Source organism: Pararge aegeria, chromosome 19 (assembly GCF_905163445.1).
Source record: "Pararge aegeria chromosome 19, ilParAegt1.1, whole genome shotgun sequence".
In the NCBI taxonomy this organism is placed as follows: Eukaryota; Metazoa; Arthropoda; class Insecta; order Lepidoptera; family Nymphalidae; genus Pararge; species Pararge aegeria.
The window spans coordinates 1,103,114-1,247,292 of record NC_053198.1 but is presented as its reverse complement, the minus strand read 5'-3'; the positions used below and the strand labels follow the sequence as shown (position 1 = coordinate 1,247,292).

The following is a 144,179-nucleotide window of genomic DNA, read 5'->3' as shown; positions in this document are numbered from 1 at the left end:
CAAAATTTCAATTATTAATTCATTATTTCAATTAATTATCTTATATATAAAATTCTCGTGTCGCAGTGTTTGTAGTTAAACTTCTTCGAAATAGCTTGACCGATTCTCATGCATTTTGGGTGCATATACGGTATGTCTGAAAATCTCAGCTAGTATATTTTCGTTGTAAACTGTAAAATGATGTTGAAAAAGAGCAATCTGCTAAGTTTCTTGCCGGCTCTTCTCGGTGGAATCTGCCTTCCGAACAGGTGGTAGAGTCACCACGAACAGACTGACTGATGATTGTTTAATTTCAATTCAATTTTTCTTTGTAAAGTCAACATCTCCTGAGGATGCTCCAGTTTAGGAGCGAAACGTTCGTAGATACGTGATTGCCGAGGATCTGTTTGTTGTGGAGTATAAGGATTGAAGAAATTATAAATAACACCAAACAGATTTTCCTGCTGTTCGCGGAATATAGCAAATTAAGCTTAATTTTCATACTATATGTTATCTGCAAATTAGCTTTGCGATTGTTTTAATATTTTCTTAAACTCCATTGCTGCCATTTCCATTCGCAAGATCTGTTTAGCTACTAAAAAAATCAGAACTGGCAGGATTTGAACTTGCGGCGTACTCACCACTGCGCCAAAAAGGTTCTCAATATTTCGCAGTTGTACAAACGATCGAGTGACGTTAGTAAATATTTGCGCAACATAGGTACAACGTACTTCCACGGTTTCGTATGAAAAGTGTAACGTCTCGAGCTTCTTGATTTCGAAATAAGATACGGCCTTATAAGTCCCGCCGTTTGCCCCACTTGCTTATTGAATGCCATTGATGTAAAACCCAAAGAATAATACACGTATACATATATTTGTTATACTTAAGCAGTTACTGATTGCTAATAGAATTCATGATAGGAAAATTGCAAAGAAAAATTACCTGCAGTAGCTACTTTTATATCTTCGAAGCAAAAAGAGTTTGACTGAATTGAATACCCGTTCTCACTAATAAGTAACGCCTATTCTAGGGAAGTTCCTAGGCCAACGTTTACTTTTATGCAGATGTGAGGCGCGAGCGGCTCGTTCAGACGCTCGTATCGTATTATTTTTGGAATTTTACCAGCAATTTGGGAACCGAAACACGGGTAAAAAAAAAATTAGCGCCAAGGTGCCTCGTCCGAGTGTTAAGTGCTAGGCATACTGATTTATTTATTAAGGACACTAACATATGGACAGTAATAAACTTGTTCAATATTTTACACAATTACTTATATGTATATGGATAACAAGTGACCAAGCCATTCACAAAAGAATAATAATAATGTATATGACATGTAAACATAGCAAAACGAATCATAAAGACAGGAAGGAATAGGTATTATATATTTAATATCAATCTCAAGGGAGGGCTCACCGAAAGGTAAGCGAGGAGCTTTTTTTTTTTATAAAATTTTAATTAATTTTAATTTATTATTTTCTCATCTGCCAAGCATCACTTCACTAGTTCTCTAAGCATTACGCACTGCCGAATCGGAATCGTAACTTTAGATGGCGCCTTAGAACAACCTCCTCGTTAGACATCTCCTAGGAGTTGGTAAACTGTATTAATTTATTGAATAGGCATCATCTTAAGGCTTTAGTCTTATAATTTGTATTAAAATGTTTCTACCTACATTTAGAGGAAATATTAAATTTATAAATTTAAAATGCTTATAAGAATCGGAACTGACATTATTTTAACCTGCAACTAAGATTGGACGAGGTTTGTGTTAATGGCGAGATGCCAAAGCCAACACCACTAAAATATGGGAGCCACCGTTGGCCTATAGAAGACTCATTCAATGCTATCCCAACTGTTTACTCTCAGAAGCACACAGCCCTGCGATCCCTCTAAATCAGTAAATTCAAATTCAATTCGAATTCAATTCAAATTCAATTCAAATCAAATTCAATTCAATTCAAATTCAATTCAATTCAATTCAAATAAAATTCAAATTCAATTCAAATTCAATTCAAATTCAATTCAAATTTAATTCAAATTCAATTCAAATTCAATTCAAATTCAATTCAAATTCAATTCAAATTCAATTCAAATTCAATTCAATTCAAATGCAATTGGAATACAATTCAAATTCAAAATTCCCTATTAGCAAGTATACCTAATATAAGCACTTTTGTAACGTCAAGTGTTTCTGTTTGCAGTGACTCTACCACTCTACAAACATTCCTCCCTTCGTTTGTATCGTCGTTTTATCTATTTTAAATTTATTAAATTTAGCCATTCTTAAAGTTCATAACGTATTTGATTTTGTAATTTTTCGTGATTTCTTTACCTTATTCAGCGCCACCAAGGTTTACTTTTACTTGTTTTCCAATAATTATCAACGATTTGCATTTAATTAAATTTTAAAAGTATCTTTGATTTTAGGTCAATGTCGCATGCCTTGTTTCCAAATGCCGTGTGATTTTCGTATTCGGCAGCTTTTTATACTTTGATGTCGAGATTAGTATCTGAAATGTCTGCATTAAAGATTGACGCCTTTGAGATAAATGTCGTGGTTTAAGGGGACAAAGCGTCGTATCAAGTTTTTAAATTTCAATGAACATTGTTTGAGAGAATATAAAGTAAGGTTAGCTACAAATAGATTTATGATGAAATGCGTATGTATGTAGAATTATAGATGCTGAATTTCTTTAATACAATCAATGTCACTAGTATTGTAGTTGTCAAATTAATCCATTACCGGCCCACTGCAGGACACGGGTCTCCTCCCACAATGAGAAGGAGTTAATTAGTTAATACGATGATGATAAATAAATAAATAAATAATAAAAAAAAAGAAAATATACTACGACAATACACACATCGCCATCTAGCCAAAGTAAGCGTAGCTTGTGTTATAAGTAAGTAAAATGACTGATGAATATTTTTATGAATTATATCTACATAAATACTTAGAAAATACATATAAACAATAAGATACTGAAAAACACTTATGCTCATCATACAAACATTTTCCAGTTGTGGGAATCGAACCATGCGATACATTATACCGCAGATTGCCTCACCTTGTGACAGAAGGGTTGGCTCATTTTTTGCGCAAAGAATCAGCCTGGCTGTTCAGCCGTCTGAGAGCCTCTTTTTCAATGGTACTGAGATTGGTCCTCGGCACGTAATTTGAGTTATTTTTTATTCCATATGCCATATCCCTAACAGGTTAGCCCAGTACTATATAAGACTGCATAACATACCAGGTGAAATTGCATTCATACCTAACTTTTAGTAGAATAATAAAAAGTCGTTTCTCATATCTGATTAGACTCATATATTGTTCTATAATTTATGGTTACAGCAATGTACAGAACCTAACAAGGCATCTAAATTAATCCTTCAAGACTCTGCTACGTTATAGTTATAGATTTACACGGTTGAAATCGGTTGATACTGCTCGTTAATTATAATCCACGTCACTGATTAGGTACGCAATAACTGGCGCATAATAACCCATTCTAACATCAAGGTAAAGTAGTCTAAGAGCTAGTGGGAAATCATGAAATTGTAAACAAGTCCCGACCTAGGAGATTGTTTTTATCGCGTTGAAATATCGAATGTGCTACTCAGTATAACAATCTGTTAGGTTCAGCTAGGTGACATAAACATATGGGCATAAATGCATCAGCGGGCAGTACTACAATGACTTAATCGGCAAAGCACTTTTAAAGAGGTGCAGATCTGATTTTTTACGTTCCCCTGCGTCCCGTGTTCAATCCCTATCAGAGGCAATTAAGGAACTTAAAATTTCTAAATTTCTGTGGTCTCTGGCCCTTGCCGCCATGTCTTTCAGCGTTCCAGTACGATGTCGCATATAAACCTGGAATGGCTTGCAACTGCCATATCCCTGAATCACCACTTATAATCAGGCGAACTTTACAAAGTATTTGTATACTACAAACAATACTCGTCAAACGCACATAAGTTTCAAGCACCTCCTTTATTTTTCCCACCAGCTCTCAGGCTATAATGTAATGTCTTTCAGCGCACCCTAATTACCGATTAATCCGCAGTTCCAGGAACCCGCGGCCTGTAGACGAATCGAATCGCGTTCAAATTACGACCATTGGTAGCGAGCTTATTAGAGAAATTTTAGTTCAAGCATCAAAAGTATTTACTCGCCGTTTATAAAAAGTTGGTTGCGCTGTATTTCTCAGTATTGTTATGCTTAAATTATTTAGAAAAATCATCTTAAATATGGCACCTACAGTGCAGTAGTAGTACAGCTATATGTGGCAGAGTACGTTCGAGGAAGTACCATGCTTTTTTCTGCGCAAAGTCGCATTTATGCTGTGTTCCGGTTTGAAGGGTTGGTTGCCGGTGTAATTACAGATACACGAGGCTTAACACCTACGCCTTAGGTTACAGGTCGTGTTCCTTGCAAGTTCTGCTTAGTATTGCTTGGTTTAAAGGTAATGATTTTCCACTTAACGGGCCATTTGATTGCCCGTAGATTAAAAAATTAAAAATTGGCAACAGAAAATGTATTTAACATGAAAATGAACTTAAAAAAACTCTACGACACAAACAATTATTTATCTAAGGACGAATCGTCAATATAAGAAACTTATGAAAATTAAGCTTAATTTTCATAATATATCATGGATTTCCGCAAAGTAATTCCTGCTTCTATCCTATATCCAAATAAAAGAACCCGTTCCGTAAGTATATATTTATATATATATTTCTTGTGTGCGTGTGTATGTTACTGAACTCCTCTCCTAAACGGCTGGACCGATTTGAATGAATTTTTTGGTATGCGTTTGGGTGGCACCCTTGATGGTTTAGATCCACAAATCAGCCCGACAAATGGTGATAGGGTCCGCTAGTGTTTATATATAAATAAATAAATATACTACGACAATACACACATCGCCACCTAGCCCCAAAGAAAGCGTAGAAGTTTTATGGGTACTAAGATGACTGATAATAGGTATATTTGTTATGGCCGTGACAAGACCGGTGTCGCTTACAGTTTGTTTTTTTAATGTTTTTACTTTTCTTACACCGGCAGGGCTAGCATAGGCAGAAGACAAAAATTACATCCCCCGAATACATCCCCCGATTATATCCCCCGATTATATCCCTATGACAAGGGATATAATTAAAGTGTCCACCTGCTGAAGCACGGCTACAAGGAATAGGAGAAGTTTAACCCCTTATATTACTTGGATATAGTTTCCACTTGTGCACCTGTCCTCTGAGACTTAGTAAAACTGTGGGAGATGATAATGTTGTATACTTTCCCGGGGAGAAAATTGTCTCCTGCCCATGATATTCGTGGCGGAGTAAATACTCATACTATCAGTGATGTCATACATAGATACATAATATAAATATTATTTTTTATAATTTTTTTCCATTTCATCTCATACGGTTAAAAATAACAAATCTTCATTCATTGTGAAAACTACATACTTTATAGTTTAAGATCTTTAAACTAAGTTATTTGCACTCGTACATTAAATAAGGAATTAAAGTTGAATTTTAACAAAATTCAAACAAATTTCTATTTTACTGAACCACATAAAATAAATTAATAACAAGCGTTGAACGAAATTCCCCAAAGTTCTCCTATCAAAGACCCAAAGGTTAATTAAACTCCGATACCCCTTGATATAACAGAAATTAATTGCATCGGAGAATTTATATAAAGCTATTCTTCTTGTACAGTGACAGGCATTAGTCTTGGCCGTTGGTCTAATATACGAGAGCGCAGCGGGCTCTAATAGACCAATCTAGCGACACGCCCAGGAGTCGATATGCGCAGCTCCCGTAATTTCTTCGTCAGTGTAGCTTTGCATTGTAATATTTAATCCAATATATATTATATTAGTTTAAATGTGTTTGTTTGTTATCTATGTTTGTCTCAACCGAACCAATTATAATGAAATTATTATATATATCGTTAATGAGTCAGTATAAACTGACTGACTTAGCGTACCAAAAGTGCTTATAAACTACGCTTACTTGAAATAAATGAATTTTGAATTTTTGTTTTGAATATTCCTATACATTACTTGACAGCGTTACTTATCCTGGGGAAGTTTTGCATGGAAATAAAAACTTCCTGGAAATTGAAGTAGAATTCATTTACATCTGAAAATTTTAATTACTAGATTAGAGAAACACGAATGTTATTTTAATTTACCTGTATTTGTATTTTTAGACCCATTGGTCCACTACTATTTTTGAGGAGAGAAATGTTGTGTATATCATCTGCCCTTCGAAGGACGTTGCTGCGATGCTTTTTACAGCGAGCCATTAGATAAACTAATAAACAAGGTGCGTCAAAGTGTCAGCGAGGACTGTTAATAAGATAAGTTTTAATTTATTCTAAGCTATATTTTAGAAAGACGTCATTTGTTAAGCTTGAATTGATTAGACAATGAAATAATAAAGGTGAAGTCATAAATAAAATAACTAGATGAGTTTGAGATATAATATTTTGGGTGTTGGCCTAAGTTGAGTTGAACCATTTTTTGTTTCTGTCCTTCTTAAATCAATAAAATTGATATTTTTATCCATTTAGAAATTTTAACGTCTAGGTGATCACAATGAAATTTATTATGATACGGATATACGTTATTCATACAGGCAAATAGGTATTCAATCTGTGTGCATTGAAGAGCACGTTAAACCGCCTACAGTAAAATAATACATTTTACTGTAGGCGATTTGACGTGCTGCCATTGGAGCATCGTGGTGCATTCAAGCTCTTATTTATTTTATAATATGAGAGAGGAGACATTGGAAGTAGCCTGAGAGGATTATAAAGATGAGGAATAATTTGGCTAGACTATTCTATTAGATAATACTTAATAGGTAGGACCCACTGCTGGGAAGAATCCCACTCTCATAAGAAAGAGAGGAGTGAGCGGATTATTATATAGTATGTTAGTGATAATAACCAGGTCTGAGAGCTTAACGTGCTTTTCAATGCACGAAGGTAGAACCGCACCGCGAAATGCTTTAGGTACTAATATTATCAGTTAAGTCCAGTATTGGAATTCCAGGAATGGAACACAGAACCATAAGGAGAAGTGGGCTTCTCTAGAATGACTATTCTTGTTGAATTACCTACTACTAAATAATAATATATGTACGCAAGAATGAACGGAAGAAGTACTACCCAGTGATAGCCCACAGCGGTTATAGCCCAGTGGGTAGGGCTTCGACTAAACTTTCGCGAGTCCAAGTTGGAATCCCAGCACGCACCTCTAACTTTTCTAAGTTATGTGCATTTTTAAGCAGTTTAAATATCACTTGCTTCAACGGTGAAGGAAAACATCGTGAGGAAACCTGCATGCCTGAGAGTTCTCCATAATGTTCTCAAAGATGTCCTCACTAATCCACACTGGGCCGGCGTGGTGGAAGGGGTTAAGGCCGTCCTTAACCCCTTCTCATTGTGAGAGGAGACCCGTGCCCTGTGTAGGGCCGGTAATGGGTTGATATGATGAATTATCTACATATATATATGTATATATATATATACAATATACATCTCCTCATATCTGGGGTGAGTAGAAAAAAAAAGATAAGTCCTAAATTATTTTTTTGTTTTTTATATGAGTTACGTTACTTTCGGTTTACCTCTATTTTTATTATTTTTATATAATTAAATCGTTTACTTCTGAAATCTTCTGAATCAACCTAAACATACAATATGTCCGATATGTTGCTTCAGTGAGTTTAATTTGCCAGCGGTGATCCGTAATTAAACATGCCAGCTACTTTTTAACAGTAAAATAATATTGTTTTTATTGATAAAATCTCTTATAACTTACGCGTGCACCAAAGATATTGGATGCCCAAGCCTTCTGTCAGCGTCACGATAAAACTTGCATAATGACACGAGTGGGTGTGCGATATAAAACTAGATCTATAACTACCTTCATGTATGAAAAATTTCCTCCTGCACTCGATTTATAAGATAGTTATATATGTTTAGTTATGGTGAGATATGGGAGCGTGGAGCGTGGGAAGGAATCGATCGATATAGTATGCGTAATTAGTAATGATACTTCAAAGCCTCCGAACAATGCGCGTTGCCAGTTTTGTTTTTATTCGCTTTCTCACAAGCTCTTGACTGCAATCCTACTGTTGGCAGTGGCGTGCATTGAGGGTATGCACAGTATACTTAATTTTATATCATCTGCATACCCTGTGCATACCCTTTATTATATATATATATATCCCTATCCCTACTAATATTATAAATGTCAATGTAAGTTTGTTTGTTACGCTTTCACGCAAAAACTACTTAATCGATCCTCATGAAACTTGGTACACATATTCTTGGAAGTGTTAGAAGTAATATAGAAGACTTTTATCCCGACATTAATTGCTGGTGTAATTACAGATACATTAGGCTTAAAACTTACGCTCAGGCTGGTAGATACCAAGAGGGACACGCTGTGTTAGTATTTTGGGTATACCCCCTTTAGAGGGGAGACTCCCACATAACCTCCGTCCTGCCCAAGGGTTGGATGTGGCAATAAAGCTTTTCCGTCGCACCGAAAAAAAAGGCCATCTGCTTGGTCCTTCAATTATTACTAAAAAAACAGCTGCTCGTCATTATTCGTGTTAAAAAACTTGGATATGAACCAAGATTGGATATCTATCACATCAGGATGCTACTGCTTACGGCGTCTCAGTGTTCCGCGTTAGAATGGTGAAGGAGCAATAAGTTTGCGTAGTTCTAGTATATTCGCCAAAGTTTACCCTGTATAATAGGGAAGGCGCCGGTGCTGTGAACTGAATAGATAAATTATTGCAACAGTATTATTTAGCACTAGATCCACTTGCCCCGCGGAGTTGCCCCACTAAGTTGCCCCAAGGCGTAGTTTACTTTGACAGACAGCCCCGTATTTTAATAGGTCCCGTACCACCTGCGACCCGTATAGCCAAAGTTATGTTTCCAATTTTGCCCCGAAACCGAAGAACTAGATATTGCGTCCCGGCCGTTGATATACGTATTTCAAGAAACCTACAGTGTTACTAGTAATAACCAAATTGCAGCCCGCCTTCTTTTTAGAAAACGCTCATTACTGAACTGGATATACTCTCTAAGGTTTTTTTTATTTTTGCGCTTTATTTTTCACTTGCAATAAATAAGTGCTACCCACGTCGTTTTCATACGACCGCACCATGCCAACCATCCATGATGTAAAAGTTAGTGTGTCCTAACTTCAAGCTCTCAGGCATAGAATTAGTTGAAAGAGAGAAAAGGCGTAGAGTAACAATAGACTTTTGACCCTGAAGAAACATGAAATTTCTAAAAGCAACCATAGGTTTTGTTCACTGCCGGTAACATCAATTGCTGCAAGCATTTTCCAACAGTTTATAAAGAGGACCTGCTAAAGTGAGCAAGATGATGCAATGAGCGTATCAACGAAATAATAATAATAATAAATAAATATCCTCTTAGTACATGCACAATACATGTACATGCACTATAAAAATATTACTGCCTACATAATATATAGAAATTATAACTAATTCAAAGATACAAATCTTATGGCATTTTTAGTTAATAACACCTAATGAAGGAAAGGTTTACTTTCCTGAATTTTGTATTCCTGTAAAAGTCGGATCAAATGCTTCAGTCAATGAATCTTTTTGGAGTTACATTTCTAAGGTGTATCTTTAATGTTTCTATATCAATGATCGCTCTTTGTGTAGTGAAATCTCGCATTTCCCAACGTGCGATATTGCATCGGCGTTGATAAATTAAAATTTCCCAAAATCGTAGTTGCAACTTGAAATATATTCCGGTATCCGGCAATTTCGAAATACCTTTTATGAGATTTTTATTGTAAAAATCAAAGTGCTATTTTGTGTCTCGTGTTTAATTTCAATGGACAATTATGAATTCCGAAATGTATATTTATAATAGCCTACTATTTCGGTGTTGTAAAATCAAGATTCGACGATCTGTTAGTTCGATTTAAAGTGTATGAATAAATGAAATGAAATGAAAATGAAATGAAAATTTGGTTTACTTATTATTGACACCATCTAATAATAATGAGCTTAAACTTAATAGCTTCAATGGTAAAAGGGTATTTAGCTATGCGTAATGCATAGCGGCTATAGCCAACTTAGTCAATTTAGTTCTTCCACCGATCTCCTCATTTCTGATTTGATCACGTAGAGATACTCCTAGCATAGCTCTCTCCATCGCCCGCTGAGTGACTCTGAGCCTTCTTATGAGGCCCATAGTTGCGCAGTGGGCAGCGACCCTGCTTTCTGAGTCCAAGGCCGTGGGTTCGATTCCCACTACTGGAAAATGTTTGTGTGATGAACATGAATGTTTTTCAGTGCCTGGGTGTTTATCTGCATATTATAAGTATTTATGTATATTTTTCATAAAAATATTCAACAGTCACCTTAGTACCCAGAACACAAGCTACGCTTACTTTGGGACTAGATGGCGATGTGTGCATTGTCGTAGTATTAAAAAAAAAATTGAATCAAATTTCATTCATTTTGAACCATTAGTTTAAGAATTATAATACTAGTCCATTTTATTTTTATTTTGACACTCTGATTGATTGACTGACTCAAGACTAAAATTTTATTCAATATATATTTTTAAATATTGATATGGTCACTATAAACATAGATGTCGCTAGGTCAGCTAATAACGTAATAACTTAAAAACAGAAGTTAAGTAAGGAGTTCATAAACTAACCAACTTGGTATTACATTGATCTCACAACTTTCACGGTAGAACTAATTTGCGACACTTGGTTTTATTTACAACTTTTGTTTTTGATGTTATTATTTTTCATATATTTTATTGAGAAATTCTTGAAGATGAAACAAACACTTTGTAAAGAAAATAAATAGTACCGTATAACCAATTTAGTTTCTAATAATTCGTGAAATTGGATTTAGGAGTGAATTGGATCGAAAGTTCTTTGAGATGTATGGACACGGAACCAAAAAAATATTACATTAACTATCCGAAACCTCAATTATAGATAAGCCCAAAAAAACTGACGATGTTTTTGCAAGAACACGCATAAAATAAAGTTCAGTAGTGTAGTAGTAAAGATAAAAAAAATATTAATTTCTTGGGTTTGACGACCACCCTGGCACAGCGGTGAGCGCTGTGAATATAAAAAGTAGGACCCGGGTTCGATTCCCAGCAGGGGAAATTTGGAAATTTATAAATTCTGAATTTTCTCTGTTTCGCTCTGGTTGGAGGCTTTATTCGTGGCTAGTTACCACCCTATCGATTAGTTACGATATTGCGTCCTGGCCGTTGATATATTATACCTACTATGGATTTAATATTATACCTACCGTACCCCTAAATGGCAAGCCCGCTAACATCTTAGACTGCCTCATCACTTATCACCAGGTGAGATTACATTCAAGGGCTAAATTTTAAAAATAAAACTTGTTTTACTACGGAACCATAAATCAAAAACTTACAGTAGCCATAACAATCCAAACAGACACCGGAAACACAGCACAAAAAATAACATAAACTATTGCATTGTAGAGGTATGAACCCTGAATGCTTAGAAATATCCAATTAAATGGACAATGTGCCATAAACGCAAGAAGTTATGTGTTCTTGGATAACTGTTATTATATGGTACCAAGCGATGGTATTTAAAGTAACTTTACTACTATTATTACCTGGCTTAGTTTGTTGTGGACTCTTCTTGGACCAGGGCCTGTTTGGAACCCTCCTAGCTTTAGTTTTAAGTTAACGAATGCAGTTATCACCATCACTAACATTAGTGTAACATGTTAAATGTATAAACGCTTCATAAGTGCCTGTAATAAGGTCTACATATATAAAACTTTTTTTTTTAAATTTTTTAGTTATTATGATCATCTCTTTTAAAATATTATAAATAAAAAAATACACACATCGCCATCTAGCCCCAAAGATAGCTGATGAATATTTTTTTATGAATATAATGCACATAAATACTTATAATATACAGATAAACACCCAGACACTGAAAAAAATTCATGTTCAAAATACAAACATTTTCCAGTAGTGGGAATCGAACCTACGACCTTGGACTCAGAAAGCAGGTTCGCTACCCACATCGCCACTCGGCCGTCATTATGCTTCGTCTGTTTTTTTTCTCCGGCCAGTATGTGTTTTGGAGCGCAGACTTTATAATAAACATCATTATTATAACTACCCAGTGTTGCCAGTGATGACTTACGAAACTGAGACATGGTCGCTAACTATAATAAATAATAAATAAATATACTACGACAATACACACATCGCTATCTAGCCCCAAAGTAAGCGTAGCTTGTGTTATGGGTACTGAGATAGCTGATGAATATTTTTTTTTGAATATAATACACATAAATACTTATAATATACAGATAAACACTGATAAACATTCATGTTCATCACACAAACATTCTCCAGTAGTGGGAATCGAACCCACGGCCTTGGACTCGGAAAGCAGGGTCGCTGCCCACTGCGCAACTATGGGCCTCATAAGAAGGCTCAGAGTCACTCAGCGGGCGATGGAGAGAGCTATGCTAGGAGTATCTCTACGTGATCAAATCAGAAATGAGGAGATCGGTGGAAGAACTAAAGTTATCGGCATAATTCAGCGAGTCGCGAAGTTGAAGTGGCAATAGGCAGGGCACATAGCTCGGAGAACCGATGGACGTCTTAAGGTGCTGGAATAGAGACCCCGCACCGGTAAGCGCAGCGTAGGTCGGCCCCCAACGAGGTGGACAGATGACATCGGGCGATTCACTGGGAGCCGTTGGAGGCAAGCAGCCCAGGGCCGTGTATAGTGGAACATAAACTACCAATCTTACAATAAACTACCAATTGACATCTTGGAGATGTCTCTTAAAAAGTTCAAAGTTTGTATTAAACGTAAGCTTATAGAAAAGTCCTACTATAGTATAAAGGACTACGTAAACGATAAAAAAGCTTGGGTGTAAATTATTACTCTAACCAGGTTGCTCTTCTAATAATTTAAAATGATATTGTGAGATGGTGATAACAAAAAAAAACACCCGGCTAAGTTTGTTGTGGGCTTCTTCTTAGACCAGGACGCGTTTGGAACCGCGTTTAGTTTTAAGTTAACGAATGTGGTTATCGCCATCATCTCACTACCGTGTAATTCTTACGTACGCATCAAAAGTGCCACCTATGGGCCTACTTGAATAAAGATATTTTGACTTTGACTTTGATTTTGAACTCCCTACAAAAGACCTATGTCCAGTAGTGGACGTCGATTGGTTTTCATGATGACGATGATGATGATGATTATTTCAACCCATTTCAGGCCCACTACAGGACACGTATATCCTCACACTATGAGAAGGGTTTAGGCCGTTAGTTCACCACGCTCGCTCAGTGCAGATTGGTGGACTCCACACGCCTTCGGGAATATTACGAAGAACTCTCAGGCATGCAGATATGATACATGATATTTTAATTGATTTAAATAAACTACTTTTTATTCTAGAAGATTAAAGAGTCTTTGAGGTTTACAAACGCATTTTTGTAGAAGTTTGTCAAAAGGCTTTAGCAAGACAAGCTAGTTATAATTAAGATGTAAGTAACAGTTGTCCAGTCATTCGTAAATAAATCGATTTTAATTTCAACGCAACTTACTTTATTTTATTTCATATCGTTTCATTTCTACCACGTTGGCAACTTCTAATCGAACGGAGTATAGATTGAACCGTCCGTGCCGTAAATATCCCTTCTCCGCGGGTGGTCACATATCCACGTCACAATGGCCGACCTTTCAGATAAACTCGATTGTAGTGCGGACCCTTTCACAATGGCTTTTTCTATGCCCGACTATGGCGAATCGAAGGGAGGGTATTGTGTTTCATAATGCATATAGCAGTGAATTGCTGGAAATCGCGTTCCACTTCATAAATCTATTAACTATATTCATATATATATTTTTAATGTAGTCCTTTATACTACAATAGGACTTTTCTATAAGCTTACGTTTAATAAAAACTTTGAACTTTTTCAGAGACATCTCCAAGATGTCACTTGGTAGTTTATTGTAGAATTGTATGCAATTTACTTTAAACAAATTATGAATTTTATGTAACCTAGTATATTGCACTGTAAGTTTATTCTTACTTTTAATGTTTAAATTATTGCAGTCACATTTTTTCTTAAATTTAGAAATGTTTTTATGAACGTACATTAAATTTCCAAATATGTACTGACTTATACACTGTCATTATTTTAAAATCTTTAAATTTATCTCTCAATGACTCTCTCGGACCCATATACGCGGATGTAGTCGCGAGGGACCGCTAGTATACTCATTGGCGTACATGAAGCTTTTGACCAGGGTATGCATACCTAGATGCTAGATGCTAGATGTCATAAAATGGAAAAATTCTAATACTTATTAAATATATTAATAAATATTAATATACTACGACAATACACACATCGTCACCTAGCCCCAAAGTAAGCGTAGCTTGTGTTATGGGTACTAAGATGACTGATTAATATCTTTATGAATAGTATACATAAATAATTAGAATATACATATAAACACCCAGACACTGGCAAACATTCACACAAACATTTTCCAGTTGTGAGAGTCGAACCCACGGCCTTCTGCTCAGAAAGCAAGGTCGCAGCAAACTGCGCCAATCGGCCGTCGTATACGAGTTTTATCAAAAAATTGGGGTAGGCATTGCTTGGTTCCCCGGGCGTCTAACAAAGCCAACAAGAGGACATCACATAACCGATAGACGACCACTGCTGGACATAGGTATTTTGTAGGGAGGACATGCCATGGTGGTTTTTAGTTTGGGTATAACCCCTTAGAGGAGGGAGTCCCACAAAACGTCCGTCCTGCCCAATGGTCGGAGGTAGCAATAAAGCTATACCATCACGTACCATCAAAAATTAATAAAAATTGTTACGCAATGCTTTTTTGCATGAAGTGAAGTGCACGCCATTGAGTATGCTTATAAAAGAATTTTGAATTTTCGTTTTTTCGAATAGCCTGCCTGTAGACGACGCATGACTCTACCGACCAACCTACTCTTAAGAGATGTCTACCGTTGAATATACAAGAGATGAAGTAACTCAATAACAGAGCAGGGGTACGGAATTTGCAATGCAAAGGCTGTATTATTGCGGCAACTTCCGAAGAGAGCTATTGTTCTTTAACAAATACAATTTTGTGTACAGGGATTCGTGTTTTCGAAAGCTATTTTTAACTTTGTAATATCGTAACGTTACTCCATTTCCCTCGGGAGTGAAGCCTCGGGCGATTGGGGTTGATTTTCAACTAATTCAGTTTACTCAATCTCTGACTTAGTGCCCACATCCCAAACCTGTATTACAAGGATTACTCTTACGAGTATATTAAAAAATACAAAATTTGTTAAAAGAATTATTATTATTATTATTATTTTAATTATTATTATTATTATTTACAGAATTTGTAATTCTAACGCACAATTTAAAATAAAATAAATAAATATCCTAAAAATATATTTTTTTTTTAAAAGAAAGTGGATTGGAAGTAGAAGTAAAAATAAAGTTGTAGTGCAGTTTACTAGGCTGCATTAAAATAAGTAATTCATTTAAGAGTAATTGTATATCTTTTTGTAACAAATTTTGTAAAAAAATCACAGTCTACAGAGTGTCTATTCAGAAACATAAAACCTCTTACAATTTTTTTGTTAGTATAAAAGATGAACGTTTAAAACATAATATATTATTAGAAGTTCTTGTTTTAAAGCAACATTTCATCATCCGTCATCAATAATGATTTCAAATATTTTTAGGGTTCTGTAGTGGATAAAAGAATCCATATTACTCTTTGTCTAACTGCTTACCTGGCTAATTATATATCGCAGCCATTAAAATATACAAAACCCTTTTTATAAAACAGAAATTTTGTTCAGTTTACTTTTTACTTCGCTACCAATGCATTCCTGATATATTGCCCAAAAAATTTGTTACACGTAATTTTGAAGCTGGCAAAAGCCGATCATTAAACATTTACATTTACAAACACATTAGCAATTTGTAAATACTTATCATTCTAGGAAGCCTTTTTCATTTTTCTTTATCCACTATAAGTTAGCCCTTTATCTGAAAGCTCACTTGATGGTAAATGATGATGCAGTCTATGATGGTAAAGGGCTACCCTGTTAGGGGGGGTATCGCAGTTAAATCCATACTCCTAATCAGTTTCTACGCAACATCGTACCGGAACGCTAAATTCCTTGGCGATACCTGGTTGTCGGTACAGTGATAACCAGCCATGTCGAAACCTCTCATTGGACCAGACCAGAGAATATTCTGTATTTTGAACCCAGGACATTTCACTTATCACAGCGCCCAGGGCTTACTGCTGCGCCAAGAATGTCGTCAATTAAGTCAAGATTTTTAAAGCATGTTTAGCCTCAGACCCGACTTTACTTTGGAGTCATTAACTGGTTTCCCTCCTAGAAGATACCAGCATCCGCATATAATAAAATATAATCTGTATAACTGCGGAACCGTGAACATATACCATAAGTTCTGACACGTACATACTTGACCAGTTCTATGATATCTCATTTGCGTGGGAGAACATTTTAATCATCACGTCGAATTAATTACTCGCTATTTTTCAATTGTACCCACATAATGTAGGTTGTTTTAATAATCTTCTTTTCATTAGGATTTTTTGTTAACGAGCTTAAAGGTCAAGGCCGGTAAGGTCAGAGTGAGTACTCAATTCAAATATCAAAGTATCAAAATTTATCACGTGCCATTCAATTTACCACTACCAAGACAGCTCGACGAGTCGCGAAGCTTAAGTGGCAATGGGTGGGCACATAGCTCGCAGAACCAATGAACGTTCTCGTCCAAGGTCTCCAAGGTCCTTGAATGGCGACCTCCCCGATGAACGTAGCGTTGGTAGACTGGAAGGCAGTAGACTGATGAAATTAAACGAGTGGCAAGCGATACAAGACCTTGGTATTTGGAACTCCGTACAGAAGACTACTACTATGTCCAGAAGTGAACGTCCATTGGTTGGTATGATGATGATGAGTAAATTTACTAACCAGGGTGACCAGACACTCATAGAACACCCCCACCCCATTTTCATAAATAGATCATAAAACAGATCCAGGGTTTCATTCATCATCAATCCTTTACCGGCCGACTAACATTGTGTTTTTCGCAGATGACACTTCTATATTATTTAAGGTTAACAAAACTAAATGTTTCACAGATCATATTAATAAGACGCTTTATTTATTAGAAAAATGGTTTTCGACTATATAACTTTGCAGAAAACTAAATATATCTGTTTTGTACCTAATAATAAAATAACTTTATTTATTTATTAGCTTTTCAAGGGAACAGTTCTATAACACATAAGAGTAATGCCGTCTTTTTATATCACGTAAACCAATGAAGTTTCCACAACTTAGATATACATAAACGATAAAATTAACCACAATTGCTTAGGAATGAAGTTCAAAGCGAAAATTATACAACAAAATAAATTAAAAGAAAAAAAAAAAATTTAAGAGCTTATAACAATGCAAGTTTTGACGTGAAAAATGTGAGTTTCACAATATTTGCTGTTGAAAGCATTGCACGCACGAGATAAAAAGTTATATGCCGAATACCTTGTCTTCGATCTAGCCCACGCAATGGACGTCTTGCATTTAACCTACGATATGCAAAATCGATATTGCTTAGAAAAAGTGGGGAGTCAACTAAATTATGTATTATTTTATATAACAACATTTGATCTCTTAAATCGCGTCTTTTCTAGAGTAATATTAGTAGCAGATATACTGCGATCAAAAACTAAATGACGACGTTGAATATAACGCAGAAATTCATTATATATCCTTTCGATTGCATCAATGTACACATTATATTGTGGATTCAAGCATACTTAACAGTACCTTCTTAATAATAATTTATATTTAAATTGTGAAAAATTAGAAATACTTGACAAAACACAATTCTTAGGATTTAATATTGACTCACAGCTTCAATGGAGAACACATATTGATAATTTGACAAAAAAATTAAACTCAGCAACTTTTGCTATCAGGAAGATAAGACAATTGACAGATGTATCCACGGCTATGACAGTGTATTTGGCTTATTGTTATTGGGAGCTTCTATGAGGCGAATAGGCAAAAGAGAGCATAGAATTAGAACTCAAAGAAGAGCAACTACTGAGTTTCTTGCCGGCTCTTCTCGGTAGAATCTGCTTTCCGAACCGGTGGTAGAGTCACACAAACATGCATACTTGACGTTTCAAAAGTGCTTATAAAGTAGGCCTACTTGAAATAAATGAATTTGAATTTGAAATTTGAATTTAAATTTGAATTTGAATTTGAACTGGCTATGGCATGAAACCTAACGACGGCCGATTGGCGGAGTTTGCAGAAACCCTGCTTTCTGAGTTGGACTCAACTTGGCCGTGGGTTCGATTCCCACAACTGGAAAATGTTTGTGTGATGAGCATGAATGTTTTTCAGTGTCTGGGTGTTTATATATGTATATTCTAAGTATTTATGTATATTATTCATATAAATATTCAACAGTCATCTTAGTATCCATAACACAAGGTATGCTTACTTTGGGGCTAGATGGCGATGTGTGTATTGTCGTAGTATATTTAAATTAAAAAAAAAATCATTGAGGCATTTCTTTAAAGAGACTGGGATACAAACTTTTTATTCTCTCTTAATTTTTGTGAATGTTCTTTACACATGGCAGCATTTGCATCTTTACAAGAAGTAGTCCGACGTTAACTGAAAGATACTGGTTGAATATTAGAAACAGGACCAAACGTCGCATTTCGACGAGGCTCTTAGTGATGAGACTAGAAACGTCTTTAATCATCCCGGCTATTTAGGCTGGCATCACGGTCCCAGAGAGACTGCGGGCCAAAATGAGAAACTTCGCAATGACCATAAAGTTAGCAAAACTCAAGACGAACTAGCACACTCAAGTTTTGTAATTATCGCGCGTAACTTTTGGCACGTAATAAGTTACGGGACTGTCATATTTTTTTTGTGCTACATATTTAATGCTCTTGTAGCTGTACGAAGTTTTAGGTGCTTTGAATGTTATAACCCTTGCTTCTTTTTTGAAGACCTCTCTGGGAATATGGAACGTGGGAGGTTCCGGGTCGGTTCACGGGTCTATTTGAGAATTTTTATTTTTCAATTTTGTCTCTAGCCTGGTTGGGTCTACATAGGCGTGTAGCCGAGTGATTTAGCGTTCCGGTACTATGTCGCGATAAAAACTATTAGTGGTATGGCTTATAACAGCTAATCTTGCTTAAGCCCGCATCTTAGTCTGCATCATATCTCACCACCAGGTGAGATTGCAGTCAATGACTACTTATAGTGAAATAAAAAAAAATGCTATAATTGTTATGTATTGTTGTTATGTAATCCTTCTTTAATAATATTGAAGCGGTATTTTTACCATTGAAATTTGAAGTAAAGTTTCGAGAAATAAGAATTATCGAGGTGCGCAGTTTCGCTAAGAAAGCAGTTGGAATTACGTCACACTTGTCCATATAATGATATTATTGTTCAGAAACTGATTGAAGAGATATTTTAATAGAAAACTAAAACCATACAACTAAAAGCTGAAAGCGAGTAACAATTAAAATGTATTAATAACGAAAAACTTTTGTATTAAGAATTGTTATGGTTACTTAATTTTCCAATAAAAAACTACGATCGTACTTAAACGTTACATTTGGTTTGTTGGTTATCCCTTCTTTTATTCAGCAACGGATCACTCACTTGTTGTATCATAGACGCTAGTACTAAAACGCTAGAGTGTAGAAAAGGCTACTTTGATATCTGAGGAACGAATTCGCTAGCTGAAACTATCAGATTACAGTTTCAATATGCATACATAGGTACCGTTAAATATTGGTGCGATTTCGAGAAATATCAATTGATAAAAGTGTCACAAATATGCTGCAATAAATGCCGATTCCGCGCGCTCGCTCCCGGAATATCGGTTTAATGAGTCCCCGGGGAGTAAAAATTTACGATAAATTCTACGATCGTGATAACTTGGATATAAAATTCGAACTATCCAATCTGTTATAGTTTGTGATTCGAAGAATTTTTAAAGATTTATGTCGGTGATAGTTTTCAGCTAAACTCTACTCGACGCATACACTACGACAATACACACATCGCCATCTAGCCTCAAGTAAGCGTAGTTAGTAGTAGTAGTAGAGTTATGGGTACTAATATGAGTGTTGATTTTTTTTTTTATGAATCATATACATGTATTATATATTTTATTTGTGTATATATATATTTTTTTTATATATATATTATTGCTATTTCCCGTCTCTCATTGCCTTATTCCAATAGTTAAGGTAGTCTGGAAGAGATCACTGTTAGTGATAAGACCGCCTTTTGCATATAATTTATGTTAATGTAAGTGTTTCTGTGTTTGTTTCCTTTATTATGCAATAAAGTTATTTAAATTAATAAATAAAGACTTACATACAGATGAACACCCAGACACTGTGGGAATCGAACCCACGGCCATGGACTCAGAAAGCAGGGTCGCTGCCTACTGCGCCAGTCAACCGTCATAAGTAAATTGAAACCATCCCATAAAAACAGAGCTACATTTCGCAGGGCATGCGAGTAACTCTTCCTGCAACGTGCTGCCATGTGCCAGTCAACTTGAGGCGAGCTTTTAAGCTTCAAGCGCCTGCAATTTCACCGGCAACCAGACCGGAACCCAGCATTGCAGCAATGCTGCTTTGCGGCAGAACTAAGCACGGCCGTAGTACAGCTCCGGGCGTGCTCTATCACAAAAAGCTGTAGTACTACTAGATGCTCTATAATGGACCAAATGATCATAATAAGGTTTACTTTGCAGTGAATAAACATATCACCATCATCTACAGTAAATATATTACGACACTGATCTCTTTAGATTGGCGTTTGGCGCAGTTTGCAGCGACCCTACTTTCTAACCCTGCAGGGTTAGAAAGTAGGGTCGCTGGCCGTGTTGTCTAAGGCCGTGGATTCGATTCCCACAGCTGGAAAATGTTTGTGTGATGAGCATGAATGTTTTTCAGTGTCTGGTTGTTTATATGTATGCTCTAAGTATTTATGTATATTATTCATAAAAATATTATTCGAAATTCAAAATTCATTTATTTCAAATAGGCCTAATATAAGCACTCTACCACCGGTTCCGCCATCAGTCATCTTAGTACTCATAACACAAGCTACGCTTACTTTGGGGCTAGATGGCGATGTGAGCGTTGTCGTAATATATTTGTTTATTAATTTATATTATTTATTTAGAATGCCGCATGCCCCGATAAGTGTTTACAATACGTCCTGCTCAAGTTACGATGACAATTTCTTAACTCCAGTTTAGAACATGGAATATTCAGACAACCCGAAAGGTAATTTTTGACTCAACTCAGAATGCAACTTGTAACTTGTAGTTCAGCTACTTTCTCGACCTACCAGGCTGTTTTGTCATGATAAACTAACAATTATGAAGGTCCTTACTTAAGGTTTCAATTAAACTTAAACTTTGTGAATTTTTTTTTTTACTCTTTTTGGCCTTCTTGAATGTTTTTTATTTCTTATCGCTTAAAGTAACTCACGAAGTGTGATTTGACTAAAAAACTCGGACAGACATAATAAACCTCATCATAATTGTATTTCAAAAGATTAGAGTAATTCCCCAGAAGTGAGAAAGTAAACCGAAAACAAATTAATGCCTTTCTTGATAAAGCCTACTTAAAAGTTGTTGCTTTTGGGATTATTTTTTTCGCCTCCTTTTGTTATTTTTAATCAACTGCCAGAGCGAGCGGAATGATTTATAGTGCCTTTTTAGGTTGGTAAGAAAGGGATAGAAGATATACTTTGGAAAAATATATATGTATTTGTACTAACTAGTGCCAGTTTTCGTGTATTCATCATACCAACTCACTACCAGAGCACGGGTCTCCTCCCACAGTGAGAAAGTGTTAAGGCCGTAGTCCTGCTGGCCAAGTGCGAAAAAGTGGACTTCACACCTTTAATAACATTATGGAGAACTCTCAGGTATCTAAATCTCTTAGTGGCACGTCTTCGTTATTCGAGTGGTAAATAGCCACAGCCGAAACCAGACCAGACGAGAGAAAATTCAGAAATAAATTGCTTCAATCGTGACGAAACCTGCATGATGTTTTCAAAGTCGTGTGAAGTCCACCAATCAGCACTGTGGGGTCCTGTGGGCCGGATAATCGGTGGATATGATCATTATTATGAAATATAAACTCGAATCGAAAATTAACAAAAATATTATATACAATAATCAAAACTGTGAACTAAAAAAGGTATGCGTCCAAACACTCATCGATACAAAAATGCCATCATCAAACATTTGGCAGACGTGAGTGGATTTAAAATCAGGAACGAGCGCGGTTTCATTTGGGGCCAAATGTCACGTAATGTTATCCAATTTCCGAGTGTACGCGCGGTTTTTATATGAAACGGACAAACAGACGACATCGGCACCAATTTACAACGCGTACAATATTACTAGCATAAACTGAATGCGAATATGTATATGGTTATTTTTTTATTTATTTATTATATATTTTGTAATATTATCATGTCGCTATTGCACGTAAAAAGCCGCTCTTTAATGTCCGGATTTTATGTTAAAACTTTTGTACCTATGCGCAACTTTGGCGATTACGACGTGGATAATTATCTTTATGGCTTTATGGAGCTAACTGTGATTTTTAATCCTTTTCTTTTACTGTCCCACTGCTGGGATAGGCGTCTTCTTGAAAGAGCGATTGAGGTTTGGACTCACAATGCTTGTAGAATGTGGGTTGGCAGGTTTTAACAAATATTAACACACCAGCTATTGCACCTGACTGATTTCTCGTTTGTTTAGGTTTTAAAATTCCCGCGAAGACCGTTTTTTTATGGATCTGAAAATACAACGTGTCAATGAAAATCGAAATAATACTTTACAGGCTTTAAAGGTACATTATGTACTGTCTCAAAGAAGTATCTGTGAAACCGAAAACCTATAATTTTTTGAGTGAAAACGTTCCATATTGTTTATTGAAAGAAATCAGATACAGTCAGGTATCTGGATAGCATCACATGCAAAACTAAAATCATGTGACTCTTGTCACTTTATTATGTATGCGTTGCGTAGCGTAGTGTACAGGCAAATAAACTTATGGTTTAAGCAGGAACGGTTCCTAGGTGGTTCCTACGTGATTTAAGTCGATATCTCTGTGTCATTGAATTTTTCCTTCTGTGTTTTGTGGCAATCAAGTTTTTTTTATTCTATTCTATTCTCAGAAAGTGGTGGATACTTTATTTTAATTAGGTTCAGTCATAGATATCTTAGTAACAAGACACTAGAAATGCCCTTTAGCATAGTAATTAAAAAAATAATATTTTACTAAAACTTTCACATTTTTTTATATATATATATAACCTAAAAAAAACTATGTTAACCTAAATAAAATCTAGAACGTCTTGGAAACCATCGCAGCGAGGCACAGTTCCTAAGATGCTGGCAGCATTGCCCCTTTGGATGGCCAAACTAATTCTGTGGCCATGGTAACTGCCCGCTCTAGGATCACCGGTTTGTTTAAGTACTTTGTTTTTTTAATGATTTATGATAATAAACCCCGCCTTACTTTTTTCACTCAATATTTTTAATTCATCGCATTGCTAGACACAATTTTGAGATCATAAGTAAAAGAATTTTAATTGCATAATAATATACGTTTTTTTTTGTCAAACTACTTTCAGTTACGTTAAGAAAGTAAAAAATTCTAAAGTTTTTCCATTTATTGTATTTCTTATCTAAGAATCTTTGTTAAGTATGATAGGTTCAGATTGTAAGCTATAACTAAGTATGCTAAGTTTCGTTATAATCAGTAACGATTGATTGTTAGCAAATTTGCAAAGAAACCGACACAACTTTGCATTTATAGTACCTAATAGTATTACGAGATAGTAATAGTATTACCAGAGAAATAGCGTTCTTATCACTGCCCTCTAACCCTCGCGTCACGTAAGCAATAGTTTTTAACAACATTAACGTGATAGGATCCAATATTCATTCCGAAACACGGATTCGAATAAAACGTGTCGTGACGTGACTTAGTTCGTTACGCCGAAGTAACGAGCCATTCCGTGTCCCGCCACTTTTGATCGCCGTTGAAACTGTTGTAATTCCACGGCGGTTAAGACACGCCTTGACAGCTCAGCGTAAACTTGCCTGTAACTTGAAATTTATGGGCGAATCTTTTTCCTTTCCCTTTCCCTAAATATAAGGTTGGAGGTCGGTCACCTTTCCTCCTTATTATTATTTACCCACATTAGAAATAAATAAATAATAAATAAATAAATACACTACGACAATACACACGTCGTCATGTAGCCCCATAGTAAGCGTAGCTTGTGTTATGAGTACTGAGATGCCTGATGAATATTTTTATATATATTATACATAAATACTTATGCTATGCATATAAAAACCCAGACACTGAAAAACATTCAAGTTCATCACACAAACATTTTTCATTTGTGGGAATCGATCCCACGGCCTTGGACTCAGGGTCGCTGCCCACTGCGCCAATCGGCCGTCAATACTTTTTGGGAAACAGAGTCGTTCCGTGATCGCAAGTTGTCATTTATCGAGCACAACATAAGTTTAAAGCACTTTTATTCTATTGAATTTCCTAATCACAAGCTTGCTTTAAAGCGATCAGCTCCACTCTCATATCCCGCAAGATAGAAGAACGATCGTAAGTGTTAATCTTGGAAAAGAACAACTGCTGAGTTTCTTGTCGGCGTTTTATTTGGTATCTGCCTTCCAAACCAGAGAATCACTAAAAACAGGTAGATTTATAGTTACAAACGTGTTTATAAAGTAGGCCAACTTAAATTAACTAATTTTGAACAGAGGTAAAATAATTATAATGGTAGCTTAATCTCCCAGCCTAATCAAGTTGTTAGTGTGACACCGTCTAACTTAAAACTACCGGATTTTTTTTCACATTGCCTTTTCATTACCTCTAGTATGGATCTAAGATTTTTTTACGGCTACAATAGGTTTCCCTGACCTGGATGAAACTGAAATGTATTATTTATTTCAATTCCATCCAAGTCATTTCGGATTCGTAATCTCGGGCTAAACATAAAAAAACGACACTTTGATACTCACTTAAGATATAATCGAAACTGTGAGATGGATGCAACAACCAAATTTTTAAGTTACACTGAACAATAAACCCCGTTGGAAGAAGTAACTACTGTTGCAGGGAATGGCAAAAACATACTTGGGCCGTTGGTTTTTTAACCAGATATTTGGGCTAGGTTATGAAATGAGATGGCGGTTGCTTCCCAATATCTCAAAACTATCTATTTCAAGAAAGACAGTTACTAGTCTGGTAAGATTATCATTCCATTAAGTTCAGCGTAACCTTTGCCTTTATTTCCTTATGTGGTTGATATTCCATCAACATGCACGAAACGTTTTTCATCCACGTTTCTGATAAGCACTGCTTATATGTGGAACGCCCTCCCGGCAACTGTGTTTCCTGCCATGTATAATTTGAGTACCTTCAAGGCTAGAGTGAACAGGCTTCTAGGCAAGCGTGCTCCAACCTAGACCTCGTCATTACTTTCTAACGGGCATGATTGTCGTCAAGCGCTGGCCTATCGTTATAATAATAAAAAAGCATAATGTATTCCAAATTCTACACAAGGGCCATTTTTTGCCTGTGAGATTTTCGTCGAATAAACAAGCAAACAAAATTACATACTGAAGAAGAAACAATACTGTGTTTGGGTTATACTTTCGTTCAAATTATTGTAACACATGTCCATTTCTTTCAAAAACATTAGCTTTAGCTGCATGAAACTGAGCTTATATCCTGGAGACAGACATATTATGACAAATTTGAACACCGAAAAACTAACGTTTATCAAAGCATTTATGATAAACAAACACAGGCAACAATTATAGTACCTAGCGGTTTAACGCCGTTGGTCGTGAGTCGGAAATCGTGGTTTATTTCGCTCGCAAAATTTGTTGTACATTATTAATTTGTGGGTTGCGGGTTTCGTAAGGCTTCTGTTGACTCTTCTAATTTGGTTACACAAGCCGATACCTGGTTATAGTTTGTGATTTATTAGCTACAGCGTTGCGAAGTGCGCCGCGCCGCAGCACAAAGCCAATTCGATTACACAACTCTCAATATACATTAATGTGAATCTGAAAAAGCATTTATTTTGTGTCTTCTGTAGTCAATTGTATTTTTACATATATGGCTCGGAGAGCTGATGTACGTAGGGGTCCCAAAGTTGGTTGACTGGTTGGTCGAGTTCTAATAAGGTGGACAGACGATCAAACGAGTGGCTAAAAACAAGCAGCTCAATACCGCGGTCTTGGAACTCCCTACAAAATACCTTTTTTCCAGCAGTGGACGCCAGTGCGATCAGTCTAATGTCATCAACGTGTTTTAACATACATATTTTGTAGTTAATTTAGTTCATCACGCTAGCCAAGTGCAAATGAATAGACATCAATCACCAGGGACGCAGGTTTCTTTACAATGTTATGCTTCATCGTTAAAGCAAAGAATATTTTAAATTTCTTAAATTAAAAAAATACGTAAATAACTCTGAAAAGTTCGAATTGCGTGCAGGGGATCACCCCGATAGAAGGCCGAAGCTGTAACCACTATGCTATCACCACCTAATATTTAAATACATATGAAAGTGAAAAAGGACAGCAATATATTTAGGTTTATGCTCAAACAAATCAACACTGTGAAGCTAGAATTAGAGAGATGGAAAAAGATTAGTAAACACTAGGGGACACTGCATTGGAAATTTCCAATTGGAAATAAAACCAAACGGTAGTTGGAAAAGAAAATTGTGGCAGTGTGCCCCAAATCGCTGCCAGCTTAAACTCCGGATCCGTCTTTTGACAAATATAGAAGCTTTAACAGGGATTGCAGGCGCCTTAATACGACAACTAAAGGACACTGCAATTCGCAGAATCGCAGTCCGTTCTAAATATTTGAGCAGCGCGAAGTCTGCCGACTTGTTTATGAATCTCGCTGTGGATGAATAAATATTTAATTCGTTCTTAATTCGTCTGCTTTTTAATAGAGCCCTGTTAGTAATTAACAGTTGCCTTTTTCTGAGCTACGACTGTTATTGCTTTGTTTTTATACTTGCGGCTTCGGAAGAGGTTATTTTTGTTGAACTGTTTATTAAATTTCACGGTACCGTCATAATATTTCGCTTATTATGTAATAATTTATTAGATTTTGCCAGCAACTTCATACAAATGAATGTAGTTTTTGAGAAAAAAAAGCTGATGGCCATTGTTCCGGCTATTTAAATATATCTTTGCTTAAGATAACAGCTTGTCTCCCTGTTGCAATATTTAGCGCTGTGGTCTTATAATTCAGAGATTCCAAGTTAAATCCCTGACAAGTTAGCCCGCTAACATTTTAAGACTGTATCATAACTTCGCAGGAGTTGAGGTGGCAGTTATGTGCTTGTTGGAATGAAAGAAAATGAAACCGATGTCACTTTCTCAGTTCCTTAAACTGTAGCTCTGGGTCTTAGTAAGGAAAACATATCAGCAAACGAGCTTTTATCATTTATCATATTAATCATCCATATGACAGCCCAACCAATGGAATAATTTGCCCATAATCACCACGCTGTGCAGACGGGTTGGTGACCGCAGTAGATACGCTGCTTCTCATTCTCTATTATATTCCCTTAGTCGCCTCGTACTACATCCTCAGGAAAAGGTGGGGATGGAAGGTGACAATCTTATTCTGATCCACTATCATCACACGGAATCCCCGATTTCTTACGTCACCCGGACGTGGACACAATCCACGGCCACGGGGACGTGCGGACTAATCACCGTCCGATCAGTCCTCCAAATTCCGACGTCCGCCTAAGCCGAGGTCCGAGTCTCGCAGGAGACGCCCCTAGGTAGACGTCACCCCGATATTCCTCGAGCCCTGGGGCTCAAAACCCTTCATCAGGCGACGCTACGCGCTCGCCGCGACCCACCGGTGACGCTGTTGAAACCCGTAAGGTTCACAGCTACTAACATTTCGAATCCACACACACACACACACATCACACGGAATTATTTTAACATGAATGAAATATATATATATCTTAATATCCATGGCTATGTAACCTAGGTATTAATTAGAAAGTAAGAATTAAAAGGCTTTTATTTATTTAATTAAATATACAACGTGTAACAGCATTACGAAATAATATTGAAGGATGCATAAGTATATTTCATAAGGAATAACCCTGTAAAAATATTAAATTGAAAGAAGCATATTTATTTTTTCATACAAACGAATTTAAAACAGTCTAAGTTCAGTATGACAACCCTAATAATTATTAGCTAACCAGCAACCTAAATTAAAGATAAAAGACCGACAGACGCATAGTAATACCTAACAAAGTGATAGGAATCACATGATTTTAATCTGGCATGTGATGTTAGGGCTGTATCTGATTTATTTCAGTAAAAATTATGCAGGCAGTGGTTTATTAAAAAAAATACTAGGTTTCCGGTTTCCCAGATAAGTCTCAGAGATAGTACATGCTTCTCTATAATATTAAATATTATTTCGGTTTTCATTTACACGTTGTAAATAGTTTAGGTTGCCAGAATGATAGCTGAACGTCGTTAGAACAGATACATTAAGAAGAAGAATGAAATATATATCTATGACTCTAATGGATGAAGCGGTGATAACCTAGTGGGTAATGTTTCCACACACCAATGACTTTTCGGATTTATATGCGTTTTAATTTTAGCAATTAAAATATCACTTGCTTTGAAACATCCTGAGAAAACCTGCGTACCTGAACGTTCTCCATAATGTTCTTAAAGGCGTGTGAAGTCTACCAATCCGGACTTGGCCAGCGTGGTGGACCCGTTTTGACCCGTTGATGATGATGATTTATTTATTTAGGAAAACCAACCGCTAATACATTTTTTCTTGTCCAAGTATTTACGTTGCGAGCTAAGTGAATGTTCAGCTTATTACAGGTTTTCACAACGTTTACAAATAATTTCAAAATTAATTACATTTTATATATAACTGCATTACAAAATAAATGTCTAAAAATATTTTACTAATTAATAAGGTTATAATGTTAAAAATATAAATAGAGTTAAAATTCAAATTCAACTTAAATTAAAAAAAAATTAACATCAATGTCCAGGTAATGATAACATAAGAAGTCAAGTATTTATTTTATTTTTATCTTGAAATGTCAGATAGAACAATTAAAAGTGTCAATAATTTTACGCTTAAAGTCAGTGTATTTATTATGAAATAAGTCTATTTCTTTTTGTTTTTTTACGTAATCGTCATAAATGATGATGAGTCTAATGGGATCCTTTTGTTACAGTGCCAACATCGGACGTGCAAGGAGTACTGGGGAAGAAGGCATCTCTCCCTTGCGATATTCAGCCGCTGCACTCGGACGACGCTGTGGTTATGGTGCTTTGGTTCAAGGAGTCAGACGGAGAGCCGCTTTACAGGTAGTACAACTAAGCTAACCTAACATAAACTAGCTTTTGGGATCAAATAAAATATAATACATTTTTGTTGCTTTAACTGTGTACATTTTTTTGGTGTTGTAAATGGGAGTCGTTTTCGTCAATGCAATATGTTTATGCTGGGTTTATGACTGGCACTTTTTGAAGTGATTATGAGAAAACTATCGCTTATAAAATGTTTATCTTAATATATATAAATCTCCTGTCACGATGTTTGTCCGCGATGGACTCCTAAACTACTGAACCGATTTTAAATTAAATTGGCACACCGTGAGCAGTCTGGTCCAACTTAAGAGATAGGATAGCTTAGATCTTTAAGTAAAGTCGCAATTTTACTTTATTGCAAATTTTTTGTCTATAATTAATTGACAGTCACATGTTATATATATATACTACTGTACTCATTTAAGGCTTAGCGATACTGAATACTTTAAAAACAAAATCAAACGCAGGCGAAGTCGCGGGCAACAGCTAGTATTATATATTTTTTTTAATTAAATTTACATGCATATAAGTGCGTGTTACAGTGTCTGTGCTATATTGAAAAAACGTGTAACATATATGTTGTTAGTGCTCTTAATAAATAAATAAGAAAAACTGTGCGTCAATGCCGCCCTGCATCTAGCAGGCAGAGTTGCAGGTTTGAAACTTCATGTGCCTTAAATTACACCGGCAACTATGCCCTTCAGACTGCTTTGCTTTGCAATGCTGCTTTTTGGGAGAAATAAGCAAGGCGGTGGTACTACTAAAACAATAATTGACTTGATAATTTATAAAGGTTTCTGACCTGTTAGTTAACTGAATTGACTTTGTAAGTGCTATTTGTTTACCCCTTGGAAGTTTGCTTTTTAAATACAAAGCATTGGTGCTAGATTAAAAAAAAAACGGTCAAGTGCGAGTCGGACACGCCAATATAGGCTTCTGTACCATTATCTAAAAAACGGCAAAAAACGGCAGGGGAGCCCCCTTTATTAATAATTTTGTTCTTCATCAATAGAAATAAATCATCTATGAAAATTTCAAATGTCTTACTATCATGGTTCATCAGATCCAGCATAGTGACAGACGAACAGACCGACAGACAGACGGACGGACAGCAGAGTGCTTGTAATAGGGTCCCGCTATCCCTTTTGGATATATAGTATTTGCCAGAATACTAAAAAATATGTTAAACTATTTTCTCTTGCTCTCCAGATTCTTTTGATATATGCAAGATTGCAAAGTATCCCGAAACAAGTTGCAGTTGACAATTGGATGTTTAAAATGTCCTTACCGATACCAAAACTTTGTGTTAAAGTTTGTTTCTAATACAAATTTAGAACAATCTTCAATGGACAGACTCACAATATTAGATACACTATTTCCAATTATCCTAGGTTTCGCTCAAAACCGCGCACCGCACACGCAGCGGAATCTCTCTAAAGGAAAAAATTGTGAAATACCCTTATTAGCCTTTCTTGATAAATGGGCTATCAAACACTGTAAGGTTTTTTTAAATCGGATTAGTAGTTCCTGAGATCATCGCGTTCAAGTAAACAAACGAAGAAACAAACTGTTCAGCTTTATATCTTCTATCTATAAAGATAAAGGAGAAAGTGTGTGGGTATATTATGAGACTTAAATTAAAAATTTAATGATGTAAGTTTATTGTTTAAATAGAAATAAAAGATATAAATAAATACCTACTTATAATATACAGATAACGTTCAGATGCTGAAAAACTATCGTGTTCAGCACACAACTATTTTCCAGTTGTGGGAATCGAACCTACAGCCCTGGCCTCAGAAAACAAGGTCGCTGCCCATTGAGCCAATCGGCCGTGAAGATATACTCGTAGATTCTAATAAGTTTACATTTACAGCTACGACATCCGAGGTCGCTCCTACAACCAGCCGAAACTTTGGTCTTCCCCACTGGTCTTCGGCAATCGAGCTTACTTCAGAGGTGGAGCTACACCAGCTGTCCTAATGGTTGACAACGTCATGGCAGCAGACGCTGGCGTATACAGATGTCGAGTAGACTTTAAGAACTCGCCAACTAGGAATTTGAAAGTCAATTTTACGGTCATAAGTAAGTTTCTCCAGTACAACGTGCACTGACACCTTATAAGTGGGAGTAAATTTATTATTGTTCAAGTACTTTTCTCTAATAGAGACATCCGAAATTTGTTAAGAATTGGAGGCCTCTTTTAACAGACTCTCAGTACCAGCCCGCAGTACGGGATTTTGTGGTGTCAAACCCAGAGAGCGCCTTAAACCATCGGTCTTGGCTGTTATCACTATGATGTGATAATAGCTGTTAAAGTCTATTGGAGCAGAGTGGTGGATCTAAGCTTTAAAATCTTCTTTCCTATCAGACAGGTTGTCTGTGCTCAGCAGCGGGACGTTAAATAGGCTGAATATGATGAAATTTATAAATTCTTAAATAGCTTAAGCCAATTTAGAATTTATAAACATATAAATATAGAGAGAGAAGTAAATCTGAAATCAAGCGCCTAACGTCTCATCTTATAAAAATGTAAACGAATGTATTTACTGCTGTTAATGTAAGAAGGGTTGGTATAAAAAGAGAATTGGAGATTCAGTTCGGTTTACCTGTTAGGCTAATTGTTATTTACTACTGAAAGTTTTTTTTTTATATTTCTTAATTTTCATTTTACAAATTAACCAAAGTAATCAAACATGTTAAAATGGTTTTATTATTTTGCTACTCTTCCCTGTTTTTAAATAAATTTCTTCGTATACCGTCTCCAGATTTTGAATACATCGATTTTAACATGGGGATTTAATGTCACATAATTAATTCCCCATCAAAATTTAATGTATTGCCTAATAACATGGTTTGAAACGGAAACAATTGTATTTTTTTCGCTGTACAATTAGTTCTTCGAGGAATCACGTTTGCTTGGTTGTTATTTCGTTTGCCACGTAAGCTAACTTGGAAATCCTATTAAGAAGTTTACCATTAACTCTAATGAGGTTCTGTTTGCTTTTATTTTAGTACCACCGAATCGGCCGACGATATACGACGCTAAGAGAAGAGATCGAACGAAATTAGTGGAACCGTATAATGAGGGATCTAATGTACTTCTTATTTGCGAAGTTGAAGGAGGTAAGCCAAATAACATACATTCTATATATATTGGTATAAACAATGTAATAAAATATTAGGATAATACTAGCTGATAACCGCGACTTCGTTTGCGTGGATTAAGGTTTTTCTATTTCCCAGGAACTCTCTCATTTCCCGGGATAAAAGATAGCCTATGTTCTTTTCCATGTCAAATCTGTTCAGTCGTTTTTGCGTCATCGAGTAACAAACATCCACATTTTCACATTAAAAATATTAGTAGGACATATAATATATATTAAATATTTTATTTGGGATTACAATTTAATTATTAATCTTGACAAAACAAAAATTATGACATTCATGAATAAAGGTAATAGTATGGCACTAGACATTAAGTATTTAGGTAAAAAAATTGAGGTAACAACAAACACAAAATTTTTAGGCTTGCAAATTGATGATAGCCTTAATTGGAAGAATCATATTGAGAATTTGTGTTTAAAATTAAACAGATTTTCGTTTGCATTATATATGCTGTCGAAAGTGGTTAATCAGACAGCGGTTATAATTGCATACAATGCGTATGTCACAGCAAGTTTAAGATATGGTATAATATTTTGGGGTAATTCGTCTGATAGAGAGCGAATATTTAAATGTCAAAAGAAGTGTCTAAGAGCTATATGTCACTTGCGTCCCACAGATACGTGTAAACCGTATTTTGAGAAAATGAAAATACTAACTTGTCCTTGTTTGTATATTTATGAAGTTCTGATATTTATCAAAAAAAACAATCACTTGTTTACATATAGTGATAGCGAACGCAGGAAAAATAAATTATTGTATAAGCCACATTCCACAGCGTTATTTGGGAATAGTATTTTCATTATGGCGCCTAAAATATACAACAAATTGCCAGCGTCGCTGGCCAACAGAAGCATGAATCTTGTGGATTTTAAAGATAAGATAAAAAAAATTACTTATTGGGAAATGTTATTATACCATCCAAGAATATTTAACAGACACAATATTATAGGTTTGACATTTACAGTGATTATAATTTGACATGAATAATAATATTTGTACTTTTGATATCACTCTTAAATTTTATTCTTATTTTAATAATATCGATTGATTTAAGATAGTATTATTATTGTATAATTATTGTACGATCATATATATTTTTTGCATGCCATCTAAGGCGGATTGTTTGTCCCTTTGTTTTGTGTACCTACCAACAATGTAATACCAATCTGCAAATAAACGATTTGATTTGATTTGATTTGATTTGATTTGGGATATTTAAACACTAACATCACAAATCACAGTACAAAAAAAAATAAAACACTTAAACTCAGAAAACAATTAAAACTACAAAGTAAGAATAACCAATTGAATTAAAATAACTTATATTAACTATTAATATATAAAGGAATCAGTTACTATAACTGTGTTAGTAATTTGTTTATTGGTTGAGAAATTATCAGGAGCGGTGATAGCGCAGTGGGTAGCAGCTTGACTTCACTTTCGGGGTGCCTAGTTCGAATTCCAGTACGCACGCATCAACCCATTCCCGCCACTACAAGACACTCGATGTTAAGAAGGCAGTACAGCAAAAATCAAACACTATAGGCATACACACGGGCGCGCGGGAGGAGAGTGTGCGGGGAGAGAGGAACTCCGCCGCCCGGCCGGTCTAACTACGTACCTACACTATTCATTAAGCGACAAGACATCTATCACATTGCAATGTTCATCAAATTCTAGTTCTAACCAAAATTGTAACTATACCTTAAATTATACGCATCAATCATTATCATCAGTGAGTTGTTATTACCCATGGAGGGTTAGAACCCAGCCACCCAACAACAAGAAACCCAAACATTTTGGTCCTTCGAGCCGGATCATCACTGTAAACAGGTACGTCCCAACCGCAAAGTAATTTAGTCCATTAAGTAAATACCTATTCCAATTGCATAAGATTCCAATTTCTAAGTGAGCAGTTATTATAAAGACGCGTTGATTGCGGTAAACAACCTCTCGATATACCTAGTAGGTACTAATTTGAACTGGAATTGAAATTTTATTTTGTATTCATTAGTTAGATGCCATAACTTAGTGATATAAGTTATTGTGCATTTAAATTTAATCATAATCATAATGTTTGAATAGTGTTAGCTAGTTATTACGAGAAATAATAGCAAATAAATTATAATATTACAATTTCATAATTAAATATAGATACAATTTTAATGTTATCCCGATTTTTATGAATTACGTACTTAAAATAGTTTACTAGTTGTATTCACAACGTAAATGCTGTAATAAACAATCATCTTTACATGTATATTACATACCTACCTACAATTTAAGAGAATTAATTATATGTAGCATTGAATTCTTGCCTAACTGTAAGAATAGGTTAGTTATTCAAGTTGTTACTAAAATTTTATTTATATAATATTTATACCTACTCAATACTAACATTTAGTTTGTCGTTTGTAACGTCTAAAGTAATATACTCTGCGTGCCTACTTAAGTGAAATGTCGAAGCTACAAGAATTAGTAAAAAAAAGAGGTTCTTATAAGGGTCGTTTAACTAAATTTGAAAATTACCTAGACAACTTAAACAATGTTTCTGACTGCAGTCAACTCGATAAGCTTGAACTAAAACTTCGGATGAACAAAATTGAATCTTTATACACAGAATTTGATGAGGTTCAAACTAACATCGAATGCTTATCGTTGCCGGAGGAAGAGCATCAAAACCAGTGTTTACAGAGGTCCGAGTTTGAGTCCCAATATTTTTCTGTCATGGCTAGGGCTCATGAATTTAGTGGTGCCTTTAAAAAAACCAAAAAATCTTTTAACTATGGCGATAATGGTTCGGTCAGTTCGGATTCATCTGTGAGCGATCATGAGAGTGTAGTGAACACAAAACAGATAAAGAGTTGCATTAAAGGGGTCAAACTACCTACAATACACATACCAAAGTATAGCGGTGAATATGGGAGCTGGCTCGAGTTTCGTGACACTTTCTTATCACTCATTCATGACAATTCGAGCATTAGCAATATACAGAAATTTCATTACCTCCGCGCGTCACTTGAGGGAAGCGCTGCTCAGATAATTCGCTCACTAGAATTTTCTGCGTCTAACTATTGTTTAGCTTGGAACGCATTATGTGAACGGTACGATAATACACGGCTGCTAGTTCAAAATCATATTAAGGCCATCATCGACCATGAATCGCTTAAAAAAGAGTCTGCCGTTTCTTTGCGTACACTCATCGATATGTACACTAAAAATACACGCGCATTGCAAATTCTTGGTGAACCGACCGGAAGTTGGGATACATTAATTATTTTCATCATTTGCTTAAAGTTAGACAGCCGTACTTTGCGAGATTGGGAGGAACACAAATCAACACACAAAACAATAAACTTAGAAATATTTACAAATTTTTTAAAAAAATAAGGCTGATTTACTCGAAACTATTGAAAACAACAACAGCAAGCCGGAAACATCACATAGATGTACTATTAAGAATTTTAAAAGTTTAGCTTCAGTTACAGATACCGCGTCTAGAATATTTAAATGTATCCTTTGTCAGGGAGAACATGGACTTTATAAGTGTGATTCATTCCTACGAATGAATGTACCAGAACGCGAAAAATATGTAAAACAAAATAAACTATGCCGAAATTGCTTAAGGGGAGGGGGGCATACTGAACGCTCATGTAGACTAGGCCCGTGCAGGCTCTGTACTCTAAAACATAATTCCTTATTACACATAGAATCCAGTCCTGATACACCTGCGCCTGCACCAGCGGCTGCAGTTAGTCTTTCAGCTTCCACCTGCCAGCCCGGTCAAGTACTCTTAGCGACGGCCATAGTTAAGATTTTGGACATTAACAATACATTTTATGAAGTTAAGGCAATTTTAGATTCAGGTAGCCAAGCGTCTTTCATCTCAGAATCTCTTCTAAACAAATTAGGTTTGAATTTCGAAAGGATTAAATTCACAGTTTCCGGTATAAATAACTTAATTTCTACAGTCAATAAACGATGTCATGCAACATTACAGTCCAGACTCAATTCATTTCAAACTAAGGTATCATTCTTTGTTTTACCAGTTATAACATCGTCTCTAAGTAAATCATTAAATACAAATCTATACAATATTCCCACGGGAATCAAATTAGCAGATCCAGAATTCTACAATCCGTCTAGCATTGATTTGTTGTTAGGCGCAGACATTTTCTGGGACTTGCTATGCACGAACAAAATTTATCTAGGCAAAAATTCTCCAGTGCTTCAGGACACTAAATTCGGATATATAATATCTGGGCCCACTGGAACGACAAATATACAAACTATCTCGTGCAATTTTTCTCAATTTGATGTAATACAAGAACAACTTGCTAAATTTTGGAATATTGAGGACTTGCAATGTTCAAACAAAGATTCTACTTTAAACGACAATAATCTTTGCGAAATACATTTTAAACAAAATATGTCACGTGATCCGGATGGGCGATTTTCCGTAGGCATACCAATGAAAGGCGACGAATCGGCTTTAGGAGATTCATTAGAATGTGCCAAATTACATTTTCTATCATTAGAGAGACGTCTACAAAAACAAACCACATTAAGGGCTTTGTTCTTAGATTTTATGACCGAATATAAGAATCTAGGTCATATGTCCGAAAGTGACATAGACAATGTACACAAAAATGCGTACTTTATGCCACACCATGGAATATTACGTGACAGCAACACGACCAAATTACGCGTCGTATTCAATGCAAGTTTTCCTTCGAAAACCGGGGTCTCGAGTAACGATTTACAAATGATCGGACCGACGATTCAAAGTGACCTTTTTTCAATTTTACTTCGATTTAGACAATATCGATACGTGATGGCAGGAGACATCGAGAAGATGTATCGCCAGGTGTTAATAAATATAAATCAGCGTCATCTACAACAGATAGTCTGGCGAGACGACCCATCAATGCCGTTAAAGACTTATAATCTTAATACGGTTACGTATGGCACTGCTTCTGCACCCTTCTTAGCAGTCCGTTGTCTTAAGCAACTGGCTGACGAGTGCGAAAACGAATTGGTTAGTAGAACAATCCGCGAAGATTTCTATGTAGACGACCTAATCACAGGCCACGATACAGCAGAAGGTTTGTTAGAAATACGTTCGCAAGTTACTAATGTTTTGGCTGCCGGTTGCTTTAATTTAAGGAAGTTTAGATCAAACATCCCTACATGCAGTGATGCTTCTTCTAGCCTCAGTAATATTGTTACCGTAGATTTTAGCGAGCATGAGCCGTCTAAAACGCTTGGTTTGATGTGGTCTCCGTCTACTGACGAACTTCTGTTCAACATTAAGAGGGAAATTGCAATAAATCCGGATATCACTAAAAGAATTCTTCTTTCCACTATCTCCCAGATTTTTGATCCTTTGGGACTACTTAGCATATTGACAATACATGGAAAAATAATCCTACAACATTTATGGCTTCACAAGCTAGATTGGGACAGCCCTTTACCAGACACCATAGTACATTCTTGGTTAAAATTCTTTAAAAGTCTCAATCAGATAAACGATTTAAAAATACCAAGACAAGTTGTATGTCATAATCCCATTAACATCCAGTTTCATGTATTTTGCGATGCATCTAAGGATGCATATGGAGCTTGTGTTTACATTCGTTCGATGGACATAGAAAGCTCAGTGCAAGTGCATTTGTTGTGTGCGAAAACTCGCGTGACGCCTATAAAACCGACATCGATACCACGCCTTGAACTTTGTGGAGCTTCTATTGCCGCTAAATTGCTCGAAAAGGTTTTAGCAACAACTCGTTTTAAAATATAGCAACTGTTATTTATGGACAGACTCATCTGTTGTCCTTAGTTGGCTGAAAACGCAACCCAATAAGTTAAAGCAATTTGTTCGAAACAGAGTCTCAGATATATTAGAAAGCACCAAAAGTTTTGCATGGCGTCACGTACCAACCTCTTCCAACCCAGCGGATCTTTTAAGCCGAGGAATAGGTAGCAATCAACATGACAAATTAAACTTTTGGCTACACGGACCTAAATTTCTACTCGATGTTGATGAAAATTGGCCTAACAAAACATTTATCCATAAAGAGTCACATCTGCCGGAAGTGGTTTTAATATCAGGATTAACAACCGATTCAAACGAAATAATTCCATTTTCTCGCTTTTCTAAATTATTTAACCTTAAAGTTACATGTGCTTATGTGTTGCGTTTCATTCATAATTGCCGCCAACCTAAAACCGAAAGGCTAACAGGCTCTCTCACATTTTTTGAAAGAAAGCAAGCGTTCAACACTTTATTAAAATTATCACAAATCGAAAGTTTCCCAGAGTACTGCACGTTAGCAGCAGGTGAGCCATTGTCAACAAAGAATAAATTATTATCATTAAGTCCATTCATTGATGACAAGGGATTGCTAAGAGTCGGGGGAAGGATTAAAAACGGCAATTTTTCATTTGATAAAAAACATCCAGTTCTGGTCACTTCTACACATCCACTTACTAAACTTATTTTCCAAAATGAACACCTACGTCTAATGCATGCTGGTCCACAATTCTTACTAGCTTCAGTTCGAGAGCAAATATGGCCACTTGGAGGTCGAAATTTAGCTAAGAGTATAGTACACAAGTGTCATCGTTGCTTTCGAACGAAAGCAAAGACCACCAATCCTGTTATGGGCGATTTACCTGAGCAGCGTCTTCATCCGGGTTACCCATTCCAGACATCTGGTGTGGACTATGCAGGCCCCATCATTGCTCTTAATCGTAAGGGACGGGGTAGTAGAACAATTAAGGTTTACGTTGCAATCTTTGTCTGTTTCACTACAAAAAGTTGTCACCTTGAATTAGTAACTGATCTCTCAACCAACTCTTTCCTGTCAACATTACGTCGTTTTATTGCTCGGCGCTCAAAGCCTGTAACATTATTCTCCGACAACGGTACTCAGTTTGTAGGTGCTCGTAATGACCTTTATAAATTTCTAAAAGCAAACGCTAGCTCGATAATAAATTCTATGTCTGACGAAGGCATAGATTTTAACTTTATCCCAGCATATGCACCCCACATGGGTGGTTTATGGGAAGCAGGCGTCAAAGCCTTTAAATCTCATTTAAATCGTGTACTCGGCAATGCTCACTTAGATTTTGAAGACTTATACACCGTCCTCGTTCAAATCGAGGCCATATTAAACTCTCGCCCCTTAACACCCTTGTCTAATGACCCACTCGACTTGACTCCACTGACTCCTGGACACTTTTTGGTTGGGCGACCTCTTACAGCTCTGCCAACGCCTGAACGACTGCATACAAATGAAAGTCGGCTCAGCAGATTTGAAAGACTCGAGCGAATGCGGCAGCATTTTTGGTCAAGATGGCACAAGGAATATCTAGCTGAATTACAGCAACGCACTAAATGGCAAACCAGCAAGGGTCCAGCTTTGAAAGAAGGGACTCTCGTGCTAATCAAAGAGGACGCACTGCCACCCATGAAATGGAGTCTCGGACGTGTCATCAAAACACACCCTGGATCTGATGGCGTTGTACGAGTTGCAGATCTACGGACAGCAAAGGGAGTGGTTCGTCGAGCGTTCAATCGAATATGTCCTCTTCCCATTGTCGATTAAAATTGAAAGAAGATTTCTTTCAATCCGGGGGAGGATGTTAAGAAGGCAGTACAGCAAAAATCAAACACTATAGGCATACACACGGGCGCGCGGGAGGAGAGTGTGCGGGGAGAGAGGAACTCCGCCGCCCGGCCGGTCTAACTACGTACCTACACTATTCATTAAGCGACAAGACATCTATCACATTGCAATGTTCATCAAATTCTAGTTCTAACCAAAATTGTAACTATACCTTAAATTATACGCATCAATCATTATCATCAGTGAGTTGTTATTACCCATGGAGGGTTAGAACCCAGCCACCCAACAACAAGAAACCCAAACACTCCTCCTCCTTTCAGAAATAGAAGGGCTTAGGTCGTGGTCTACCACGTTGGCCAAGTGCCGATTAGTAGAATTCTCAGGCATGCAGGTTTCCTCACGATGTTTTTCTTCACCGTTAAAGCAAGTGATATTTAAATCGCTTAATTTAAACATGCTCATAACTCTGAAAAGTCAGTGGTGGTGCCGGGGCACAAACTCGTTCTCCACGAAAGGAAAGCCGAAGCCTTACCCCTAGGCTATTAATACTTTGCACTGACAATAAGTACAAAATTCAAAAATTTTTAGTCATGTAGACCTTATCACAGTCACTAACGAAGCGTTCATACGTTTAAAATGTTACCACTAATGTTAGGTGATGGTAATAACTGCATTCGAACACTTAAAACTAAAGCTAGGAGGGTTCCAAACGCGTCTTTGTCTAAGAATTGGCAAGGGGTTTTTGGTTTGCTATCACCATCTCACAGTCGAGTTAATGTTCAGCAATGAAGAAAATAGATAAAATCAATAGTCTATTACACTAATTATATACTAATTATGTTATAATTTGTGATTCATTTATAATGTGGGATTTGTTAAATAGACATGTTTAAACATAAAAGGAACATGAGCTTATTTACAACATGTGGTTGATAAAAATAGCACGTTGCAACAAAATGACAACTTCTCAACAAGATTGATGGTGGTGTTAACGCAAATGACGTTAATTGCGTCACTGTTAAGCCTGGTGACATTATTGATTCAGATAATGCTCCGGTAGACGATTAAATTGGAAATATTACTTCCGTGTAGGGAGTAACAAACTACAGTAGAATTTTTGAGGTTGTACTTAATTTATTACTTTAAACTTATTTTTAATGAGTTTACTTTAATTTATGATATAAAGGTACAGAATTATTAGGAATAAGAAGCATACGATTAATTATAAATTTCAGCGATTAATATAATAAATGTTATAATATTGTCAAAATTAAAATATTATGACAGCCGTTGTCAACCAAAATAACAATAAGAAAGTCAAAATTAATTGCAGCTCATTTTTTAGTGCTTTTTGCTCATTAGTGCACAAGTGCCGAATAAATAAATCGAAATAAAATGAAAATGATATGTAAAAGCACATTGCTGCTAAATGAACATTTGTCAACAAGGTTGATGGTGGTATTAAAGCAAATGACGTTAATTACGACGCTTTTTAGCCTGATTACACTATTGATTCAGATAATACGACGGTAAATACTTAAGTTTTTAGAAAAAAACTCACCGAACACTTATCGGTGAGTTAAATTTTGTGTAAATTTTTTTGCAAATTAAGTTTACATGATGCTTTGTCATTGACGTGCACATCAGTCCATGTTTTTGTGTGTGTGCTATGTTTAAAAAACGTGTAATATGCATTTTGTTAGTGCTCTTAAATAAATAAATAAAGTTTTGAAATATTACTTCCGTGCATGGGAGTAAAATAAATTTGTAGCGTAATTTAGTATTTTTTAAGTTGTTCTTAAATGTTTACTTCAAAAACATTAGAAACTTATTTTATTATGAATCACTATTTTATTTACCATCCAAAATAATAACAGGAAGTTCAGAATTAATCCTAGCTCAATTTTAATACAGAAAATAGTCAAAAGTGCCAAATAAATGAATTGAAATAAAATGAAAGTGATGTGTAAAAGCACATTGCAACAAAATGACAACTTGTCAACAAGATTGATGGTGATGTTAACGCAAATGACGTTAATTGCGTCGCCGTTAAGCCAGGCGACATTATTGATTCCGATAAAACTCCAGTTGACAATTAAGTTTTGAAATATTGCTCCCGTGATGGAAATTAAAATTTCGTTATATTGATAATAGTTTCAGCAAATATTTTTTACTCGATAACGTACAACTTTGCAACATTCCCAAAGGTGTCCTCCAGATAGTTTAATCATTGGTTTTCAACTTAAATTGCTTGCTGTAATCTAGCCTGATTACAGCAATTCAGGAAATTGTACTGAATATAATATGATAGTGGTTAGAACTTTGGCCACAGTTCTGGGAAGCAAAGTTCAATCCCTAAAGAGTTATCCATAACGTTCTAAAAAGCGTAGTCTACCAATCCACACTTGGCCAGTAATAGGTGGATAATGAAGATGATGAATGATGAATTATACTAGATATTGAAACCATACAAAAAAAGCTTTTGTACTTAGGAACACGCGTTAGAAGTTATACTTCTTCGGCGTAACAAGATAAAAATCTTTTCAAAAATGTTATCTTTCGACTTATTCTACGTTTGTAGAAAGAGCGACACTAACAATAGAAAAAAGCAATGATATACGGTGAAAGTTTTATTATAACGCATTATCTAGTTAAATGAAGTTTATTTTAATATCACAAAATAATTATTTCTACATAATCAAAGAAATGGATATAATAAACATAATTAAATTTGGAATAAACATAGACTCATTATCGGACAACCAAGTTTCACTCAACATTAAAATTTCAGATTTTTGTACAATTGAATCAATTAAATCACCGGAATGAGCCCGCAGACTTTGTTAATTGCAAGTATACACTGTCAAACCTTATAGCTAACTTTAGGGTGTCGGTTTTTTGTTATGGTGTGCGCGCGCATCGTAAAAATTTTACTTTCATCATATTTACTTAAGGCGCCAAAAGAAGTATAATTTCAAAAAGATAAAAAAATATATAAAGCTAAAGAGAGATAATTTTGTAGATATGTACGTTACAGAGAAGTGGACCCTTCTTGCTTTGCCAACTGGCTAAAATACCGAATACATGCATGAAGATAATATAATGAAAGTGACGTGTAAAAACACGTTGCAACAAAATGACAAAATGTGAACAAGATTGATGATCATGTTTACACAACGACATTCATTGCCGTAATAAGGCTCAGAGACATTATTGATTCGGGTAAAACTTTAGTGGACAATTTCAAAGGTTTGAATCATATTGAAATATTATTTCCGCGATGAAAATTAAAATTAATTTGGTTATATCCTTAATTGCCAGTTTGCAATTTAATGAGAATTCAATTTTCAATGTTCTGAAAGCTTGTGGATTCTACTTGAGTGATTTTCGCGTGTTATATTAATTTCTTAGGCAAGGAGAATGGCTGATTTATTAATTGAATTAAAAACTGGTAAGAAACTGGTTATTAAAAATAATTTATTTATTTATTGTAAGTACATATACCTACATTAGTTATACATTAAACCCACTAAGCCAAGGTTTTACAAATTAATTATTGTACACGTAAAATAATTACTTAAGAAAGACAATTTGGCCGTATGTTAGGGTGAATAAAATTCATACAAAATAAATATTTCTGTTCTATTATTTAAATAATTCAATAGTTCAAACAAACTAAAAAAACACGCTTGGTATTAAAAACTAAAATAATTTCTTTCTTTTAGCTTATTCATAATAGCGATTTTTTTTAGTTTTTCTTGATCTATTATTGTTATTAGAGCAAAATTAATCGGTAACCCATCCACCATTAAAGAGATAAAATATAGATAATTTTTTTTTTTTTATTCAGTGTTCCCGTCTCTCGAAATGCAAGTTCTAATTATTATTTTAAACAGGCCATTAAAAAGTAACAGCTAACGCCCTCTACCATCTAGTAGCTTAATGTTTTCTGTGGAATTTGTTAGGTACGCGAACGCCATAGGTTTTTTACATTTGTGTCTAGATGATAGTAATAAGTAAAAAATCTTATTTTTTATAGGGAAAATTGGAATAATCTTTTCAGATTAGTGTATTGTCATCGGTCCTCGATATGTCTACAAAGTTTGAAAGAAATCTGACCGTTTAAAGTGGGTCAAAATCGCGCCCAAAGAAGTCGGTTACAAACATACATACAAGTGAAGCTAATATAAAGCGTGTAAAAAAACGATATATATTTCTTCTAACACTAATGAGAATTCTAAGACAGAAATCGTGTATTTCTAATAATTATAAGGTTCAAACTGGTTCTTATTGCTACGACCTAACAGGGCCATGACTATGTTAAGGCATGGATGCAAGTGAATAAATAAATAAATAAAAAGATCTCTATGAAATTTTTGCAAACACCTGATCAAAGTCATCTTCCTAAATTTGGAAATATAAATATATATATATACCAACTAAAATGTTGTTCGAACTTTAAAGATCTTTCACGAAATATTATGAAAATTAAGCTTAATTTGCTATAGTCCGCGAAAAGCACGAGAATCTGTGTGGTGTAATTTTTAATTTCTTCAATCCCTATAATACACACCAAATAGATCTTAAGTAAACAATTATTCTAACAAGTCTTAACAATTATTCATTATAAAGTCAACATTTCCTGAGGATGCTCCGCTTTCGTAGGGAATCGCGTGTAGAGGTTACATTGCCGAAGATCTGTTTGGTGTGGAGTATAAAGATTGAAGAAAATATAAATTACATCATACAGATTCTCCTGCTTTTCGCGGTCTATAGCAAAGTAAGCTTAATTTTCATAATATATCATGGATTTCCGCAAAGTTACGCCTGTTTCTATCCAATATCTTTCACGAATTTGATCATGAACGATACAGATAGAGCTAGCAATAGTTAAAAAATGTATCAGTCAGAATGAACTGAACTGAGGCATAACGAGGCATAACATCATTCGTGCCTTTGCCTTGGCACGAAGGATGCCAATAATGCCTCGATTCGGATTTTTAAAGTCGGTCAGTAACTTGGGTCAATCGCAATTAACTGATTTGTGCTGCCGTAACTAGGCCAAAGCAACCTTGTTCATGTGAAGTTTCCAATAGAAAATTGAGCGAAGCACGCGATATAAGGGTCAAAACTAAACCTTTTACCGGAAGCATTTATGACCTTCTATACATCTAAATTTTTGACCATATCAAGAAGCCTATAATACTCCACTGATGATATAAAGGCCGCTCCTTACGGGAGAGTTTGACCATAACCACCACGCTGTGCAGACGGATCTATGATCGCAGTAGATGGTCGTAGTAGAGTATATAACGCTCTGCCCTTAATCAGTTGAATTCTCTTAGTAGCCTCGTAAAACACCCGCGGAAAGAGGGGGTTGAAACAAGTATATTCTGATCTATTTTTCTTATTACACTACAAGTAAACCCTTGACTGCAATCTTATTTGGTGGTAAGTGATGATGCAATCTAAGATGGTAGCGGGCTAACCTGTTAGGGAGTGTGGCAGTTATATTTAACTTATACCCCTAATCGGTTTCTGTGCTACATCATACCGGAACGCTTAAATTCAAATTCAAAATGTCTTTATTCATGTAGGCCTATCACATGCACTTATGAAACGTTCATACATATATGTTTGCATAATTGTAAGGGGATGGTGATAACTTCGTTCGCCAACTTAAACCTAAAGCTAAATCGGTAAACGGCACTTCTTTGTCGGTAGGGTGGTAACAAGCAACGGCTGTAGCCCACTAGACCAAACAAAAGAAACTTTGTAAAAAATAATGTTGGAAAAGAGCAATCTGCTGAGTTTCTTGCCGGCTCCTCTCCGTGGAATCTGCCTTCCGAACCGGTGGTAGAGTCACTACAGGCTGACGTTTCAAAAGTGCTTATAAACTAGGCCTACTTGAAATAAATGCATTATTAATTTGAATTTAAATAAATTCCTAAATCACCTCTACCGGGAATCGAACCCAGGCCCTTCAATTTAAATCCACAGCGCTGCGTCTGGGAGGTCGACAAAGTGCGCCAGGGTGATCTTCCGCTACCACACGCCAATTGGTGACCATAACATCATAAATCAATCAAAGACATATTTTTAACACCCTCACCTTCATCGGGTCAATCTTGAAAACATCTCGATATCACGATCTGGAGATAGCGTGGGCTGAATATGATCTTTATCTTTTTGAAGTGTATATTACGACCACCCGTGATCACTACCATTAGGGTCTTTGATTTTCGTTTAAAAACAATTGCCTCAATCCAGTTTGAGATCCCATTATTTTATTTCGTTTTATTTGACGGATTATTAGCGCGGTAGGCAGTGACCTTGTTTTCTGAGTCCGAGACTCTGCATTCGATTCCCGCAACTGGAAAATAGTGGGATGATCTCTGAGTTTATCTATACAACGTGTAAATTAATTACGAAATACTGTTAAAGGGTGCATAAGCATATCTCAAAAGGATTCACCCTGTAATCAAAAGAAGCATATTCACTTTTCCATACAAACTAATTCAAAACATTCTAAGTGTTAACTTATGACAGCTCTATTAAATATAAAGACCAACCCGTGCATAGCACCTACGCTACGCAACGCGTAACTTATAGAATGTAATAACTTTTCACGTCTTTGTCGGTAGGGTAACTAGCCACGGCAAAGAGCCTCCCACCAGACCAGACCAGAGAAAAATCTGAAATTATAAGTTCCCAAATTGTCCCTGCTGGGGATCAAAACCGGGACCTCCCATTTATAAGAACAGTGCGCCAGGAACTTCGTAGTCGTGCTACTCTAAACACGGGGACACAAAAAAATTTTAACTACTTTCATCTAGATTTATGAAGGGCACAATCTAGTAGACTTGAAAAATAGTTCCTTTACCCATGCAAACGATTCAACTGCCCCGAAGTGTAGTTAATGTGTTTGACTACAGATCACAAGGTTCTGGGTTCGCTTAAATAAATTGTTAGGTTTCATCATCATATCAACCTTTAACCGGCCAACTACAGCACACAGGTCTCCTTTCACAATGAGGGTTAAGGCCGTTATCCACAAAGCTGGCCCAGTGCGGATTGGTGGACTCCACACCCCTCCACAAACAAACCTAGCTATGTTTGTTTTGAGCTCTCCCAGGGCGCGTTTGGAACCCGTGCAGCTTTAGTTCTAAGTTAACGAATATAGTAAACACCATCACCTTACATTAGTGGTAACATGTTATATGTATGAACGCTTCATAAGTGCCTGTGACTCCACACACCTTTGAGAACATTACGTAGAACTCTTAGGCATACCGGTTTCCGCACGATGTTTTCCTTTACCGTTGAAACAAGTGATATTTTCATTGCTTAAAAAACGCACATAACTCAGAAAAGTTAGAAGTGCATGGGTTGGAACTAGGCCCCCCGAAAGTAAAATCGAAGTCCTACTCACTGGGCTATAACCGCTTCATTAATAATCTCAGTACTATGATATACATTTTATTTTGTTGATCTTTAAATCCGACCACTATTTTTAGTGAGTCTATTTATAAATATGTCGTTGTCGATTGCAAATACATAAAAATATTTTTATTTCAATGAGCCTATGTTATTGAAACTTTCGAGCATCGTCAAAATGTGGAGAGGTGCTTCAACATTTAACTGCTTTGCCATTTTTGTCCAAATATTTTATGAAAGTAATAATTCATTCGTTACAAAATTTTTAGTTTTCTGATATAGAGCTACTAGTACCATCAAAGTGAAAAGATCCACGGTTTTTTGTATTTCTAACTAGCCTTAAATGAAGCGAGAGATTATCTTTATTTCACGCGCATTTTCAATGATACTCCATATCATAATCAGATACAATAATTACAATAACTGTTTTCTCATTTGACTTAACAGACTCTGTTGAACAAGAGAAAAATCAGTAAAATTTTTGGCCTGACTAGGGAATCGAACCAGTCATCAATTTCATCCATTTTGTCGACCTCTCCGGTGCATAGGTACGCGCTGTGGTAGGTCCCAGGTTTGAACCCCAGCAGATATAATTGTGTTGTGTGTGTGTGATAAATAAGTGTTCCAATACGTTGTTCCGTAGAAACAGACTACCCTAAACTGTTAACCCGCTACCGTCTTAGACCCCATCATCGTTAAACAACAGGTTAGATTGTAGTCAAGGACTAACTTAGGAATACAAAAATATCCATAGTTGAATATTCAACTTTCCTTTTATTAATTCGACTATGAGATGGTGGTACCAAAAAAAACCTGGCTAAGTTTGTTGTGGGCTCTTTTTAGACCAGGGCGCGTTTGGAGCCCTCCTAATTTTAGTTTTAAGTTAACGAATTTAGTTATCACAATCACCGAACGCTTTATAAGTGCCTGTGATAAAATCTACATGAACAAAACATTTATGAATTTTAATTTAAAATTTTTAATAAATGTTACAAACAGAACAACAATGTGTTTTTTCTTCTAGAGAATAAGTGGCATAGTTTGTTGTGGGCTTCTTCATAGAAAAACCAGGATGCGTTTTGCACACTCTTAGCTTTAGTTTTAAGTTTATGTATAAAGTTAACACTATTATTTCACAGCCTTGTAAAAATGTGGTATGTACGCATCAAAATTGTTTTCAGGCTTATTTGGTTACTGAAATATTTGAATTTGACTTTCTATTTTTATTTCAACAGGTAGACCGAGGCCGCGAGTGACGTGGTACCTAGAAAATGTGGTAATAGACGATTCATTTGACCAGCGGGACGACGGTCTCACCGTCAACACACTGACATTTCCCAATGTTGGCAGACAGCATCTTAACGCAAGACTTGTGTGTCAGGCGTCCAACACAAATTTAGCAACGCCAGAAACTAAAGTACTTATTCTAGATATTAATTGTAAGTACACAAAAAATTTATAGTATATCATTAGTAGTTTTACGTACTGGCGTGGAAATACGTGAAGAGTTAAATGATTTATGTATTCTACTGACACAAACATATAATGTAATGACAAAATCTTCAAAGATTAACGTTGTCTCGATAGTCAAAATCAGAATAATTATATATTATGAAACATTGGTTAGAGTTATATACACTGTGAACACGATGTTTTGATACAAAATCACGTAAGCACGCCATTACGTGCTAACACAGCTTCCTATCTAGATATACACTCTTAGCATACATCTTTTAGGTCATGATAGTCATTATAGGTACACATTGATGTGTATCTATAATGACTATCATTTGAGAGCGATGGTAGTCCAGTGGCTAACACTTTAGCTACCCATTTGGGGTTACCGGGTTCAATCCCAGGCATCTACGTCTCATTTTTCATACGATTTAGTTCGTACGTTTATAATTAAACAATGGCTGAAAGGGTGAAAGAATCGTGAGGAAACCTACATGCTCAAATAGGCCAGCGTAATATTCTGAAAGGTGTCTACAGTATACCAATTTAGACCGTTAGGTTTATGTAGTCCACCACGTGTGTATTGGTGGAGGAAAAAATGACATAGATACAAGACACACTAATATGAGTATACACATCAAACTTATTACTTTTAAAACATAAAACGGCTGCCGACAAAGTGTCGCAAAATAATATAAAATTTTAAACCGAACTAAAAAACAGACATGAAATCAGCAAATTAAATGAATGCTAACAAAGAAAACATAAATGAATCGTTCAACGAACGGCGAATTCCTATAAATTCAATAAGAAAACATTGAGTAAATATTCCCGCTCGCACAATGTGATCGTATACGAAACTGGGAAGCCGGAACAATAAATCTCATTTCTTTCACAGTGAAGCCGATATCAGTGGGCATTTTGACCAAGGAGAAACAAGTATCAGCGGATAAAAGGTACGAGGTCGAATGTAAGACCACTGGGTCCCGGCCGGAGGCCACTGTCACTTGGTGGAAGAACAATAGACAGCTCAAGCGGATGGCGAAAAACGTACGTCCTTTGTCCTCCCATGATCCTTTGTCCTTTAATTAATAGATTCTTTTCCATTTTTCCTCTGCCATAATGACCGTGTCTGCTTTTGTCTGTCTGTATTTTTTTTTGAGACACTCGTATCTATACTTTGTTTTCACCTCACTTTATTGTTCTTTAGCGGTTCTCGCTTGGCTCTTTGATGGGGTTGGTTTTTGTTGGGGGAAAATTTATTGTGAATTAATAACGGAAAAGCTTTTAACAATTTTGTTTATCGTTAAGTTTTCCCTTGTTCTGTTTTGAAATTTTTAATATTTTCATTTATGGTGTTTCGAACTCGCTTGGTACAATTGTTATCAAAGATAATTTCGTAGTTTAAAGAACAAACATAAGCATATGTTTTAAAATTAGAAAGATTAGATTAAACATTGACGTTCAAAATCCTTATTTATTTATACTCTGTATTTGCACACTACAACTTCAAATGAAAACAGAAGGATAATAAAAAAAAGAATAGACAAAAGCAGTATGCAAAAGGCGGCCTTATCTCTTATTCTTTAAAGGTTTAAAGAGTTCTGAGTTATTTTTATAGTATTATAAATGAAAAATTGTGTTTATTTGATTTGCATGAAAGTCTTTTCGCAACAAAAGTTTTGATTATGGCTGACTGACCCGATCTTAAACAAATTCTTCTCTTAACTAGTTAGCATATTCTAGATGCATAAGAACCTAGGGAAAACCAAAATTTGCAAAATTTGCAATTTGTAAGTGTAACAGCCAGTTTATGAGTAACAGATTCTTCTTTAAAACATGGATTTAACACGAAGAATCACACGGATTCTTTGGGTTAAAAAGTTCTTCTTGTCCATCTACAAAATACAAGGTACTATACTATTTGCCAAAGATTAAGATTGGTGCACTATTTAAACTACATACACACAATTATTACGAACAAATTTATTATATGAGTACGGATAATCTGTACTCTACCGTACTTGCTCATGACCAACATTTGTCAAGTTTGCCATATTGTGTATTCCGCACAGTTCTCGGAGAACAACGAGACTCTCAGCGTACTAAGCCTGGTGCCTAGCGTGGACGACGACGGCAAATATTTGACTTGCCGGGCCGAGAACAAGCACATACCAGACTCGGCTATAGAAGATAAGTGGAGACTCAATGTGCATTGTGAGTATGACATTATTATTTTATTTGTTTTCCGGCGACTTCTCCCTAGCTTTTGTTTAAAAGCCTTTTAGACGACTTCGTGCTCAAAAAGGATCCGAATAACGGGGGGTGGGGAGGGGGGGGGGGGGATCTGCTATTACAGTAGTCAGTACATATTTGGAAATTTAATTTATGTCCATAAAAATATAACAAATTTAAAAAGAAAATGGACTGTAACAATAATAATATAAGGAACAAAAATAAACTCATTGTGCAGTTTACTAGGCTACACAAAATTGCTAATTCATTCATGTCTCTCAATAAGTTCAAAGTTTATATAAAACGTAAGCTTACAGAAAAATTCTATTATAATGTTAAGGATAGATCTTGAACGAAAAGCTTGGATGGGAATTGCTCTAGCTTCATAGCTTAAAATAAATAAACTGTGAGATGTTGATAACGAAAAAAAAAAATTACCCGGCTAAGTTTGTTGTGGGCTCTTCTAAGACCAGCTTTAGGTTTAAGTTGGCGTACGAAATTATCACCTTCCCCTTACAATTATGTAAACATATATGTATGAACGCTTCATAAGTGCCTTTAATAGGTCTACATGAATAAAGAAATTTTGAATTTGAATTTGAATAGTGTCCGATGTCAATTGATGAGGAAAATTGCAGTTCAAAATATATTATAAAACACTTAAAAAAAACTAAACACTTTAAAAAAACTAAACAATCGGTTAGTAACCACAAAGAACAAGCATGAATCGTAGGTTTTCAATAAAGTTGTGTTAACTTTTCGGTCGATTAAGCTTTTGTAAAAAATGACAATAATAAACATTTCTTTACTTTAATTTCATTAATTTTCTTATTTTATTTTTTTCCACTAGCACAATGATTAATGTTATAGCAGACTTGGTCTCCTTATATAATATAATTTATATTTCTATAATGTTATTTGTAAAGCAATTGCGACTGAAGAGGGTGTCTTAAAAGGATTAGATTACAAAACGTTGTAAATTAAAACGCGATCTATGTGAAAATCGGTGGCTCCGAGCACTATTTAGTTGCTCCAAAAAAAAATAAAAATTAATCATAACCAAAATGGCTACATTTATGATAATTTTGTTGTCACACGAACTGACGAGTTTCTTGCCAGCTTTTCTCAGTAGAATTTGCTTTCTAAAAAGGTGGTAGAGCAACTACAAACAGACATACTGAACGTATTGTCTTACTTGAAATAAATGTATGTTGAATTTTAGAATAGAATAGAATAGAATTTGTTTATTTATCAGAACAACACAAACAGACTTACATACGGAGTAACTTAAACATTTAGTACTTAATTATTAATAGCTTAAGTCTAAGATTTGTGTCGTGCCAATAAAAAGGTTCTGACTCAGCTTAATGTTCCGGATACTAATGTACCCACAACGCTGGTATTCTGTCAGTACCTATTTAGTTGAGGGAAGTTCGGTTATGAAATCACATATAAAAAAAAAAAAAAATTAATAAAAAATATATAAACTTGATAAAAGAAAGTAAACTTCATTATGGAAAGGAGATGAAAATTCATTTTTGTTTAAGTAGTAATAGAAAAGTATGTTAGTCAGATAATAATTTTTAGTTTTTTTAGTAGTTACTATTGTAAGATAGTGCCACATTAGATTTTTAATGTTCAGTAGATAATACAAAACAACAACAACAATTCAAAATTAAAAATCGTATCTGTAAGATTATTTGTAACTCATTCACCGTTTTTACAAACAAAATATAACGTCGAATTGAAATTCAAACAAAGTTATAGTATTCTAATTAGGTAATTCGATCCCCCCTGAGAGTCCGTAGTGAACAATAGGTCTTTATTAAGTCACCCAACAAGCCCTAATTAGCCAGAGTTTTCCAAAATACTCAGTAACAAAATAATGTCGTCTAAAATTTTTAACAACGAAACTTTAAATAAACCCCACTTAACTTTTAAAGCACCATTCATTAATCTTATTCCAGAATTGCGTGCCTGAAAAATACATTTTAACGTTTCATCTCAGTTACCGCCGTATATTTGCTTTTCTAAGAAACAAGGGCACATTTCAAGTTAAACTGTTCATTTCAATTTGCACTAAAATAAATATTTAGTTTTTTTTTTTTTTAATTTTTTTAAGGGCTTTTACAGAATAGCATGTTATAACCTAAATAATATTAACCTATATATTATACAAGTTGCACGCCTCGATGGAGTCTGGTCTTCCTAATAGGTTGTGACACACGCAAACGTGAAACTTGTTTCGCTTTAAATAGGCAATTAACTGGTTCCTAACTACAAAGTTACTAACATGTATATGAGTTTTTAGTTCAAACTCAAATCTGCATTGCTCTTATGTCTTTTATTCTTTAACTAGCTGTTGCCCGCGACTTCGTTTGCGCTTGATTGTTTAATGTGGCATTAAATTTAGTTGTAGATCTAAAAAAAATTAAATTATGTAGTATCGCTAAGCCTTTAATGAGGAGTTTGCTGCTGTCCGCTGAGTAGTTCTGTCCTCTATCTGCAACCACAGTTTGGGCAAAATTAAACACATATTATAACCTCTATAGTACAAAAATAATTATTTAAATCGGTTATAATTTGTCGGAGTTATGGTGTAAAATCGCCTCATCCCCTCTCCCAAAGGAACCGAGCTTAATGTCGGGATAAAAGTATGCTATATTATTTCTAACACTTCCATGAATATGTGTACAAAGTTTCATAAGGATCGGTTAAGTAGTTATTGCGTGATAGCGTAACAAACAAACTTACATTGACATAATATTAGTACGGATAGGGATAGGGATTGTTAAGCAATGTTTTATTTTCACCGCGGAAAATAGAACATTGCTGTCGTGGATTTTACTGGTGAATCGGTACTTTAGTGGATTTTATTCTAACTTAAAAAATAAGCTTCGTAGGCTAAACGTAGTCTGCTCTAACAAAAAGCCTTCCACGAACTAAGCATTCCAAGCTGAATTATTATAGTAACACTATCTTGGTAGAGCTCCCAAGTATTTTCATCGTTTATAATTGGATTTTGAATTGATACTATCTTTAAAGAGGTACATGAAAATGACTATTATAATGGGTATTTTAATATATCTTTTACAATAGACATGCGGATTCATAAATTAAAACTTATGCCTACTTGAACTCCGGTTTATCTTTAATTAAATAGCACATATATTTGTATAATGTATATTTTATAAATATTAAAGCCGTGGTTGCATGAGGCTTGCTCCTCAAATTGATGGATACAGGGCGGTTTTTTATGGGACGTGTTCTTTACATGCCCTGCGAAGTCTTGGTGGTCTAATCATTGGAGGCGCTACTTGCTATATCAATAATAAAAGTTCTATTTTAAGGTAACTTTAAATATAATTATTATTATTCTTTTCGACTACTCAGGAGCGGAAAGTTTTCCAGGCATCTGTGTTTTCTGTGGCTTATAAATTTTGTACTTTGACGACAGTAATTATCTACGACGAACTCTCTAAATGGCTAAACCCTTGCCTCAACGTGATAACTTCTTGCATTTTAAAAGGCATCTCATATAAAATAAAGTTCATTCACATTTATTCACAATCGTATTTTTGGAATTTATATAAAATCATAAATAATCCTTTATGTCACGACCGAATTTTTCTTTCTATTTAGTTGTATCACATTATCAGAACAGGAACATAAAATACATCTCCCTTGAGCGGTAAACATTCACTTAAAAAGGTTGTATTTCGATAAATCCTTCACCCTGTCACGATGGTTTGTAAATAAAAGCTTGCTTTCTTTATAGTGTACTTGATCTCTTTTGCTTCAATGAGAATCAAACAAGCAGTATTGCTTTAGTATTCAAATTTATTTTGAACCTGAAAATTTATTCGATACAGATTTTGTTTCACGATGATAATAAGAACTTACGAGTTTATCATATTTATATCGAGTATAGCCACTATGATAATATTATTCCAATCGCTTGCTTTTTAAACAATCCAATTCAGCGTACGCTTGAAACGAATAATGACTTGAAGAAGACTCTATTACTTCTTATTTACTCTTTAAACCTCGTTTTAGTAAACGTGGCGTGACGTTAGAATTGGCGGCCGATTGGCGCAGTTTGCAGGGACCCTGCTTTCTGAGTCCAAGGCCGTGGGTTCGATTCCCACAACTGGAAAATGTTTGTGTGATGAGCATGAATGTTTTTCAGTGTCTGGGTGTTTATATGTATATTCTAAGTATTTATGTACATTATTCATAAAAATATTCATCAGTCATCTTAGTACCCATAACACAAGCTACGCTTACTTTGGGGCTAGGTGGCGATGTGTGTATTGTCGTTTTATATTTATTTATTTATTTAGAATAGTTAGGCAATGTAACACTTCAACTGACAGGACCCTTCAAATATCAGAAAGTGCCAAAACACTGCGTTATTTTTCTAACGCTACATCACGTTTATTAATGAGATAAGAAATCTGAAGGATTTTTTTAAAAAAGCACCCTTATATAAACGGTGGGTACTCCTAGTGGGAAACATTTCGACTTCCTGGGACTACGGCTGGGATCGCATTAGATCCCTGGCAAAAGATAGAGGATTTTTCGGAGCTATGTGCGTGTTTAATTTAAGCAATTTAATACGGTGAAGGAAAGCATCGTGAGAAAACCGCATGCCTTACAGATCTCTGCTCACTTATGTTATCTAAGGCTTGTGAAGGCCACTACTCAGCACTTGGTAGACTATGGACTATAGACTATGGACTGTGGTCTTCTCATTTTGAAAGGAAAGCTGTGCCCTGGCCGGTTATAGTTTGATAGTGGAACTTTTTTAATATAAAACATCTAGAAATGCTTACGAGTAAACACACAGAACTTCGTACAATTATGTTTTGTTTTCAAATAAACTGCAATAATATTTTTGTTCCAGATGTTCCGATCGTAGATCTTAAAATGGGCTCCAACCTAAATCCTGATGAAATAAAGGAAGGGGACGATGTTTACTTCGAGTGCACGGTCAAGGCGAATCCGAAAACACATAGGCTTGTTTGGTTCCATGACGTAAGCATATTATGTAGTATCTTACATTTTTAAAGCCATACATGTATATCATAGACTTTCTTGGATATCTTCAATAACAAGACCAACTTTTGTTGGTCTTGTTATTGAAGATATCCATATTGAAGATATAGAAAGGACATTCAATTATGCGTCGTGAATGTATTTAAGCTTGTTGTGAAGAGATATCGTGAGCCCCACTCACTCTGAAATTAAACAGTTGCTCATCACATTCCACGCTTCCTTCGACATGCGATTTTGAGTGTAGAAAGTAATATAGAACGTAAACTTCCGTCTAATTTGGTCTGCTTGCTTTAATAATAAAACCTTGGCTGACACACTATCGTGTGTCTTGATTTTGTTAATCAATTCGGAATGTTTTTTTTTAGTTTTGTATACATCAACGTGATGTTTGTTAGATAATATATAGTTCTACGGAACTTGCGACTCTAAAACTAGTATTATTGAGTACATTTTACTTAATGGAACATAGAATAACCTCTGCTATTGTTTTGTCCAGAATACAGAGATCTTCCACAACGAAGCAGCTGGAGTCATACTTAGTGCTCAGAGCCTGGTTCTGCAGAGCGTTACCAGGGCAGCAGCTGGCGACTACACGTGTATGGCTGCGAACAGCGAGGGCAAAGGGACTAGCAACCCTGTGTCTTTATTAGTACGATGTAAGTAATATTCTGATGTTCTTGACAGGTTGGTATTTAATTTATTTTTTAGTTCGTTACGGTTAGTTTACAAGAGAAAAATATAAATTTCGTATTTATTTTCAAAGTTTCAGAATGAGCCGCTTGTATTAATTTCGGTTTAATACTCCAGAAATACAAAAGATAGAAACCAAAAAACAAAATAGTGTAATAAAAGCTAAATAATTTACGTTTAATAAAGTACTAAAATTTATTGCATGGACAAAAAGTTAAGTAATATTTATTTCTTAGCATAAAAGTTATCTATAAATAAAAATGTGATAATGGACTATTATAAATAACTACTAGTTAGATAAAAGACATACAAACTTAATGGAATGTCAAACATCAGTGTAGGTATATTCTTCTAAAATGCAGTTTGATAAACAAGTAGGCAACGCTATATTCGGTCGAAACTCAGGTGGAACTGAGGTGGTAAACTCACAACAATGTCAAGATTCCTGCTTTGCATAATAACTACAGCCGACTGACGCAGTGGGCAGCGAGTCTTTCGAGGTCCTAGGCCGTGGGTTCGATTCCCACAACTGGAAAAATGTTTGTGTGATGAACATGATTGTTTTTCAGTGTCTGGGTGTTTATATGTATATTATTAGTATTTATGTGTATTATATTCATAAAACTATTCATCAGCTATCTGAGTACCCATAACACAAGCTACGCTTACTGTGGGGCTGGATGGCGATGTGTGTATTGTCAAAAAAAAAAACGATTTTAAACAAAGATTTTCGAGGTTATTAAACATTTCTTAAAAATAGTTCAACGGGTACATAACACGATAATGTTATGAGATTAACCAAAATTACGAGCCAGTTGCATGGATGTTGCTTCGAACAGTTCAAGTCTGTCCTGTCGAACATGCAAATCCAAATTCTAATTCTAATTCAAAAATGTTTTATTCATGCAGACCTTATCACAGGCACTGAAGAAGCGTTCATACATTTAACATGTTAACACTAATGTTAGGTCATGGTGTTAACTGCATTCGTTAAGTTGAAACTTAAACTAGGAGGGTTCCAAACGCGCCCTGGTCTAAGAAGAGCCCACAACAAACATAGCCAGGTTTTTGAAGTTATACTTCATTTGGCGCGCTAGGGAAAAGTGGTGAGAGTAATTTTTTACGATGCGCGCGCACACTGTCACAAAAAACCGACACCATGAAGTTAGCTATAGTCAACATTTTAGATTTTCTAAAAAAGGTTTGACAGTTGACTTTCAATAATTCAAACGTTACTTTTTTCTATTGTTAGTGTCGTTTTTTCTACAAACGTAGAATAAGGCAAAAGATAAAATTTTTGGAAAGATTTTTATCTTGTAATGTCAAAGAATTTCTAACGCGTGTACATAAGTACACACACGTTTTTTTTTTTGTTATCACCATCTCACATTCAACTTATTAATTCTTTAAATTAGGAAGGATGTTGAGTATTCGATTATGGATATTTTTATATAGTTTTTTCCTCTGAATCCCATAATATTATCGACGTATGTAACCGTTGAACGATTTTTGCATAATAAACTATCAACAGAGTTTGAGAGATTAACCGATCTGGTTCTAAAACGAATTACACAAAGATCCAAAAGCTATTTATTTACAAAAGCATCTGGTAGCTGCAGTACGGACAGTCAAGTACGGCACTGAATGCATTGGAATAATCTCACAATGGGCCGCCTTTTGTTGGAGGCTCGCCAATAGCGGAATTACACGTCCATGATACTGCACTTTAGCATTATACGTGTATAAATGACACCCGCGCAGTACTTTACAGTTAGTCGGAATCCCATTAATAATATCATTTTCATGTGAAGTCATGGCACGTAGTTTGAAATTCTGCTATCATAAGTCTTGAGAAATATGAATCGACTAGAAAATAGTTTAGCGTTTGTGCGTTTTGATGTCACCCTCGCCGGAAGATGCTCCGATGTCATGACATGCTTAGAGCGTGTATTTAGGAGGAATTATAGCGTGGCGTACGTAAGGCAATATATACTAGATGAAGTCTGTGCTACCTGTGATGATGAATTCAAGACAGTTTGCTCCAATTGCTCCAATCCAATTGAATGTGCTCAAATGCTTAAGCGCCGCGAATACACCCTTATTTGTAATGACTACGTTTTTGCGGCGCTTGCGTTTTAGACTATGGTCTGAAATCACGAAAAATTTTACTAACATTGTGTCCAAAAAATTGGTCATATAGTAACCCAAAAGCTGGCGCTTATTTAGCCCAACAACTAAGTCTAGCAATTCAATAGTTCCAGCGTTTTGGGTTCCATGCCCATAAGTGAATATATTATTTTTTGTAAATCGTCATCAAACGTCCGTTGTTTATTTGTTGTATGGCAGTGAAGTTTGCCAACAGTGATTGTAAGATTTGCCTGACGCAAGCCTGTCGCGAGATACGTAATTACCCTGCGGATCACTACACAGCAAGGGTCTATTCTCAGAATGAAAAGGATTAAGGTTACCACGCTGACCATGTGCGTACTTCAAACGCCGTCGAGAACATTATGGAGAACTCTCAGGTTTCCTTGTTGGTTGTTTAAATTTAAAACGCCCATCACCGTGCGTGCCGTTTTGGAATTGTATTTTTATTTATTTCCTTATTTTCCTTTTCCTTTCGATATTTTTAGTTATGCTAAGCGTTGGTTTGGGAAAGAATAACTACAGCTATATAGAATTCGTTTCCGATGCTTGAAGACGTGCTAAACAGGGTGATAAAATACTAGAAGTTGTAAAAGCTGAGACTGTTGAGTTACCTTTGGTTAGTTATTTCGTTTAAAATAGTAGGATGGATTATATTTTTTGCAAAATTTGGGAGCGGAGTAAGTATTATAAATGCGAAAGGGTGTATGTTTGTTTATTTGTTGTTTGACCCTTGTTTGGCCCACCCGCTTTACTGATTTTCATGTTGACATAAAGATAGCGACCTGAAAAAGCAACTTTTATCTGGGAAAAGCAACTGTGAACAGTTTACGTGTTATTTATGAATTAACATTTGTTAGGCAATGCACTGGATCTATCCTGATCTTGACGAATATTTGCATAGCGATAGCTAGTGGGTTCCCGGCAACTCAGTCTGCGTACTATTTGTGATAAACAAATTTGTCCTATACAAACACAAACTATATATACTATACAAAATTTTATCCTAAGAAGCATCGCTCGCTCGTTGCTCAGCATCTCAGGGTCGGAGCATATCAACAAACATATTTTAATCTTCCTTAAGAGTTGAGCTATGAAATGTAAAAAAAGACTTTTAAAATCTTTCTGGTAGTATCAGAGATAAGAAAAGAAACTTTAGCTTTATCATTTGTATAGTTAGATATATACAATTCGGTTAAATGGCTTATCCTATCCCATCCTACTTATAGTAGGCCGCGGACTAAGCCGCGGACAAAATCTAGTATTTCATCCTTGAAACGCTCAGATGATCGAACTAATTTTGTTAAAACATTATATATTATGAAAATTAAGCTTAATTTGCTATACTCCGCGAACAGCAGGAGCATCTGTATGGTGTTATTTATAATTACTTCAATCCGTATAGTCCACACCAGTTGTTAACAATTATTCATTGTAAAGTCAACATCTCCTGAGGATGCGGTTTCGGAGCGAAACGTGCATAGAGGTTACATTGCCGAGGATCTGTTTGGTGTGGAGTATATGGATTGAAGTAATTATAAATTACACCATACAGATTCTCCTGCTGTTCGCGGAGTATAGCAAATTAAGCTTAATTTTCATAATATATTATGGATTTCCGCAAAGTAACGCCTGCTTCTATCCAATAAAACATTATATTAAAAATAATCCAAAGTTTCTTTAAAATAAACATAGTTATCTTCTAGAAATATCCTAAAGATATCATGAACAGTAGCTTATGTTACTATGTATATACATCTGTATTTTGCTGCGTGAAAAAGGACAAAACATAAAATACACTTCCGAATTTATAATGTTTTATATGAATGTTTTATGCAAACATTTCAACTGCGTCGGGTTGTTTCTGCCCCTGATCCTCCGCAGAGACTATTATATTACCAGCTTTTAGCGTCCCAGCTATATCGGTTGTAAAATTTTACAACGCCCTTTAGGAGAGCGACCTAAAACGATTATTGCGAAATATTATGAACAGGAAGCACCTTGCGCGAATCGATATTACGAATCATACTCGTATTCTGAATCTGGATGGCGGCTATTATATTCACATGAAAATAACTATGAATGAAAATTTTATTTTTACTGCTTCAAAATATGCTCTCCTGGTTGAAGTGGATATCTGGCTTTGTTCGTTGATGAATATATTTCAATAAAGGTCCTAAATAACTGCCTCGTTGGAGTAGTGGTTGAAATGTTGGATTACGGATAAAAAGGTTGTACTAGTAGAGATGATGAGAAAAATGACAGAGCTCATCCGGGAAAGAACTATCGCCATGCTTCTTCTGCCACAAAGCAGCATTGTTACAATGCTATTTTTCGGTCTGGACTACCTGCTTGGTCCGCCAATTATAACTAATCGAATTTCGGAACGAACAAAAAAAAAAATTGTTGGACTTTCTGTTAAGAAACCTACTGTGAGTATTACGGAATTGGGAAACTGTCTTTTGCTATGTTAGACGAGTAGGTTTAGGTTTTTTTTTGTTTCAACGAATTCCATCTTTGCTTTAAAATATATTTACATAGAATAAAGGTAGCTAGAAGCGGTAATAGCCCAGTAGGAGGGAGCTCGAAGGACCGAGTTCGAATCCCAGCACGGACTTCTAACTTTTCAAAGTTAAGTTATTAAAAATATCACTTGTGTCGACGGTGAAGGAAAACATCGTGGGGAAACCTGCATGCCTGAGAGTTCTACATAATATTATCAATGGTAATTGGAGGCCACCAATCTGCAATAGGCCAGCTACGGTCGTAACCCTTTCACATTGTGGAGGAGACTCGTGCCCTGTAGTTTAATGTGTCGATAAAAAATAAGGATAAAATTTAAGGTGTTTATAGACACTTCACCACTGGTCTGTTGACAACAAGGCCACACCACCCTCATAATATAACAAATGTAAATATTATATTATAAGGAAATGTTTGTCTAAGAGATCGCTATAGCGATAAGGCCGCCTATTTTACTTTATACCTTAACGCTCAATTATATTTGTATTTTGTGCATTTTCTGGATATTTGGGTGTACATAAAAGTGTATTCATTCGTTCGAATGCAAGCAGCCTCCTTAAAATTTACTTTTGTAATATGCCACCGACCGGTATTAAATCCTAAATGGAGAGGATCCCCGATGCTTCGACCCTTCAGCCGCCGTACATTCGCTTTTATTACGGGCAAGGCAAATACAAAGTTCAAAATAACAGTTTTATTAGTAATGCCGAACTGTGATTGGATTATATGAATTGTAATTGGATTCTTGTTTTTATTCCATTCAGCTGTTCTTTGATTTGACCTTTTTAATATAAATCTATACCTACTAGTGATTCGCTGCGACTCCGCTGACTTTCTGTTAAAAAATTCTAAACCCTTAAAAATATTTTATTTTTTAATAATTCTTTTTCATCTGGAGTGCCGATTTTGTGATGCACTCTGACGAGTTTGACACACTCGGATTTTAAATTTGCTGAGTTAATGTAGACATTAAAATATATATATACTACGACAATACACACATCGCCATCTAGGCTCAAGTAAGTGTAGCTTATGTTATGGGTACTAAGATGTCTGATATTTTAATGAATAATATACAAAAATACTAAGCAAGAACATTTCGTACCCCTTTTTAAGAAAATTGTACGGACGGAAGAGTATCTACGAAATTTCCCTCACTTATAGTTTATATAGAGAAGGAGTGAAGAATACTATTTTTTTTAATTATGCATAAAAATAACTTCAATCAATAAGAAAAACATTCCACACACTTCTTTGTATTTTACACACACGCATATGTTACCTTTTTCAGTAGTGACATAAGACGAATCAACAATGTATCCTTGGCATAATCTGTGATTATATTTTAATCATAGACAACAGAACCTAAATAATCTTCAAAGTTATAATTCAAATTTATTATGATTGAATTTTGACCTAGGCGACCACTAGTCTCATTAAAAATACCCAAAGCTCTACCTTGGTGTAACTTTAGAATATTATCAACTTCTTCGATATCAATCTCAACTCGATAGTTCACTGTTGTTTCATCGGAAAACTTTTGCCCTTCTATTAAAACTGCGATCTCACCATCTTGTTTTATAACGATTTCTTCTGCAAAGTTGTGAATTTTAACAGAAGAAAAATATGATCTTGTCTATGTAACTTTCGAACTTTTAATGAAATGTAAATTGAGATCGTTATCTATGTTCGATTACAAGTTACCTCTTAATTGTGATTTCAACTTCTTAGAGAAATCACGAAATACAGTATCAACATCGTCATCTTCAGAATTATAGCGTAACTGCATAGCATCCTCTTTAGTAAGACAAAGGTATTTAAACCTATGCTATTTCGTATCAGATTATAACATGGTTTTGACGATTAGTATTACATGGGAGTGATACTATCCAGAGCAGCTCACCGTGCCCTCTGAAGATGGGCCACTGCAATTTCCTGACTTTAGACTGGTACTTCTAGCATCGCTTTGATGCGTAAAAATACGTACGAATTTACATGAACCTGCTATAAATGGCGCCCTAATATATATGTACAAATAATATAAACTCCATCGATAGATTCGTTTTTCTTTTTAGTTTTTCTAATCCTAAGGTTGCCTGGCAGAGATCGCTACTTAAGTATTAGGCTGCCTTTTGTATTCTTATACATTCTTTAAGTGTTTGTTCTTTTTTTTTGTTTTTCTGAATTATGTGACAAATAAAGAGTATAAACAAATAAATAAAAAAATATAAATGAATAGAAATGGGCCTGCGAATAAATATTTTACAACCAACAATGAGTCAAGGCTATTTGTTTGTTGAAAGATCCAATTTATACGCAATCATATTCAAAATAACAGACATGTTGTCAGTCGTGGTTCGACAAATAACAGACATATCGCGTTATAAGAAATCATTCGAAATTTATAAATTTTCAGTTGACTAGCCAGAAATTGAACACAGCATATTTTCTCAACTATTAAAAGATCACAGAGAGACACAAATATGCAATATTCGTATAGGTATAATTATAAGAAACTGGTCTGCCATTTTAGTTTAATATTATTTTCTTCTATAATTATTTAATATTATTTTCTTCTAAAATTGGGTAGGTACCTACATAAGAAAAATATGATCCTGTCTTTATAACCTAGCAACTTTTAATGAAATGTAAATTGAGACCGTGTCAGCTAGTCGGCCGCTTCTATAACTTTGTTTGCGTTTGTCAGTTATTAGATTTACGACCCCACGTAATTGACATTCCTCCGCCATTCGTCAAATAGGTACGAAGGATTTCGTTTCATCATAACTAATACTCCTCGCTGACGAGGAAAGTTTTTCCTTTGTTCTCATTCTAATCTCTACAACCTTTTTGTATATCAGGTAGGTATATGACAACTACTAGAAGAGAGGGTACAGTTCGTACCAATTGAAATTGTTACAATTTTATGTGCGATTAACATTCTGAAAGCTATATGTTGAAGTTTATATAGAGTGCGTTAGAAGTATATAGAGATTCTTCTTCCTCTTTTGTTGGAGGTGTATCTCCAACTTGTGAAGGACCTAGTGAAGGTGGCTAAGAAAATAAGAAAACACACTAATAAACAACCAATCGAAACTTCAACAGATGGCTTTCGAAATGATTAGTAACAATTTTAGTTAGTTCAAACTTTACCTTCTCATCTGTAAAGCATAGGCCTACGTCTACAATTGAACAAAACTTTGCTGAATGGGTGACCGAATTTGGTCTTTATGTTTACCCTTTTCATCGGAAAATACATAATAAAATTCAAAATGTATGAAGACCAAATTGATCTAATCCTTCACTTATCATCGTTCTATGAATGTTAATTGACTGATTGACTGATAATCATATTCTATGCGATTGACTTTTGTTAACCACTTTAGTTTCAACGTGCCTTTGACTTATGATAGACTGCTATGTCTCGTCTAAATGTTTTGCCAAATAAGACCAGCTCTTAGTGGATGACTGGTTCCCATCGAGGTGGATGATCCCACCGGATCCAAGTAAGCTTGGTCAGTAGACATGTGGCTCGAGGTCAACAGTTTACACACAATTGGAAAGTTATAAAACGGAGAATAGTTTTAACTGGCTTTTATTTTGCAGATGCTCCAGTATGCGCGGAGAGAAGAGACAACGAGCTGTTTGGTGCCCTCAAACACGAGACAGTATCGCTGCACTGTTCCGTCGACGCTAATCCCGCTCTGGTCTCCTTTCACTGGACCTTCAATAATTCAGGGGAACAGACGGAAATACCGCCAAGGTGATGTTATGTTTTATGCAAGAGTGGCTTGCGCTTGACTCTTTTTGGTAGAACAAAGTCAACTTTGGAATATTCTTGTCTAAAATTTATACCAATCTCCGAATGTGCGCGAATCTGGTTCACAAATTCTTGTTTACTTAATTCAATTTCGCTTTCGACTGCATTGTCACGTAGTGGTAAGCGATGCTGCAGTCTAAGATGGCAGCGGGCTAACCTGTTAGGGTTTAGGCTTTTACATTACACACATACCCCTAATCAGTTTATACGACATCGCACATAAATCCAAATTAAAAAAAATCATCGCCAAGTCTGTTTGTTTGTGGTGACCGTACCACCGGTTCGGAAGACAGATTCTACCAAGAAGAAGCTGGCAAGAAACTCAGCAGTTACTGTTTTCCAACATCAACTATTTACATTTTAACATTCATTTTTTTTATCTTGTGAGAGATGAAAACGGAGCCGGAGCAACCTTGTAAAAAATTCATCTTCAACAATACTTGAGAAAATTCATCACCGTACTCTGGACTTCCCATTTATAGAAAACGCTATCCAGAAAGGTTGTCTCAGCTGTTTTATTCTAATTTAGATCGTCGATTTATCTTTTATTGTAATTTTAATTTGACTGAATTTATTTTATCGTCTTCATTTGTTCATCTTTACTCGTTGTTGTTAACCCCGGACGCAAAAACGACGTGTGTGTATGTGAGCGTGTGTCTGTGGCATCGTATTTCCCGAACGGATGAACCGATTTTGTTTTTGTATTTTTTGTTTGAAAGCGAGTTAGTCGGGAGTGTTCTGAGCTATATTTAATAAAAATCGGTTCAAGATTACCGCCGTTAGAAAATGGCGGATTACATATTTCTTCACTACTCCCTCATTATGGTTATCAAATGAAAGGGCTGGACTAGTAGTAGTAGTAATACTATACACACTAAAATCAATTTTAAATCCAAGATGGCCGCCACCACAAAGTTCCAAATTACATTTTTTTCTCAACTCCCTCGATATGGGTATCAACTTAAATGCTTGACTAGTAGAATAATGTACATAGTGTACATTTTTGAAAATCGGAGGGTTTTTGAAGGTTTTCATTTATATATTATGATTTATTGGTATTCGGCATGAATCCAAAGCATTGATTATTATAATATAAGAAGTTACTCTAAAACGATATTGAGTTATTTTGTTATTTTGTAGATTGTACAGCAGTCATGGTCACACGTCCACCTTGAACTACACTCCGACGACGGACATGGAGTACGGCACCTTAGCGTGCTACGGCGAGAATGTTGTGGGGCAACAGAAAGTCCCTTGTTTGTTCCAGCTAGTAGCGGCAGGTAAATTAATTCTTTAGTTCGCCCGCTCAAAAAGATATCAACACACTGGCTACTATGGAAACCATGTGATTTTTTTTTAATCCACAACACATTAGAACTGGACTGCAATCTCACCTGCAGTTAAGTGATGATGCAGTCTAAGATTGTTATGGGCTAACCTGTTAGGGTTATTGCAGTTATACGGGTTGTACGCGACATCTTACCGGAACGCTAAATCTGTGTCGCTAGTAACTAAGATAATTTAGCAATTATAAATTCTCTAATGGACAATGCTGGGGATCGAACACGGGACCTCTCAAAGCCACAGTGCTTGCCACTGCGCCAGAGAGGTCGTCAAATAATTACAACAATAGATCAATGGCTATAACAGTCCACTGCTGGACTAAAGGTCTCTTCAAACGGGAAGATTTGCCCATAATCATCACGTAGTCGATCGGTAGTAGCAACGGATTAGAGATCGCAGTAGTCGATCAGTAGTAGCGACGGATTAGCGATCGCAGTAGTCAATCGGTAGTAGCGACGGGTTAGCGATCGCAGTAGTCGATCGAGAGTTGTGTTATGGGTACTAATATGACTGATGAACATTTATGAATAACTATCTGATCCCGCCACTTCGTTCGCGTGGATTAAGGCTTTTTCATTTCTTGAGATAAAAAGTAGCATATGTGCTATTCCAGCCTACAATCTATCTCTGGAACAAATTTCATCCAAATCGGTTCAATCCTTGCGACGTGATTGAGTAACAAGTATCCACACTTTCACATTTATAGTAAGAGTATTAATATAGTAGGACATACATAAATACTTATAATATACAGATAAACGCCCAGACACTGAAAAAAACATTCATTTTCGTCACACAAACATTTTCCAGTTGTGAGAATCTAGCCCAGAGCCTTGGACACAGAAAGCAAGGCCGCTATTCACTGCGCGAATCGGCCGCCATATTATACTCCCTTAGTGGCTTCAACCGCGGAAAGAGGAGAGATTTGGATATTCCGATCTGATCGAATTAAATATTAATAAATTATTTGACGGCCGATTGGCGCAGTGGGCAGCGACCCTGCTCGCTGAGCCGAGGCCGTTGGTTCGATTCCCACAACTGGACAACGTTTGTGTGATGAACATGAATGTTTTTCAGTGTCTGGGTGTTTATCTATATGTTATAAGTATTTATGTATATTATTCATATAATTATTAAGCAGTCATCTTAGTACCCATAACACAAGCTATGCTTACTTTGGGGCTAGATGGCGATGTGTGTATTGACGTAGTATATTTATTTATTTATTATTTATATCATAAACTCGGTGATAGCCTAGTATTAGTTCGATTCCCGGCACGCAGCTCTGAATGGTCGAAATTACGCGCGTTTTTTAAATTGAGGATCTTAAATAGATATCATGTATCATTTATGTAATGGTGAAGGAAGACAGTATAAATTATTTTATTTATATTTTGTAGGATTATGATTTTTTTTTTTAATTAGAAAATTAACAGTGTAATCTATGATTATAGAAGTATAGTCTTTGACAATAAAGCCTAATGTTGGTCGTGTCTCGACCACTGGATGACTATCTTAAAATAGTTATATCAATATATAGCGAATATATAAATGTGTCCCTTAAATCCTTATTAAACAAAAAGCGAAGACTCGTACCTGCTCTATTCGTTCTAAAGTTAATCAATCGTATTTTTTTAAATGGAACGAGGAAAAGCGTGTTCATATTGAACGACTGGGCAAATCTTTCTTTATACGCGGGCTGGTAAGGAGCTTAGCCCAGTACGCTTCCCGGAGGATTACCGGGACTTAGAATTCACCCGGGCACGAGATCTCGCAGGCCTTTCGTTTTACCGGTATGCATGTGAAAAGGATGTATTTTCTTAAAGGAAGACACTGAGGCATAGTGTAAGATTATTTATTTAGTAAGTGCTTACTTCATCATAAACACCCGTTACCGGTAAACTACAGGGCACGGGTCTCCACCCACAATGGAGAAATGGGTCTAAGAAGAAGCACATAACAATCTTAGCCGGATGTATTTTTTTGTTATCAACTCACATTGTCATTTAAAATTATTAGAAGATAAATAAATAATAAATAAATATGCTACGATAATTCACACATCACCATCTAGCCTCAAAGAAAGCGTTGCTTGTGTTATGTGTACTTAGATACTGCTGAATATTTTTATGATTAATATACATAAATACTTATAAAAAGTTGTTTACTTCTTCGGGTACAGTCTGTGGCGACATTACTGAGGACGATAAAAATATTGAAGGTACAAATCCATTGTACCATTTGCTTTTACCATTTTTTTATGAGGACTTTATTGTATAAATACGAAAATAACATTAAAATAAATAAATAAAATAAATATACTACGACAACACACTCATCGCCATCTAGCCCCAAAGTAAGCGTAGCTTGTGTTATGGGTACTAAGGTGACTGATGAATATTTTTATGAATAGGTAATATACATAAAATACTTATAATATACATATAAACACCCAGACAATGAAAAATATTCATCTCACAAGCATTTTCCAGTTGTGGGAATCGAAACCACGGCCTTAGACTCATAAGGCAGTGTTGCTTCCTACTGCGCCAATCGGCCGATCAACCCGGTTAGAGCAATAATTCACACCCAAGCTTTTTTATCGATTACGTAGTCCTTCATATTATATTCTGTGTTTTGTCTCTTTTTATGTTTATTGCTTTGTTATTGTTTAGTCGCGCTGCAAAACAGTACTGCGCTTTTTAATATGCAGCTATACTGAGCTAGCTCCTTTGTCATAAATTTGTATTTTATTCTAAACAAATTAATGATACAAATGTAACATTTAACACAAAATTGCGATAAATAAAGACGATGTTTCTTACTTTCTCCATAATGTTCTCGACATTTGAATGTCGAACGGCGTTCAGAAACATGGTCGTCAATATATAAGAAGGCTCAGAGTCACTCAGCAGTCGATGGAGAGAGCTACTCTCAGATTATATATTCGTGGTTAAATCAGATATAAACCGATTTGTAATGGAACCAGAGTTACTGAAGTAGATTAACGAGTTGAGCCAGCTAAGGTGGCGATGGGTGAAACACATAGCTTGTAAAAACTATGACATTCCAGCTCCTGCCGTTACCAGTAAACGCAGCGTTGGTAAACATCAAACGAGTAACAGGGTGCAGCCGGATGCAAGCTGTATAAGACCTTGAAATATAACACTCGTTAACGCAGCCCCAACTGGTACAAAGGGAAACCGAAAATGACGATCCAGCACCAGTAAACGCAGCTTTGGTAGACCCTCATCTAGGTTGACAGATTACGTCAAACGAGTCGCAGGGAACCGTGACGCATTCAGAACTATAGCGTGAAATTGTTAACCACAAATTACCAATGTACAGACAAGACACTTCACCTGCTTATAAAAAACAACGTCTGCATTTCCTTCTTCCTCTTTAAACTTCTAGCCGTCTTGATTTCAACAATGTAACTTAAGCGCAAAGATTTAACGTTATCTAAGTTTGAACTAATTTAAAGTAGAAAACATTCGCTCCAGTGACTATGACACAAAGACTTACAAAGACTTAAAAAGAAAGAAACTTTGTCAACTCCTTCGACGATGAAATCCCCGACTTTGTTTCCTGTAGCATGAATTTAAGATATCTTTGTCATGATAAAGTAAGTTACCTAAGCTTATTAAAAAAAAAAATATATATATATATATAAATTGAACACTGTACTCATACGTACTATGCTTTCGTACTAACTTTACCTTGTTTATCTAAATTAGGCTTTTGTTGGCATTTGGAAGATATTATGATGATATTAAAAATTCACTTCATTTCATTCAATACAAGAACTCTGAAAACAAAACATCCCTTTTTTTGACATTCGTATAGGTCAATATAATATGTGTCGGAAAATGTAACGGAGAAGAGCAGCAGTATTCTCTGTGCTGCTAAACTAATACCATCTCCTGCGACCACCAACCTGTCTGCCCAGGGTAGTGATAATGGGCAAATCCTCCCAATGGGAGATGCTGATGGAGATGGGAGTCCACTGCTGGATCAAAATCCAGCAGTGGACTGTAACAGCCATGATGATAAAGTTTCTTGACCCTTGTCTCATAAATCCAGATCTTTATAACCAACTGTGTTACATATGTGCCTACAAGTTTCCCTTTGACTGCAATCGCACCTGGTGATGTGATGATGCAGTCAGGTAGAAAGCTAACCTGGTAAGGAGTATGGTAGTCATATCGGTTTCTACGCGACATTGAATCAGAACACAAAATCGCTCAGCGGCACGTCAATGTCTGTAGGGTGCTAACCAGACACGGCCAAACCCACCAGACCAGACGAGACAAAATTCAGAAATAATAAATTCCCAAATTGTTATTGTTGTCCCACATTGTCGTAGTCCCTTCTTGTAACACTGTTGTACAAAGCATGGCACCTATACCGCGTTCATTTTCGTCATTTAACGCTCTCTTGGGCAATTCTTATTGGGATCTATTCAATGACAGGTGGACAGCATTGTTCCATAAATTGTTAACGTACTCTGTGCATATAAAATTATTTTTAGTTTAATATCCGCAGAATACCACTACCGTGAAAAACCTTGCTTTTGAAATTTTTGCTTCATCATCATCTTCATCATATCGACCTATTACCGGCCCACTAGAGGCCACGGGTCTCCTCCGACCATGAGAAGGGGTTAAGGCCACCACGCTGGCCCAGTGCGGATTAGTGAATTCCGCATACCTTCGGGAACATGTAGAACTCTCAGGCATCTAGGTTACCTCACGATGTTTTCCTTCACCGTCAAAGCAAGTGATATTTTTAATTACTTAAAATAGTTAGAGGTGTGTGCTGGGATTCGAACTCGGCCCCCCGAAAGTGAAGTCGAGCTCCTACCCACTGTGCTATTACCGATTCTTTCGTTTTTGCTTAGCAACGTTTATTTTTCTAGTCTTGAGGTAAAAACATTTTGTGCGATACGATGCCTTACTAGTCTACTTTCGAACAATATATTAGTATCATGTCTTTTATAATGTTTTATGTCATCTATAATGCTATCATCATCATCACCTCCTGCTTCCAGAAATAATTTAAATATTTATTCTTTGTTTATGCAGGTCGTCCATTTCACCTCCAAAATTGTACAGTGGCGAACCAAAGTTTGGACTCTTTGTACGTTGAATGCGTCGAGAACTTCGATGGAGGACTTCCGCAGACCTTCCTGATGGAGCTGCTCGAGCTACCTTCACTCACTGTAATTATATTGTTAATATAAATAAATATACTACGACAGTACACACATCGCTATCTGGTCCCAAAATAAGCGTAGCTTGTGTTATGGGTACTATGATATCTGATGAATATTTTTTATGAATAATATACATAAATACTTATAATATATAGATAAACACCCAGACACTGAAAAACATTCGTGTTCATCACACAAATATTGTCCAATGGGAATCGAACCCACGGCCGGACTCAGAAAGCGTGGTCGCTGCCCACTGCGCCAATCGGCCATCAAATATATATAGTTCTCAAGATATTAAAAATAACTAAGGTAGTTTTGTGAACGTGTGTCATGCCCAATAAGAAAAAGCTTGCAATAAAGATATTAGCTAATAAGAAAAAATCAATCATTAAATGTTGCTTTATCTTGGTTAACTAAATATTAACAAATTAGTCTACAGACGTATATTTCCTTTATTTGAGAGATTGTATTATCGGTTTAAAAGTTGCATTGGGATTTAAACCATATCAGCTTCCCACTAAATTTAGTGGGAAAATTTTATGGAATCACTTTAGTATAAAAACCAACTAAAACATTATTTGTTTAACGGAAAATTTAATTGTTTTAACAAACCAATCTAATTTTTATATAAATCAAACATTGCACTATATTTAAGCAGAAAAAACGTGTGTATTATTGGAAAATGCTATTAATATCTGAGCGTTATCGTTAAACAATATATTTATATTTCAAGTACGCTCACTTTGAAACTCTCTGAAAAAAGTCTCTCTGTTTGAAAACTATTATATAAATTCTTATGTCTGCAAAATATTGTGCAAACTGAAACACAATGTCACTTACCAGGTCCGTTACAACGTGTCCACAAACCGGACTCCCCCCTACTTCGAGGTGCGAGGCCTCCCGCCGGGTGTCAGCTACAGGATCGACTTGTACGCCGTCAACGCTAAGGGCCGCAGCGACGTTTCCACTATAGAGACTGTCACTTTGAAAGGACAAGCCAAATTTACTGGTAAGTTTCAATTCATAAAGCTGGAGATTGCAAGATATAATAAATAAATATACTTCTATACACACATCGCCATTTCGCCCCAAAGTAAACGCAACTTGTGTTGTGGGTACTAAATACTTATAATATACAAATAAACACACATCACATTCATAACATTCATGTACATTACACAAACAGTTTCCAGTTGCGGGTATCGGACACAAAGCCTTGGACTCAGAAAGCAGGGCGCTGCCCACTGCTCCAATAGGCCGTCAATTATTGTAGACATATGTAATATGAGTATTAAACACATAAATTAATTTATTGTAAGGCTCTTTGGAACTAAACCGAGTATAATAATAAACAGCGGTATAATAATTAAGTGGCGATAGCCCAGTGGGTGAGACTTCGACTTCAGTTTCCGGGAGCCGAGTTCGAATCCCAGCAGGCACCTCTAACTTTACCAAGCTATGTGAGTTTTAAAATATTATATATCACTTGCTTCAACGGGAAGGAATGCATAGTGAGCAAACAGTACACTTGCATGCCTGAGAGTGTTTATCCCTGGGAGAGGATGAAATCTTGTCCTTTCTCCGAGGAGAAAAAAGTTAACTCTACTTTAGTTTTCAGTTGACGGGTATATTATTAGGTAGGAGCAGAGAAAACTTTGCGTAATAGTATAAAAGTATAAAAGATTTGCATACTGGCAACCACATTGTCATATTTAAATAACGAAACGCCGTATCCTCAAATTAAAAAAGCATCTTAAAGCTCTCGTTTTAAAGCTTAAATTCGTAAAATAAATAGTAGCAGAATAGAATGAATGGATACACTTTTACTGTACACCAAACAAAAGTGCAGAGAATAAAAGAAATACACAACAGAAGCGTGAGCGATTTGGCGACTGCGATTAAAAACTTACGATTTTAAAAGAGGAACATTTTTTTGTGTTTTAAATGGAAATCAATTAATAAAGGGGACACAAACCCTCGGCATGCCTAGCGTTTATAAAACTTATAATTATTATGATAGTGATTTTACCTACACTTTTACTATATCCAGCAATGTATGTGTATAAAACCCTTATTTCTGTGAAAAAAAACTGTCTGAATTAAGCTGTTCTTTATTCAACAACATAGCGTGACTAGGTTTCCCAGAATCTAGATTATTAGTCATATTTGCGGGTATAATATCGGGTACAGTAGTAACGTTATTAGTTAATAAGGCTAGTTTACATTACTCCAGTTCGGTACCCAATTTAAGCAAGCCGAATTAGGGGGTTTTTTTTAAAGGTTTGATATAACTGGCATACTCCCTAACAGGTTGGCCCACTACAATCATCTCTTACCAGGTGGGATTGCAATCAAGGGCTAACTTGTAATAGATTTTTTTTAATTAACTATTTATGGGTTGGCTTTACTGATTCCATCGGAATCGACTGGTCGTGTTGCTAAGGGTTTGTCGGTGATAAGCATTTTCCAGGCTTAAAGCCTGTTCGGAGAAGCTCTGCTGCCTTGCTTTTTTATGCTGTCAAGAAGCATAAGGTCGTGGTTGGCAGTGTAATTACAGAAACACGAGGTATCTTACCCCACGTACGCCTCAGCTAGAAGAACACAAGTTGGCACTTTTTAATACGTATGCCTTGCATGTCATGCAAAATGTTGCTCTGTTTATAAGTAATGACTTGTGTGCAAAATAGTTGGCCTGCGAATTTTTAGCATAACAAAATTTCTTACCTCTTGATTAGGGCCCGTTGGCACGGTTGGACAGTGACCCTGCATTCTGAGTGGAAGTCTGTGGTTTCTATTCCCACAACTGGAAAATGTTTGAGTGATGAACATGAATGTACATTTTCATTAAAATACATTTTTATGCATATCAATTATAAAAATATTCCTTAGTCAAGCTAGGCTTAGTTTGAGGCGAGATGGCGATGCGTGTATTGTGGTTATATATTTCGTAGTAAGTAATTAAAAAAAAAAACTCTACCAAAGAACAGCGATACATCGTAAGGGTTTGTACTTACTCACAGCGTTCCAGTGACTGGAATTATATAAACTGGCAACTAGGTTAGTAATTATTCTAATATAGACTCCATACAATTTGAATAAAAGACTATACATTTTGGTTTTTTTGTAAGCGCACAATAACTTCATAGCAGAAAATTAATATGAGTCTGAATAGGAAAATGCTTTGAGCAATTTTATATTTAGACTACAACCACAATACCGACGTTATTCATGTTTTTAATTTTGAATGTAAAACAGTAAAATACTAAACCGACTTAAAAACCTGATGGGGTAATTCTTACTATATCTACTTCTGGTGATGTAACTCCATAAGTAAACATCATCTCGGAAAGAATACGGTAGTTGGGAGGTATTTTGACGACCTCTGGCGCAGCGAGGGGTTTTGGGTTGAAGGCTCCGGGTTTTATTATTATTATAACTCTTTATTTGTTATTCATATTCATTAAGAATTATACAAGAAAAAAAATGAAACATAAAAATAGAAGTAGAATATAAAATAAAAGGCGGCCTTATCGCTTAGTAGCGATCGGGGGTTTGATTGCTGGCAGAGGCAATTTTGGGATTTTATTATTTCTGAATTATCTCTAGTCTGGTCAGGTGGGAGGCTTCGGTCGTGGCTAGTTACCCTCTACTATAACACGTACCACCCTACTATAAAAGACGTGCAACTTAGCGATTTAGCGTTCCGGTACGATATTGCGTAGAAACCGATTAGAGTTAAATATAACTGCAATACCCCTGGCCCTCTTAACTGCATTATCACTTAATAGCAAATGCAGAATGAAAAATAATAATAGACATGATAATGGAAGCGGTGGTAGCCCAGTTGGTAGAACTTCGACTTCACTTTCGGGGACGCGAGTTCGAATCCTACACGGACGCACGCACCTCTAACTTTACTAAGTAAAGTAAATAACTAACTGATAATGCGTTATAATAAAACTTTCAATGTATTAAATACCTTCTCCTACAAACGTAGAAGAAGGCGAGAGATAAAATTTTTGAAAAGATTTTTATCTTGTTACGCCAAAGGAGTATAACTTCTAACACGTGTAGATAAGTACACACACGTATTTTTTTTATTGATAATTAATTTGTTTTTTTCTGTGCAGGTGAAAGCAACTCGTTAGGCATGTCACCAGTGCTGGCGTCAATAGCAGCAATGTCGGCATTGCTGGCGGCAGCAGTGTGCGGCGTACTAGCAGTTCTGTACAAACGTCACGCGAACCGGCACAGAAATCTGCCTGCGAAACATGCTCCATTGAGGTAATATTGTATACTCGAACAGTAGGTGACTCGAACCAGTGGCGTGCATAGAAGGTATGCACAGGGTATGCAGATGATATAAAATTAGGAAAATCTCCAGTAGTACGAGATTTCCTTAATTTTATATTATCTGCATACCCTGTGCATACCCTCTATGCACGCCACTGACTCGAACAGTAGGTGATGGCCTAGTGGCTTCGGTCTCTCTTACGGGGTAATCGAATTCGATCTAAGCGCGCCCCGTTTTTTATTTGTCCACATAATTGTTAAACAATTATAATATTGCATTAAACGTAAGCATATAGAAATGTCATATTACAGTTTAAAGGACTACGTAATCGATAAAAAAGCTTGGGTGCGAATTATCGCTCTAACCAGGTTGCTCTTCTAATAATTTTAAATGACAATGTGAGATGGTGATAACAAAAAAAACTAAGTTAAGTTTGTTGTGGGCTTCTTCTTAAACCAGGACGCGTAGGGAACCCTCGTAGCGTTAGTTTTAATTTCATCTCACTACCGTGTAATTCTCGTGTACGCATAAAAAGTGCCACCTACGTGACGTGCCTACTTGAATAAAGATATTTTGGAGTTTGACTTCGACTTTGACTTAAATAACAAAAATATAATTAATCTGGGGCGATTCAGCACAGCTAAGTGGGCCCCAGGCTGACAAGTACTTACAGAAAGCATGTGGACAAATAGGATCCCACATCAGCACGTAGCCACAGCGAGCTGCAGCGCTGGTATTCAGGGAGACCCTGTGTTCTCGGAGAATGGGAAGATGACAATTATTTCCCCGGGGAAAGTACAAATATTTATCTTCTCCCACATATTTATCCAAATAATATTTGTGTTATAATAAACGTGGGTAAACTTCTCCTATTCCATGTTACTGTGCTTAAGCAGGACACGTTAATTAAATCCCACATCAGGGGATATAATCGGGAGATATAATTTTTGTCTCCTGCCAGTGCTATCCCTGCAGACGTGCTTGCTTATTTTGTATGAAAATGAAAATAAAATGAATAAATGCTTTATTTGTCATAAAAGAAAAACAAAAGAGAATCAAAAGTACTTAAACATAACACATAAATTTATACAAATTTCGTATTATTTTGCACGGATAAAAAGTGTACCTGTTTTCCGAACTAGTTCAGAATGTGTCTCGGAAAACAGGGCTAATCCACTCATGACATGAATGATTGATTGAATGAATGAATGAATGAATAAATGAATGAATGAATGAATGAACGAATGAAAATACTTTTATGAAAGAATGAATGTACGAATGAATATACTTCTATTGCACACCACAAAAAGGACATAGAACAAAAAGAAAAGTATAACAAAACAACGTATACAATTTGGCGGTCTTATCGCTATATAGCGACATGGTTTAATAATAATAATGTGTGTGTGTGTGTGTATGTGCGCGCGTTTGTGTGTGTGTGTTTGTGTGTATTGTTTTTTATATTAAGGTTTATATTTTCTAATATTCGATAAGGTATTAACTTTCTCAGGTTGTATTTATCATTTCATTAAATTTGCATACACCAGTATCAAGTTAATACCAGCTTTATCCCAGTTATAGTAGTCAAACAAACAACGCAAACCTCAATGCATTATTGCTCCCAAATTGTACACAATGAAATGGGAAACATGGGATGATAACCATACTGCGCCAACTTGCCTGAAAGCCTGAACGGATTAAAGGATTTGTTATTTGCCTCGTCTAACCTACAGAGAGTTGCACGTACGAGTATGTTCTGTGTTGTTGATATTCTGCTAGTACTAAATGCAATGGTCACAAGGATGCAAAAATATCCTAAAGGTTTGTTCGACAATCGTTATAATCAAGCAAGCGATGAGAGGTTTAACATAAAAAAGCATTTTGTTGGTTTGTCGGTGTATTCTTATTGCAGTAGTTCAATTACCATCATCATATTTTTTTTTATTCGACTTCAAGTTAGCTCTTGACTGCAATCTCACCTAGTGGTATGTGATAATGCAGTCTAAGATGAGAGAGTTACGTATGGCCAATACTTCTTTACGGATGTGAATCCTGGACCAACAAAGAGGATCTCAGGAAACGTCTAGAAGCATTTGAGATGTGGGCCTATCGACGCATGTTGAAAATCCGTTGGACTGAAAAGGTTACCAATGAGGAAGTCTTGCGACGAGTTGGTTGTCAGCGCGAACTTTGGAAGACCGTCAAAAAGAAAAAAGTTGCTTATTTAGGGCATGTGCTTTGGCATGATAGATACAGGCTACTGCATCTGATAATGATGGGCAAAGTTGCTGGAACGAGATGCATCGGTCGCAAGAGGAAGTCTTGGTTGCGCAACATTAGGGAGTGGACTGGGATCGCGAGTGCCGCCCAGCTGTTTAGCCTCGCCAGAGAAAATTCAAATTATCGTAAACTGACGGCCAACCTTCACTAGTTGGAGAGGCACCTAAAGAGAGAGCGTGAGATGGAGCTATCAACCCATTACCGGCCCACTATTGGGTACGGATCTCCACCCACAATGAGAACGGGTTAAGGCCGTAGTCCACCACGCTGGCCCAGTGCGTTGGTTGGTGGACTCCACATACCTTTGAGAACATTATGTGCGTGCTGGGATTCGAAGTCGGCCCCCCCCGAAAGTGATTACATGCTCCTACCCACTGGGTAATCACCACTTCATATTATATAAAAAAAAAGTGTGTATCAGCTCCGACGCACGACTGGAGTTTACTCCTTAAGTACGATTGTCGAAACATACACAAAAAGAGTTTATTTAACTGAATAAAGATTAATACCATATGAAAGGGGAAATAAAAAATTCTGTGCAATTTATTCACACACGGCGGAAGTGTAACTTCTTAAAAGTAGCCTACGAGAGATTGAGGTGGATGTAGAGTATCAGAACTATGTTGATGATGAATGTTTTCTATCTCACTCTAGTATAGTCCCATATATGTATGTGTTTGTTTCTTTACCTAGATAATATTCGGTTTCCTTGGTAACTTAAATAGGAAAAAAAAGTTAATTAAACGAAAGCGACGTTGCATGTTTGCGCATCACAGTTGCCGGGCATGCATGCGAAAACGTAACAAGGTCATTTATCAGTAGATTTTACTCCTCACATTTTTCTCATACCGGGCGCCTTATATATGAAAATCGATTCTTAAGGAGTAAACTCCAATTATATTAAAAAAATTGTAGTAGTAAAGCTTTTTGTGACAGTGCTCGTCCATGGAAATACTATTGCCATGCTTATTTTTAGCGCTCAGCAATGCTGTGGTCCGTTGGAATAAAAAGTAATTACGGGCACATCAGCTTAAAACCTTCGCCTCAAACCTAGCCCAGGATTGTAATATTTGAACATGGTAACTCAACCAATAAAGCATTTACCATACAAACGATGCAGTTTAGAAAAGAAAAATAAGAATACTAAATATGGAGTTCACAGAAAATGAACAATCCAAAGCAGGCGTAAAACAATCCAGTGTGGACGAAGCGATGCGAATAACAAATCTTTTAATCGGCTTAGACTGCCCGGCAACTTGTTTCACCCTGTTCCTTGTTCCAATTGAGTTGTCCAATTTAGGTTTTATGATGTCCTAGTATGCTAACAATAGAGCCTCTATAGCTCAGCGGTTAGGGGTTGGACTGAAATGAAACCCAACCTATAGCTATTCCGAGATTCGATTTTCGTGCAGTTTTAATCTTAGTTGAAGGGGAAAAAACGTATAAACTATGCAAGTTAGAAGCAATAACGGATACTCGCGAATTTACTATGCATTTAAATACATGGTATCTAGAATGTATTTTGTATTTTGACGGCCGATTGGCGCAGTGGGCAGCGACCCTGCTTTCTGAGTCCAAGGCCGTGGGTTCGATTCCCACAACTGGAAAATATTTGTGTGATGAACATGAATGTTTTTCAGTGTCTGGGTGTTTATATGTATATTATAAGTATTTTATGTATACTACCTATTCATAAAAATATTCATCAGTCATCTTAGTACCCATAACACAAGCTACGCTTACTTTGGGGCTAGATGGTGATGTGTGTATTGTCGTAGTATATTTATACAATAAAGTCCTCATTAAAAAATGGTAAGAACTAATGGTGCAATGGATTTGCACCTTCAATATTTTTACCGTCCTCAATAATGTCGCCACAGACTGTACCTATAATTACACCGTCAACCACGTCCGTCAGACCTTACCGTCCGTCAGATTTAGCATAAGAGTTACGTATGGCGATAGCTCTTCCCCGGACGAGCTCTGTCTTAAAAAGTTTTACTACACTTGTCCCAAACATCCGCTTACAGCATTTGAGCAGGAAATATTGGGACAGGGACCGTGTCTACATTACCAGTTTATCTTAACACTTTTACTGTCCATGACTTTAAATGGAACTCAAAATCTAAGTGGATCTGGGTGCCACGGGTAGTTTGCAGGCTTGAGAGCGATTTTCACATTAGACATTCCAATTATGAGAGTAACTATTTTTTTTGTCATTTGGGACGTGCTACCGATATTTTATCCTATTTATACCCTAAACGTGTTAAGTTCACCCAGTGGCGTGCATAGGGGGTATGAACAGGGTATGCAGATGATATAAAATGGAGAATCTCCAGTCAGAGTTATAAAAAACTTAAGGATACGCATTGTAAGAGTTATAAAAAGAATATCCTTAAGTATTTATAACTCGTATTGGAGATTTTCTTAATTTTGTATCATAACCTCTGTCCTGCCCAAAAGGACAGAGGTAGCCATAAAGCTTTTCCACCACGACAAAAAAAATAAAATCATCTGCATACCATATGCATACCCTCTATGCACGCCACTGAGCCCACCACGCTGCTCCAATGTCGGTTTGCGGTCAGAAGATATAAGAATAAGATGACATTTATATTTTTTTCCCGCAGTGAAGCAATGTACGCGGAGCGGAACGCGCAATGCAGCACACCAGTCAAGGCGGAGGTCCGGACGGCTCCCGATCCGGATCCGGCGGACGACGCCGATCCGGATATTATACCTAACTTATATGGTGAGTGTAGCGGACGATCACTGGCTATAGCCGCATGGATGGTAGCGTCATGCTGAGCCCTGTTTAACCAATGTAAGTTTGTTTGTTTTGTTTTTTGACTTCACACACCTTTGATAACATTATGCAGAAATTCTCAGGTATGCAGGTTTCCTCACGATGTTTTCCTTGACCGTTGAAGCAACTCATATTTTAATTGCTTAAAATGCACATAGTTTAGAAAAGTTAGAGGTGCGTGCTGGGATTCGAACACGCCCCCACGAAAGTGGAGTCGAAGTCCTACCCACTGGGCTATAACTATAAAGGATGATTATTATAGCACCTAAAATTTTACCATGTTTTAATGCAAAAATAAATATGACGACGATTTCGGATAGAAGCCGGCGTTTACGGAAGTCATTGTCTTACATACAAACATTACAGCTTAATTTGCTTTAATCTATACAAATTGGTCTGTTTTTTACGGTTGATAGTAAATAAGGTAATCGTTAATGAAGATCTGATAAGTTTTTTTTGTCTACCAGAACGGAGGCCTGTGTCAAACGGCTACATGAGCCTACAGCGGCCTCCGTCCACCACCAAGATACGCGAGCTCGGTGAAGACGCTCGCTCGGAGCCCGACGGTGGGGGATACTACGCCGACTTTAGGAAGAAGGACTATAGGATACCTCTGACAAGCGTAAGTTACTTGGTGTCTTAGAAAATGTAGACTAGCTGTTTTGTTAGTGGTAATTTTTTGGCTCTAAAGCCAAGATCCCTTATGGTAGAGTAAAAATAGCGAGAGTTATACTTGTAACGTGGTGAGTTTTAAAACGCCAAGAGAATCCTTTACTAACAGATTTATTTTCAAAGCATGAGGAATTCATAACTTGGTCATTTAGAAAATGTAACTGAACTTGACATAGAATGGACGGATGAAACACTATATACACTCTTTGAATCGAAAGTTTATTTGAAAAACAAAATTGATTTATAACTTGGCGACTTTAAAGCTTGGCGACGAAATTGATATTAGCTGAATAGCTTCTAGTGTCAATGGTTAAGGTTACAAGGGTAAAATAGGTAGCCTTGACTGGCACAATTTAATTGCAACTTAGTGATAAAGAAAATATCGTCGTTTGTAATTTATACCGCACGGGTAGCAATGTAATAATCTAGAACCGATTGAAATAATAGAGGCTAGAGGGAATTAACTTTAAAGTAGAAAAAAAGTTACGTTCCAAATAATAATCTTTTTTTTAAGTTTGTGTTCTGGCCTTATATACTTGCCAAAGGGTACGCGTAAAGGGTTGTGCGCTTTATTTAATAGTGCTTGACAATAACTAATACGAGTATATATCAGCTAAATACAAAGTCACAGTTTCTTGTGTTCAAGGCCAGAACCCTTCATAAAATGTCTGTACGTTAAAACACCATCGTTATTTCAAAGTGGTGTTACCGCATCATTAAGCAAAGTTGCACTTTCATAAAAAAAGTGTTCCAGAAAAAAAGTCGGAAGTCATTTAAACGCTGTCCCACATAACACTAATTGTGGCGGGAAAATGAATGTTGACCTACTCCCGTTCTGGATAAGTGAGCACAGAATATATTGTATTTGCGCCCCGTTTGCGCCCCGTTTGCGCCCCATTGTGTCCAACATAAAGATCACTTCATTGCAGATGAAAACTCCACAGACTACCATAATATAATTGCACTTTGTTAAACTGCGGATGAGAAAAAAGCTACCATTTTTAAGATCTCATTCGTTATTCCGTTGGAATTCCAAATTAAAATACCTCTTCTGCATTTTGTAGCGTTTATTTTCGTAAATTAATTTTAGTGCAAGCTCACTATTCTATGTTATGACCTAGAACTGTGTTGAATGACTTTAATTATGAAGTGTCACGAATATTTGCATAAGTTGTTCTTGGACTGGGATTATAATACCATGCGTATCATTTATTATTTTATGATTCATTTTTTGTTTTGTTTCCTAATAATTGGTATAAATTAAATTATTAGTTGTAATGTAGCTTTAAATAATGTTATGTTTAAACTTTTAAAGGTTTATATTAACCGACACATAATTAACTGTAAATAATTAATAGGAATTACTTTTTACACTTTAATACATGCTGTGATAACCTTTAAGTAGTTGAACATTTACGATGTAACTCTTTACAAAAAAAAGGAAATCGCCATAATGTTGGTTGACCTTAATAAATAAATAAATAATAAAATAAATAATTTCTTCAGCTTAACGTTTCATAATCAGACACTGTAGGTCCACTTCTGGATAGGACTCTTTCAAGCAGTGCCAAATTTACCTATTTTCGAGTTTCGTCGCGCATCTAGTTGGGGGGCGCTCGACACTCAGTTTACCGACACGCGGTCTCCATTCGTGGACCTTTTAACTCCATCGTCCATCAGTCCTCCGATAAACGTGACCAGCTCACTGCCACTCAAAGTCAAAGTCAAAGTCAAAAATATCTTTATTCAAATCGGTCCATAGGTGGCACTTTTGATGCGTACATTACACGAGAATTATACTGTAGTGAGATGATGGCGATTACCATATTCGTAAACTTAAAACTAAAGCTACGAGGGTTCCAAACGCGTCCTGGGCTCAGAAGAAGCCCACAAAAAACTTAGCCGGGAGTTTTTCTTTTTTTTTCTTTAGTATGCTAGCCTGAAGGTTTCAGGCGTAACGTTTATGTGTTTACAAAACTAGTATACAATTACTTATATAGTATTTCTGTATACAAGTCCAGTGAAACGCATGGTAAATAGATAGATAAATAGAGCAAATAGAGCAAGGTTAACGACACCGATACTAATGTAAGCCACTTTTGTTTCCACCAGCGATATAATAACTTTTTTGAACACAAACGCTACTATTGTTAGATATACTCCATCCCCGACATTTTTGTATGTAACAATGTTTCCTTAATAATGTAGTACATAAATTTTATGTATTACTAGCGTACCCAGCCCGCTTCGCCGGGCTAGATTTTGCTTTATTTTATTTCAACAACTAGCTGTTACCCGCGACTTCGTTTGCGTTTGTTTTTGTTTTTGTTTTTCGAAAGACATGTGGCATTCGATTTAGGTGAAATTCTACGCACTTTATGTATTTAGGATAGCTAAGCCTTAAGTGGCGGGTTGGCTGCCGTCCGCTGAGGAGTTGTGAGGAGTGTCCTCTATCTCCAATCGCATTCATCAGATCTTCACGAAATTTGGGCAAAATTAAACGGACATTATACCTTCTAAATACCAAAGTAGTTATTTAAATCGGTTATCATTTGACGGCTTTATGGTGTAAAATCGTCAAACACCTTCTACCCCTCTCCCAAAAGAGCGGAGCTTAATTTCGGGATAAAAAGCATCCTACATTAATTCTAATACCTTCTTAGAAATATGTGTACAAAGTTTCATGATGATCGGTTTAGTAGTTTTTGCGTGAAAGCGTAACAAACAAACTTACATTCACATTTATAATATTAGTAGGGATAGGGATAAACTTACATCATTGAATTTTTAATTGAAGTCTCATAATATATTAAATTATTTATTTCTCTCCGTATTCAGTCTCTTCTATTCTCTTCTCGAGCGGGTGAAGATCATTATCTACACCCATGTACACCCAACAATAGAATATCATCATAGTAAATAAAAGCTGTATTTGACAGTTTGACAGTTCAAAAATAGCAGTTCTCCGATCTATTATCTAAATTAAGCTTAATTTGCTATACTCCGCGAAAAGCAGAAGAATCTGTGTGGTGTAATTTATAATTTCTTCAATCCTTATACTCCACACCAAACAGATCTTCGGCAATATACCCTCTACGCACGTATCATCAGTCCACTTAACAATTATTCATTGTAAAGTCAACTTAACTATAGGGGTATATTGCTGAAGATCTGTTTGGTGTGGAGTATAAGGATTGAAGAAATTATAAATTACACCACACAGATTCTCCTGCTTTTCGCGGAGTATAGCAAATTAAGCTTAATTTTGATAATATATCATGGATTTCCGCAAAGTAACGCCTGCTTCTATCCAATAGTACTCCGATCGTCACCAAACTTTACAGGATTACTCGCCAGGTCAACCCGGAGATTCCCTGAAAGTTTCATTGGTAATATTGAATAATAATATTTATTTATTTGCCAAATTGTGGGTACATAACAAGAACACATTTCATTTAACAGACCCTTCACAATCGACTGTCACAGACCGTGTGCAAATGTTTATAAAAATAAAAAAAATATTACATATAAATTATTATTTATATACAGTCAAACCTGGGTAAGTGAGAACTGGATAAGTGAGAAAACTCTATAAGTGAGAGTAATAGCCAGGACCCGTCATTTAAGCTCCCAAAACCTCTATTAGCGAGAAACAGAAACCTTCGTAAGAGAGAGTCGTTTTTCCCTCACGGTCCTCCGTAAGTGAGACTGCTACTTATCTATACCTCTATAAGCGACAGTCGAGCAAGCAATATTCGACAAAATTTATGAGTTAGAGAAAAACATTCAAAATACAAAAACAGAAACCCAAACAACCCATTAGCGAGAAACTCGGGTTAGTTAGAAACCTCTATAAGCGAGAATGAGATTTTGCTCCCTTGAACTCTCGCTTATCCAGGGTTGACTGTATATATAAATTATTATACACACATTGAAATCGGTCCAGCCGTTTTGGAGCCTATACGGAACATTTTCCATACCACAACCACACACTTTCTCTTTTATATATATAGATAGATAGTTTTGTCAAGGCACGCCACATTATGAATATAATTATAATGTTTTCAATGGTGTGTGGAGTCCACATATCCGGACTGGCCCAGCGTGGTAGACTTCTGCCTTAACTCTTCTCACTTTGAGAGGAGACCCTTGCTCTGTAGAGGCCCGGCAACGGGTTTATGTGATGATAATGATGTATAAAATCAGCGGCTTTATATGAAAAGAGACGCTAACTTTATATTTTTGTTACAGTCCTACCACAGTTTGAACCGTGTGAACAAGGGAGTCAACGCGTGCAGTCCCAGTGGTGGGGTGACGTCATCGCTCACAGCACACCGGCTCCGACCCGAGGTCGTCACGACATCGCACCGAGTGCAAGAGAGCTGTATATAAACTAGACATTAGTGGGCATTGCGATGGTTCGCTTCATTTTAATCTAAATGTGATTACGTTGGTAAAGCAAGCTCTCCACATACGTACATGTTCGATGTTGCTAAATAAGCGTAATGTAGAAAGGAACGTTAGCTTATAAAACCTTTACCTGTAACGGATTTCGTAACTTTATTTCGAATAACTTAAAAAATCGCGTTTCCAGCATCACTCATAGGTAAAACTTTGATTTTATTTAATCTGTTTTTTATAACAAAATTCCTGCAGGTACAATTTAAGATATGGTATTTAAAGGATTCAATTTTTGATTTATTCACCCAGCTCGTATAAGTCCAAAATAAAACTGTAGAAATAAGACAATTAATTATATTTACAGTTCGTATCGTATTAGCACAGATATTCCAATAGTTTCATTTCTTACAGAATCACAAAGGAACGTCATAAAATTACCAAAAGTACTTTGTTTTAATTCTTATCGATTTTTTTTATTATAGTTGTTTTATGCTTTTTATTACCAACTCAACATAAGATTATTGTAGCCACGGGAATTTATCTGCACAATTATTTCCAGTATTGCGTAGCTCATATAGTTTTGTTCGTCGAACTTGTGCGAACGTGGAGACGCAGCTTAAGAAAAATGACAAAAAGAAATACCTATATATTTACTTATTAAACACTAACTGTTGCAATGCTCTGGAACCCTCCGATGTAAATACTAACATAGTGTAAGTACTGACTGTGTTCCTTTCAATAGTTAAACCTTTGTAAATTAACCTTTTTACCTATTTGTGTACGAATTTAATGTAAGGGCGACACTTGTTAGTAATCAACTTTGCTTGGAAATTGTAAGAGAGTGAATGATTGAATGTACAAATTATAATTGTTATTATTCTCGTTCATTTAAATTTAATTTCTCATAAATTTCGAGTTATTAATAGTATTATATTAATAGATATATGTTTGTCAAAATATTGCCCTCCTTAGATTAATGTTTGGATTCAGCTGCACATTCTAGTAACATACTGGTGAAATGCGGCAGTAATATTACTATATATATTATTATACATAGATATTTACTTTTTCTAAGCTACATTCATAACATTGACTGAATGCATGAAATAAATTTTCCCAGAAATCGGAATTCAGTTTACAGTCCAATGCACCGCAGAGTAGCCACAGTATGTATAATGAACAATTTATAGTGCAATGAGTTATTGTATTATATAGACTAATTCTTGAGGTTTAATTTATTTAACACGCTTCAACTCTTAGGAACTGGGCAAACGAAAACACGATTAAACAATTCGACGCGATGGATCAAGGACGTGTATATATATATTTTCTTAGAACTTTTAAAACGGAAGGTTGCGGGGAAACGCAGTTATTTTTATACATTTCATTACAACTTTCTCCTATTATAAACAGGAATGATATTCTTTTTTGGCCCATATTCTACGTTATATGGATGGACACAACTGTGTTCTTGAAACTATAATAGTTACTATTTAACTTACTATCCGCTGTCCGTCCGTCCAGATGATGTATTTCCGTTGGCGCTATAACAAAAAAATACCTAAAAACAGATTCAAATTCAAATTTAAAAATTCTTTATTCATGTAGGCCTATTAGGCACTTATGAAGCGTTTATATATATATGTTTACATAATTGTAAGGGGATGGAGACTTCATTTGTCAACGTAAAACCAACGTAAAAGCTACGAGGGTTCCAAACGAAAGCCCTGGTCTAAGAAGATCCCACAACAAACTTAGGCGGGTAATTATTTTTGTTATCACCATCTCACAGTAAATTTATATTAAGTTTGAGCAATTCACACCCAAATTTTTTTATCTTTTGAGTAATCCTTAAAATTGAGAGACCTCTCAAAGATTTCCATATGGTAATTTGTTATAAATAATATACAATTTTCCTTGAATGAATTAGCAATATTTTGTAGCCCAGTAAACTGCACAACGAGTCTATATCTGGACTGTAACAATATTTATATTGTTACAGTCCATTTTCTTTTTAAATTTGGTTATATTTTTATGGACATAATTTTTGCCGCTTTTATAGATACTTAATTGTACGGAACCCTTCGTGCGCGATTCTAACTCGCACTTGGCAAGTTTTTATGCAACATTTTCATACACTTCTATTGAACAGCATACATACATTTAGGGTAATAGAGTTTTGTTATACTATAATGGACCTTTTAAAATATTTCAAACTATTATGGTACGACTTTTGTCAAGCGATTTTCTCTACACATATCGTGGGATCTTGAAAGCAAACTGTCACTACATTGCTATTGTGGCGTTAAAGTAATAATTAGGCTCTTCGGAGTTTAGCGTCGAGTCGCCAGTTCTGTGTAGAATGTCGAGTAAATATTGACTCATGATTAATTCTGGGAATGGCGGCAGCAACTCGCAAGCGGTCTGTCACTCGCTCGGGGAGAAGTTTCCTTGGGCCACTAATTAAGCGTGCTTAGAATGCGGCGATAGCCTATTGGGTATGGCTCCGGCTTCCCTTTCGGGGGGACCGACTTCAATCTCCAGTACACACCTCTAACTTCGGTGTAATGTGCATTTTTAACTTATTAATTTAACAACAATAAACGTTTATTGACGTTTTCCTTTACTTATTGGACACAGTATGTGCTCATAATGTGCATTATTTTGTCAGTGTAGAGTAAAAGATCCTTGAGGGTCGAAGTGCTTCCACCGAAGCGGGCCCCACTGCAAGATAGATGGACACAGTATCATAATATGGCACCACAGCACTTGCTTCGAATAACGTTTCTTGATATATGAAATATACAAAGATATATATAATTCGCATAGGCTAGCATGGCCTACATCCTAAGCCCTCTCATTCTTAGTAAAGACTCGTGCTCTGAAATGAGTCCGTAATTGGTTGACAATGATGATCACAAACCACAAGCGGTTATATAGTAGGCAGGTGGCTCGAGTTCACTATCGGGGAGCCGAGTACCAATCCCAGCACGCACCTCCCTTATACCTCAATTTTGAAAGTTATGTACGATTTATGTAATTAAAATATCACTTGCTTCCACGGTGAAGGAAAAGATCGTGAGGAAACCTGCATTCCTGAGAGCTCTACAGAAAGTTCTTAAAGGTGTGTGGAGTCCACCAATCCCCACTGGGCCAGCGTGGTGAACTACGGCCTCAATTCCGTGCCCTGTAGTGGGCCGGTAATGGGTTGATATGATGATGATGATAATTGTTTTAAATAATATTCTTCGCATTAACAAAACTGCAGATAATCAATAATAGCTTAAGTTATTTGCATCACGTTTTGGAATGCTCAGCTTTTTGAAAATTCCTTCCCCGACGCTCGTTGCGGAGCCCAACTTACGAGTGTCGTTAAATAGAACGGCAACATTTATCCCCAGTTAGAACCACGATAGTTCTTCACATGTAACGTGGCTTGCTCTAAATTGCCACAATTTAAAGCCAATCCAAATTGAGAGAGATTTGAGCGCCTTTAACGTATATTATGACTATGAACCATTTAACACCGAGTCGCTAAATGGGCTTTTTTTTTTTTTTAAGTATATAGACAAGTGCTGGACTGCAATTACACCTGATAGTAAATGATGATGCAGCCTAAGATGATGCCTAGGTTGCAAGGTAAGCAATGATGAGGTCTAGGTTGGAGCACGCTTGCCTAGAAGATGACTATTCACTCTTGATTTGATGGTACCCAGATTATAGGTATCAGGAAAGACGGAAGATGGGAGGGCATTCCAGGCCTTTGCGGTGCGGATCAGAAAGGAAGAAGCAAAACGCTTCATACGTGTTGATGGTATTTCAACCACGTAACGGTGCAGATTCTTTCGGTGCCTCGCAGTTCGATGGTAGAAAGGAGATGGTTTGACCAAATCGAATAACTCCTGAGCACACTCTCCGAAATGTATCTTGTAGAAAACAGCCAGACAAGCAACCTTGCGCCGGTGTTCAAGGCTTTGAAGTCTACTGACTACAAGGTCGTTGCCAAAGAGTCTTCTAGCACGACGATCCACCGAATCCAAAGCATCGAGCTGGTAATTGGCAGAGCCATCCCATTAATGGCTGCAGTACTCCATGCACGACCGAACTTGAGCTTGGTACAGGGTTAGAAGCTGTTCTGGCGTGAAGTTTTACGAAAAATATGTAATTTCTTCAATTACAATGAAATTAATTAACATATCATTTTATTTCCAATTCGTTGCTGATAACTTATTTTACACAGATACACAGATTTCAAATAACTAATAGAAATACAACTGACAAACAATAATACGTATTAGTACGTATATAAGTACGTCTCTTTTAATTATTATCTTTATATCTTTTAGAGTTCTTTATAATGCTAGGTGAAAAATGCTTACTAGAAATTTCGCCTCCCTCCCTTTAACTAGCTTTTGCCCGCGGCTTCGCTCACATTAAGTTAAATTTTTAATTTGGTAAATTTTAACTACAAAGGTTTAAAAAAATATAAACGCAAATTACTTAGAAATTCAGAAACTTTCATGTAAGTTTTCATCCTCTATTTGATGCCTTTGGAGTTGGAATTTTTAAAATTTATGAAACACGTATTTCTTATCGTATCGTTTATTTTGAATTTCTAATCGAAAACCTAAAATCAAAGTTTCATGGATGTAACTTGAACAATAAATTGAAAATGAAGGATTTTATAGAAACTTTCATCCCCCATTTAACCCTCTTAGGGTTGAATTTTCAAAAATCCATTCTCAGCGGATGCCTACGTTGTAATAACTATCTGTGTCAAGTTATTAGAGTTGTGCGTTGATAGATCAGTCAGTCAGTCAGTCACCTTTGACTTTTATATATAAAGATAGATAGGTACTCTGTTCCGTATTTGTTTCTTCAAAACATATTAGTAACATTTAACCAGACAATTATTTGTATATTATTTAAAAAATTAAAAATGTCATAGTGTTGTGTAAGTATGTGTGCGTGTGTGAATTGATTGTTGATGCTATTGATTTCGATGTGTGCGTTAGTTGATAAGTTACAATAGGATAGAGAATAGACCATTAGGCGGTGCACAGACGTTGAGACTTTGGTAGCGACTCGCGACACAGGGCAGCCGCAGTTGTGGAGTTCATGTTTAGACGACCTTTCTGGCGCAGTTGCCTATGAGTGAGAAGCCACAGGTTCGATCTTCAACAAGATAATTTTTTGAATTCATGAATTTTCTCTGCTCTGGTCACTGTGGCTTCACCACCACTACTTCCACTGTGGGGGTTTTGACCACACGCCACGAAGACGACAAGAGATTATATTAGCATTCCTTAGCTGAAGGTTATATATAACTTATTACCTTCACTCAAACCACATCGTTTAACTCTAGTCTAAAATTTTGTATCAAGACCACACCACGGATAGCAACTGACACTTTACGTACTCAGTATAATATTATGGTCACCATAGAACACGCTTCTAAAAAGATTTTTGTGTTTGTAACGTTCTCACTTATTATGTTCTCACTTGTTAGGGTCTTTTGGCACCCAACTTTATTATCTATGATTACCCAAATCATAGATAATAAAGTTGGGGGCCAATTGGGATAAATGAAAGCAACCACATATAACAGTGGATGTGGCTGCTTAAAAACTTAGCGGTCGCCTAGACATAGCGGTCGCCACTGCACCTGAAAGGTCAAGAAAATATTCACGGCTAGTTCCGTAATATTTCTCTACTAGTTCGTAATTCCGTACCTGTATCTACCAAAAAAATCCCCGTTTGTACAACGCCTTATTTAGAAACGAAAATCATTAATTTGTTTATTGATTAATTTATGTATTAAATGTAAAATTAATATTATTATTTAAGAAAACTTAAGCGCGTAATGTATTTTATTTAAACTTCTTTATTAGATAATGAAAACTGTAAATATTGTGTACATTTGTAAATACAGAATTCTATATTGAAATTATGAAATCTAGTCTAATTTAGTTCTAACGGTGCTAAGAATTACTGTATATTATCGTAAGGCCTGCTGTCCACTGAAGCGTACGTACTTTTATCTACCAGGGTTACATAAAATATTTTTAAGTTACAATAAATTGTACAACTTAAGTTCAATATTTAGTTTTATGTCGTTTGTGTTTTTTGTGTGCAATAAAGTATACTTTCTTTCTTTCCTTCTTATTTCTGGGCAAGTTATATATTTCAAGGCACTAGACCTATTTTTATTATGCTTAGATAGCTAAATAGAAATCGAATGTAATGAATTGGATTTGACTTAACAAAGCTGTAAGCTGTTTTCTTTAGGAACGATACAAAAGTTTCATCTTAATTAAATTTGTCATCTATCGTATCATTTTCTTTCGGATAGTGAAGAGAAAGAGTTAGGCGTTAAGTTCTGAAGAAACATTTGAAATTTAAAAATTAGAACCCCTTTAATTTCGAGACCAAATCATTTGGAAGACGTAAGATTACAAAAAATGTTTATTCCGTTATTCGTATGAATTTGAAGATTTTTCTCTCAAATCATGCCATAGATTTTTCTGAAAACACATTTTAAATTAACAAATTTTATTATTTTCTGACCCATATTAGATTCAGAGAAAAAGTAGCATGACTTAGGTACTAGCAGATATATTTAAATAGTATACAATTTTCTCCCTTCTCTATTTAGTCTGACTTCAGCTTGTAAATATATACAATTTAGGAAGTGTTTAAAATTTTTTGTTACTTTAAGAATTATTGTCGTCAAACGAGGAAACAAACTGTTTGGCTAAATTCTATGGTCCTACAATTACTACTAAGCTAGCAAATTATTTAGCTGAAATAAAACATTAAAAAAATACAACAATTTTGTTTTACACAAAAATAAATGTATAAATTTACGTCGAAATTACGTCTCAGTGGACAACATAGCTATTAGTGAAAGTTCTCAAGATAACAGACGTGACGAGGGCGTTGCGTTAATCTGTCAAATTCGTATGAAATGACACAAAATTACTGATTAACGATAACAATCACGTTCGTTTAATTGAATTCTTACGCTAACTGCACTGACCTTTAGCATAGCGTCAATTGCGCAGCGTACTGCACGTGGTGCGGACTTGTTGAAAGAGATTCGATAAGCAATTGTTTCTTGTAAATGTTTCCAAAATACAATGTCGAGCATTTATTGCATGTGTTTTATTTTATCACCGAAACTAATCCTAAGAAAATCAATACAGAACGCGTTAGCTTTTTGACCCCATTATGTTTATATGATAATCTACCAATCCGAACTGGGCCAGCGTGGTGGACTACGGTGAAATACCGTCTTCTTCTTTGCCTTGTTGTGGGTCGGTAAAAAGATGATGATTGATATTATGATGATGAAGATAATACAAATAAAAGGGTCAAAAAAGTTACAGGATACTTTTCATTTCTCCATCAGTATTTTTATGAAATACCTGAAAAAACTTGGACAAAGCCTCAGGTGGGTAATTTTAAAAATAGTTCACTTTCATTAATTAAAAGTGGAGTAAATAAAATAGCTTTTGTTTTTGTTCAGTTCATATTATTCAATATTGTATACAAAGCAAATTATCCATATTACCACAGACCGCAGATAACCAATCCTATACGTTAGACCCGGGCGGCGAGATACACCTACGTGTTATTATTGGCACATGGTTCCCCCGATTTCACGTACGGATATCATTATATATCCTATATTCCGGCATAGCTGGCATCTCCGAGATGGATATTTATACGGGACTTTATATCTCTGAAGCGCACCCAAACACCAGGATAGCAGCAAACTGTTGTTTCCAAGAACTTCATATAGATGGTCCCCGGGATGTATCCTAAAACCATCCCGGTAACATTATATTTATAGTCCGGCAGGGTGATTACGTACTGTCAAACGTCACTTTCCATACAATACACAAAAGTGACATTTGACAGCAGTGATTGCAAGATTTACGCCTGTCGCAAGCCTGTCGCAATCATCCTGCGGGTATTAAACGAATTCCGCGATATCGAAAAAAACTATTAAAAAGTGGACGAAGTCGCGGTCAAGGCGTTACTATATTATTGAGTAAAGTATTTTTGAGTTCTTCAACTCACATTATAGCAGTGTGTCATGAAACAATAGCCTGCAACAGTCAACTGTTGGACAAAAGGCCTCTCCTAACGGGAGGGAGGCTCATTGAAGGCCGATTGGCACTGTGGGCAGCGACCCTGCTTTCCGAGTCCGAGGCCGTGGGTTCGATTCCCACAACAGGAAAAAGTATGAACGTGTGATAAACGTGAATGAATAAATGTATGAATACACTTTTATTGTACACCAAAGAAAGAAGTAGTTACAGATAAATAAATAAATAAATATACTACGACGAAACACACATCGCCATCTAGCCCCAAAGTAAGCGTAGCTTGTGTTATGGGTACTGAGACAGCTGATGAATATTTTTTTATGAATATAATACACATAAATACTTATAATATACAGATAAACACCCAGACACTGAAAAACATTCATGTTCATCACACAAACACTCTCCAGTTGTGGGAATCGAACCCACGGCCTTGGACTCAGAAAGCAGGGTCGCTGCCCACTGCGCCACTCGGCCGTCAAACACAGACACAGAGATATAAACGTAGAGCAAGGGAGTAGAATTTGGTGGGCTTATCGCTACATAGCGATTTCTTCTAGGCAACCAAAGGCGTAAAAGGAAAAAAACATAGAGATGAGTTAGGCGATCCAATAAATAAGATATAAATATTACACAAATGTATAAAACGTGATGGTTTTTAGTGCTGGGTGTTTATATGTACTCGTATGTTATACGTATGTGTGTATATTATTCATTAAAATATTAATCAGTCATCTTAGTACCCGTAACACAAGCTAAGATTATTTTCTAGATTAAACGAATTTTGAATTTAGAATTTTAGTAACAAACTACGACATTGTTACTAAAATTCTAAATTCAAAATTCGTTTAATTCAAGTAGGCCTAATATAAGCACTTTGGAAACGTCAAGTATGTCTGTTTGTAGTAACTCTACCACCGGCAGCTGTGCTGGGTTAGTAATCGCAGTAGACGTTAGATGTAGCAAAGAGAACGTTGCTTCCCGTTCTCTGTTATACTCCCTAGTCACCTCATCAAGAGGAGTGGTGGCGATATTCTGATCTGCTTTCACCACGCCGCCAACAGGAAGGAGGCGTACAGGATCGTAATCCCTTCTTCTACTGGAGTTGAGGCTTACGCCCAGCAATATAGTAATAACAGGTTAGGTATGATGACGATAACAATTATGTCCTTAACGTCCGTTTTCACTAAACCTAGGCGCCGCCTAAATCGAATGCCTAATGATTTCCAAAATCTTTATAAAAAAAAGTAACTCCAACTCTTAGGTGATTACTATCGGTGAACTGTATCAACCTGTATGCCTAGGGATCTCCTTAGATTAGGCGTTACTTATTTAGGCATTGCTTGTCGTTAGTGAAAACGGCCATAAATCAAATCAAATCAGCTTCAATATCTTATTTTTTATAATGGTGCTTCAGCCCACCAAGTGTCATGACATTAAACACAAAATACAATAAACAAAAGTAAACACAAAACGGAAACATGTCCACGATTACGTTTCAATTTCCAATGTGAATTATAGTTACCACATAAAATGGTATGCGTTCTCACCGATACCGAACTAAATTGATTAAAGTGGGATCTACAGGTACGATATTAAGGGTCCCGTAGAAACAATCGCAAAGTACCATTAGTGTAAAAAATTTACACTTGACATAATAACACATTGACGTATGTGTATATCGTTAAGCACAATTAATTGTTCGTTTTTATTTTATTCCACCACAAGTTAGCCCTTGACTGCTTGAAACTGCTTGAAACTCACCTAGTGATAAGCGATGACGCAGTCTTAAATAGTAGCGAGCTAACCTATAAGGGAGTATGGTAGTCATAACCCGAATTGGTTTTAGCGCGACATCGCACCGGAACACTAAATCGCTTAGCAGCACGTCGGTAGGGTGGTAACTAGCCACGGCCAAAGCCACCCACCAGACCAGACAAGAGAAAACTCAGAAATAAAAAATTCCCAAATTACCCCTGCTGGAAATCGAACTTGGAACCTCATACTAAAATTCACAGCGCTCACCGTTGCGCCAGGAAGGTCGTCAAAATACGTATTGATTATACATTTGTTTTTGGAATGCTGTTTTGTTCTTCATAAGTCATCATTTCACCCTGAACTGAAAACCAGGCTTCCTTCATCTTATACACTGTTGTGCATTTCTTTGAAAAATGTAGTGTCCACAAGAAAACCATGATATAAAATGTTTTTTTTACGCAAATATTCGACTTCGTAAATAAAACCGAGAATTTATTTTTATATAACAAAAACTGACTTAGGTAATTAATGTAATACCTAGAAATAAATATTTTTACATCTTTAAGTCGGTGCCAAGTAAAATATTAAAATAGAAGGACATATTATACTTTAAAACGTCTACCAAATATTTCTCCTTTCACTCTAGGTATACAGATTTATTCTTTATTAAATTTATGGTTTAAATTTTTCAAAGAATAATTATCAAAAAGGGTTATCGAGTCTACCGGTGATCCTAGAGCGGGCAGTTACCTTGGCCAACGAATTAGTTTGGCCATCCAAAGGGGCAATGCTGCCAGCATCTTAGGAACTGTGCCTCGCTGCGGTGGTTTCGAAGATGTTTTAGATTTTATTTAATTTTAAATAGATTATTTTAGGTTACATTTATTAAAAAAAGTTTTTAAAGAATAAATAAATTTACAGTAATCAAGAATTATAATTAATTTATGGTAAACATAATATTATTATATTATACTTTAAAACTTTTACCAAATAATTCAAACTCCTTTCACCTATTCACTAAGCCAGAGCTTAATGAGTTTTCCAAACTTCACTATGAACCCTAGAAATTTATAATCCATATTTCAATTACATAAGTACTTAAATTGCGCAGCATCTATTCTTTACTATCGTACACGCTTCATTTCACTTAGTTACTTCGTTGCTATGCAATCTAATTCGAACTCTTTTGGTATACCACAAAGTCCATTTTTGAGTGGCAATTTTACAGAATGACGTAGAGTTTTATAATACCCCCCGTTGATACCCTGTGGCTTGATTTTATGACGTACGAGACAGTGTGGAATATATTGAGACCTTTTACGATCTCGTTAAATTGATAAATTCTGAACGTAGTACACCGGCGTAGTTTAAAAATGACAGCTGTTAGGTACGTTAAAAATAAATGAGGAAACAAGAAAATTATTTTAGATAGTATCTGTGAGTACAATAACAGTGATCAATTGTTAAGATTTTTTTTACTTAACAATTATTCATTGTAAAGTCAACATCTCCTGAGGATACTCCGGTTTCGGAGCGAAACGTGCTTGGATCACGATCAGCTTGAAGAAATTATAAATTACACCATACAGATTCTCCTGCTTTTCGAGGAGTAGAGCAAGTTAAGCTTAATTTTTATAATATATCATGAAATACCGCAAAATTATGAATAAAAAAATAAATAAATTTACTACGACAATACACACACTGCCATCTAGTCATAAAGTAAGCCATAACACATATGGGTACTAAGATAACTGATAAATATTTTTATGAATAGTATACATTAATCCGGCTCCGCTTTCAGCTCTCACAAGATAGAAAAATGAATGTCAAAAATGCAAAATGTAAATTGTTGATGTTGGAAAAGAGCAACTGCTGAGTTTCTTGCCGGCTTCTTCTCGGTAGAATCTGCCTTCCGAACCGGGGGTAGAATAACTACAAACAGACAGACTTGACGTTTCAAAAGTGCTTATATTAGGCCTACTTGAAATAAATGAAGTATCATTTAATAAGTATTAATGTATAATCCTGCTTCTATCCAATACTATTTGTGCTATAATAATTAAACAGCAGAGCTTACATTTTATTTTAACAATTATTATTTGTCTACTATCATCGACCTTCCTGGTACAGTAGTGAGTTCTCTGGTCTTAAAAGTGACAGGCCTCTGGTTCGATCCGAGGCAGCAATTTAAGAATGTATAATTTTTGATCATGTGGAAGGCTTTGGCCGTGCCTAGTTACATCTTACCGTACCGAGGTTTTAGTCCGTAGGTCGCGGAGTGTTGTACTCTCAGCGAAGTCCTCTCAGTGACCTATTGACATCCATAAGGATTTCCCCCTACAGTAAAAAATAAAAAAAGTTACATCTTACCGCCGCAACGCGATTAAGCGTTCTGGTACGATATCACGTAGAAACCGATGAGGATTTTGGGTTGAATGTAACTGTCAAAGCCCTAACAGGTTTGCCTGCTCCCATCATAGGCTTTACCAATATTAATCACCAGCCCTTGACTGCAATCTCACCTACTGGATACAGTATAAAATAGTAATGGTTCTTTGTCGGTAGGATGGTAGCTAGCCACGGCTGAAGCCTCCCATCAGACAAAATCTTGACGTTGTGATGAAATAAATAAAGTAGTAAACAAAAGTACTTATAATACTTTATTTCTAAGTTGATTGTAGCTCTACAAATAAATAAGGAGGGAAAGAGTTTATAAAGCAACACAATAAAATACAAGTGAAACCAATGGTGTATTCTCGTGATTCCATTTCTAAAAAGTAGTCCGAACTGAATGCGAAATTAGCATTTTATCGGGCCGGAAGTTGTATATTCCGGATGGATACTTCCTGTGGACTTAATTAGGGAAGCCGATCCGAATTTACAGGTAAGCAACTCAGCAAGTGGCTTCAAAGGCATTTGTTTGTTCTTATTCTAAAAATATTACTACATTAATGCCTGCGACCGTCTGAATTAAAAATTAGTCCATTGATATTGGGACTAGATGGTGGTGTGTGTATTGTCGTAGTATATTTATTTATTAATTTAAGATTAACACTATAAGTGTGCCCTACCGTTAAATAAAATGAAAAAAACTCTTTAAGGCTTTTGATTGTTCTTATTCTAAAAATATTACCTACTACCGGATGCCTGCCACTTCGCCCGTTTTTTTTTATAGAAATAATTGAAGAACCAAGCAGATTCTACCTGATGGTAAACGGAAAATCATCGCTTATAAACTGAGCAACACTTAAAATAAAAAAATAATCATTATTTCAAGTAGGCCCAGTTTATAAGCACTTTTGAAACAAGGCAGTCTGTTTGTAGTGATTTCATAGGACATGCAAGTCATCATCATCATCATCATCATCTCAACCAATTGACGTCCACTGCTGGACATGGGTCTTTTGTAGGGAGTTCCACAATGCACGGTCCTGGGCCGCTTGCCTCCAACGGCTCCCAGCTACTCGCCTGATGTCATCTGTCCACCTCGTTTGGGGCCGACCTACGCAGCGTTTACCGGTGCGGGGTCGCCATTCCAGCACCTTAAGACCCCAACGTCCATCGGTAGTAGTCCAAGTAATATGTCCTAAACTATTAATATCGTACGCCTAATCGTTTTTTTTAAATTTATACACTAGCGTTTGACTGCAATCAAACGTTGGTTGGGGCGCTCTTGCATATAAGATGCCTATTCACTCTTGATTTGAAGGTACCCAGATTATAGTTATCGGGGAAAACGGAAGATGGAAAGGCGAATTTCGTTCGATGGTAGAGGAGGTTTCTAAACGACATCGTATCGGAACGCGGCACATCTTCGTCGGAAGGGTGGTAATTAGTCATGGCCGAAGCCTCCCACGGGACTTGACAAGAGCAAATTCCGTTATTATTAATTCCCAAATTGCCGTGGATCGAACCCACGACTTCAAGATCAACAGTGCGACATCCTAACCACTAGATCATATTGGATAGAAGCAGGCGCTACTTTGCGGAATTCCATGATACATTATGAATATTTTGCTTAATCTGATATACTCCGTGAAAAGTAGGACAATCTGTATGGTGTTATTTATAATTTCTTTAATCATTATACTCCACACCAAGCAGATCAAAGTCAAATAATAAATATTCATTGTAAAGACAATAACTCCTGATGATGCTCCGGTTTCGGAGCGATACGTGCATAGAGGGTACATTGCCGAAGATCAGTTTGGTGTGGAGTATAATTATTGAAGAAATTATGAATTACACTACACAGATTCTCCCGCTTTTTGCAGCAAATTAAGCTTAACTTTCATAATAAACCATTAGACCTACTAGGCATAGGTAATTTAAATGTTTACTTTTAAAATAACAGATTGTGTTAAATTAAAAACTGTGTAAAAAATTAAAGGTGGCCAAAATAAACATCCGAATATGTGAACAGGGCCCAGTTGAGTAAAATAAACATTCATTTTAAACAAAACATTAAAATTTCAATCACCTGTCGGATTAGGTAAGCGAAAATTAATTGTCTCTAGGTATGTTTATAAAGCAAACGAACCTGTAAAGCTCAAACAGTGTTTTTTTTTCAATTGAAAATGTTACAATAAAAGTTAAACTCTGTCTGTCAAAACCTAAACGGTAAAAACTAAAAAACAACCGCAAGAATGCTACTAAACAATACATGCTTTGTATTTCAATAAATTAAATATAATTTTATTTGGCATATTTTATGGGTTCTTAGTTTGTATTAAACGCAATTTTAAAATATGGAAATAATATTATAAAGTTTTTACAATGAAACGGCCTTATATTAAAAACAAAACGTACAGAATCAAATGCATATAAAAATATTTCGGAACCGACAGGATTTGAACCTGCGAATCTCTAGCAATCGCGGCCTGAGCACTTTCTCCAATTAAGCTACAGCTCTCCTACCGTCGATGCCGAAATTAGTATATGGCTTTCACATCAGTCTTATAGCGACTCTAGTAGGAAACTTTGCAGTTTCGATCTACTTTTTCAATGGTCCATATTACAATGAGACACGTTTGAAACAAGAGATGACATATTGCATTTTTATAATTTTTATTAGTGTTTATATATATAAAATCCTATTTACGGAAGGGTGAGTTACGACTAAGGATAAGGTAACCGCGTAGCCTTTGTATTACGTAAGGAGCCTTAGTTCAAGCGGGTAAAACCGCGTGCAATAGCGAGCCTTCTATATTTTCAAGTTAGCAAGATATTGTTTCAGTTAAAAACACACCCGGAAAAGAAAGAAAGGAGAACGGAAGGCCATTGTTGCCCCGACGAGTAAGGAGAGTTTGTGAGCAAAAACAGATAATGTGATTAAGCAAAAGCTTTCATAAGTAACGAAACTTTTAAAAGGGAGCGCGAATAATTTCTTGCTGGCCTTTTTTCTTATGAAAATTTGCCATCAATTAAAATTTTTACTTTTGGTCGTGACGTCCAGCTTTAACTCTTATTCTCGTTAAGTCATATTTTATTCTAACGATGGATATAAGGTATCAAAGGTCGGTTCAGATATATGGAATCTCTCATTTCTGCAGCAGCATTTAATCAAGCAGAGGTACTCCGAGCTTAACTCTCCCCATCACCCGAAGAGTGACTCCGAGCCTTTTAATAAGGCGCATAGCTAGCGACCACGTGCCATACGTTATCATTGGCAATACGCACTGGAGTCCCTCAAGACTCGAATACTTTGGAGGCACAGACATCTCGAATTTGAACGCCGCCTATCTGAGTTTGATTCGGTTGGCGGTTCACGTATTTCTCTAATAAAAATAAAGAAGAAGAAATAGAATCTACATATCTGTAAACCAAAAGTCAAGTCAAGCAACTTTTTCTTGATGACAATATCCTAGAAAAATATTTCTGAATATCGTGGAGCAAACTAAGGTTGTTTAGACAAAGACGATGAATTATTACAAGCATTATATAACAACTAGAATTAAAACAAAGAACTCAAAAAAGTACGGATCCAGTCCATTGTCATTTCGCGAGTTACGAAAGACTTTGTAAACAAAAAAAAGAAAGATAATGTGATTACGCAAGAGCCTCCGCACGGAAGAAAAGTTTATAAAAGCGAACTTCAATACATTTATGTGCTTTCTTTTTACTGAAAGAGGTTTAACACGCTTTCCATGAATAAGATGTTACGATACGTTCAAAATATTATTCTTGTCTTTTCAAAAATTTCAATATGGAGCACGAATAAAAAAAATGTGTGTTTGTTTGTAGCCTTAGTTACTCTCCGTCCTTTTAACTCACTCTATGGAGAAAATCAAGACAATTGGTTGCTTTGTTAGGATCGACAAACAAACAAATACATTGTCGAATTTATAATATCAGTGAGGATTCCTATTGTTGGCAGTGGCGTAAAAAAAGGGCTTCGTAAAAACGGGCTGTGAAATTTTAATTCATTTAATTAAACTTTCTAGTCAATAATACCAATACTGTTATTATAAAATACTGTTATTATAAATAATGTTTAGACGGCCGATTGGCGCTGTGGGCAGCGACCCTGCTATCTGAGTCCAAAGCCGTGGGTTCGATTCCCACAACTGGAAAAATGTTTGTGTCATGAACATGAATGTTTTTCAGTGTCTGGGTGTTTATATGTATATTATAAGTATTTATGTTTGTTATTCATAAAAATATTCATCAGTCACCTTAGTACTTGTGTGTATTGTCGTAATATATTTATTATTTATAATTATAAAGAGGGAAGTTATGGATTAAAGAAGGTAATTTGAGAATTTAGAATTTCTGAATTTTCTCTGGTCTTGTCTGGTCGAGAAGACGTCCCGCTAAGCAATTTAGTGTGTCTGGTGCGATGACGCGTAGAAACCGATTAGGGGTATGACTACCATACTCCCAGACAGGATAGCCCGCTACCATCTTAGACTGCATCATCACTAACCACCAGGTGAGATTGCAGTCAAGGGCTAACTTGTAATGGAATAAAAAAAGTAACATATTATTGAAGTACTCATTCTTACAAAAAAGTAACGAGGTAATAAACCTAATTATCGTAGTGAAGTCACAATAGCAGCTCTTGTAGAACACAAGTTGGTAGCATTTACATTCAAAAATTGTTGTTTCATAAAGAGTAGTTATATAGAAGTAAAATGCTTTTAAATTCATTTCAATTATAATTATATAATAATTTTTGCCTTAACAAAACCGCTTTTTTACAGCTTTACTTAAGGACTACACCTTAATTGAATGCTTTATAATGAATATATATTTTTGTATCTTCATTTGAGATCCGCTCCGTTTTCTTATTCCAGTTATCATTGCTTACCCAGCGAAACGACTATTCATATGGATTTGCTGTCAAATTAATTGTTTCTATGGGATGCAATTTGTTAGATGCATCTATGAAAAGTCGTTTGCGCAATAAACTGTTTAAACAAATACAAACAAAGTCTATTATAAATGTAATAGCTCACAGCTAGCAGTAATGCAGAGTAAGTTATAGTCGTACCCAAGTTAACAAGTTAAATATGTAAAATATACAAAGAAAATGGCTGAACTAATCTTCGAGAGCAACTTTTTGAAAATTCATGACGTGCAGGAGAGAAATTACTGCGCAATTTTCACGAGAACAAACTGTAGTATACGAGCACATACAACGCCCATAAATCATTATGATGGAATCTAGCATAAGCTTGTAGATGGATTTCAACACTTTTAGATCGTTTACCCGCTCGAAAAGAAGTCTAAGTTGTGGACTTTTCTTAGCCTAAGGCGATTAGGTAAGAAGTAAGTTAGGATAGTAGGTATTCCAACTACAAGTTAGAAGTTGATTGCAACTACACCTTGTGTGTTGATCACGGTGGGTATTAAATTCAAACACGCACACCCATATTCTAATACAAATTAAAAAATTGCATTGACGTTTGTAGTGATCGGTTTGTAGTGTGTGACTCTAACACTGTTTCGGGAGGCAAAATCGGCAAGAAACTCAGCAGATTGCTCTTATCCAACATCATCTTATAGTTTAAAAATCTTTAGAATTATTCTATCTTGCGCAAGATGAGAGCGGAGTGGCCTGCTTCCAGCCTTGTCGTTAAGGAATTCATCAATCGTGTAGTAACCACGATTTGTTAAATGTGTTTTAATATATTTTTTTAACTTAAGTAAAGATATATCTAATATTACCTGCGGTATCACGTAACACAGCATATACATATCCCCACAAAGGATTTTTGTTCTTTTCTCAGACGATATACAGATATAATATATATGTATATAATTTATGTCCGTTTCTGGTAACTCATGTTATGTTTAATAAATATTAAAATATAATCTATACTTATATTAATTGGAACTGGAAGATTTCTGTACATTTTAATTTATTTTGAAAATGTTTACTGGAGGGTGCTTTATAATCGATACTGAGTCCAAAACATATTTTTATTTAATTTTCGTCTGTCTTTCTGTCTGTCTGTCTGTCCGGGCATGACGTGAAAACGAATTAAAATAAAATTTGGTAGAGTGGTACCTGATATTCCGGGTAAACATATAGGATACTTTTTATCACGATAAACAATAAGTTAAGAAAATGGGATGCCAATTTTTATCAATTTTACTTCATAGCTCCGCTACATTTCATTTTAATAATTGTTTTTTTTATTTTTAAGTGTATACTATTAAGCATGTCGTTATTTTAAAAAGGATTTGATGAATATTGTCGGAGATAAAGGACATAACTCTTCACAAATAACAGCAAGCAATGTCCATATGCAAGGCATATGGGACAGCGATCGAATGCATGCGTACCATCCTACTAATATTAAAAATGGGAAAGTTTGTAAGTATGGATGGATGTACGAGTATGTATGCATGTATCAACTTTAATATTGACAACTTAATAACTCACTAACGCGAAATAATAGTAGGTGCATAGCTAGCAACGATGATTATGAAGTTAGCATCAGATCTATTCTAGTTTCACGATTAACTCATACGCGGACGAAGTCGCGAGGGTCCGCTAGTTATAAATGTATTCATTCAGACAGCACGTTAATTCATATGACTGAATTTATCCCGTGAACAGTACTTAAGATGGTAACGGACTAACCTGCTATCTAGGGCTGTGTCTATCCGATATATTTTGGAAAAGTACTTCGTATTTTAACACCCGTTTCTTACGCATGATTTATAAGCATTATTGTACTGTTATATAAGACAGTTACATAATAATAAAAATATAGTAAACTAGTTGTACCATGCCATGCTTCGCTGTGGGAAATTTTTATGGAATGGTTGAGAAATGAGAAACAAAACAAAGAATACATTACATTAATTTTGCATTATTTGTGGATATACAATATATTTTGTTTTCCATAGTCTGCGTAGATATAAAGACCCGCGGATATGTGACTGATGCAAAAAATATATAAAAACAATCCTTGATGCGGATTATATATCATGCTAAAATTTCAGCTCAATCGGTGCGGAATTTTTGAGTTTTTGAAGCGTACACAAACCAATATAACATTTATATATACGAGTATATATAGATTATGAACCATACTAAAGAGCAGTGGCGTGCATAGAGGGTATGCACAGGGTATGCAGATAATATAAAATCAAGAAAATTTCCAGTACGAGTTATTAAAAGCTTAAGGGAAGGCATTTTATAATTTTAACAATTCCGCTCCTTAAGTTTTAATTACTAGTATCGGAGATTTTTTAAATTTTATATCATCTGCTCAATCTCAATGCACGCCACTGCTAAAGAGTCTGTAAAAGTCTATCTGTATAAGCTGAGATTATTTTAATGGTTCTAAACGTTCGTAACAATAGAATCTGGCATTAAAATAACCTCTGGATAATACTAGAACATTTAATGCAAGTACATTAAAGACAAGCTATTCTGCAACAATATTCTTTGTTCGAACAATCGATTGAGCTGCTGGCACTCTCGATATCGCAACGGAAAATGTTTAAAAAACATCTCGAGAATCGAGAGCTCCAAGAGCAGATGCTCTAGTTCTGTTATTTGCACGTGGGCTAAGTTATTAGATATAGCGGCAGAATGGTGTACTAATTCTCATGCTAAATGAGTTTATAGTATGTAGCAACTAGACCTACTTGAAAAAAAAAAATAGTTTTTGTTTTTAATTCTAGGTTACTCTGCGTGTGGCTTGGGTGTGGCAGTTGGAGTAGAATGCCGTGGATGTGAGTGGGGCCGTGTGTGTGGCAGTTATAGTGCTTGTGAAAATGGCAGATTACATATATTTCACAACTCACGCAATATGGGTATCAAGAGAAAGGCCCGGACTAGTAGACCACAATAATATGGCGAATGAGATATTTTTTTCCACAACTGAATATAAGAAATAAAAGTGCTTGACTAGTAGAATAGCGTAAACTATAGTGAAAAGGAATGAGGAATGAAATCTAAAAACTTGAAAATATTTTTATGTATGAGCAATGCCCTAGATTGATGAGGAAAATGGACTAATAACTTGTACCTAGGTCCTACGAATTTATTGTTTATTCGAATTTAAGGATATTATGAGACACGTAATAAGAAGAAAGGTCGATAGGTGGACAACAGAAGTTACTACATGGTGTCCGAAATATAATACAAGAAAGCTCTCTTTCTTGTATCATCAATCTGTGGATAGAGAGACGATATAGTAGAGTATACAGGTCCCTTTTGACACAGAACTGGTTAAGATTCCAAAATGTGGAAGAGACTAAGGGATTTATTTGCCCGGAAATAGGATGGGTTATAGTATAAATACTTCATTATACCGTAACTAGGTTTAAAATAATAATAATAATATATCGAAGGTTTATTTTATTGTATTAACGCTTTAATAAAAATTATAAAGCTTTGACCAATGCTAGTTTCCGTCATAAGAATGAATTGTTATTACTGCCACTGATAAAATAAACCAGTTATCCCAATTTGTTTATTAAACGTCCACAGCTGAGTATAGTTTATTGTAGATCGCTGTATCTTATCAATTGGGCAGTATACCAATTCCCCCAGCTAGCAGTTCGTTTAAACATTTCCAGGCTCCGATATTTGATCTGTAATTAAAATCAAAATTGTCTTTTGATATATGAAAAGTAAACGTGCAAAATAAATATTAAAACGCCCCTAAAAAAGATAAAAGTAAAATAATAAAGTTAGTTACTGATTTGATATTAAGAAAACTTTCTGATAAAAATGCGACTGTATTAATTAATAATAAATATAATATAAATAAATATACTACGACAATACACACATCGCCACCAAGCCACAAAATAAGCGTAGCTTGTGTTACTAAGATTGTGGTACTAAGATGACTGATGAATATTTTTATGAATTATATATACATAAATACTTAGAAAATACATATAAACACCCAGAGACTGAAAAACACTTAATGCTCATCACACAAACATTTTCCAGTTGTGGGAATCGAACCCACGGCCTTGGACTCAGAAAGCAGGGTCGCTGCCCACTGCGCCAGTCGGCCGTCAAAAAATATGTTGGTATATTAAATTCTTGGGTTCCAGATAAGTGACTCTTTTAAATAATAAAATAATTTTCAATAGCCCTACGACAATACACACATCGCCATCTAGCCCCAAAGTAAGTGTAGCTTGTGTTTTAGGCACTAAGATGAGTGATGAATATTATGAAGAATAATATACATAAGTATAAATACTTATAATATACAAATAAACCCCTAGTCACTGATAAAAAATCATGTTTCACAAACATTTTCTCGTTGTGGAAATCGAACCAACTGTCTTGGGACTTGGAACAGAAATCAGGGTTGCTACCCACTGCGCCAATCGGCAGTAAAACTTAACCGCCTTTTTGTCAATTAATATTTCATATTTAGCTATAAAGCTAGAGTAATTATTTAATACCAAATCCTTTTTTATTTTAAATGTATGTAAAGAACTCTTTTCTCGAGTTCATATATCGAACCTTTTCTGAAAGTCACCAATGTTTTTACAGTGATAAGTGACATAAAGAAAAGGATGTTTAAGAAGAAATTATTTGATTTTAAAGACCTGAAGTAAGGGCTTTAAATGTTGTTTCTTGTATTTTCACAGAAACGCAATATCGTCTTTATTTCAACTCCCCATTGAAGGGAGTATTATAAACATTATTATATGTATCTGGAATCCTTAATATTAAAAAAAAAAGATTTTTCTACAAGCTTACGTTTTAATAAATAAGTAGTAAGTAGTACTCAATAAGTTCGAAGCCTGTATGGCTTCGAACTTATTGAGCAACATCTCAAAGATTTCATTAGGTATTTTTGTAATAAATTAAAGACAATTTCCCTTTCTAATAGGCAAAGATGTTAATAATAGGCTTGCGCTTTCCTCTATACCTATTATTTGGGTTTCTTCATGTATAGTGTATCTTCTAGGCAAGTCAGTAGCATTATCATTTATCTCTCGATATCGATATGAAATCGCTTATTGATTATCGAAAACTTTTAGATTGAACAATGAAAAATCGAAAACGTTACCACAGAATACAAATCACAAACAATACGTCATAACTGATATTTCCATCCACATAAAGATCTCCCCAGTAAACGCGACCCAGTTCAGCCGTTTACGGAGAAAACTGATTCACAAACTATTTTCATAAAAAGTTTCAGCACACAATTTTTTATCACGAATTTATTACAATACAAACTTTATGCGTGGATGTGGGGAGCATTATGTTTTTGTATCGAAAAGGAGATCTATTTGGAATGTTATCATCTGTTATGTCATAATTGATTCCAGTCTTGTTGTTGGGAATTCAAAATGGCCGCTGTCAAAAAAAAAGTGTATCTACATCAACAACCGCAGGTAATTCTTATTTTTTTACAGTGACGATTTTATTGACGACCCAAGCAGATGACCCACCTGATGGCAAGTGGAAATCTATCGCCTATAAACAGAGCAACACTACGCAGGGCATGCAATGGAGACGTCCAAAAAAGTTCCACCCTGTATGTAAATCAGTGGCGTGAATAGTCATAAATAAATTATGGATAGGCCTTGTCACAGTTACAAAAAGCCTACCCTTAAGTATTTATAAATCGTACTGGAGATTTTCTTCATTTTATATCATCTGCATACCCTCTTTGCACGCCACTGGTATGGATATATAACATATAACACCACGCCGTTCACACCGGAAGCGGCAATGTTACTTCATCTATAGCCTGCAACAGTCCACTCCTGGAATAAAGGACTCTTCCAACGGGAAGATTTGCTGATGATCACCACACTGCGCAGACGAGTTGGTGATTGATTTAGGTAGCACAGATGACGCTGCAGCCCTTACTCCATTATACAACGTGTAACCGAATTACGAAATAAATTTGAAGGACACATAAGTATATTTAAAAAGGAATCACGCTGTAAAAATATTAAATCAAAAGAAGAATATTTATTTTTCCATACAAACGAATTTAGAACATTTTATTTACTTTTGACAACCCTATTGAAAATAAAAGACCGACACGTGCATAGTACCTACGCTACGCGATGCGTACCTAATAAAGTGACAGAAGTCACATAACTTTAATTTTACACGTCATGTTAGGGCTGTATCTGATTTCTATATCTGTACATAATGTACCTTTAAGCCTGTGAAGTATTATTTCGGTTTTTCTTTTACACGTTGTATATGTCGTCTTGTATGATACCCGTGGGAAGAGGAGTGATCTGTATTTTGATCTACCGATTAAATAATAAATTTCTATGTTCATATCGCCGTAATATGAAAATGCTTCTTCTTTGCCAGAAAACTTATACTTGTTTGTAGTAATTTTATTTGCTAGTTACTTTTGCTTGTGATGTCGAAGCTTTATCTTTATGGAAGCAAGACATTACGGATGTAACTTTACTTTGATGGGCGCACGTTAAACAACTTTTAGACCATAAGATTATTAGAATTGCTAAAATGAACGCAAATTTTATATGTTCATTTTTTAAGTATTCTTAAAACTTTTTTTTCTATAGACATCACCTAAATTCCTAGACATTCGATAACTCTCTCTCTCTCTCCAACTCTCTGCTAACTCTGTCATCACTGCGATTTCTAGTTTCTTCACTTTGGCTACTTGGGACCGTAATTTAGATGTAGGCCTTACGAGTACCTCGATCTCGCCAAAGCAGATAATTTATCTTTAGGCATTTCTTATAGTCTGAGATCAACATTGGATAGATAATTTACAAAGTAAAATAGAAAAGACTAACAATATTTTCGGTTTATTTAGTTTTCGTAGAACCACACACATTGAAGTGTTACATAATAGTACATTTACATTAAATTAAAAAAATTCACTTACAAAATAAATTGCTATAACGATAATTGAAGTTTACATTTATCCTTATTTATGTGTTTATTTTTTGCCCTATCTTTACGCTATAACTAAGAAACCAATCTTATCGGTTTTTAGCATAAAGTTGGTTGAAAGGACTGAGAGTAACAAAAGCTACTTTTTAGTCCAGTAAATCAAACGGCTCTCACTGTATTTGAAAATAGTTTGAATATCCAAAAGCACGCCCTATCATCTCATCTCATTCATTACAATAAAATTGAGATTATTTGTAAATAATAATTAAACTACATCTTTCACTTTTCACGGTATAATTAATACCGTGAAAAGTATTAAGCTTCTATACCTCAAAATACTGAAGCCTATAAAAAAACCAACTCGAATAATTAGTTTAAATAATAAAAAGAGATTTAGAAATATCATGAGTGTTAAAAATTGTGTTTTTTCTCAAAATTTGACTATTTATATTCACTTATAAAAGCAATAAAGAATAAACAAAGTGACATTTTAAGTTGGAGAATCACTCAGTGTGCTTAAACTGACAGTAATACCCAACCAACCTAACAATATACCCAACGCTTCGCTTATGAGGCGTGCAAAAAACGTAATAAACGCAGATGAAGAACGCATAAAACAACTAGTGTATATATCAAATATATCGTGTCGTGTTGGTGTCGCGATGTGTAATATCGAAAGTAACATCACTCCGAACTGAACTAATCAACTTTCAAATAAAATGTTTGAACCGTAATAGGCGGTGGGTGTTATTGTTATTTATGTAAGTATTTTAATGCGATTAATGACAAATTTTATTGCCCCTTCATGTGGGGTACTGTTGGGATATGTTGGGAAACGTACAGACAGATCGTAATGCCGTAATGTTTTACAATTAAACATTTTATTGATATTGTTGGAGCCCGACTATTTTTACCTATTATAGAATCTTGAACTATTTTTGGGATTTATAGAGATCTGTAGATGAATGAAAACATTAAGATTGGTTGTTTGGCGCTGATTATAGCAAACTGCCTGCGACTTTGTCTGCGTTGGATTTCAGATTTGCGTTTTTGTCGCACCGTACGCTGTCATGAGTTTTCGCTGGCATTTGGCCCTTCGTAATTAATAATACTATATATCCATGATATTACTAGTTTTAGTTATTAATAATATCATGATCATATAGTTTTAATCATTGACTACCGCAAATTAACCCTAGCTTCTGTCCATTATTTCACTTCAAAATGGCTGTTATTCCACCTACCAATTAATGACAATGAGTAGACTTAAGTAAGTATCAATTTCAAAGAATCGGAGAGTAGTCTTTAATCAAGAACTACTCTAGTAGAAAAAATAGAGCGTCCACAGCTCGTTACTTCGAGAGTCTCACCCGCATCTCTAGTGTTTGATCAGAATTAGACGGCCCTCGACACACTTATCGATCCCATCCCTATTTGTACGGGGAAAAGCACGGGATTATGTTTCTACGTTGATAGATGGATTTATTTCTATTAATGATTTTACTAATGATAAATTGATGTCTCTGCTTTAACGCTCTTAACAACTCAATTGAAACACAAAATTTAAAATACAAAATCAAAATTCATGTATTTCAAGAATGCCTAGTTTATAAGCACTTTTAAAACGTCAAGTTAGGCTGTTTTGCAAACGTCAAGGCATGCAGGTTCCCACACGATATTTAAACCAGACACCGTAGAAGCAAGTAATATTTTAACAGCTTAAACGCACATAACTAAGAAAGCTATAGATGCGTATTGGGATTCGAACTCGGCCTCCCGAAATAATAAGTCAAAGCTGTGCTAAGGTGCTAGGGACCTAGTTCAGTTGTAGTGGAATAATTAAAAAAAAAATAAGTATGATGTATATCCTTATTATCCGAGATATGCATGTCCTTTCACTTCTGTACTGTGTGTTATTTAATCCTGAAACACCTTCGTACTTGAAGGAAAAATTTGATTTTGTAGGATTGCCTGGTGATTTAAGATCATGTCGTATGCTGACACTTCACATGCCTTTTCACAAGACGAAGTTCTATAAACTTTCGTTTACAGTGCAAGCTATTGAATTATGGAATGCGCTCCCACTAAATATACGTGAGGCAAAATCGTTTGAAACATTTAAAAACGCGGTGAAAGCATATTATCTTGCACAATAATGACGACATTTATTATACCTTGATTATGTTTATTTTTATTATCTATATGTTCATAAGTATTTACATATGTATGATTGAGTATATATTAGTTTATTATTTTATATTTATTTATTATATTTTTCTTATTTGTGCCATTTTGTTTATGTATTTGTATTTAGCTATTTGAATGTACGTTTATAATAATTTTACACCACCTATCCGCTCTCTCTCATCTTGTCCTAATCGAAAGGTTGCCTGGCAGAGATCGCTACTAAGCGATAAGGCCGCCTTTTGTATTCTACTTTTGTCTTTGTATTTCTATTGTTTTTTTTTTCCTAATTTCATTGTGGTGTACAAATAAAGAGTTAAATAATAATTAATATGATACCGACTAAGAAAACGGGAGGTAACTTTGCATCGTTCGACTCCATGTAGGACTGACGTATATCGAAAATGCACTCGTAATGATATCAAAATACCCACTGACACAATGTCATGAACATTGGCTGTGAATCTAATATAATTTTTATTATTTCTTCAAAACTATTTGTTACATTAATAATAATTATAAGCGCATTTCTAATAATCCTGAAAAATTCAATAAAATATCTGGCAAATATGAATTTATTGTTATCAAAAGTTCAATTATTTACCCATTTTATAAAAATTACTGTAACAGTTGTTTTATATCATTTATTGCTTTTAACGGTGAAGGAAATTATCATGAGGAAACATGAGTGTTTGAGGGTAATAATGCATGCATAATGCTCTAAAAGGCGTGTGAAATCTACCAATCTGCACTTGGCCAGCGTGGTGGGCTACGGCCTAAGCCTCTGATTACGAGAGAAGATCCGAGCCTTGTAGTTTTTTAAAGTAATAATTGACGGTCCCAACAGATGGGTCATTTGATAAGAAGTGGAAGAGTGGCGAATGCTACGCATACCGTGGACTGCCAAGCGCACAAATATATCAATTCTTTCACAACCTAAAATTAAAACACGTCTTTCTTGCATCTGCCTTCAGAGCATCCTTAGTTATTTTGGACATACCACACGACGCGGAAACGAGAGCATTGAAAGTTGATAGTGGTTGGAAATGTAGAAGGCAAACGTCCCCGTGGCAGATCTCCAACCCGGTGGTCAGATCAACTAAGAGAAACTGGTGCCCGTACCTTCTATAAGGCAATAGAAAAGGCCAAAGACAGGACCCGATGGAGAGAGATCATATATGACAAGATTACTCGGTATAGCATTAATCACGATCCTCAGTCATGAGGGACCGACTAAAGAGAGAGCGAAGAGTAACACTCTGCAGATCATGCATGGAGCAAGTCCCGCTACGTGCAGCCCTCAACCTAAGACGTAAGTTTAAAGCCTCATGAGCCTGTGTCCACCAGCAACCACGCCCTTCAGGCCGGAACACAGCAATGCTGCTTAGCGGCAGAAGCAGAAATATGCATGACGATAGTACTTCTCCGGACGAGCTCTGTCACAATAAGCTCTGCTACTAGTAGTAGGTCAATAATGATAAATGATAAACGTCATAAAACAGTGCTTATTAAAATTCCCTTTATAACGCTGTATAAAAGAGAACACTGAAACGTGTTCTCTTTTAAACAATATTAAACAAAACAAATAGCTTCCCAGTTGAATGCACGGGCGCCATTTAAAAAAAAAAATTTGCTTGTTTACGATCAACTATATTTTATCCCGCCACAAAACAACTCCCACATTAAACAGTTATTACGTGTATAAATAAAAAAGGCGCGATTACCGTTTTATTTTATTATAATGTATACGATTACCGAGATATATCTGTTTATCATTGCAGTCGAAGATATTTGTGAGAAAGACTTATGTGATCGCTGCTCACGGGACGTACTTATTCTGGAAAGCGATGCGTCATTTCCAATTAGCTGTATTCAAAAGCTTCAATCAGTACACAAAATTACCTACTGATGCGTATAAAATTTAATCAAAAATTGTGTGCTAAATGTATCCAGATGTTTTTTGTCGAATTCTGAATGTGTTGAAATTAAGATTACAAAGATTGAAAATGATATTGATACAAACCTTTGAAAATTTATCCGCAACTTGATTTAAACGTGTTTTATTGCGAAGTAAATTTAAGAGCCAATTCCTGTGACGGATATTAAATTTTATTTTATTCATGTAGATCTACAAAGACACTAGTTCATGACGTGTCCAATATTGAGTTGTGATGGTCATAAATACATTTCTTAACTTAATAAAGCTAACAGGGTTCCGAACAAGTTTTTTTTTGCCTAATAGAGTGAGGTCTTACTTAGCGCAAACGATGTGTTGACTCCGTAACATATATTAGGAACCTATCTTCTGAGAACACAGCAAATGCTGAATTATCCAGGATACATTTCTAATTTGCAGTCCGATGGAGCACAAAGTGTAACGCGACAAATTTAAAGAATCAGAGTAATGCCGGCCAACCTATCCAGTTTCATAGAGCTTCGATAACACAAAGGCATTGTGTCTTGTTGGACACTCTAAGTTTATTTAAACTTTCTTTATATAAAGATGGATTTTTGATTTACATTCATAGGTAAAAAGTTTTGTTTGTCTTAACAACACAAAAACGTGTTTACATACAGCAAATGCTGAATACTCACCGAAGGACTTCTAACTTGTGGTCCAATGGACCGTAAAGTATAAAGTAAGTTCCATAAAGCTTCGATTACATAAAGTCATTGTGTCTTGTTGGTCGTTGTGGACAGTTACCGTAATGGCGATTTGTTACCGTGATCTCATTCGCTAGTCTGCATTTTTGTGAGAACTCGGTGTAAATGCCGACCAATAATTATTATTTTAATTGGTTTTGATTTTTTCTTTAATATTGGTTAATTGGTAATTTTTTTTATCTTTTTTTAACAGGTGTAATTGGCTTCCAGCCGTTCTAATTAATAATAATAAATATACAGTCTAGCGCTCTTTTACTTTTGTCAGTGTTTTATAAGACTGCCTTGGATAAAATGGATTTTTAACTCTATTTATAGTTGAAAAGTTTTTGACCTTACAGAGCGGGGTATTAGAGCGAACCACATGTTTACTAAAGAATTGTGTTTAGACACAGGAAATGTTGAATACTCACTTAGGGACTTATAACTTGTGGTCCAATGGACCACAAAATGTAATGCGACTAACTCAAGGAATCAGAGTAATGCCAGCAGACGCTTCCTAAACCAGTTCCATAAAGCTTCGATTACTTAAAGCCATTGTGTCTTGTTGGACGCTCTACAGTCTATGAGTGATGTGCACGCGGGACTTTTACCGTAATGGCGCCCTTTTACCTTTTGTCCATGTTTTATTGAACTGTCTCTGTGTTTGGATGGTTTTATTGGCTGTTTTGATACTTAAATTACGAGTGCTTCGGTGACGAACTGAGAGTGTTAGGGTGGGCTTATAATTAATATTGTATAACTATATTGCTATGAGAATAAAGACTGACTTGTAAAGAGTTTTAGATGGTATGCTATTTAGAAACATAGCTTTATTTTTCCAACCAGGTTAATATAAACTCCTATTATGTAATCATAGTTATGTTAGATTTTACTATGATTAAACTTTGGAGAAAGATTGTATGTTTTAATCATTTTCACGATCAATCATAAACTGTGTGCATAAAACCAATAATCTGGTTTTAAATGTAAAATTGAAACTTAGTCTTTAAAGAGGATGCATGGAAAGTAAACGAAGCCGTCCTCGTTTTGTTGTTACAAAAACGCACCGGACGCAAAAAATGTTCATAAAAATAGATTTAATGGAAAGTTAATTAAAAAAAAAACAGTTTCTCTGACCGGTTTAAGCCACGATCGTTAATCTCTAGAGATTTTCCAACTACGTGAGAGATAATACGGTGCAACAGCATGTTCGCAAACAGAGGTGCACTCTCTATGCCCTCACTCTCATAGTCCGATGAAAAGGCAGATTCGACCCGACCGGAAATAGGCGCAGCACCGACAGCTGACCGTGCTCTCCGAGATGCTCTCGATGCAACCTGAATCACAGCCAAGTTCCAGTTCCAGGCTTGTACTAAAAATTTATTGGTATTTATTGGTATTCTTTGGCCCGACCCGGGAATCAAATCCAGGACCTCGTGGTCTGCAGTCAAACATGCTCATCACTAGACTGACGAGCATACTGATGTAACGAAGACATCAGTAATGTTTGTGACTACGTGTTTGTGACATTGGCAAGTTTTTCTTCCGAGAAATAGTGTGAAAGTTTGTCGTGAAGGCCTCCATCGGACATTGAAGGCGCGTGCCGCAAATGATCTGTTGATTCGATTCGCCAATCGCTTTTGTATTCAGCGAGGATCTAATGTTGACCGATTCACCAATCACGTGATCTGAATCCAAACTTAGCTCGTTAACTAATCGTCTGACTACACCTTCACTCGGCGTAAACTTTTCGTCTGAATGGCGTATCATCGTGTCTGTCTAATTCGAATTTGATGAAAATATGACGTAAATCTTCGGAGATTCATGACACGAATGCTCAAAACGAGACAGAAAATAATGTAAAATAGACAATAAATTAGTTGAACACTGTATTTATTTTTTATTTATTTGTGACCAATAACATAACTTAACCGCAAATGAATGAAACGATGATCACTGTAAATTAATTACCACTGTTCACTGGATATTTATCAAGAAATCTAAATACATTCAAAAATATTAATTAAAATAAAATAAGATAAAAAAAACAGCGATCAAAAGGTGTGACTGGACATATCGTATTAATGACATTTGTAATAAAATTAACAAATTTATATAATTTAGATATGTCGATGTATCAGCAGAATATGTTGAAAATTTATATCCTAAACACCAATAACTACCCATATGTAGCAAAATAAATATTACATTTCGCAAATTTTATGATTTTTTGAACGTTTTTAAAACACTCTGTGGTGTTATCATTGATTAATTTGGCTCATACAATTTGAAAAAAAAAAAATCTTATAAATTCCATCCTTATTAAAATTAAAAATTGTCTCTAGCGACAGTACACTGTGCCTTCAGGCCAAAAGTTCGAACTGAGGACCACATCTTTAGACTGAACTACTTTTATCAAGAGTATGCTTTTAACATTCCAATGTAGTGCGTGATAAACAATAAAAACACTTAATACTTAACGAAATATGCCCATATTCCGTTATTAAGGAGTTCAGCTATACGTAACATATGATAATATAATAAAAATACGAAGGCAGTGTGGCATTATTGTAACAAAAACTGACAAACGCAAGGTACTATGCCATAAAGGAACCCTTGTAGCTTTAGTTTTAAGTTTACGAATGTAGTTATCGCCATCAATACTTACTGCTATGTACACATTTTGTATATAATCAACGCATCCAAAGTGCCATCTATGTGCCTATTTGAATATAGAAATATTTGACTTTGACTTTGACTTTAAAGTGGACTGAAATGTTTTTTTAATAAGTATTTTTATCCGATGCATAGTAAATAATTATATTGCTAACGTGCAGTAAAAACAAGCAACTAATGTAATTTTTATTTATGCCAATTCGAAGCAAGTCAGCTAGTTTACGAATCGCAACAATTTACAAAGTTAAAGATGACATTTAAACGTTTTGATAATTTGTCACCGTCAACCTTGAGCTGAGACCAACTTATTGACTCCTCTGATGATTGATCACTAAAAGTACTTAATATTTGATATTCCACAAACGAAATTATTACATAAACTTCTAAAATAATAACAGATACCTACCTAGGTACCTACTTTAATTGGTTAAAGTGACAATCCCTGGAAGTATCCAGATATCAATATTCAATATGTACATTGAATTTGTGTTTAAAGCAGTATCGTTTGAATTTCCTCTGGCCTACCCTGATAGGAGGGTTCGTCAGTGGCCAGTTACCACCCTAGCCTATAAAAAAAAACGTGCATGAACTTATTTACGCGCATTAGAAGTTACATTTCTTTGGCGTAACGAGATAAAAATCTTTTCAAAAATTTTATCTTACGCACAAACATAGACTAAAATGTTTGTAGAGAAAAATACACTAAAAATAGAAAAAAGGTATTTAATAAATTGGAAGCTTTATTATAACGCATTATGTAGTTATCTCATTATCGGAAACCAAGTTTCACTGAACGTTAAAATTTGAGATTTTTGTACAATTGAATCAATTAAATCATCGGAATGAGCTCGCAGACTTTGACAATTGAAAGTGTACACTGTCAAACCTTTTTTGAAAAACTTAAATGTCGACTATAGCTAACTTCAGGGTGTCGGTTTTTTGTGACGGTGTGCGCGCGCATCGTAAAAAGTGAGCTGGCGGACGATGTATTCCCCTATCACTCAAAATTCAAATTCAAATTCAAAATTTCTATATTCATGTAGGCCTATCACAGGCACTTATTAATCGTTCACACATATATTTTTACATAATTGTAAGGGGGTGTTGATAACTTCATTCGACAACTTAAACCTAAAGCTACGGGGGTTCCAAACGCGCCCTGGTCTAAGAAGTGCCCACAACAAACTTAGCCGGGTAATTTTTTTTTTGTTATCTTCATCTCACAGTAAAATTATATTAAACTATGAAACTGGAGCAATTCACATCCAACCTTTTGTATCGTTTAATTTAATATATATTAGCTTAATATTATTATTTTCTGTGAGCTTACGTTTTATATAAACTTTGAACCATTTGAGAGACATCTCAAAGATTTCATTTAGTAATTTGTTATAAAATAATATGCAATTGCCCTTGAATGAATTTGCAGTTTTGTGTAGCCTAGTGAACTGCACAACAAGTTTATTTCTGTTTGTAATATTAATATTGTTACAGTCCGTTTTCTTTTTAAATTTTGTTATATTTTTATGGACATAAATTAAATTTTCATATAATATGTACTGACTATGCACCGTCATTGTTTTAAATACTTTAAATTTATCCCTTGATGACTCGGTTTCGCAACTACCTACATCCTGTTAAAATCGTAAAACAATGTGGGCGCGCATTTCGTTACATCGTACAATTCCACTCCCATGATTTTTCCAAACGCCGCTAAAGAAGTATAACTTCAAAAATATTTTAGGATTGTTAAATACAATAAGAACATATGTCTATTTTTCTAGCATATCATAATACCATTGAATGACATATAGAAGCTGAAGATCAAGTGCTGGTATATCGTGGATGCCGTACGCTTTTATCCCGAGACCTAAGGACGTTATACGTCACTCGCCTGTCAATTATATGCCTCTTTGTTGTCTTCCTTTGAACTGATTTTCAGAATGGCAAAAAGGAAAAAGATATCTTACTAACACACAATGCCTACCGTGACAGAATGGGTTTAAGCTAACGTTACCATATCGTTATGCTTTATAAGATTTTTAGGAATCAGTAACTAAATAAGAAATCGTTGTTAGACTGTAATGCTGTCGTTATGTACTCGTATGTATTTAGGGATCCTTTACTTTCGATATATAAGCAAAGACGCTGTTTTATGGTGAGATGGGCTTTAACGATTATTATAAAGTCGGTCAACTTTGTAACTCCGATTGGTACCGAGATATTTTAACAGAAAAATCCAACAATGAAATAATGCTAAACACACCCGGGTGAAGTGGTGATAGCCTAGTGGACATGTACTTAGTAGTGGGTTTAACTGGTATGCACAACTTTGACCTCCCCGGCGCAGTGGGCAGCGTTGCGGTCTTTCAAGTGGGAGGTCCTATGTCGGGTCGGGTCTGGTCAGGTGAGAGGCCGTCAGAAAGGCGCCCCGCCAAGCACTTTATCGTTCCAGTACGTTCCTGCTTTGAAACCCATTACGTGTATGAGTTTTATACAACTGCAAGTTCGGGTAAACGAGTCCCACATAACCTCTGTCCTGCCCAAAAGGACAGAGGTAGCCATAAAGCTTTTCCACCACGACAAAAAAAAAAAGGTAAGCCCGCTACTATCACTTATTTCCATAGGAGATTGCAATCAAGGGCTAACTTGTTATCGAATAAAACAAAATAACATTCACATATCTGGTTCAACGGTGTTTGATAGGACCACAAAAAAAGGTTTTACAAATTAAAACTTTGCACAGAGTCAGGATTAAAATTTTAATTACGAAAAGGTCCTTTCAATATTTGGGGCAAGGCAAAAGCCTAACCTATTTTCAATTATCCTTTGCGAAATACTTTTCTATTAATACTAGATTAACTAGTGTCGGACCCCAACTGCGTCCGGTTTTCAATTTTCATTTTCCGTATTTCTGTTTAATGAGTACTGTCGCTGTCAATTCATTAACTAGATATTACTATTAAACTGGCAATGCCGCAGTGGCCAGCGACCCTGCTTTTTGAGTCCAAGGCTGTGGGTTCGATTCCCACGTCTGTGTTTATATGTATATTATAAGTATTTATATGTAATGTGAGACCGGGAGACCGAGTTCGAATCCCAGCACGCAACTCTAACTTTTCTAAGTAATGTGCTTTTAAGCAATTAAAATATCACTTGTTTTCTGTTTTTGTAATTATTGTAATTATTAATATGTATGTATATTCTTAGAGTTTTGCGCACCGCTATAAGGATTCATATGTGAGCCAATTCCTCATAATGGTTGCCTGGAAGAAATCACTATAAGTGATAAGGCCGCCTTTGTTACACAAATTTAATTGTAACTTTGTTGTTTTTGTCTCTTTTATTTTTTTTTTCTTGTGTGCAATAAAGTATTTTTGATTGATTCACCGTTGAAGGTGAAGGAAAACATCGTGAGGAAACCTGCAAGCCTGAGAGTCCTCCATAATGTTCTCAAAGGTGAGTGGAGTCCACCAATGCGCACTGGGCCAGTGTGGTGGATTTCGGCTTTAACCTCTATATGCCGGTAATGGGTTGATATGATGATGATGAAGCCTATTATATTCGTAAAAATATTCAATAGATATCTTAGTATCCATATCCCAAGCTATGCTTACTTTGGGGCTATAGATGGCGATGTGTGTTTTGTCGCAGTATATTTAATTATTTATAATAAAGTTCTACTACAGATGTCTCCCCTTTCATAGAAGGACGAGTTTTAGAGCAAAAGACCCCACCACGTAGCTCCAATGAGGTTTGATGGGTTAAACAGACAGACACATTATTACATGTTAATGATAATAACCGCAAGCTCTCCGAGGCACGAGGGTGGCCATAATAGTAATAATAATAATAATAATAATAATAATAAAGCTTTATTTACATTCCTTACAATTAAGTACCTTACTGGCTAAATATAATAGAGTTAAACACAATTTTCCTTAATCCTAAATTCTTATTTTCTATTTATAATGTTTTCTTAACTAAGTATTATATTGCCCTTATTGTACTTATACTATCTAATTTGGAACATTTATGTAAGGACCGCCAGCGGCGGTAAAAGCCTCCTCTATGTTTTTCCATTTTCACCTGTCCCTTGCAAGAGTACTATATCATATCATATTTATCTAAACTACGCGAGAAGGAATGCCATCTACGAATAACCATTAACATTAAGCAGTGAGAACTTAGAGGGTGGCCATACCTTTCCACAACTCCCGGCACGCACTAAGAATTAGAACAGAAAACTCCAATTACCTAAAAATTCTTGGCCTCACCCGCAAAACGAATCCAAGACATCGTGATCCGTACAACATTCCAGCTACGACGCGGTTAAAGATTTTATAACATATTCATATTAATTTGTGTATAAACAGTGTTTATTTACCAAAGTTATTAATTAGTGATAATATATCTTCTGTGCTTATATACAATTCAAAGGAAAATCCAGCTACGAATTTTCCTTGACGAGGGTTAAGAGTTGGAGTTCTTAATTAATTAAAAATGGGGTACAAAGAACACAATACGATAAATACTCCTGTCACCGAATTAATAAAAAATGTAACTTGCCTAAAAAGACTTGCTGATAAGCGATTTAGCGTTCCGGTACGATGCCACGTGTAAGCCCATTGGGGATCCCATACCCCAAGCTGGTTGGCCCACTACCATATTAGACTGCATGTGACATCGTAATCAAGGATTAAATTGAAGTAGAATAAAAAAAAGTTGCGGAAGTGAGGAAATGCAACGAGAATACAAAAAAGTTATCATTATGACCTTTAAGGTTATGATTAATCGAAGAACCGATGGAGAATGGGGTTCGAAGGTGCTGGAATGGCGACCCCGCACAGGTAAACGCAGCATTGGTCGGCCCCCAACGAGGTGGACGGACGTCATCAAACGAGTCGCTGAAAGCCGCTGGAAACAAGCGGCCCAGGACAGTGGATTTTGGAACTCTCTATATAAGACCTATGTCCAGCGGTGGACTTCAATCGATTGAAGTGATGATGATGAATAATTCATCATTCTCAGCCAGCACTGCTGAGTGCAAGCCATAGGAGAGATGGACAATGTGGTGCATAGACTCATAACACTGCTTCAATGTAGGTTAGTGGGCTTTAATGATTACCATCGCAATTAAGCGACTATATCCTGAGCCATTGTATTGTATTTATTTATTTATTTAAGGGACAATCAACAGGTTACAACAACAACTCTTAAAAACTAAACAAAAAATGAAAAACATTTAAATGTAATATTGTAGACCCACTTAAAGACTGCCACAACTTGCAAATGAAAACTATATTGTCAGTTAGAAGGAGAAAAAACGATTAAGAGAGACATGAGAGTACTTATAAGCTGTAAGATCCATCAAGCTGTGACATAAGCTTGACGACTAGATTCACCGCGTACGAAAACATACATTTAGAATAAATTAAAAAAACAAATACCTAAATTATATATAAAATAATATTAAAAATGTTGACAATATATACTATAGAACAAAACTAGCTAAACTAACACAAAAGAGTAAAGGAAAAAAAATTAAAAATAATAACTAAGTTTGAACAGTTATTATTATTTTATCAGTATTGTATTTATTAACGGAACGCCTGCCTTTGCCAGACGGGTGATATATATGTCTGTAATGACAGAGGTTTTTATGGTGTACCGGCGGTATCCCCCCCATTAAACCTACCAGTACCTTTGTCAACCCTAACAATATATCCTACACATATAGGTTTGTTATGTCACTTATTCTATCCTAACGTTGTAGTTTCCATCTTATCAGTGCTTACATATGGCACTCAGCTATGATGTCAAAGCTGGTTTCCACCTCACCACGTTCTGTAGCCTTAGCACCAGTTTTCGAGTATGGAATACTTGAACGATGGAGTAAAATGGATCTTATTGGCATAGTCTCATAGCTCAAAGTCACTTACAATTCTTTAGCTCAGGCTTTTGACAGAACGTTTGTAAAACTAAAATCAGAAATACTGGATTTGCAACTCTAAACAGATCATCGTTGGGTCCATTTTACAAAGGAATCCTCGATGGCATTCGAGAAAACTACGCTGCGGCTACTAGTCAGGATGTATCCTCTACAATTTTCATTATTGTGAGTTACCTATTTAACAGGCAATGTCTAGTGGTTTTGCGTTCTACCAGTGCTATGAATGAATGAATATAATTTTATTGGACACCACAAAAAGGACATAAGACAGAAAAGCAAAAACAAAACAGAGTGTATGAACGTGTGATAAACGTGAATGAATAACACTGTTATTGTACACCAAAGAAAGAAGTAGTTACAGAGATATAAACGTAGATAAAGAGAGTACAATTTGGCGGCCTTATGGCTACATAGCGATCTCTTCCAGGCAACCAATCGCGAATAGAAACAAATATCGAAAATAGGTGGTAAATACTATACCCGTAGAAAGATATTTCATTACTTAAATAAATATATATAATATATGTGTGGGCTATGTTGCTTCTACTAAGTGTCAACTTAGACCATAATCACGCATGGTGTGATCATCGCTACTTTTTTAACTCCAGACTTATAATGTAATTTTCCAATCATCTTCTTCTTCTTTTAATGTTAGTAGTAATTTATTTGTATTTATTTATCAGTATTGTTGTATATAAAGCTTCGGCTTTCGAAGAAGGCACGCACAACTAAGTTTCGGAGTTATGTGCGTTTTAATTGAAGCAATTTAAATAAAACTTGCTTGAAACGGCGAAGAAAAACATTGTGAGGGAAACTGCATGCCTGAGAGTTCTCCATAAGGTTCTCAAAGGCATGCGAAATCTACCAATCTCAGCCGGCGTTGTAGACTACGGCCTAAACCTCATTCTGAGAGTAGACCCACGCCCAGTTGTGGGCCGGTAATGGGATGGTGATGTGTTGATGATGATGATTGCTGTATATATATTATATATTATTTATATAAGTAATTAAATATTTTTCTACGGGTATAATATTATGCAGCACCTATAATATTATTCGCCATTCGATGCCTGGAACAAATGGCGATAAGGCCGGCAAACTGTATACGCTGTTTTACTGTAGCTTTTTTTTTCATGTATTTTTTCATTGGTCTACTGTTTATTGTTTATTGTTACACAAAACAGGTAATAACTAAAAGTAGAATCTAAAAATAAGTAATAACAAGTTTTGTCCTAAGCTACAACCCAAAGTATGTGTACACAACTTGGAATTAAATTAAACAAAAAGTAAAGATAAAATTAAAGTTGAAACAAAAAAGAAACATTTAAAAAATAATATATAAATATATGATTTCCCTAAAGATTATGTGGTATTCCACATAATAGTGCTTAAATAATTTGATTTTTAAAAATATTCCTTTCGTTAAAAATGTCAATATTACGATTACTTGATACTAAATCATACATTCAAACGATGGGATGGTCAAAGGAAGTATTGTTCTACAATAAGAGTGTAATTATTTATTCATTCATTAATAGTCGAAAGCTCTAACTAATAAACCAACGAGACATTTACAATGGTAATGGATGGCATTTCTAATAATACAAACTGAACTTCTATTTACTATAAAAATATACTAATGGTTTGAAATTATAGTGTTGACTAAACTATTACAGTGATTGAGAATGATTAGCTGTTGTCCACCCTAAAGGGGTTAAAGCTATTATTTTAAAAAAAAAACAATTGTTCCAAAAGCATCACCCTATAAAATAAATAAAATAGCCAGAACGTGATTTCTTACACACTAACAAACATTTTGAAACGTTTAAAATTAATATCGTTAATATATTATTATTGGTTAGGTAAGGTTTTATAATAATACTAGCGGACCCCAGCGCCATCTGTCAGGCTGATTTGTGAATCTAAACCATCCAGGGTGCCACCCTGGCATACCAAAAAAATAATTCAAGTCGGTCCATCCGTTAAGAGGAGTTCAGTGACATACACACGCACACAAGAAATATATATATAAGATTGAATTAAAATGATGTACTTAAATTATTAATGTCACGCGTTTCGGATTGCCTGGCAAAGTCCCTCTAGCTCCCGCCACTGTTTCGTGTCGTGTGCTAGAAAATGTGTTAACATTGATTAAATATACATACCTATTTAATAGACTGCCTCGTCAGTCTATAGGTTTGCTTTATCAAAGTCAAAGTCAAATATTTCTTTATTCAAATATGCACATAGATGGCACTTTGGCACGGACATGCGTAGATTATATACAAAATGTGTACATAGCACTGAGTAGTGATGGCGATAACTACAATCATAAACTTAAAACTAAAGCTACGAGGGTTTCAAACCCGCCCTGGTCTAAGAAGCCCACAACAAACTTAGCTGGTTGTTCGTTTTTGTTATAACCATCTCATATTGTCATTTGAGAATATTCTAGAAGCAGCCTAGTTAGAGGAATTGTTCACACCCAAGCTTTTTTATCGTTTACGTAATCTTTTATTCTATAATAGGACGTTCTATAAGCTTTCGTTTATTACAAACTTTGAACTTTGTTAGAGAAATCCCCAATATATCAACCGGTAATTTATTGTAAAATAGTATACAATTTCCTTTAAATGAATTGCTTATTTTATGTAGTCTAATGTACTGTCTACTAATCACTAGAACAAAGAGTCAGTCTATATCCTACTTTTATTATAAACGTGGATGTTTGTTACTCAATCACGCAAAAATAGCCTTTGACATGAAAAATACAGAAGCTACCTTTTATCCCGATTCCTTAAGTAGTTCTCGAGGGAAAATTTAAAAATTGTTAACTAGCGAAGTTTTATACTGAGCTAGTAATTTATAAAGGGCAAATAGCATACCAGAAGAAGCGCTTACACCGTATCGATCTTTACAACCTTCCACGGACGTGGAATAAACAAAAAGTTAGAACTCCACCGCAGAGTTAATGAACAAAAACCGCCATTAACAAAAAAAGGCCTCTTTGCGAGGCAATTATCCAAAACATTAAAAGGATTGACGTTTCATTTAGAAATATCACACTAACATTTTAAATACAATATGAAAATCACATGAAAATTTTATGTCGTTGATACTTATAAAATCCGGAAAAGTTTGTTTTTTGGCTTAGTCTCTGAAGAGATATGTATTTAATAATTTTTGCATGCATTTGATAGTCAAATATTTAAAAGCGTTGATAGCGCATAGGGTAGGGGCTCGACTTCACGTTCGTGGCAAGTTCGAATCCCAGCCTCCCTCCCAACCTCTAACTTTTCTAACGAACGAATCACTTGCTACGACGGTGAAGAAAAACATCGTGAGGAAACCTGCATGCATGATAGATCTATATAATGTTCTCAAAGGTATATTGAGTCCATCAATCCATACTGGGCCAGCGTGGTGGACTACGGCCTAAACCCCTTCTTGTTGTGGGAGGAGATATGATGATGATAGTCAATCTTCTGAGGTAGGTTTAACATCACGCAACGACCTGATCTGATAAAAAGGAAAAAAATACACAAACACGCAGCTGGGTGTTGAGATTGGAGAATTTTGGGATGAAACTTTACGTTACGAACTTGTATCCAGACGGAGCTGTAGGGAACCACTAGTATCATGTAACAAATAAACTGAATTTAAGTCTGTCTGTTTATTACAGCGCTTCTTCACAGATAGACAATGCTGTCAAACTTATAATATAGATTTTTCTGCGTAGAAGGTTAAAAAGAAAGAAACATCAAAGCATGAATACGTAGACCTTTTAAGCCTATTTGTCGCCATCAGCCCGGCAATAGGCGTGTTTATCCCGGGGAAATATTGCGGGACTGTAAACCAATTTCGTGGGGATTATCGACCCGGGGCACAACTTGTGTAACGCCGGTATAAATGACGATTGCTTTTGGCTATTGATGTTGTGTTATTTTGTTCGCAGAGTTACTTAATATTATTGATATTGACTTAGGTATCTATTTATTTTTTATTTATTTATTAAGAGTATTAACAACATTCATATATACGTTTCTAAATATAGCACAAACACAAAAACATGGACAAAGCGTCATGTAAAATTAATTTGTCAAAAAATTCAACTCACAGGAAAGTGTTCGGTGAGTTTTTTCCTAAAAGCTGTGGGAGAGTCATGGAAGATATCGATGCCAGGTATCTTTTTGGATAACTCGCTGTATTTCGCACGTATGCGTATAATAAGCGCTTGTTTTCCGAGATGGGATTTAGTAAACGGGATATGAAAAAAATTAGTGTATTTGCAACTTCTGGTATACCGGTGCAGGACACTCAGGGATATATAATTGAGAAGGTTGTTACATTTAATATTGTTTTGCAATATTTTTTGTAAAAAACACAGATCAGGGATATCCCGCCTGTTCGAAGATATATCATTTTAAACACTGCCAATTATATGGTCGTCTGTGTGAAAGGCCACTGACATGAAAAGCATATCCTGAAGATTGTAGAATTCCGTGAATTCCTTTGAACCGCGGCTATTGAACGGTACGAGCATAAACGCTTTTGGTAGAAGTAGATGTTTTTGTGACAGCCCGCACAGGAACGTACTATTGCCATGGTTATTTCTACTGCTAATCAGCATTGTGTTTCGGTCTGAAGGGCGTGGTTGCCTGCGTAATTACAGCTGCGTGAGTTTTAACACTTCGACTTGCTGGACACAGGGCGGCATGTTGCAGGACTTGCTCCTTGCATGCCCTGTGAAGTGTTACTTTATATATAGGCGATGCTTTTCCAACTGCCATTTGCTTGGTCCATCAATTATTACTATCAAAAAAAAAGCTCACAAAAAGGGAATCGAGCCAGTTTATAAGTTTTTGTGACAATATTCCTTTTTTGCTGTCGGTTATTAGGTCCGACCAAAGAGGTTTCAAATTAACTTTTCCGCTGTCGTACATTGCCCGCATGAATAACAGATTGGTGGGATCAAAAGGGCGACATCCAAAGCCATATAGCTATTTAAATAAAAAAAAGTTGTAATGGACTGTTTTAAAATGATGAAAATTTTTTGGATTTCTCTTTACTTCCATCGCTTACCTTACCTTGACGTCCCTTTAAAAAGGATTATAATTTCAAAACAAGAGCGCTAAAATTATTATAATAACACTGCTATAATCGATGCTGGTAAGCCCTGTGATGCTTAAAAGCATCATCATCATCTTTTTTTAATAAATTTAAAATGCATATGAAAATTTTCGGAACCGACAGGATTTGAACCTGACACTCTCTGGCTATCGCGGCCTGAGCGCTTTCTACAATTAAGCTACGGCTCTCCTACCGTCGAAACCAAAATTAGTATCTGCCTTTCACATCAGTCTTATAGCGACTGTTGCATCATCTTGTAGGAAACGTTGCAGTTTCGATCTACTTTTTCAAAGGTCCATATTACAATGAGACACGTTTGAAACAAGAGATGACACATTCCTTTTTTTAATACTTTTATAATTTCGGCATGGGAAACGCCAAGGTGTCTGTCTTTGTTCTGACTGTTTGTAACCATCTTCCGCATATACTATTGAACTGATCTTAAGGAAATTCGTTGGCTTTCTCTCTGCAGAAGATATCCAGTGGCGTGCAATTCAACATGCGCAAAAGCACTGCCTTCCCTAAAGTTGATATATAACTCGTATAGGAGGAGAATTTTTAGTCGTTTTATGCAATTTTGCTGCTTTATGCATACGTATGGTAAGAAACCCAGTGCACTCCATTGGATATATCATATATGTATTCACATAACATCCCTTAAGTCTTTGTTTTTTTCCTTTCCTTGATTGGGTTGCCTGGCAGAGATCGCTTTTTAGCGATAAGGCCGCCCATTGAACCTGTGTTTTATTGTGTTGTTTTTTGTTTATAATTTAATTTCTGTTAGGTGTACAATAAAGTGTTTTTTCATTTCATTCATTTCATAACAGGAAGTCATCTTATTTTTTTTAAACATTAAACTGAAAGAAACTGTATCGGGGCTCTATAAATAATTTACCTTACATTCTTTTAGCGAGGCAACATTTTCTTTGTAAAATATCGTATTTATTAACTCCCAACGAAAATCCAGCTGCGGATTTTTGTGACGAGGGTTGAAAAGGCGGATCCCGGTTAATTGAAAATGGGCCAACTGAATGCTCTGCTGCTACCCGAGTAATTGTGATAGCGTTTACAATTCAACTCGAATACAACTGGTATACAATGTTCAAGTAGTTGAGAACTTCAATCATAAAGTAGCGGTTTACGTAACTGTTGGAGAGGTAACAGACATGTGTTACTATTTATTATGCTTTACTTTATCTCAGTCTGATATATTGTATTACCATTTCTACGGAAACTAAGGAATAAACACTGTTTTAATGAAGAAGTTGCATGTAGTATTATTTTGATAATGCTGAGGTTTTTATTACAGAATTATGATCCTTATTTTTAGAAGACAAGGTATGTCGCAGAAACTATCGTTTTAAAATATTATTTTTCATTGAGATTGTGTACGGACTTTTTATTCCGGATAAATGCATAGTTCCTGTGGTGAGATACGCTTACGTCTTGTCCTTCAGTCACGCAGGAGCAGAGAAACGGATTAGGAGCCTTTATTGAAATACGAAAACTTTTCAACACCATCTCATACCGTGCATAATGATAATCGATTTTATTTTCATAGACTTTATTCGTACAACATAACAAGAAAAAAAAATGTACAAAATAAGAGCATTCTTAAAAGGAACAAAAGGCGCCCATATCGCTTAGTATCGATCTCTTTCAGGCAACCTTAAGTTAACCAAGAGAAACCGATGTTATATAATAAATTTATTATATGATATAGATGTTATATAATAAATTTATTGTACATCATAAAACGTACAGAAAACAGAAAAAACACTTACAACCGAGATCATAACTTACCGATTTCTTGCCAACCAACGGTGAAGAAGACTATATATGTAAGTATAGAAAATATATATGTATTTTTAAGTATACAAAAATTAAATTAAATTGAGAATCTCCCTTTTTTGGAACCTATAAAGAATTTATTTATTTCAAAAGGATTTAAAAAACTGGCCACTGTTTTCATTCAGACAAAATCTCTTTTTGTCCATATTTCACATCAACTATAAAGTTTATGTGAAATATGGACGAAAGGACATATTCAGGAACTGAAAAGGGGGATTAAATCTACGGACATAGGTTTAATTAAAATGTTTATTGTGTGAGTTTCACAATAATTAAAAAGATTTTTTTGTATGCCTCATACATACAAATTGTTACAAAATTATAATCTCTCCTTTGATCAAAATACAAAAGACCTTTTCCTGCAAAAAAGTTTAATCTTGTCTTTGTGAAAATTTTCAATTTGTGTAGACCCTTTTACAAATTACTGGTACGTTCTTGTATCACTGTGTATACGGCCAAATGTCACTGGGCTTTTTAATTATTTGTAAGATATTAAAAGAAGCGATTATGTAGAAAATAAAAGTACAAGTAGGTATGTGTATAAACCGCTGATGTAGTGCTGTCTCATTCGCACAACAATCGCAAGCCCGTATTTTGTGAGAATGAGATGGCATTACATAGGTCGCAAAAATGTACTCTTTGACGCGGATTTTATTTAATTTACTTATCGAAAACTGACCATGTTTATAATATACAAGCGTACCCAGCCCGCTCCGCCGGGCTAGATTTTGCTTTATTTTATTTAAACAATAAACTTACATCTACATTTTACTAGAAAATGCAACAACTGCTAGATTGCTTAACTTATTTAAATGTTTTAATTTGTGTCACACTTTTAGTGAACCTACTAGAGTAACTGCAACTTCAGCATCCTGCTTAGATAATATTTTTTTCAATTGTGACATTTTAGATAAAAGAATAATTAATAATTTAAGGTCAGATCATTGTGGTCAACTTATTACTGTTTTAAATACTATCAATAAAAGCAGACAAATTATAAAGTGTAGGCCAATAACTAAGACTAAATTAATGCGATTCAAACGTGAAATTACTGCGAAAATCCCTGGTATTGCGTGCGAACATTTTCATCCGGACAGTCTTTATAGTGCACTATTTAATACTATAAACAACGAATTTAATAGAGTATTCAACTTTAAGCACATCAATGTCAGTAATAAATTAAAATTTAGTGACTGGGCTACTGTAGGTATATATAAAAGTAGGGAGAAGTTGTATGAGCTGTATGATGAAAAACAATTTAATCATACTCCAACTTTCGTAGAACACGTAAAAAAATACTCTAAAATATTTAAGAATGTTTGCACTAATGCGAAATCGCTACACATTAAATATAGTATAATGAAATCTGATAACAAAATACAAACAACCTGGAAAATAGTTAATTACGAGTCAGGAAAAACTAAATCTCGTGATGTGGATTTTGAACTTATTGTTGATAACAATAAAGTGACGTCTGACAGGGAGGTTGCTAATACTTTCGAAAACTTCTTTCAGAATGTTCCCATTTTGTTAACAGATTCTCTAAGCTCTTCACCAATAGCAGCTCAGCGTATATTGAGAGATAATGTTAAAGAGTGCAATGTTTTATTTAATTTTAAACATATATCTGCAATAGATATTGTAAAGAATTTCAGGTTATTAAAGTTGAAAAAAACCGGTGATCTGTGGGGTATGTCGGTGATGGTCATTTCTAACATTATTGACGTTATTGCCCCTTATCTAGCTGTAATTTTTAATGAATGTGTTGATATGGGTATTTTTCCGAACCTAATGAAATGTAGTAAATTAATACCCCTTTTTAAATCCGGTCAGAAAAATGACCTTAACAATTACAGGCCTATTTCAATCTTGCCAACTCTTAGTAAGGTCTTTGAAAAAATTATACTTTATCAACTTTTAAATCATTTTAATGTAAATAACTTACTTCATCCGGAGCAGTACGGCTTCACTAAAGGTCGTAGTACAACGGATGCAGGCGCAAGACTCATAAAGCATATTTACGATGCCTGGGAACGTTCGCAGAATGCCATTGGTGTTTTCTGTGATCTGTCCAAAGCATTCGATTGCGTTGAACACAAAACGTTGTTATTAAAACTAAGCCACTATGGCATCAAAAACGTTGCACTCAATTTAATTGCCTCTTATCTAAGTGATAGAGTTCAAAGGGTATGCGTAAAAGACATAAAGTCTAAGGGATCATCTGCCTTAATGGGTGTCCCACAAGGCTCAATTTTGGGTCCCTTATTGTTTCTGGTGTATATAAATGATCTGCCACACCATGTCAGGGGCACTTGTGAGATTGTACTGTTCGCAGATGATACATCTCTCATTTTTAAGACTGATAAAAACAAAGATAATTTTGACGATGTAAACCGTGCTTTGTCACATGTGTCAGACTGGTTTACTGTTAATAACTTACTTTTAAATGCAAAAAAAACTAAGTGTTTGGAATTTGTTTTGCCTAACGTAAAAAAAAATGATAAAAACATCATAATAAATGGAGAAACACTTGAAATAGAAAACTCCACTGTTTTTCTAGGAGTGACCTTAGATTGTAAGCTACAGTGGGGTACCCATATAGAAAGCCTAGCGAGTAAACTCAGCTCAGCTGCATATGCAATCAGGAAAATTAGACAGCTTACCGATGTTGAAACAGCTAGGCTTGTTTATTTCGCATACTTTCACAGTATTATGTCCTATGGGATCTTGCTGTGGGGAAAAGCTGCAGATATTGAAAGTATATTTATACTACAGAAAAGAGCCGTACGATCAATATATAAACTTGGATCACGCGAATCGCTTCGTGAAAAATTTAAACAAATAGGTATTCTTACAGTAGCTTCGCAATACATTTATAGTAATATAGTCTTTGTGAGGCAAAATATTACTCTTTATAAATCAAAAGCTGAAATTAACAATCGACTTACCAGAAACGGTCATAAATTGGTGATATCTGCATATCGTCTGCGAAAGGTGCAGAACTCCTTTCTTGGGTTGAGTATACGCTTTTACAACATGATTCCTAAGGAAATTCTTGACCTACCAATGCATACATTTAAAAAATGTGTAAAAACGCATCTAGTACAGCGAGGTTACTATACATTTGATGAATTCCTCAATGACAAGGTAGAATGGAAGCAGCCAGCCTCGCTCTCATCTCCCGCAAGATAGCAAAATGATTGTAAATGTTGATGTTGGAAAAGAGCAACTACTGAGTTTCTTGCCGGCTCTTCTCGGTAGAATCTGCTTTCCGAACCGGTGGTAGAGTCACACAAACATGCATACTTGACGTTTCAAAAGTGCTTATAAAGTAGGCCTACTTGAAATAAATGAATTTGAATTTGAATTTGAATACATCATTAAATTTTTAATTTAAGTCTCATAATATATAAAATCATTTATTTCTCTCCGTATTCATTCTCTTCTATTCTCTTCTCGAGCGGGTGAAGATCATTATCTACACACATGTACACCCAACAATAGAATATCATCATAGTAAATCAAAGCTGTATTTGACATTTTGACAGTTCAAAAATAGGAGTGCTTCGATCGTCACCAAACTTTACAGGATTACTCGCCAGGCCAATCCGGAGATTCCCTGAAAGTTTCATTGAAATGGGTCCAGCCGTTTCGGAGCCTATACGGAACATACCCACACACTTTCTCTTTTATCTTTATGAGAAAGTGTGTGGGTATGTATATATATATATATATATATAGATGGATAGAATTTTTTTTTTAAATTAATAGTTATCCCTGCATGCTTGAAAGAAACTCGTCCTGGAACGTGCCACCCTGTTTCTATCAATTTGAAGCGTAGGTGTTACGCCCCATGTGCCTATAATAACACCGGAAACCAGATTTCAGACCGGAACACATCATTACAACAATGCTGCTTTGCGGCAGTAAAAAACATGGCGGTAGTACTTTCCCGGACGAGCTCTGTCACAAAAACTCACCTACTATTACTAAAAAAATATCTAAAAAGGTTTGCATTATTAATTAAAACAATTTTATGCAATATTGCTTAGGGTTATTGTTTATTAGGGTTGCGGTCACCGTAGAGCACTACTGTCCTTTAACCTAAGTTATAACTTTAAAACCTCCTTATAATTGTCAAGAAGTAAAATATACTTCAAAGAAAACCTGCATGCAAAAAAGTCTGACTGTTTGAGTTTCGTTGATAGGTACGGAAACAACAGTCAAAAGTTTTCCTTGCATGTTAAGCAAGTTAAACCGTAGGTCCAGGTTACTGTCATAAACTAACTTGTGATCGTAATAATGCCACCAACCCGCATTGGAGCAGCTTGGTGGGTCCATGCAGTTACTGTCTCTTCAATGATTTAAGAGGCCAGTGCTTAGCATTACAACATAAGTAGCTAAGGATGATGATGACTTTATTACGGTTATAATTAGATTATACACCTACGATAAATTACGTGCCAAACTGATAATTTTGGGGTCGGAATAAATAAAACATGGCGTGACCGGCCCGCTGGTGAATTCGATCAGATTATCCAATTAATTCTGTGGTTTTAAGTTACAAAACGCTTTACAAGATGAGCTCGTTCCGGCGTATTATTTACAAACTGTAAATTTCATACCGTTTTGTAAAATTAAATAAAGTGAACTCACAATATTAAAATATCGTACCTATTAGCTTTATTGTGTTTTTTTTTTTATAATCCTTTACCTAATATTTTACGAGATGTAACGAAATTCTGAAAAAATAAATCCAGATGTTATGAAGTAAAATATTTGAGAAGTATTCCATGGTTTCGTAGCGTCGGTTGGTCCTTGCTCTAAACCCTGTTTGACTTTAGAACACAAATAATATATATTTGTTATATGTTGTAACCCAAACAGGGTTTAGAGCATGGACATATGAGAGACGAGGTCTGTTCGCAGCAGTAGGACGATAAAAGGATGAAGGGACAAGTGATGAAGTAAACCCTTAAGAAAATCGAAATAAAAATTGCTTCGAGTATCGACAATTGGCTCGATAGAATAAAGGCGTTATCGATTTTGATTGATAAAAAAAGTCTATTTTAATATTAAGGAATAATTGCTCTAACTTCATAGCTTCATTTAAATATCAATTTTAATGTGAAATGGTGATAAAAAAAACACCGTTTAAATTTGTTTTGGGAACTTCTTAGACCGGTGCGCGTTCGAAGCTCCTAGCTTTAGTTTTAAGTTAACGAATGTGGTATCATCATTACCTAAAATTTTGTAAATATGCTTTATTTATGATTGCTTCATAAGTGACTGTGATACGCCTACATGAAATTTTTGAATTTGAATTACTGTCATTATGAAAGTATGTGTGTTTTTTGTTTTCTAACTAACTTTTCCCGCAGCATTTTCAATGAACCAAAAAATAAAACCGGACAAAATAGCAGTGAGCAGCTAGTAATGAAATAATACACGAATGCTCCAAATACTGCTATTAAGTATACGTTTTTGCGTTTCCACGCAAAGTCGGGCAATTAACCTTTGCACGTAGTTATAACCCGTTATAAACTGAAACATTTATATTCGGAAAACAACGTTGTACTAAGTAACTTGGGCCGTTTGTAAAGAAGGGGCGAATGGCCGGTAAAACATTACGACCAGTACTTAGCGGGATGTTACGCTGGCCAAGCGCGAGTTGGGATTATGGCACTCTTTTAAACCGACTTCAAAGTGAAGAAAGTTTGTGTGTGGTGCTTTTTATGTATGATTGGACATAACTTTGTCATATATAGACTGATTAAACAATATATTTTTCATGTTCGAAAGGGCTTTATTTCGAAATGATATATTTCATATATACCTCTGATGTAGAGTTTTGGAGACAGACGACTCTTCAAAAAATTTATGGCGGGCCACACTCATATTTTCTATCAAAGTTAGTCTTATAATAATAGCCCGTTATCGACCCAATTCCGGGCACGGGTTTCAAAAAGGGTTAAAGCCGTAGATCAAGCTGACCCAGGGCGGATTGGTGGACTTCACGCGCCTTTGAGAACATAATGGAGAACTCTCAGGCATCAGTCAAAGTTAGCAGTAGATGTTCATTTTTCACGACTGGAATTAATTATTGTATAAATCAAAACTATGTGCTAGAACTAGCTAGCACATAGTTTTGATTTATACAATAATTAAGTAAGTAAGTAAAATTACAATAATAAAGTAATTAAGTAAGTAAAAGTAGATCGAAACTGCAACGTCTCCTACTAGATGACGATGTGGCTTATACTAATTTCGGCATCGGCGGTAGGAGAGCCATAGCTTAATTGGAAAACGCTCAGGCCGCGATCGCCAGAGAGTCGCAGTTTCAAATCCTGTCGGTTCCGAAAATTTTAATATGCATTTTAAATTTACAAAATTGATAATTCCTCCAAGGGTAGGTAAAAACACTAATAAATATAATAAAATTATACAACAATTAATTTACTATTTAGTTGGCATAACATGTATATTTGATGACTTCTTGGAGCCTTGCAAATAAGTGGCATAACTTTGAAATAACTTTTCAGTGTTTTGTTACATTTCAACTCACTTTCTCTCTAGCGCAGTAGTGAATTCTGTGGTTTATAAGATCCAGGGCTCGATCACCGATTCTTGGTCTGGTAGGATGCTTTGGCCGTGGTTAGTTACCACCTTACAGACAAAAGTGCCCCACTGGTGTCAGTGGCGTGCATAGAGGGTATGCAGATGATTTAAAGTGAAGAAAATCACCAGTATGAGTTATAAAATATGAAGGGTTGGCTTTTCGAAACTCTTGCAATGCCTATCCTTAAACTTTTCTAACCTTTATAACTCGTACTCAAGATTTTTTCATTTTATATCATCTGCTCGCTTAGTGCATACGCTGTTTGGGATCGCCCTGTATGCACACCACTGACTGGTGGAGTATATAAGGATATCCCCGAGAAAAGAACCTGGTGATATAACAATTAGGCACTAAAAAAGTTACTTTCACACTATATAAAATTCCTAAATGACCTTTATACCAAAACCACCCACTGCAGAGGCTAAAACGGCATGTTGAAATCAACTTGAATGTACGCAAATAAAGTTGCAAGATTTAAAAAACAACCTACATACAGCAGTGGGCTATAAAAGAATTATGAAAAAACCGTCAGGCATTTTTTCAAATTGTGAAATTTCGAAACAAAAACACAATCACAACTAAAACGAAATAGGAGTGCGCTATGAAAGTATTCGAGTTGCCAGAGATAATGAAAAAAGTTGTTCAAATGATCATTCGCTCCCTGACCGACTTGGAGGCGTAAAGCCGAAGTACTTTTCCGACTTTAGAGAACGGAGTAGATTTTTTTAATGCATCAAAAAGTTATTCGGTCATGCTATCTAAGATGGAAGCGGATTAATCTGTTGGGGAATAAGGCAGTTATATATACCAATACCCCTAATCGGTTTCTACGCGACACAGTAGCGAAACGCTAAATCGCTTAGCGGAACGTCTTGCAAAGAATCTAAAATCACAGCGCTCACAGCTGAGTCGTCAGAGGTCTTCAGAGTGTCTAAGTAGTCGACGACTGAGCAACGCTTTATATGCGAGTGGACAACGCGTTTCAAACGAAAGACAAGCGAGCTAAATGATAAGAAGTGTACGACGACTAGCAATTGCTACTCATTATCGACTATTCCAGTAGTTTTTACAACAATTTACTTTATGCCATACGTCATGGTGCTTAATTTCTCACGCTGTAACTCTGTGGCATATCGACTTGAACTAATGTTTTGCTATGTAACTTGATGTCCTGTGGACGCCTTATATTATACAACAAAATAAATAAAACCAATGGGACTTTGTTTAAATACGTCTAGAGACTGTATTGTTAAAGAGTGGTCTATCGCTAGCTGCTGATTGTTGAATCACAAAATCTAAATCTTAACAACCGCATTTGAATATCATGAACCCAATTCACTATTACCTAAGAGAAAAATAACATTATAGTGGCTTTTAAACTCCCTCGTTGGTCTAGTGTTTAACATTTCAATTTCGGATCACGATTTATCAATTGATGAATCGTGATTTTTTCCGACGGAACAAATCACATTGTCACACTTCTTTAAGTTATTACTTATGTAGTGAAGTTTTTTAACTATCATAGATTCGTATTATTTTCCGTATCTAAGAAATACGATACAGAAATAAGAAATACTCTACTTCGGGGTTACGCCTCCCGTCTTCAGCACTCTTGATTCTGCGTAACTTTCAAAGATAATTACTTCCTAGATGTAAAAACCGGTGCCTTTTATACTCGAGACGAGAAAAAAGTTACTTTAGCTCCCTAATAAGCTGTTAAACTTGTATCTTTAGACACTGCTGTTAGTTTCGTTTCTACAAAAAAGTTTCAGATCTCTGATAGTCTCGACCCCAGTTTCTGGAACGCTATACACAAATAAATTGAAAATATTTATGTGTTATTTAGTTTTAATTCGATTTTGTATATTGTTAATTATTTCTTTTTCTTTTCTCTAATATTGTTTTTGCATGCTATGTTTGCAACGAGAAGGCACAATTGTATACACATGCCAAATAGTCCAATAGTTTATATTGGAATAAGCAGTTGATTCTCAGTTTTGCGAACTTAATAATAAAAAAAAAAAAATTGTTATTATAAATGTATTACTATGGGCTCGGCCTTAAATAAAGAGATTATTATCATTTTATTATTATCCAGCCGTTTTTATATTCGCCTTGTGGTCATCCCTCCCCCCTCATCTTCCCGCGGTTGTCGTACGAGGCGACTAAGGGAATATATCGGAGCACGGACAGCAGCGTCCTCTCTTCTACTACTACCTTCTACTTGGAACAGTTAGCTTCTACATAAACACAAAGTTGTAAAATTACACGTAAAAATCATCGTTGGGCTTATTCCTTATCTATGCTTTCTGCGTAAAATGAGTAAATTATGGCTTTCGAAAACGTGTAACCTCTCTTAGTTTGACTTAAGAACATCGTGAGAAACCTGCATGCCTGAGAGTTCTACATTATGTTCTCAAAGGTATGTGATGTCCAGCAATGTGATGCTCCGCCCGTTGCCGCTTTCGCATCGCAACTCGTTGAGCTACTCAGTAACTCTGGTTCTTATAAATATCTCTTCATTCCTGGTCCTTATACACTTTCTTTATTAATAACACTGTAAGTATGATTATTATATTCCACGTTTACTTTCTGTACCGTTAACATTATTATATATAGTGTACGGAAGCTATGACGATACGCTCGACCGTAACTATAGGAAAATCTTCCTCCGAGCGGGTGATCGTAATCGGAGATCGAGATCCGAACATTCATCTTTGGAAGTTGTATATATAGTAAATTTTGTGAACACTTCGCTAGCGCGATGCAGGATTTTTGTAACGCGATCTAGTTCGGTAATGTGGAGACCGCTACAATAGTTTTAGTATTATTTATTTTACGTAGGGAAATATGTAATAGTTTATTTTATATATGTACTGTTTTTGTAATTATTAATATTAATATTCTTAGAGCTTTCCGCACCACTAATTAATTTGTAAGTCTCATAATGGTTGCCTGGAAGAAATCACTATACGAGTAAGTGATAAGGCCGTCTTTGTTACACAAATATTTAAAACGAATTGTACCTTTGTTCTCTTTAAATTATTTCTGTTTTGTTCTTGTGCGCAATAAAGTATTTATGATTGATTGATTGACCCTTCATTTGATCTCGTATGGATACTCCAAGCATACCTAACTCTCTCTATCGCTCGCTGAAGAATTTTCTTATTACATGAAATTTCTTATGAAAAGGGTAGTGCAAAAACCGTTCTTTACAAACTTTATTCCTGACATTATTTATTTTATATATTTATACACATACATGAGGGTAAAACTAGACTGTAGCCTTTTGAAAGATTTATATCTTTTTTTTTTACTCCGGATAAGGTGAACTGAACTGTAGCATTTTGAAACAATGGCAGATCAAAAGGGATACGTGCCAATTGTTTATTATTAATGATAAACTAGCTGTTACCCGCGACTTCTTCCGCGCTTATTTTAGATTTTTAAAGACCTCATCGTAACCATTTGTTTTCCCAATATAAAATACACCTATCCTATGTCTATCTCCAGGAAGCTAAATTTCATTAAGATCGGTACAAGAAACAAGCAAACGAACATACATTTATAATATAAGTATCTTTTGACTTTCTATGGCATTAAAAAAAATCTGTTCGTCTTATTTTAGTTTTTCTATACGCGAAAGGTGTAAAAAAGAATGATCCTAATTGGAGCAGTGGTTCGGAAGTTGTGTGTGTAAATACATTTTGGAAATATATAAAAAGGAAAAAGGCATAGATTAAAGATTTAAAAGATATACAGCTTAAACTTGAAACGATAGTTTTTAGTTAGGAACTGCACATTTCCCATAACACCGTTTTATGAATAAACGATATTCAAATTCGGTCACGTTTGAAATGTACGGTCAAACGACATAAGCCCCGGATACCGGCCGGTCTAATTTACCGGATAGCCCCACGCCCAATAACAGTCGCTGTGTTTCCACACGATTTGCCAAATGCCGAATTTGGCGCTCAAATCTAGATGGCTTCGAGTTCCGGCGATTTATTTTCTACGCGTCATTGTTTATGTATTGATCAACATCGATTGATGATTGTAAAATGTCGAAGATGGAGCAACTGCCGAACTTCTTGCTGACAACTCGGTGGTTATTCTTAACGTTACGTATGTCTTTTTCGTGGTATTTATTAACCTTAGCTTTATTTTGAAAGATTTCCTTGTCTGTCACAAGGATACAATCTGTCTCTGTACTAAATAACGGTAAGGTTTGAGCCATGAATCCTGTAGAAACCCTTTTATTTTCCAGGATAAGATGTATTCTCTGCCTGTCTCCGGGATGCGAGTTCTTCTTCTTCTTCTCTCTGGGCAGTTTCCGCACGTTAGCGCTTCGCTTGTTGTACGTAGAAATTTCCCACTGTTGCTCGCTACTCCAGCCATCCAAGCTCGTTCCAGAATCCCAGCATAACGCCCAGGTTGCTGAGGACTTCTGGGATAGTGGCTGGTAATCCCAAGTAGATCTCACGTTGCTCTGTCACGCCTGTGCACTCATCAGCATCACGTGCGTAGGTGTTTCATCTGCCTCCATACATGCTCTGCAAAGAGGGCTGGAGATGCGAGTTATCCCTGTGCTAAATATTATTAAGACCGGCGCATCGTTGAGCCAAGGTACCAAACAAACAAACAGACATACAGCTCCCCAAATTATGCGTGTAGAAGTTTCACTTCAAAAAACCCGAGCAAGCTGTGGAGCCCGTACCCTGATTGAGGCAGAACTAAATGTATTTTCAAACTTTGAATTTAGAATTCGGTTTATTCTAAATTCCAATAGTTTGCAATGTTCTCGAACAATATAAGTAGTAGCCAGTGCCCCGGGTCACCCAATAACCGTCACAATGTTTCCACACGATTTGCCAAATACCGAATTTGGCGCCCAAATCTAGAAGGATCAGAATTCCGGCGATTTATTTCTCACGCATCATTTTTTAGATAGGACCGAGCTTAAAACAATGTAGGACTTAATTGAATTAAAATTACGCGGTTTACCTATTTATTACATGTATAGCCCCCTTGGCGCAGCGGTAAGAGGTTTTACAAGCGAAGATCCCGTCCAAATCTCATTAAGAAATTTAACATTTCAGAATTTATTCTGGTCTGGTCTAGTTGGAGGCTTCGGCCATGACTAGTTACCAGCATATGTTATAGACGTGCCGAAAAGTGAATTAGCGCTTCGGTACAATGTCGCTCGATTAGGTTTATGGGTTTAATATAACTGCTATTACTCCTATCAAGTAAGCCCGTTACCATCATATCGGACTTATACAAAAAAAAGAGTATCTATAGTTTAGTTAAATAATAAAATAGACATAAGACCATTAATTATGGTCCCGTGCGTAGATGTAGTTGGATTACTACAGTAATTAATTTAATTACAAGCTAAATCCAATGCTAATTAGTATATAAGACCAGTCGAGTGGAATAACACTAATAAAGCAGTGTATTGTTCATAGATGCATAGAACTGCGAGCTGGTGATATGTCCCTTCAACTTGAGATTATTCAGGGCTTGAAGTACCAGTGTAAATATTAAGAATGACACAAGCATAGTACAAGAGCCCCAGAAAGATTTATAGAGGGCAAATTAGAGGGGCGTAAAGGCCGTGGATGTGTAGAGGAAGACATGCGGGTTTTGGGAGTTAAAATGCAGCTGCTTTGACCGCCCTCTGGGGACAAATTTGCTTGACCAATCCAAGTACCAGAGGTTATAGAGCTTTGGTGATGATGATGAAAAATAGTAAGCTTTATTGACCACACTAGTTCTAAGAGCAACATGAAAATTATAAAAAAAAAACACTTGAAATAATCAAAACGTATATTGCGTCTTTGTGGTCAATGGTCAAAAGTCAAGACAGCATTCCCGCCAAGGAATGCTGTAACCTGGATTTTAAGGAGGGACCCAAGGTGATTCCATGTAAGTAACAAAGTTAATACCTACGTGCTCTGAACCTAATAATTGATCTATTTTGATCATTAATATTTTCTTGTCAACCTCCCCGGCGCAGTGTGTGTAAAGTGTGAGATCCCTAGCAAGGGCAATGTTGGAATTTTTAATCTGTGAATTGTCTC

At 35.7% G+C, this 144,179-nt stretch overlaps 1 protein-coding gene across 1 annotated transcript; it reads left to right on the top strand.

Annotated features, from left to right (window-relative positions):
- Nucleotides 1-29,522: 29,522 nt before the first annotated feature.
- Nucleotides 29,523-87,006, top strand: LOC120631989 (hemicentin-1-like). The gene is made up of 16 exons (XM_039901718.1): nt 29,523-29,650; nt 31,530-31,738; nt 32,669-32,779; nt 49,125-49,328; nt 50,243-50,394; nt 51,420-51,561; nt 56,486-56,616; nt 57,134-57,293; nt 65,602-65,758; nt 66,956-67,095; nt 72,244-72,380; nt 73,221-73,386; nt 76,508-76,661; nt 81,582-81,703; nt 82,225-82,379; nt 86,681-87,006. Exons 1-16 carry the CDS (start codon nt 29,607-29,609, stop codon nt 86,819-86,821), a joined length of 2,325 nt encoding a protein of 774 aa, XP_039757652.1. The 5' UTR covers nt 29,523-29,606; the 3' UTR covers nt 86,822-87,006.
- Nucleotides 87,007-144,179: the final 57,173 nt, after the last annotated feature.

Excerpts from the sequence above, each read along its gene's own strand:
- LOC120631989 (XM_039901718.1), top strand. The coding sequence starts at position 29,607 with ATGGTGCTTTGGTTCAAGGAGTCAGACGGAGAGCCGCTTTACAG. Across the intron at positions 73,387-76,507 it reads AGGACAAGCCAAATTTACTG|GTGAAAGCAACTCGTTAGGC; the intron begins GTAAGTTTCAAT and ends TTTTCTGTGCAG. Across the intron at positions 81,704-82,224 it reads TATTATACCTAACTTATATG|AACGGAGGCCTGTGTCAAAC; the intron begins GTGAGTGTAGCG and ends TTTGTCTACCAG.